General features: G+C 36.8%; 5 protein-coding genes, 2 long non-coding RNA genes and 1 other non-coding gene across 10 annotated transcripts; 6 read left to right on the forward strand and 2 right to left on the reverse strand.

The window, feature by feature from the left end:
* Nucleotides 1-34,574: 34,574 nt before the first annotated feature.
* LOC111918050 (U-box domain-containing protein 33) lies at nucleotides 34,575-38,137 on the forward strand. Of its 3 annotated transcripts, none has more exons than XM_023913712.3 (8): nucleotides 34,575-35,145; nucleotides 35,321-35,442; nucleotides 35,583-35,704; nucleotides 35,807-36,089; nucleotides 36,187-36,333; nucleotides 36,411-36,941; nucleotides 37,030-37,752; nucleotides 37,837-38,137. In XM_023913712.3, exons 1-8 carry the CDS (start codon nucleotides 34,956-34,958, stop codon nucleotides 38,017-38,019), a joined length of 2,301 nt encoding a protein of 766 aa, XP_023769480.1. In that variant the 5' UTR covers nucleotides 34,575-34,955; the 3' UTR covers nucleotides 38,020-38,137. The 3 variants fall into 3 exon arrangements, with proteins under 3 accessions (XP_023769480.1, XP_023769479.1, XP_023769481.1); XM_023913711.3 differs by having other exon boundaries at nucleotides 34,576-35,145; nucleotides 35,807-36,116; XM_023913713.2 differs by lacking the exon at nucleotides 34,575-35,145 and having other exon boundaries at nucleotides 35,800-36,116.
* A 5,768-nt stretch (nucleotides 38,138-43,905) lies between these two features.
* Nucleotides 43,906-48,538, forward strand: LOC111918049 (uncharacterized). Its single transcript, XM_023913709.3, has 10 exons — nucleotides 43,906-44,157; nucleotides 45,236-45,416; nucleotides 45,510-45,646; nucleotides 45,799-45,843; nucleotides 45,915-45,968; nucleotides 46,089-46,193; nucleotides 46,304-46,516; nucleotides 46,598-46,683; nucleotides 46,764-47,596; nucleotides 47,725-48,538. The coding sequence occupies exons 2-10, from the start codon at nucleotides 45,236-45,238 to the stop codon at nucleotides 47,970-47,972; spliced, it is 1,902 nt and encodes a 633-aa protein (XP_023769477.1). The 5' UTR covers nucleotides 43,906-44,157; the 3' UTR covers nucleotides 47,973-48,538.
* A 13,498-nt stretch (nucleotides 48,539-62,036) lies between these two features.
* LOC111918000 (uncharacterized) lies at nucleotides 62,037-63,198 on the forward strand. The gene has a single exon (XM_023913644.3). The coding sequence runs from the start codon at nucleotides 62,117-62,119 to the stop codon at nucleotides 62,948-62,950; it is 834 nt and encodes a 277-aa protein (XP_023769412.1). The 5' UTR covers nucleotides 62,037-62,116; the 3' UTR covers nucleotides 62,951-63,198.
* A 1,967-nt stretch (nucleotides 63,199-65,165) lies between these two features.
* Nucleotides 65,166-67,127, forward strand: LOC111918048 (short-chain dehydrogenase TIC 32, chloroplastic). Its single transcript, XM_023913708.3, has 7 exons — nucleotides 65,166-65,505; nucleotides 65,677-65,908; nucleotides 65,990-66,223; nucleotides 66,315-66,393; nucleotides 66,483-66,573; nucleotides 66,669-66,715; nucleotides 66,796-67,127. The coding sequence occupies exons 1-7, from the start codon at nucleotides 65,382-65,384 to the stop codon at nucleotides 66,967-66,969; spliced, it is 981 nt and encodes a 326-aa protein (XP_023769476.1). The 5' UTR covers nucleotides 65,166-65,381; the 3' UTR covers nucleotides 66,970-67,127.
* A 3,227-nt stretch (nucleotides 67,128-70,354) lies between these two features.
* On the forward strand, nucleotides 70,355-82,798 carry LOC111917999 (uncharacterized). The gene is made up of 5 exons (XR_006187469.2): nucleotides 70,355-70,647; nucleotides 70,743-70,821; nucleotides 80,640-80,748; nucleotides 80,821-80,894; nucleotides 82,308-82,798. It is a non-coding gene; the product is annotated as an uncharacterized LOC111917999 (long non-coding RNA).
* Nucleotides 82,799-87,471: 4,673 nt separating this feature from the next.
* On the reverse strand, nucleotides 87,472-89,445 carry LOC111918047 (uncharacterized protein At1g76660). The gene is made up of 2 exons (XM_023913707.3): nucleotides 89,083-89,445; nucleotides 87,472-88,500 (listed from the first exon to the last, which is right to left on the reverse strand). Exons 1-2 carry the CDS (start codon nucleotides 89,173-89,175, stop codon nucleotides 87,583-87,585), a joined length of 1,011 nt encoding a protein of 336 aa, XP_023769475.1. The 5' UTR covers nucleotides 89,176-89,445; the 3' UTR covers nucleotides 87,472-87,582.
* Nucleotides 89,446-90,147: 702 nt separating this feature from the next.
* On the forward strand, nucleotides 90,148-93,132 carry LOC122195983 (uncharacterized). Its single transcript, XR_006187152.1, has 3 exons — nucleotides 90,148-90,339; nucleotides 91,904-92,022; nucleotides 92,668-93,132. It is a non-coding gene; the product is annotated as an uncharacterized LOC122195983 (long non-coding RNA).
* Nucleotides 93,133-94,788: 1,656 nt separating this feature from the next.
* Nucleotides 94,789-94,895, reverse strand: LOC111918073 (small nucleolar RNA R71). Its single transcript, XR_002859084.1, has one exon. It is a non-coding gene; the product is annotated as a small nucleolar RNA R71 (small nucleolar RNA).
* Between the last annotated feature and the right edge of the window lie 49,284 nt (nucleotides 94,896-144,179).

The following is a 144,179-nucleotide window of genomic DNA, read 5'->3' on the forward strand; positions in this document are numbered from 1 at the left end:
CAAAAGGACCATGCACCATCGGGTCAAGTACATACCAAAATAGTTATGGACTTAGACACTAATCCAACAGTCTCCCACTTGGATAAGTCTAATAACTATTCTGCGTATGACTTCAGATCCTGATCTGCAATCGTAGCTTTCCAAAGTCGTTGTCAACTCTAATCCTATCAGATACGCGTGTCCTTTAGATAAGGGATCATATATTCCTCCATTCTAGATATCGTATAAGACATGATTTCTAATCATTCTGTCTGTACTATCTCTCGATTTCTGATTTATGACGACTGACTAATTGAACAAATCAAATTAGCCCTAGCCCGGCCGAGCATTTACGTTTGTCATCACTAAATCATCGAGGGGCCCAAAGATATCGCTTTTATCCTACTTTGGATAAAAGGAACGGATAAACTTTGATACAATGCTTGCTTGCACTCACTCACCGAATTACACACAACAATATGTTTTATGACACCAAGTTACTGGTGCGTTTACATATTATCAATATGCAACCGACTCGCAAGATACAACTCACACATCTCGGTTTCAAGAATATAAGATGTTATCGTCTCACCAATCACTCGTGATACAATCCATGGAGTGATCCAAGTGAGCGTGGGTTTAATCCAATGCTCAAATCATATTCATAAGCACTCATGAACGTTGCAACAAACATTTTCTTATGTCTAATACTCTTTAGACATTCCACACATCAATTCATGACAGTCTTCATTCATACCTACTTCCAACATATGAACGACTGTGGCCCGTTCGAATAATTTGACTGTTCTCAACCAATTAAATTATCCAGGAAGTCAAAACATGCAAAGTGAAACACAAGAATAATACTAATCCCATATGGCCTCAAACCTTTGAGCATAAATAAAACACCTTTTATTTATCACCATATCGATTACTCATTATTTGTTGTTTCGGGTAATCAACTTCTTACTCGAATTATTACTACACTTGTCCCATGCTCCTAGGATGCACACAATGTTTACCTATGGTTCTTACTTTGTGAAATAGATCAAACTGAACACATTTCCAATCATACTCATTTCACAACTCCGAATCCTTTTCACAAGTGAAAGAATATCTAATTCTTGCCACTTATGGAATATGTTAGATTCTATCATTTTATGTAACGATCCTTTTGTAATGTCATTGCACTAAAGTCACAATGACTATTGCCAATGAAATTACAAAGTCCTCTATCGGAGATTATTACAATACAATTCCTTAGATATGATGTCTCTCACTCAAAGCACATTCCTTTGAACATCCTTTTGCATAAAAGTTTCTAATCTAGACATAGATTTTCAATATTCATTTCCCAATATGGACACATTTCCATATTTTCCATATGACAACTCATTCTTAATAGAATCTTATCTATTCATAATAATGTCGATATGGTCCATCCAGTATGGAAACATTTCCATATTTTCCAATACTATACTTCCAACTACTCACAAGCGACCAATCCTCGGCGAACTTTGAATTGTCCTTTGATAGTTGTTTAATTATACTAGTCAAAACCGATTCTTGTCCTTTTCTCTCTGAATGCGCTAGACATTTGCCATAATATTTTATGTGCTAAGTTCTCAAAATTCGAACTATGAAGAGGAATGTCGTAATCATAATCGATATTTGAGAACACACTATGTATCCTTGACTAAATTTATTAACATTCCACAACCTAATCCTTTAGATTTGAATTGAAGCATAATATTCTCTCCCTTAATTATAGCAAAACAACTAATCAACCCTTACAACTTTGCAAAGTATGACTCTTGTTTTCTATAATTAATATTGTTAACTTGCAATACTTGCCTTAATAATCATACAATCATAACATTTATGCTCCCACTATCATGATGATTATTATAAAACATAACACTTTATGCTTCCACTAGCTTCGACATGTATTCAGAAACATCTTAACTTTCAGAAAATTAATACTTATTGAATTTCTTAAGTTCATGTTTCTAATACTTAATGCTTTGATAATCTTTTATCAAGGCTTCTTGAACCACCCTTTTCTTAGATAGCTCATATGTGCGTCTAAACAATTCAGACTAATTGTCAAACCTCACAATTCAAATCATGAAAGGGATACCGTAACCATAATCGAATTCGAGAATACAATTTCACAGTCACTATCCTTTTTAAAATCTTTCTTAGTGAAAGCATTTCCTCACAGTCATTTTCATGAAGGAGGGAATCTTATGACACTTAGATTTTAATAGTGTATGTGTTCCTATCCATGTGAATTTGTCAAAACCAAAGTTTACGACAAATTTAAACTCATATGGACCGAACTTTCTTAATCTTGATTTCTTGCCTTATGGTAGCACGGCTGCCCACCATGTCTTCCAAGTAGTTAAGCAGCTCACCCTTTCCTATCAATGTACCTTTCATTGATCAAGGTCCTTGCCTTTTATGCATTCAAATGATAACTCATAGAACTCACACGCATAATTAACTCAGTTGGAATGGCACAGAAGCAAAATAGTGTCAACACGATAGGTTGTAAACCTCAACTCGTGTGCTAGTGATGATCAATAAGGTCTATTTTGATTTGTTCTTGAAACCTTTCAAGACCATTAAGACTCCCACTGACTCCTCGACACATAAGATTCTCTTGTCAATAAACATTTCTTGACAAACAAATATTCAAGAGTTAGTGTAGTTTTTATCAAAACACTTCATAAATTGGTCCTAGTTGGTCTTTGTCTTATCCAAGACATCACAACTTTCCACATTTGATAAATGTTATAAACCTTCTTAATACTTATCACTCAATTTCACAATCTTAAACTCTAAGACTTGTTTCGGAACGAAGTATGATTGACTTCTTGATTAACCATTTCTTCAATTCTTGAATCCTCTTCTTAGACATACAATTGTACTAAGACTCACTTAGAAGATCAATTGAGATATGGTTCTTAATCATTAAGACCTATCATAAAGCATAAAAGGTACTCTCCTTTCTTCTTAGAATGGAGAAACTTTTATCTTTCTGCCTACTTGATTCTTCTTATTTGTTCTGCTATTGATTTAAACCCTTTAATCAATTCAGAATTACACTTAATCTTATAAGTATAATCATATTTACTAAACCTTTAGTAAATCATGACGAATATCTTCGTTATTCTTGTGGTGGACTTGATCAGCACGCAAATTTGTGTATTCGATCTCTTAGTCATTCACTTGACACTTTGTCAATGAATTAGTCTAATTTCCAAATATGAAATTTCTCATTCATCGTGCAACCAAGTTGTATGATTCCAAGAATTCGTCCACTCCTCAATATATATGGCAATCCATAGTCCAATTTCCAATTATCTTATAATTACAATTCCAGTCCCTTAAGTTTAATTAATCTCTTTTAGTCACAAAACTAATTACCAATTAATTATTGACTAATATTGATTAAACAATATGATTTCTCCTTTAATATATTATTCCCATAATATATTAATAAATCATATTTAATCCTTTCTCTCCATAATTCATCCTATCAAGTTGCTTTGGTGAAGGCAACCCAAAAGGACCATGCACCATCGGATCAAGTACATACCAAAATAGTTATGGACTTAGACACTAATCCAACATAAAATAGTAATTTGAGCAGCATATCGGCTCCAAATATGGCTTTATTTGTTGAAAACCGGAAGAATTAGCTAAAAACCGGACTCTAAAAAGGTAGAGCTTCAAAACCGAAAAGATAATTTTTTCGGGCTTCACGGCACTTCGGGGCATGTTTCGGGTGATAAAATTGACAATGGGGCTTCGGGGGATGTCAAAATAGTCAAAATATGGAAAAGGGGGCCAAAATGGCAATTTTCTAAAATTCCTCGGCAAGGCTCGCAGGCCTTGTATTTATAGGGAGGAAATGCGAGGGTTCGCTGATCAGAAGGAGGAGTCAGCGAGACAGATGGCAGCTCGCGAGAGGACCAGATGGCGCGCATGCGAGGGCTCCAGGTGGCTCGCTTCGGACGCAACAGACGTCTTCGGATGCGAGGAGTCACCGGGTGACTAAGCAGCTTCGGACGACTCATCGCGACACCCGTCGGATCCGGGCGAGGGTGAGTCACGAGGTCGGAAACGAGGCGGACACGGCATCGGACCAATCAGAAGGTGCCAGCGAGGCTGCGGTCCAATCAGAAATTGCCACGTGGATCAACACTATTCATGCGAAAATTAAAAAAAAAATGTGCCAGATCTTGTAAAATCCATAACTTTTGCATACGGGCTCCGTTTTTGACGTTCTTTATATGCACGCGTAGCTAAAGTTATGCTCTACAACTTTCGTTTAGACTTCGTCGGCTAATTTTGAATTTAATTTATATATTATTATTTTTAACAGACTGGGACAGGATAATCCGTTAAAAATTCATAACTTCTTCATCCGACATCCGTATTTGTCAGACTTTTTACCGTTGTACTACAAATGACGAGACCTTCAATTCTCGTTTAGGTTGTGTCGGCTAAAAATCATTCGATCTAAAATTCGAGTTTTTAGCTGTCTACTGCTAAGCTGAAACTTCGAAAAATCATAACTTCCTCATACGGAGTCAGATTTTGACGTTCTTTATATGAAAGTTGATTATTTTCACGAGTTCTACAACTTTCATTTACATCACTAAGGCTAAAAATTAGTTTATCGAAAACTAAATTTTTACGCGACAAAGTATTTTCCGGATTTATCACGGATCTTCGTTTGGTCATAACTTTTTCGTTATAACTCGGATTTCGACGAGGTTTTCGCCTAAATGTTTCTAACGAGATTATCTACAACTTTCAATAATAAAATTTTACTTATTTCAAATTTTATATTTTCGCTAAATTTTCATTATTTGGCTATTAATTGGAATCTCATAAGACTTCCAATATTTTATGAGTGATTCTAAACATAGTTTTACTTCATTTCTAGTAAAAACTATCCATTAGAACTCAACACTCAATTTCACATAATATTATTCTCTTTTATAATTTACAATACACGATTTCAAAACGTGTATGTTACAAATACCTCCTCCTTTTGAGGATTTCGTCCCCGAAATCATAACGATTAAAATAAATGAGGATACTTCACTTTTATCTCATTCTTATTTTCCCCAAGTATAATTTGGGCCTCGTTGGTGTTTCTACTTGAAAATCACCAACTCTACTTCTTTATTATGTAGATTAGTCGTTCATTCGTTTACAGTCTTTTCAGGGTTTTCTACATATCTTAACTTATTATCCAATATCTCTTAGGATAACGTAATCATTTCATCATATACGCTTAAGCATTTGCACAGATAACTCACATGAAACACTTCATGAATATATGTCAAATCTTCAGGCAATTCCAAGTAGTATGCTTGCTTGGCAACCGTTCTTTCTTCCAAAGTAGAATAACGCCTTTTCATGAAATACCTTCAGTATTACTAAATCATCCACCTGAAATTCTATGGGTCGTCTCCTCTTTTCTGCATAGGACATTTGTCGATCCTGGACCGCTTTCATTCTTTTTCTGCAAAATTTGTATCTTGTCAGTGATGTATTGAATCATTTCAGATTCTCCAAAGATCTTCTGTCCTAGGTCACGCCAACATATTTGAGTGTGACATTTATGCTCATATAGTACTTTATATACCTTCAGTATATTTTCTACTATTTGGATTGCTCTCTTCTTCTGATCATTTGTCTGAGGATGATAAGTTGTGTTGGGAGTAATTCGAGATCCCAATTCACTCTTCATACGCGCCCAAAAGTGAGAAGTGAAGCGAGTATCACGATCGGAAAAAAATCTTTAGTGGCACACCATGTCTCGCGATGATTTCGTCTAAGTAACTTACGCGTATTTCTCCAATGGAGTCATTTTACGTGTGGCGAGAATATATGCACTCTTCATCAGCCGGTCGATAATTATCCAAAGGTTATCATTCACAGTTTTCTTCTCCTCTTTCAAGGTATTAACTGTATAAGCCGGATAAGTAGAATATCCCTTCGACATAATTTACGAGTTTTTAAGAAAGAAACTTATTATTTTCACCGTAGACGTAAATAGAATCTTCCCTTTCGATAAGGATGCATATCGTCTCTTTGTAACACAAGAGCTCTGCGTGGTTCTTTAACAGCCAATCCATGTTGAGAATAGTATCAAAGATAGGAATTAGGTTAGCAGGAAGATTATAACTTTCAATTCCTATAACACTAACTCTATAGGCTTTATTAGCAAGTAATGATATATTTCCTATGTTGTCTATATGAAATGATTGGACAATTGCGTAACAAGCAATTTGAAAAGAATATGCGAATTTATAAGGCACGAAAGAATCTGATGCATTGAAATCAAATAAAATGTGAGTAGATCTAAAGTTTACGAGAAAATTTCTAGTCACAACATCCGAGTCCTATCTTACTTCCTCCATGGTAATCTAAAATGTACGATATTTAACTTTTAGTTTGCCAAACTATTGTCAAACTCTTCAAACTTATTAATTACTAGCGGTGCTCAAACCTGCACCCGCTCATCATTCTCTATTGGGCTTTTGATCCTAATCTTTGAGTTAAAACTTAATTCTCATTGTAGACTCCTGCTCCTTCTTGGTTTATAGACTAAACCCATAAGGTCTTTACTTTTGCTATAACAGCAACTCGAATGGTTTTATTCTAATGACATTTGTATTTATAACACACAAGACACATAACGAACCAAACTCTTGTATTAGAATCAGATCAAATAAATCAAGCTGATGGAATAAAGAAAATGAAAAGAGTTTGATCAACACGTAGATGCTTTGGAACAAAAGGAATAGCACCACATATCTCTAATTCGTGCTTTCGGACCTACACATCTTTTAGCTTTTAGCACCTCCCCCTTTTTAGTTGGAGTACTCTTTGATTGTTGATTGGAAACTTGACTCCCTGCCATTTGACTAGTAAGAGTAGGGCAGAAACATTTCTTGTGGCCAGTAACACCACATAGCAAGTCACATCTCTGGCTAATGATTGCTCAATTCTTTAATGAAGATCGTTATATTTCTATCGACTACCTCAACCATTTACTTCTTTAGTATTCCTACTGAAGTTTTGTCACTATATAAGACATGGTTCTCTGAACCAATCAACTCCTTTCGCGGATTTATACTAATCGGACTCGATTCTTTATAACATTAAGAGTTGAACAATACTTATCTTCTTATTCATTACCGAATCGAAGGTAACGACACACATGAATAAAACGAAATCATTTACTAGCTTAACCTTGTGACTTTTTCCTGATCCAAGTGTGAGTCCTGTGCTTTCAGTAGTATAGGCCTCTACTACTATTCACACCTACTCATACTCGTCCCAAGTATTGTCTCGCGGTTCCCAAGTCACCATTCAAAAGTTTTCACAAAGCAACTTATCACACATGAATGTGTTCAAACAAATACATACAACAGTTTCTCCTAGACTCAAATAGGGTTTTCACGTTTCTATCAAACATATATTGGATTACCTATACTCGCCTTCTAGGATTCTTCTCATGCATATGCTCGATTTAATATATCCTAATACTTTTCGATAGATCGATAGAAATTTTACTTCCATTTATTCATATAAATTCTTTCTCGAGTAGTGTCTACTCTACAAGTCACACTATTCCAAAATTTACTCTGGCAGCATGGAGACAAACGGTCCTCTACTACCTGCATCATCTTCTAACTCATGCAAACCATCATGCACATTTGTTCATTTCATTATTCTTCCTTGAAATCGTTATTCTTATATTTGAGTAAGTCTAAGTCTACTTCATATGAGTCTATCCTAAAAAGTCTGCATCATAGCTACATCTCAGCAAGCTCTACTAGCTTCAACTTGGTTCTCTGTCATTCCCGACTACAACATCTCTTCTCATACGATACTATGGGTGTATTTCTTCTTCAATTAAGCATTCTACCTTACTTAGACAAGTAAGTTGCTTAACCATTTACCACAAAATGACTCAATTCACCATCCCAATCTTGTATGTTAAAGTCGGCTTAATACACAATGGAACTTCTATAAGGATGGGATAGAAGTCAATCATCACTTAGTATTATTAAATACTAAGTCTGAACATCTTTTATAGGGTTACTACTCGAACTACATACTACATCACAAAGTCTTGGCCTATTGAGTCTGAAAAACTTCGTTAGTCTTTCCTTTGATCTTCATTTAATTCTTCTAATCTTGTACCACATCAATTTAGATACTATTAAAGTATTGATCACCATCTTCGGTTCTTCCGACTCTCTAAACAATCACTGCTTCAATCTGAACAGCGGTAGAACAACTTCGTGGATTTGCACCAACACATTTATCTTGCCCAAACGTGTTTCAAACGCACATCTTTCTTCCAAAGATGTTATTATATATCAAACATACTTTAAATGTATATTACCACTCTATTGGTATTAATACACTTATTACGATAACAATTCATATTTATTATTTTACGATATATATCTCGATCGTTTATTTATAAACTTGTCGATGTCAACTATCATAAGTCTCTTTATCACTTCGAAAAATTCTATTACTAATTTTTTTTAGAATTCTAAACATAAAATTTTCTAAACCAAGGTCGGCAACAGATCTTAAGCTTTCTCAAATAATAGCAATTATAGATAAGCACCCTAAGGCATGCTATATTCATTTATCATTTAGCACATATTAGAATATAAGTCATATCTCCTCTTAATATTCTAGTGCTTGATTCCATTAGGTATTCAACCTAAAATATACCAGATACATATCGTATCATCTTCACTTAACAATTCTTGTTTAAGTTTGGAAATTCTCAAAATTTCTAGTTCACTTAAACTAATTTTCTTAAAATTTTGAAGTAACTTAATATCTTAGAATACTAGGGTTTATCACAACCCAATCCCCCACTTAAGTATTTCCTATGGTTTGTATCCATATACTTATTATGAATCAACTCATATATTGAGCTTCCAACAATTTAAGTCTAAATACCAATCCATGATATTTAGTTCACTTAAACCATTGCTCTGATACCATGATTGAAAGACCCCAACTTTCGTATTTATGAAAGACCCAAACTTTCATACTATTCCAACATTATTCTTAAGTTAATTCCTCAAAACATGCTACATGCATATTTATAAAACAATATTTTATATTGACAAAGTGATTACAAAAGATTGGATACAAACCGACTAAGTTTTATTACATTTCATGTCTACCCAGGAATCTACTATTCATATACATACATGAACATTAAAATACAGAGAAATAATATTAACTATTCTAAATCTTTCAGCAGTATAAAACTATATTGGATACTTATCACCTGCAATTATTAAATATTGAGAGGAATAAGCGATAACGCTTAGTGAATTCAATAAATAGATACAATATAATCTTATGCCTTATATATACCAATATGATAGAAGCAAAAGGGAACAAGAACAACAATAGCATATGCGTATCATATGCCAGGCTTTCAATATCAACTCAAGATTTGATTCAAAGATTTACGATCAATGAGACATAATGATTTCAATACTTGATATGCATCAATAAAGCTTTGACCCAAATGACACAGAAGACATATAATTTTTGATTAACATTTTGGTAGATTTCAGGCTTATAGCCCTGTCTAACCATTTGCCAATACCCTAGAATAAAGTTCATTCTCTTACGGAGTCATGCTCTACATGGTCAGAGGCTACATACCATTCCTGTCTAACCTTCTGCCAATGCCATAGAATAGAAGTCATTCTCTTACGAGACATGTTCTACATGGCCAGAGGCTACATACCAGTACCACCGTGAATCTAAGTCCTTTCACTGATCACATGGTCAATGGTATAACTTTGCTATTAAAAATAGCGAATAAAAATAACACAGGAAAATAACTCAGAATAATAACACTGAAAAGCACATAGCACATATAACACATAACATACAATTGTTCCTATATATTGAACTCACCTTAAAATAATCGGCTCCAAATATGGCTTTATTTGTTGAAAACCGGGAGAATTAGCTAAAAACCGAACTCTAAAAAGGTAGAGCTTCAAAACCGAAAAGATAAATTTTTCGGGCTTCACGGCACTTCGGGGCGTGTTTCGGGTGTTAAAATTGACACCAGGGCTTCGGGGGATATCAAAATAGTCAAAATATGGAAAAAGGGGCCAAAAATGGCAATTTTCTAAAATTCCTCGGCAAGGCTTGCAGGCCTTGTATTTATAGGGAGGAAATGCAAGGGTTCGCTGATCAGAAGGAGGAGTCAGCGAGACAGATGGCAGCTCGCGAGAGGACCAGATGGCGCGCATGCGAGGGCTCCAGGTGGCTCGCTTCGGACGCAACAGACGTCTTCGGATGCGAGGAGTCACCGGGTGACTAAGCAGCTTCGGACGACTCATCGCGACACGCGTCGGATCCGGGCGAGGGTGAGTCACGACGTCGGAAACGAGGCGGACACGGCATCGGACCAATCAGAAGGTGCCAGCGAGGCCGCGGTCCAATCAGAAATTGCCACGTGGATCAACACTATTCATGCGAAAATTAAAAAAAAATATATATGCCAAATCTTGTAAAATCCATAACTTTTGCATACGGGCTCCGTTTTTGACGTTCTTTATATGCACGCGTAGCTAAAGTTATGCTCTACAACTTTCATTTAGACTTCGTCGGCTAATTTTGAATTTAATTTATATATTATTATTTTTAACAGACTGGGACAGGATAATCCGTTAAAAATTCATAACTTCTTCATCCGACATCCGTATTTGTCAGACTTTTTACCGTTGTACTACAAATGACGAGACCTTCAATTATCGTTTAGGTTGTGTCGGCTAAAAATCATTCGATCTAAAATTCGAGTTTTTAGCTGTCTACTGCTAAGCTGAAACTTCGAAAAATCATAACTTCCTCATACGGAGTCAGATTTTGGCGTTCTTTATATGAAAGTTGATTATTTTCACGTGTTCTACAACTTTCATTTACATCACTAAAGCTAAAAATTAGTTTATCGAAAACTAAATTTTTACGCGACAAAGTATTTTCCGGATTTATCACGGATCTTCGTTTGGTCATAACTTCTTCGTTATAACTCGGACTTCGACGAGGTTTTCGCCTAAATGTTTCTAACGAGATTATCTACAACTTTCAATAATAAAATTTTACTTATTTCAAATTTATATTTTCGCTAAATTTTTATTATTTGGCTATTAATTGGAATCTCATAAGACTTCCAATATTTTATGAGTGATTCTAAACATAGTTTTACTTCATTTCTAGTAAAAACTATCCGTTAGAACTCAACACTTAATTTCACATAATATTATTCTCTTTTATAATTTACAATACACGATTTCAAAACGTGTATGTTACATAGAACCATGGTTATGAATGATGAGTTACATCCTTGAGCAATTCTCCCCCATCTTTCAAAATGCTTAACGTAATTGATTATGTCATCTTTCAAAGACTCCCACTGATGTTTTATAAATTTAAATGTGAACCTATCCGGGCCCGGTGCTTTGTCACCCCCACATGACCAAACTGCATTTTTGATTTCTTCCATAGAAAATGGTACTTCTAATTCCAAACTGGTTGATTCTAGGAGGACACGAAATTTATTACTGATAAGTTTGGGTCGTGTATATGACCAAATAGAAAAACAACCATTTATCTATCAATATTTAGAAAAACATTTACATTTTATTTATATGAAATAAAACATTTATATTTTTAGTTATCTTTCACATTAACATGAAGATCCGGTTGTTTTGTGATTGACATTTTTTTTTTGTTTTTAGATTAACATGGAAAAAAAAATGATGTTGCCTATTTGTCTAAGATAAAACGTGATAAATATATTATTTACTTAACGATCATTTACTCATCAACAAATAAGTAACACTTTATCTATTTCCATGTCAACCAAAAAACAAATAAAATAATTGTCATGTCACAAAAAAAAACAGTAATTTAAAAAAAAAAAAAAAGGTTTTTGAGTAAATCTGAAAGAGAACTCAAAATATAATAGTTTTTCTATATATAAACCAAATATAAAAGTTTTTGTGAATGTTGGTAAATAAATAATTATGTTTTTCTTCGTTTGCCCTTGAATATAATTAAAAATAAATAACTTAAAAACGAATTATATATTCTTGGTAGCCTATAGTAAACCTTCTTATTAACATCCAAGTTATTTTACATAGAATTTGATATCTGCTTGTTAAGCTTTAAGTTTTAATATTATTAAATTTTAATAAAACATTTGGTCATTACATTTTCAACGATGGATGACCTTCCATAATTTCTCAATAATTGTTTGTGTTCTTGTCTATAAGAAAACCTTTATCACTACCGATAGGATAGGCGATAACCCCATAATAGTTCCCCACTACCCTAAATTGTACCATATTTACTTATATTCTCTTCGATTCAACCAAGTAAATATGGATGAAAATTAAAGATATCGTGTAACTTTTTAACATTCATGGAAGAAATTTTAGTAATTTGGAGTTTTTTTATTTGTGTAGGTGGAGGCAGGTAAGTTGTGGATAGAAGATGATAATGTTGAAACAGGTGAGCTGCAACTGAGAAGCTATGTTCAAAGTATGAAATACACAATTAATGACTTTCTTTGGGCATTAAGTCAAAAAAACACAAATAAAAATGTTAATCAATTTGCGTTTTTCTCCTTCAACTTATCTTCTTTTTTGTTAATGAACCCAACTCTTCAAGATTGTAGGGATATGTTATAGCTCAAGTCTAATAAATAAATATATGTTTGCCAAAATGCCCGACTCACATGTCAAATATGGTTTTCTTGCATAGGAAAACTCATTTATACAAGGTATTGTTGTTGTTAGTTTATTGAAAAGGACATAAATAGCCCTTGATTAAACAATGTGGTCTTACATGGAGCAATCTGCTAGTGCTAGGTGGGATATAAGGAGTATGAAGGCATTATCCTCTTCGCCAACTGGCAAGGAGACAATGTTAATACTTTCTCATGCAATCAATGGTGATGTGGAAGTGAAACCCATTTGGTGTTAGGAGAATTCAATGAAAAATGGGTGTAGCTCTTTAACTTCAAATCATTTGACGATTGATGATATAAAAGATCAATTGGTCCAGTCACTTTTTGATTTGTTTCAATTTTTCTACATACTTGTTTGACTTATATATATATATATATATATATATATATATATATATATATATATATATATATATATATACATGAAAGAGTAGCTCTTTTGCCATGTGTCATCATATTAGACATTTTAATTAATGTGTTGTCACTTGTCAATCTATTAGTTTTCCATTTTAAATTTATTAGACCTCTTCATTAATGTGATTCTATTTTAAATTTTAAATTTTAAATTATTGTTCTCATTAATTCACAAATAAAAAATATCTAATATATATTAAAAATTAATTTTATATATTTATTTGAATAAATGATTATAATTTCACATAACTAATAAAAATATCTCTTAAATTAATAATTTATTTAAAATAACTTATTAATAATTTTTGAGTTTTTACTATAAAAAAGTTTGATTAACTTTATAACCGTGATTCCCACGGGTTATAAACTACTATATATATATATATATATATATATATATATATATATATATATATATATATATATATATATATATATATATATATATATATATATATAGACATGGTGAATATGTGGCTGCCATATATACAAACTAACATATAAAACCTGAAAAAATTACATATTTTTATCAAAAAAAAACATTTTCGTTTGTTTAGAAATCAATTAAAATCTATTAAAAATCGTTAAAACAATCTATATTAACAATATAAACAATCAAAAAGTAATATCTAGGGCGTGTTTGGCTTAGCTTTTAAAAGCTCAAAAGTTCTTTTCCAAAAAGTTACAAAAAGTCAGGAAATCCTGACTTTTCCAAAAAGTTGTTTTTTCTTGTATTAAAACTCCAAAAGTTACTAGTTTGCCAAACATCTTTTTGTTTTTTTTTTCTTTTATAAAAAGGACTTTTGGCTGTGAAAAGCTAAGCCAAACACCCCCTAACATCACGTTGAAGACGTCGATATCAATTGATTGATTTTTAAAAATATATATGGGGATTTCAATGAAGAAAAGAAAGTAACTCATTATTACAGATAACATATACAACAATTTGATATTCAAAATATCAAAAGATTGAAATTGTCATTAGTTCCAAATGTAAGTTCCTATGGATTTAATTACAAGATGTCTTCTATTCATTTTCATGGAGATGGAGTACACATAGTTTTTAGAAACGGAATTCTAAATATTTAAGAAATTAAAAACATAAATCGAATGAAATCGAAGATGTGAAAGTTTGAATAACTTAATGGAGTTAGTTTTAAATCAAAACTATGTCATTTTTATTAGTTCCACGCCTAATGTTAGGTACATAACAGCCACATATTCACTTTTATATATATATATATATATATATATATATATATATATATATATATATATATATATATATATAATCAAACTAGTTAAGGAAAATAATTGAATTTGTATTTTTATTATTAAAAATATTATCATCTCCGCTCTCCATTCTTCATGAGTCATATCAAAAGTGTGTGACAAAATTATAAACATTTTCTGTTTTGTTCTTAAGTTTCACCCAAACCATGTACTTTAATTTTAAAAAGTCGTATCAGTTATTCATTTGTCTTTAATCGACTACAAAATTGTGTTCGTTTTTAAGTTTCTCTGCTACTACCTTCCATGAATTTGCTTTCAAATTACTACCTTCCCAACAATTACTTGCAATTTCATGTATACATACATCAAAAAAAAGTTTTATCGATATTGTCTTGCTGTCAAACTATTATAGGACTCTTTTGGGACATGTCTAGTTGAAAGTTAATGATAAAAATATAAAATTTCAACGTACAAGTTTAAGAAAACGGATTTTATCATACACGTTTATAATTCCAACATGCAACGTTAAACATAAAAATTATGATTTTAACATATATATACTTCAAAAAAAATGATTTGAGTAGTAATTCAACATATAATTCTGATTTCAACATATTAATTCATAAGTGTTTGCCATTCTTCATCGGTCATATCAAAAGTGTTTGTGACAGAATTATAAACATTTTATGTTTTGTTCTTAAGTTTCACGCAAGCCATATACTTTGATTTTAAATAGTCATATTGGTTCTTTGTTTGCCTTTGATCGATTACAAAATTGTGTTCATTTTTAAGTTTCTCCGCTACTATCATCCATGAATTTGCTTTCAACTACTACCCTCCTGACCATTACTTGCAATTTCATGTATACATGCATCAAGAAAAGTTTTATCGACACTTTCTTGCTTCCAAACTATTATAGGATTCTTTTGGGACATGTCTAGTAGAAAGTTAATGATAAAAATATAAAATTTCAACGTACAAGTAAAAGAAAACAAATTTTATCATACAAGTTTATAATTCCAACACACAAAGTTCAACATAAAAATTCTGATTTTAACATATATATACTTCAAAAAAAAAAATTAGCAATACTTCAACATATAATTTTGATTTCAACATATTAATTCAATAATTAAAGTGATTATTTCTATAACATGTAATTTCAACAATAGTTCAACATATATGCATGTAAATTTGTGATTTGATATCATACATAACAATTAACATGTAATCTCAGCAACACTTCAACATTTACGCATGTAATCTGATTTCTAGAGCATAAATTGATGGATTTTATGCATAAGAAACATTCATATGTGCTCATACAAACCCTAATGCTTGGATCTAGGTTTCACTATTGAACATGCTTTGATTCCAAGACTTACAAACCCTAATCTAGCATATAAACAACATAACTAACATATAGAATCAGATCTAGATGTTTACCTCTTCAATTGTTGGCTTAGATCTTGTATATCTTCTTCTTTTGAGCCTAAAGTCACAAATGCAACTCCTCTGATGGTTCACAAACCCCACAAGCAAGAAGGCAATATAAAAGAGGGAGAGGGAGGCTAGAATTCGGCCTAGGGTACTCTTGGAATCAAGTGGTAGCCGAATTCATGCCCTAGGGGTCATATTTATAGTTACAGATTACTAGGGTTTCACTCTAAACCCTAATGAACAGCTTAACCACAAAGCAGCCCATGGAACCTTCTGGAATAAGGCCCTTGGACGAAAATATGATGGTTACCCATCATAATTTCGTTCCCCCTTAAGCCCATTAGGTTTCCTTAACCTAAAACTCAACTATCACACATTTGACAGTTTATACCCCTTTATTCAGTTAATCTCTTTTGACCACTAAATTAATTCTTAATTAATTTATGACCAATACTAATTAAATAAATATGATTTCTCCTTTAATATATTATTCTTATAATATATTAATAAATCATAATACTCTCTCTTTCTCCTTAAATTACCTTGTCAAGTTGCTTTGGAGAAGGCAACCCAAAAGGACCACGCATAACCGGGTCAAGTACATACCAAATATAGTTACGGGCTTAGACACTATTCCAACAGTCTCCCACTTGGATAAGTCTAGTAACTATATCTCACATATGACTTCAGAATCCGATTAGCAATCGTAGCTCTTATACTTCGCTGTCAACTTTGATCAACTTGTCCTTTAGATAAGGGATCGTATAATCCTCTGTTCTGGATATTATGCTGACAATGCTTATTGTCCAGCAGTAGTTCCTTGATTTCCGATTTGTTGACATAGAATTTAGTTGAACACATCAACTTCATTCTGACCGGGCCCGACACATAAGTCAAACCAAATCATCAAGTGGCCAATATATCACTTTTATCCTCATAGAATAAAAGGAACAGATCAACTTCGACTCATATGCATCTATCATTTGCAAATGGATCACACACAATAATGTGTTTTATAACATCAAGTTACTGATGCGTTTACACATTATCAATGTATAACCAACCAGCAAACAACAACCATATCTCTAAGTTTTAAGACTATATGATGGTATCACTTTGCGATCACTTAAGATAAAACACCACTAAGTGATACAGCAAACTCGGGTTTAATCCAATGCTCAACTCATATTCACAAGCACTCATGAACTTTGCAGCAAACCTTTGCTATGTCCAAAACCTTTCAGACAATCTACAAACAATTCATGACAGTCTTAATTCATATCTACTTCCAAAATATGACCGACTGTGGACCTTTTGAATAATCATATCATTCAGGAAGTCAAAACATGCAAAATGGAACAATAGATAAATAACCAACATAAGATAGTAACTTTACTCATAAATAATACAATTTCATTTATTCATCAAATGTCAAGTACAAACTATCTATTACACATTTCCTATCTAATCCAAACTTATATCATCCTTCAGCCCAATGCTCTTAGCGTGCTGCAAGTGTTTGACCCTACTCAGTCCCTTCGTAAGGGGATCTGCTGGGTTCTCTTCTGATGATACCCTCTTCACAACGAGGAGTCCCTCTTCTACCTGATGTCTGATAAAATGGTATTTTCTGTCAATATGTCGAGATCTGCCATGATCCCTCGGTTCCTTGGTCAAGGCAACCGCACCTTCATTATCACAGAAAATTTCCATCGGCTCTTTTATGGATGGCACAACTCCAAGGTCTCCAATGAAGTTATTCAACCATATAGCCTCCTTTGACGCTTCGCTCGCCGCAATATACTCTGATTCGCACGTTGAATCAACTACGGTCTCTTGCTTGGAACTTTTCCAAGTCACTGCTCCTCCATTTAGGGTAAAGACCCAGCCCGACTGCGATCGGAAGTTATCCCGATCCGTCTGAAAACTAGCGTCACTGTACCCTCGTACCCTTAAGTCATCACTCCCACCGAGGAATAGAAACCATTCCTTGGTCCTCTGAAGGTACTTAAGAATATTCTTAACTGCAATCCAATGTGCTCTACCAGGGTTCCCTTGATATCTGCTGACCATGCTCAAGGCGAAGGCCACATCAAGGCGAGTACAAGTCATAGCGTACATGATAGAGCCTACTGCGGAAGCGTAAGGTACTCGACTCATATTAGCTATCTCTGTCTCTGTACTCGGGCTCTGAGTCTTACTCAGCTTGGTATTGCTTTGGATTGGCAACTCCCCTTTCTTGGAATTTTCCATACTAAAACGCTTTAGTACTTTTTCCAAGTATGTATCCTGACTGAGTCCTATCAGTCTCTTTTCCCTGTTTCTAACTATTCTTATTCCAAGAATATAAGCAGCCTCTCCGAGGTCCTTCATAGCGAAACATTTCCCAAGCCAGGACTTGACCTCCTGCAAGGTTGGGATATCGTTTCCTATGAGTAGTATGTCGTCGACATACAATACGAGGAAGCTTACTATACTCCCACTGGCTTTGACATACACACAAGATTCATCTTCGCTTCGCAGAAAGTCAAACTCTTTAACCTTCTCGTCAAAACAAAGATTCCACCTGCGAGATGCTTGTTTCAATCCATAAATGGATTTCTCAAGCTTGTATACTCTATTTGGATGCTTCGCATCGACAAAACCCTCTGGCTGATTCATGTAGACATCCTCAGCCAACTTTCCATTAAGGAAAGCGGTTTTTACGTCCATCTGCCATATTTCATAATCATGAAACGCAGCTATGGCAAGCATCACCCTAATAGACTTTATCTTCGCAACTGGCGAGAAGGTCTCATCATAGTCAACTCCGGGAGTTTGAGTAAAGCCCTTCGCAACCAATCGCGCTTTATAAGTATGCACTTTCCCATCCATGTCCGTCTTCTTCTTGAAGATCCACTTGCACCCGACTGTCTTACGACCCGGTATATTATCAACCAAATTCCAAACTTGGTTGTCGTACATGGACTGAATCTCGCTGTCCATAGCCTCTTTCCATTTTGCAGACTCTGGGCCTGCCATGGTTTCCTTATAGCTGCTAGGTTCATCCAAATTTACTAGTGTACTATCACTAATAAATGTATCCCCTTCAGTAGTAATATGAAAACCATAAAACCGGGGTGGAACACTAGCCCTAGTGGAACGCCGAAGAGGTAGGGACTCGTCAATAGGTTCAATAGGAGTTTCCTCCTCAAGTTGAGTGCCAGTGTCCGAGGTTCCTTCATCGCTCTGATCTTGAATCTCTTCAAGTTCAATTTGTCTCCCACTGTCTTCTTGGCTTATTAATTCCCTTTCTCGGAAAACCCCTCTTCTAGCAACGAAGACAACATTGTCACTCGGTCTATAGAAAAGGTAGCCAAAAGACTTCTGCGGATAGCCAATGAAATAACACTTCTCACTACGAGGTTCTAGTTTGTCGTGAGTCTCTCGTCTTACGAAAGCCTCGCAACCCCAAACCTTGATATGTGCCAACGAGGGAGCCTTCCCTGTCCACATCTCGTGAGGAGTCTTGGAAACCTTCTTGGTGGGAACTAAGTTAAGTATGTGGGTGGCAGTCTCGAAGGCATACCCCTAGAAAGCTATTGGTAATGAATTCCGACTCATCATAGAACGAACCATGTCCAACAAGGTCCGATTACGTCTCTCAGCCACACCATTCAATTGTGGTGTTCTCGGAGGCGTCAATTGCGAAACGATTCCGCATTCTTTTAGATAGTCGTGAAACTCAAGACTTAGGTACTCTCCTCCTCGGTCTGACCGAAGCATCTTGATTTTCCTGCCCAGCTGATTCTCCACTTCATTCTTAAACTCTTTGAACTTTTCAAAGGTTTTCGACTTTTGCTTGATCAAGTAGATATATCCATATCTGCTATAATCATCTGTAAAAGTCACGTAGAAGCGGCAAGCATCCCTTGTGGTGGATCTAAAGGGCCCACACACATCGGTGTGTATGAGATCCAATAAACCCTCACCCCTTTCACAAGTGCCAGTAAAGGGTGACTTGGTCATCTTCCCAAGTAAGCAAGACTCACACGTGTCATCGTCCCTAAGGTCGAATGACTCCAACACTCCATCCTTTTGGAGTTGGGCTATGCGTTTCTTGTTGACATGGCCAAGGCGACAATGCCACAAGCATGCTTTGTCTAGATTAGTAGACGAATCAATATTCAAAACATTATTTCCAAAATTATCAACAATCATCACAGATTCATAAATCCGATTACAAGGTAATGCATTGAAATAAAAGACACCATTCAAATAAACATTAATAGAACCATTATTATTATCAAAAGAATATCTGAAACCTTGTCTAAACAACCCGTGAAAAGAAATAATGTTTCTTGCCATATCTGGCGAATAACAGCAATTCTCTAAATCTATTCCTAACCCATTACTCAACACTAAAGAATAAACACCGACTTTGGTCACAGGCGAAGATCTTCTGTTTCCCATAATCAGGTTCATCTTCCCATGCTCCATCTCCCTACTTCTTTTTAGGCCCTACAAATAAGAACAAATGTGGTAACCACATCCTGTATCAAGAATCCATGAAGTAGCAAATGATGAGTTATTAGATTTAATAGAATACATACCTGCAAATGTGGGCTTGATCTTCCCATCTCTTATGTCCTGCAGATATTGAGGGCAGCTTCGCTTCCAGTGGCCCTTTTGGTGGCAATAGAAGCACTCTGCTTCTTTAGGATCGGAAGAGGGTTTAACGGAGCCAGCTTTGGTCCCACTTGAGGACGAACCATCACGGGGTTTCCCCTTATGGTGGCTTTTACATGGAGCCTTCCTCTTTTTGCCCTTTCCTTGACCTATTGCCATCACAGGAGCGGCCACAGCAGGGGACGGTGCAACAGATTTGTCTTTGAGGTTGCTCTCAGCAGTCCTCAAAAGTCCTTGGAGCTTGCTCAAGGAGACCTCCTCTTTGTTCATATGGTAGGTCATCCTAAACTGATTGTAGCAGGAGGGCAAGGAGTGGAGGATTATGTCGATGGCCAAATCCTCATCAAACTTAACATTAAGTTTGAGAAGACAATCAACATACCTCTGCATTTTCTGCAAATGAGAGGTTAGGGATTCTCCACTCCCCATCTTAGCGGTGATCATGTTAGTAATGATCTCATAGCGCTCTTGCCTCGCGCTCTGGTGATACCTGTCCAACAAATCCTGATGCATTTCATATGGATACATGTCCTCATAGGACTTTTGGAGTTCGAGGTTCATGGTGGCCAGCATGATGCAGTGAACTTTCGTGGCATCACGCTCGTGGGCCTCAAAGGCGGCCAGTTCCTCAGGAGTAGCAACATCTGGGATGATCTTCTCAAGCTTTTCATCGAGGACATATTCTTTGTCCTCGTAGCGTGTGATCATGCGAATGTACCTCATCCACTCGTTGAAGTTTGAACCATCAAATGTCACTTTCTGACACAAGTTCATCAACGAGAATGACCCAGAAGCGTTGTTGTTGTTGTTGTTGTTAGCAGACATCTGAAAAAGGAAGGGACAAAGTTTGATTAGAAATGAATCCCTAATTAAACACCCAAATGAGAAATTAGGGCTAGGATCCAACAACATTATTTACAACTTAGAAAGGGATGCCGTACTCTAAAAGTAAATAACTTGAAGGTAAGTGAATGACGATTCACTAATTCTCACCATGAAAAACTAAAAAGCAATTTAGGTTTTAAATGTATTGAAAACTCCTAGATCTTTGAGATTCATTGAACTTTTCAATGGCATGTTTAAATCTCGATATGCATTTCAAATATGCGACTGGGATGCCGAGGATCGCAAACAAATTTGTGAATAACCATGCGAATTAACGTGGTACACTCAATGTCATTATCACCTAATCAATGTGCCGGTAAACCACACACGCTCCATTGATCTATGACAAACATCGAGTCACCCTTCGCTACCTATGTCATCCCCAAATTGATGTGCCGGTTAACCACACGCGCTCCATCAACGTTTGACAAGGGTACGAAGTGTAATTCCATGGATTAGCATCATTTTCACATTTTACCCTAAAGTAACTAGGAATGGGAATTTGCAAAAACATGTAGTTACTTTATATTCAACATTATACTTTTAATGAGTAGAGGGTTGCCCTATCCTACCCGTTCGGCTAACGACCCTCCACCAGTCAAGCAAGCGGTAGGTGTGAGTGTACACCCATTAAGCGCCATTTTATAGGCAGCAACCTTATACCCACCTTATAGATCGGCTTCGTGAATGAGGCCTACTAACGGTAAGACTAGCATTTAAGTTATACATATATATGTATATATATATATATATATATATATATATATATAAATTAAGCTTGTAATATATAATAGTATAGGGTTGAATTTTAAACTTGTAAAATTCTAAGGGTTTGAAATTTAAATTGTTCAAAATTAAACTTTTAATTACAAAATTCAAATTTCAAAACTTGAGGGCAAGTTTTGAACTTTTCAAAACATAAGGGATCAAATAACAAATAACTCAAATTAACCAATTAATTTCATAATTATATATATTTTACCTAATCTTAATTTTAGTCATTAGATAATTACCAAATAATTTTCAAATAATCCATATTTATCACATAAATAACCAATATTTAAAAAGATTTGAAATTATCTATTCTTTTGGCAAGGATAAACACTTAATATAGATAAAATTCGGATTTTAACTTCATAAAACGATTAAGCATCAAGTCCAAGTCAAAACAGCAGCCAAAAACCCGAAAAACCCTAATTCTGACGAACTGACTCGCCGAGTCAGGCCTGGACTCGCCGAGTAGGGGCCAACTCGCCGAGTCCAGGTAGTGACTCGCCGAGTTGAGTCGGGCAGGGACCAAAAATCGTTTTCTCAGCAATTAAAGCAGTTAAGCATCACATACAACTGAAACCAATCAAAGCTCTGATACCACTGATGGATTTTATGCATAAGAAACATTCCTATGTGCTCATACAAACCCTAATGCTTGGATCTAGGTTTCACTATTGAACATGCTTTGATTCCAAGACTTACAAACCCTAATCTAGCATATAAACAACATAACTAACATATAGAATCAGATCTAGATGTTTACCTCTTCAATTGTTGGCTTAGATCTTGTATATCTTCTTCTTTTGAACCTAGAGTCACAAATGCAACTCCTCTAATGGTTCACAAACCCCACAAGCAAGAAGGCAATATGAAAGAGGGAGAGGGAGGCTAGAATTCGGCCTAGGGTACTCTTGGAATCAAGTGGTAGCCGAATTCATGCCCTAGGGGTCATATTTATAGTTACAGATTACTAGGGTTTCACTCTAAACCCTAATGGACAGCTTAACCACAAAGCAGCCCATGGAACCTTCTGGAATAAGGCCCTTGGACGAAAATATGATGGTTACCCATCATAATTTCGTTCCCCCTTAAGCCCATTAGGTTTCCTTAACCTAAAACTCAACTATCACACATTTGACAGTTTATACCCCTTTATTCAATTAATCTCTTTTGACCACTAAATTAATTCTTAATTAATTTATGACCAATACTAATTAAATAAATATGATTTCTCCTTTAATATATTATTCTTATAATATATTAATAAATCATAATACTCTCTCTTTCTCCTTAAATTACCTTGTCAAGTTGCTTTGGAGAAGGCAACCCAAAAGGACCATGCATAATCGGGTCAAGTACATACCAAATATAGTTACGAGCTTAGACACTATTCCAACATAAATAACAACCGATAAAGTTCTGATTTCATATCACATATCATAAATAACATGTAATTTTAGCAATACTTCAACGCATACGCATGTAATCTGATTCATATAGCACAAATAGCAACTGAATTTCCGATTTCAAATCATACATAGCATCTGATCTGGTTAACACATAGCATCTGATCTGTTTGCATCCGGTTTCAAGAAAAAAAAATAACATTAACGTCTTTTGATGCAGAAGGTGGAGGCTGACTGGCGATGGTGGATTCGTGCCCACAATACTCCTCGAAAGCTGCATCGTCTTCGGGTAACAACGTATACTAAACAAATAATTTAAACTTTGTTATGGAAAAATTTGATGAACATCTTCAATTGCAAAAACAAAAGCTAGAGCTTCAAATGGAATTGGGACATGTCGCAAGTACTCCTAAGTGATATGAAAATCTAGAAGATGTCGATCAATGTTGATGTACATATGAGAACCTCAAAGCGATATTAACGATAAAGAGGAAAACTCGATAAAAATATAACAACAAAATCTAATTTTTTGTTTTAAGGTTATTAATGTAATTTTTGTTTAAGTTTATTTTAATGAAAATTTTATTTAAATTTATCAATGAAAATGAATCTTCATTCTCTATCATAGTATTTATCATATTAAAATTACATATTTGACCACTAGTATTATAAGAAATATTCACTGAAACTCTAAGATCAAATTAAATAAAAAATAACAAGTGAAATGAAAAGCATTGGCCATATTGAAGAAAACAACAAAGTAAAGTTGGACATGTCATTTCTACGAAAGTAGCTTTTGAGTAATTGAAAGTTGGACAAGTCATTTCTATGAAAGTAAAATAATCACAATTGCAATATATAATGGAAAATTTTGTCATGGAATCATTAGTAAAGTGACATTACTATTTTTCTGTTGTTATTACTTTTTATTCAATAAAACAAAGTGAATGGATTTTCGTGTTGGTAGACGTTTTTGTGAGCAAATTTGGTCAAAACTTCAAACAGAATAATATCATTGATTATTTGATTTTCGTGGTAAAATTTAATACTCGGTAGATAATTTTATGAATTGCAAATGCGTTGACCAAAAGAACTCCTTTTATGGTCATTGGTCAATTTCTTCGTAAGAGTTATAGTGAGATAATGATCTAAAAGAGTAATATACCTTTTGATTTATATATACATTTAGTTACTTCGTTTTTTTCGTTTATATTTATCTCTTCAGCTTGTTAAATTGTATACATTCGGTTCTTATGATCGGTTAATCGGAAAAAATGACTTAACGGAGGAGGGAGTCATTCCTTCCCAACCCACTGAACCCACTACCACATCATTTTTTCTCTTTTATTTTTTTTCATCTTTCCGAACCCACAACACACAGAAACCCTATCTTTTTGAACCCGCTCAACCCACTCAATTAAAAAAATACAAAACAATCAAATGTAAAATCTTAATTAGCAATAGAGTTATCGGCGGTACCACTCGCGCTTCAACGAGTGGGTTGATTGATTTCACTAACCCACTTCATCATCTCTCTACACTTTCTCTTTCTTATTTTCTCTTGTACCATGTGTTTTAAAACTTATACCTTAGTTGTTTTGTATTTTTTTTAATTGAGTTGGTTGAATGAGTTCAAAAAGATAGGATTTCCGTCTGTTGTGAGTTGGGAAAGATGAAGAAAAAGAAGAGACAAAAATTAATGTGGTAGTGGGTTTGGTGGGTTGGGAGGGAACGACTCCCTCCTCCCTAGTAGGGTAATATATTTTGTAGAAGCAAAATTGTAAAAGTCGAATATTGTGTTTGTATAAGTTTCGCATCTTTATGTTATTTTACTAAGTCAATTTTGTGCGAAGTGTAATGTTTAGACTTAGTATATTTTTTGTACACTCATGTTCCCTATAAATAGGGACTGAGGATATAATTAGAATACAACTTTCAGAAACGCAAATATCCTTTCTGCTTATTCTGTAATCAGTCTTCATCAATATAAGATTTGATTAATATTTACTCTTCGTGTTCTAACTTTTCAATTACTCAAATCATATTTTGCTTTCGTAAATCTCGATAACAATTCTCTTCAATTGGTATCAGAGCAGGATTCAAACTGCATCGATCTGATTTTCGTGTTAGAATCATTTGCTTTTTGAGTTACAACTTTACTCAAAATTTTCCGCGCATTTTGGTTTTGAAAATCAACTTTGATCTTCAGATTTGAATTGATTCTGTCTTTGAATTGTTTAGTCGAGTAATCGATCAGTGATTTGTGACCAATTCAATTGATCAATTCTCAAATTCATCAATTTTTTCAAGCTTTCTGAAAATTTATGTGTTCATCAATGGCGAACTTCAACTTGAATACAATGACTTCCTTCTCTCACTTGCTTGGTTCCTCGACCAAAATTCCGATGTTAATTCCAGAATACTATGATCAGTGGGCTGATAGAATGGAAGATTACTTAAATGGAATTGATGAAGAACTTTGGAATTTTATCGATGGAACAGTGCAAGCTCCTGCTAATGTTCAACCAATTGGACCTTCTACTACATCTGCTGAAGTTGCTGATCAACAAAAACGGTTGAAGAATAATGAAAAGAGGTGCATGAGGGAACTAAGAGGTGCTCTTCCTCCTGTGGTTTATAATTACATTCGTAGTTGTAAAACAGCAAAGGAGATCTGGAACACTCTAAAAGAGAAGTATCAAGGTAGCGAAAAGACGAAGATCAGTTTTGTGAAGCAATGTCTAGTTGAACTGAAAGAATTCAGACAAAAGGATACTAAAACTCTTGAAAATTACTATGATCGTCTGAAAGAGCTTATGTTTCGCTGCAATAGGTATGGAATCACTAGGTCTCTCATGGAGTTCAATTTAACTTTCATTATGGGCCTTCACAAGGAATGGCGAAGTGTGAGCATGATGATTAAGAATCAACAGAGTTTTGATACAACTCATTTGAATGATCTTTACAATCAGCTGAAAACACATGAAAGTGAAGTTTCAGAAATATATGAAGAATCAAAACAGAGTATTGGAGGACATTTGGCTCTTGTTTCAAAATAAGTTTTTTTTGTTTTTGTACACATTCAATACTTATAAATGATTTATTTAGGTTTTTTCTCACGACATCTTATGTGGGACAATCATTGATGAGATGTTAGGATTGTTGATGTTTATGTCCATCGCGATCTCAACTATTTGGTTGTGTAAGTCTTGTGATTTGGCTTATGTCTTGTGTTCTGAACGTCGTTACTTCTTCATACGATATCAGATTTTAACGATCTTTATATCCACATGTTCGTTTTTTTAGTCTACTACACCTTTCGTTAAGATTACTCTTGTTGAAATGTAATATATTTTTATTTACAATTTTATAAAAAAATATCAATACATGCATTCATAAAAAACGTATGGATATAAAGATTGTAAGTAAAAATATATTACTTTTTAACATGAGTAAACTAAACGAAAGTTGTAGTAGACTAAAATACGAACGTATGGATATAAAGATCGTTAAAATCTGAAATCGTATGAATAAGTTATAACGTTCAGAACACATGACCTAAACAACTAAGTAGTCGAGATTACGATGGACATAAGCATCAAAAACTCAAAACACCTTATTAATGATTGTCCCATGTAACGTTTAATGAGAAAACCTTAAGAAATCATTCATAAGTACTGAATGAGTACAAAAATAAAAATGTCTTATTTTGCATATATATATATATATATATATATATATATATATATATATATATATATATATATATAAAGGATTAAATGTGTACAAAAATATTAATGATTAAATGTGTACAAAGTGAGAAATATATATTACCCTATTAAGTCATTTTTATCGGCTAACATGGAGTAGCCGATCATAAAGACTGAATGTGTACAGTTTAACAAATTGAAGGGGTAAATATGGACAAAAAAACTCAGTGACCATATGTATACAAATCGAAAAATATATTACCCTTTTAAGTCATTAGTTGTTTTTTTCACAAATACTTTTGAGGCATCAATATTTTTCTTTTGAAAAAGAATTTATTTCCTAACTATTATGATAATAATTTATGGATTCTCGTTAAATTTAATAAAAAAAACAATGATATTATGGTTGAGTGATGTAATTGAGATGTGTTTTAAGCCAATTAGTTGAACTATTTTGGGTCTAAAGTCTAAACCATAATTAAGACAATTAGTTGATCCATACAATATATTTTAAGGATGGTAGTTCTTTAAAATGTTATAAAAACCCCTATTGAGGTAAATTTATGTGAAATAAGTTTGTCATAAGTCATAACAACGGACAACACATGAAATGTTGTGTTTATGTCAAATTTAGGATGAAAATCATTAAAATCGGGTTTAATACATGTTTAATTAGGTGAGTAATACATTTAGGATATCGATTAAAATGACTACCATGAATGAACTATTTAACCTAAATGACCGTTTTTTTCGTGTTTTGAAAATTTGGCATTTTTCTCCGAAATCATTTCAAACTAACTTTAGGTCATATTTGTAACACCTGATGGTTCTAAAGTATTATTTATTTAATTGTCTGAATCATGTAAGTTGTGTTGGGTTTAGTGGATTAGGTTGTTATGAGTGGGCTTAGCTGAGGTCGTACGTCGGGTGTATATGTATCATTTGGAATGCAGAGACATGCACGTACATGCAACGTACATGGTGGTACATGCATCGTACGTGGTCAAGCCCTATATAACATCATTAAGTCCCAAGTATTAGCCTCCTTATCAACCTCTGCTGTCTAGAAACACTAATATCGAACCCTTTAGTATCTTGGTGTGTTCTTGACCTTGTGGAGTGTATTTTTTGTAGTTTGGTGCCTTAAAAGGAAGAAGAAAAAGTTGGTGAAGAAGAGTTGTTGGAGCTTGAGCTTGAAGATCCGAGTTATCATCATCTTTGGGCACTCATTTGAGGTATAAAGATCTGAATGTGTTGTGTTATAACTTAGATCTCCTTTATTTGAGTCTTTGGACCTTTTTGGTCCCATAGATGAGATATTGTGGATTATTGTCATTTCTGAAGCTTAGAGTTGTTGCTCTTGGTGTTCTTTTGGTCCTATAGTCATAAAGTTGCCATATTCGAGGCTTAGAACCATCCATGCATGAGTTTGAGTTCATTTTATGGAAGTAGAGGGCTATATTTTGGGTTTGGGTTTGGGTTCATTTGGGGCATGCAAAGCCGCCAAGTTGATGACATTATGGTTTAAGATGTTGCATATGGCTCAGATTTGTGTTTGGGACCCTTAGAGTTAAGCAATGAAGAGACTTTTGGAGAAATGGATTAACGGGTGAGTACGCTGGGCGTACAAGCTCGTACGCGCATCATACAAGCCATGCAGCATGTAAGCTTAGCGTACAGTTGAGTACGCCCCGCGTACTCAATGATTTGGGCTTTGCGTCTTTTGGACCTCGTTTGGGCTACTTCCTTGGACATTGTTGTTTTGGGCATTTTTGGGCCATCTAAAATCGATCCTTTGGACTGAGTAAGTTTATTGGGCCTAGGGGTGAGGCCAATATCGGGGGCTTGTGCCTAATTTGGAAAATTAGGCCATAAATGGCCCTTGGAGGAACAAGTGGCTTTGGGCCTTGGTTTTGGATCATATTTGGTGAGGGATAAAATGGTCATATTACCCCAAGAATGGATTATTGGATATGGAATGGAACCTAACTGTTAATTGGGTGTTATTGTGTACTGTTAGCTCGAGGAGTCGCCAGGGCAGCAGCTAGGGATTTATTTCAGCGAGACTCTACATTCGAGGAGAGTTTCCTCACTGGGTTTAGTGGGTCTAAGGCACTAAGGCCGACCCTCGATTTGTTATCTTATTATACTTGTTATCTGTATGATACTTGTATGTGCTTGTATATGTATGTTTATTGGGCAGAGCCCGTTATATGAGTGTGGGCGGGGCGTGTCGTGCGAATGTGGGCGGGCCTGTATCTCATTTGGGTGGGGCCCGTTATATGATATGTATGGTATGCGGTATTTTGGGAACTCACTAAGCTTTGTACGTACTGTTTTTAGTTTATGTTTTAGGTACTTCCGGTTCCAAGGGGAAGAGCCCGGGTTGACTGCTTCGCACACACCACATGAATTCTATTTTTTGTAATACTCTGATATTTATGATGTTTGACATACTTATTTTATTGGGTTGTATGAACAATGTTTTGGAATACTATTTTTTACTTAAATCAAAAAATAAAATTTTTGGGTCATAATTTTGGATGTTTCAGTATTAAAGTTATTTTTTTCGACAAAGAAGTCCATTTCAAAGTGATATTTCGAATTTCAAAAATTAGACAAAAAATATATTTCAAAATCTCAAAAACAACTATGAAATATGATATACAACCTAAAATTTCGAGAACTATTTTGTTTTTTCATAAAATATAACAAAATGTTAAAAAGCATAGTACAAATGAAATGTCCCAAAAATAAGACCATAAATTTTTTCATTTTTAGATTAATAAAACATCAAACCATATCATTGTCATAAAACCAAAGTTATCAAAATGTATCGATACGTCATCAATATCAGAGTAAATCACAAAATGCGGAATCGAGTGATGTGTACTTTGCAATCATATTGAGCTCTTCCATTTGGAACCAGATGTACCTAAAACATAAACTAAAAACTGTAAGCACAAAACTTAGTGAGTTCCCTAAATACCACATACCATACATACATAAATAAACATATAATGGTCCCCGCCCTTCATCGGGCCCTGTTCGGTATACAGATCTATCAGTCATCGGGTCCCGCCCATCATATATATAAACATATAAACAAATAAGCACATAACACATGCAATAATCACGAAGATACATAGCATATAAAATGGTCATCGGGCCCCGCCCAGTAAGCATACGAGTACATAACACATGCAAGAGTCATGCATACATCTAACATCCTAACATAAAAAAATCTTGGGCCAACATTGTAGCCTTCGACCTGTTAAAGATGGTGAGGAAACTCACCTCACACTACTGAAACTCATAGATAAGTCTATGGCTGTTGGCCCGCTAGAATCCACGTGCTATCAATCACAAATAACATCCAGTTAATAATTGGATCCCAACTCACACTAAGAATCTAGACTGGGGTAAGAGACCTTTTTACCCCCTTTAGCCAACATGGCCCAAAGCCTAGGCCCAATTCAATCTGTCCAAAAGCCCAAAATTCCAAAATAATCATCTCAAGCCCAACTATGGCCAATTTTCCAAATTTGGCCCAAATATCTTTCATGGGCTTTCAGCCAAAAGTCTAATAAAATACCAACAACCCAACAATAGAATTTTAATGGCCCAACAAGGCCTAAGACAACAATGGCCCAATACCGAGAAGCCTATAACATCGAAGCCCACTGTTGAGTACGCTGGGCGTACTCAGCCTATACGCTAAGCGTACTTGCTTTAGGGATTGTATGCTGCGCGTACCAGCTTGTACGCCCAACGTACCCGACTAGTTTTGCCAACGTTCTCATTTAGCTCTTAAATGGTTAAGACTTCATTCCAAAACTTATATCTGACTTCCTTAAGGTGGTCTTAGAGCTCAAAATAGCTTAATGAATGACTTAATGCATGCATGAGACCACCAATATCACCAAGCTTGCATTTTTATGGACAAGAGGACCCTAAAATGCTCAGATCTACAAGGTTATGCTCCTGAAGCGACGCTAACTCACAAGGACCAACCAAAAGGGACTAAAATGGCCATAAAAAAGTCCAAAAGAAGATCCATAAGAGAACTTGTCAAGATAAGATCTTTATACCTCGAATGACTTGCAAAAAGAGTGATGATTTTGGATCTCTAAACTTCACACCAAACAATAAACCTTCAATCTTCTTTTATCCCTTCAAAATGAATAACAAAACACAAACTTTTATTCTCAAGAGCTCAAAGACACAAAATAAAGGCTAAGGGTCGAAATTTAAGGTTTTGAGGACGATGATGGTTGATAAAGAGGCCAACCCTAGGAACTTAAGGAGCTTATATAGGGTGCAACACCCTAAAATTAGGGTTTCATTAAACCCATCGTACGCCCAATGTAACCCTCGTACGCCTAGCGTACGAAGCTCGAATCCGCGACCAACCTCCCCATTAGTACGCTAAGCGTACACATGTGGTACGCCCCGCGTACTAACTTCTTAGCCAGTACATTAAGCGTACCCTATGGTACACCCTATGTACTAACCACACTAACTAAAATGAAAAAAAACTTAATTACAAAGGGGCTAGAATGAAACATACCCAATGCAAGTGTGACAAGAAGAAATATATAAGATACAAGGGCTTAATTTGACATGATTGAAAATTGAGTAATATTAGAAATTGCAAAATGCTCATTCAGTCATAAGTCACAGGTAGAAGGAGTTTTTGAAAAGTGTTTGATGTAAATGAGAGAAGAATACATATTATATATTTTTTTGTTAATTCGGAATCCAACGTTCCTAACTTAGAGGTTATTTTAGTAAAAATGCTAAAATTAATTAATTACATTTACTCTAAACAAAAAATAGTTATTTTTATTAAGGTTGATGTCATACAATGCCCAATAATAATAACACACAATTTGTTTTTTGAGTAGTTTGATTTTTAATTATAGTTAATATGTTAGTATACTTAGTGTTACCGAGCTATCATCTTCCCTAATAAATGAAAATAATTTTGTCACTTGTCATCATTTTATTCATTATATCACATGTCATTTTGTAGTAAACTTAAATTAAATTATATCCATGTGTTATTTTGTGAGTTTTTTTTTGGTTAAATTTTATATAATACTTAAATGTAATAGTCACTGATATCATTGATATCAGTGGTTTACCTCTGGGTGAAAAATAGGGGAAACATTGACAAGTTGAACTGGACATCATGGTCTCATTGCCCTTTGCTTTTCTGAATTTTCTTTGCTATGCTTTACAATTCCTGTTTCATTTCATTGTATTTTGATCCTTTGTTCTGAACTCTTGTATGCCACTGACTGTGACTTTCTTTTTTCCTTATATATATCATTGGCCGGTTAAAAAAAAAAAAAACTTAAATGTAATAAATGTAATAATAAACGTATATCCATTTCATTAATGCAACTTTTCTTATAATTTCTAAATTAAATCCAATTATTTTAGTTGTTTACTTATTTAAATTATTAATTTTAAATTTAAAAAATAAATAAGCACTTGCATTTTATTAATTAAATATTTTACTTTCTTTTTATTATAAATTTAAATTTTCTGAATTGTTAGATCTCTATGTTTTTTTTTTTTTTTTTTTTTTTTTTTTTTTTTTTTAATAAGCTCATGTAATACATGTGTTTCACAACTAGTTACATTATTAAAATACATGTCACTCGAGTAATTTTATCTCATTAGATGCTATACTGGACATAATTTTTGTACCAAATAGAGTTAAAAGAATGATTCTATCATATTGAATGTAGGCCTGACAATTGGGTTGAGTTCGGGTTGGTGGGTCACGAGTTGGCGGGTCAGAAAACATAAACTCAACCCAACCCATATAATATATGGGTTGACGGGTTGGCGGGTCACGGGTTGGTGGGTTGGAAACCTCAACCCAACCCAACCCAACCCATATAACCCGTTTAAGTATATGGGTTCGCGGGTTCTCAAGTTAACGGGTCAAACCCAACCCATATAACCCATTTAATAAATAAACAACACATTTTAAAAATGAGGTTTTTTCAACAAAAAAATCATAAAATGATTAAAGTAATTAACATAAAAAAAGGGTTTTCAACATAAATTCATAAAGTCAATAACATCCAAATAAAAATGAATAAATGAAAACATTCATAGAAAATGGATGTGTTCTTCGTTCGTGACTCGTGAAAATAACGACATGTATTTTTTCTTAACTGCAAATGCAGATTAGTCACATACGAATACGAAATTAATACAATGATACAGAATATTACGAATCCGGATGGAAATCAAATTTCATTAATAATTAAATATATCATTTCTTATATATATATATATATATATATATATATATATATATATATATATATATATATACGGGTTGGCTGGTCGACCCGTGAACCCAAACAGATAACCCAACCCAACCCATGAAATAAATGGGTTGGTGGGTTGGCGGGTCAAAAATCTCAACCCAAACTCGTCTATTTTCGGGTTGGTTAGTATTGGGTTACGGGTTGGGTCGAGAGTTGCCACCCCTAATTGAATGTCCCAATGGATGCCATACAAGAATTAATATCAATTTAGCAGGTTGATATCCATTTTAATGGTCTACCGATAACGCATAATAAATTTATTGACTTATTAAATAATTGACAAAATACGGAAAAGCACAACATTTTCTCTATCAACATTCAGAAGTTTTTTTACATTTTATTCATATGCAATTTTTTTTTTTTTTACATTGTCAGTTACTTTTCACATTAAACCAAAGATCTCGTTGTTTTGTGATATGACATTTATCTTTTTTGTTTTTATGTTAACATGGAAAAAAAAAAAGAAAAAGTAAGGTTGTCTCTTTGTCTAATCTAAAAAGTAATAAATATATGGATAATGTGAGAGCTAACTCAAAATGTAAGAATTTTTTTTTTGTATATTAACAACATGTAAAAGTTTTTGTGAATGTTGGTAAATAAATAGTTATATTTTTCTTTGTTTGCCCTTAAATATAATTAAAAATAAATAACTTAAAAAGGAATTATATATTATTGGTCGCCTAGAGTAACCTTTTTATTAACATCCTAAATTATTTTACATAGAATTTGATATGAATAAAATTACATTAATCTAGTCGTTAAGTTTTAAGTTTTAATATTATTAAATTTGAATAAAATATTTACTTGTTACATTTTCAACGATGGATGACCTTCCATAAATAACATTCTCATATTTTTAGGTTAGAAAAACTGGCAGACAATGATGTGTATCTTGGCACAGTCCATTGACTCTAGAACACCATGGCCAAGTCCACTGAGATTGAACTCAAAAAAAGCGAAAGAATCAACAGGAATTTTAATATTTATGGAGTGAAAGTGAAGCCAATGGCGCTGTAATTTCTCAGTAATTGTTCGTGTTCTTGTCTGCACCTTTTGATCTGTTCACACGTAATTATACTCTCTATTAAGAAACCTTTATCACTACCGATAGGCGATAATCCACAGTAGTCCCCCACTACCCTAAATTGTACCATATTTACTTCTATTCTCTTCGATTCAACCAAGTAAAAATCTGTATCCATAGTCTTTGGGTTGGGGTTTCTGAAAGCGTTACTAATTTCAAAAATCGATGGGGAGTGAGGTGGAATTGATCGAGGAGACAATCGAAGAGTTTAACGACGTCGAACACACCGCAATTGTGGCGGTGGGGAGGAACGTTAAGGAGAGTAAATCGCTGATATTGTGGGCTTTACAGTGCTTTGCTGGAATGAAGATTTGTCTCCTTCATATTCATAAACCTGCTCCGTTAATCACACTCGGTAAGTCATTCACTTCACGCACTGCTGTTCCTGCTGCTTTATATATGAATTTGTCAGTTAATTTTGGTTTGAAGTTTGCGAATTATCCTACCTATTGCCAATCGATTGGAGCCCTAGCAATGTTTTTGTCACGATTACATAATCCGGATTGTTTCCAATGTTCATAATTTTACAGTGGATGGCAAGTTCTATGAAAGTAGTCTAAAACAACAGGTGGTTAAGGCTTGGCGAGAGCTTGAAAAGCAAAAGATGCACAAAATCCTAAATCAGTATCGCCTCATTCTTGATGAAGCTGGGGTAATTTTTCAATGTTTTTGCTCTTTCTCCTCCTTCATTTTCTTCATTTTTATCATATTGGATTACAATTGAAGATATATTGTAACTTTTTAACATCCATGGAAGAAATTTTAGTCATTTGGAGTTTGGTATTTATGTAGGTGGAAGCAGGTAAGGTGTGGATAGAAGCTGATAACGTTGAAACAGGTATTGTGCAGACTATAGAGCAACATGGGATTAAGTGGCTTGTTATGGGAGCTGCAGCTGAGAAGCTGTATTCAAAGTATGAGTTTCTATATGCATTAAGTCAGAAAGAAACACATATATAAATGTAATCAATTTATCTTGTTTTTTTGTTAATGAACCAAATTCTTCAAGATTGCAGGGATATGTCAGAGCTCAAGTCTAATAAATCAATATATGTTTGCCAAAATGCCCCACCCACGTGTCAAATATGGTTTTCTTGCAAAGGCCACCTCATCTATACAAGGAGTATGAAGGCATTATCCTCTTTGCCAGCTGGCGAAGAGACAATGCTGACACTTCGTCATGCAATTGATGCTGATGTGGAAGTGAAATCCATTCGGTGTTTGGAGAATTCAATGAAAAATGGGTGTAGCTCTTCAACTTCAAATCATTTGATGATTGTTGATACAAAAGATCAATTGGTTCGATCACTTTCTGATATGTTTCTGGTATAATACCTCAAATTTTGCTTATTCATTTTGGGACAAATATATATTAAAAATGTTTTTTTTTTTCCAGGAGAAACCTCAAGAGCTTTCATCTTCTGAGTTGCATGATAAACTGGAGTATGCTAAAACAGACGCTGAAAACTCAAAGCAGAAGGCATTTGAAGAGTCAATAAGAAGATGGAGGGCAGAAGAAGATGCTAAGGACATTTTGCATAAGGTGAATTTGAATTTCTTTATATTTAGAAAACATGAATTAAATAGTTTGTTAAGAGTAACTTTTTAACCTTGTTGTAGGCGGAAACATCAGGAAACACATGTATGGAGGAAATCACAGAAAGAAAAGCAATGGAGGCTAAACTGTCGAAACAAATTGAAGAAATAGAAACAATGAAGAACCAAAGAGATGAATTCATAAAGGAGCTTCAGAAAAGCAAAAACCAAAAACCAGAGCTTGAAGACCGAATTTCAAAGGCACGTGATACAGAAAAAGAGTTGGAGGAGAGAATCATTCAAGCAGTGAATCTGTTAATCACTTTCAAAGAAAGTCGAGACAAGTTGCAAGATGAAGTCGATAATGCAAGGAGACAAATTAAGAGACTTACAAAATATATAAAAGAGGACACCACAACAAATTTGTCACAAGCACAATTTTATAAACCCTCGTTCATGGAAATCATGGAAGCTACTCAGGATTTCAATCAATCATTGAAGATCGGAGAAGGAAGAAATGGAAGTGTTTATAAAGGTATTCTTCGCCATGTAAGGGTTGCGATAAAGATGTTACCTTCCCTTGGTTCTCAAAGCGATGCAGAATTTGAACATGAGGTAAATTACACTTTTGGTCCCTATAGGTTTTGATATTTTTTTTACAAGAATACTAAATTACAGTTTGGGTCCCTGTGGTTTTGTGTAGGCAGAGGTTTTAAGTAGAACGAGACATCCAAATATCGTAACCCTAATCGGAGTTTGTTCAGCAACAAGGTCGTTGATTTACGAGTACCTCGAAAATGGAAGCCTTGAGGATCGAATCATTAGTTCTAATTCTAAAGCGAAAACTCCACCTCTTCCATGGCATACACGAATACGAATCGCTTCAGAGATATCTTCTGCCCTAATTTTTCTCCACTCCAATAACCCTCAAATCATCCATGGAAACGTAACCCCAACCAACGTTCTTCTCGATTCAAACCACGTATCCAAACTAAGCGACTTAGGAATCAGTTTCGTTTTCTCTAAAATTAACGATCCCGAGGTTTCTGCTTACATCGACCCTGAATTTGTTGAATCCGGAACGCTTACTCCTTCTTCTGATGTATACTCATTCGGAGTTGTGTTGTTGAGAATGCTAACAGGGAGGCCAGCTTCGAGTGTTGTGAATGACACGAAATGTGCGATGGAATTTGGGAATTTTGGTGAGATTTTGGATTTATCGGCTGGGGATTGGCCAATTGAGCATGCGAATGAGTTAGCTGATTTGAGTTTGAGATGCTGTGAGAAGAATCCATTGAAGAGGCCGAATCTTGTGAACGATATTTGGAAGACATTTGAGCAAATGAAAGATCGATTTACAGTAGCACCTGTTGAGCCTGAGTGTCATCGCAAAATCCCCTCTTATTTTGTATGCCCGATTTTTCAGGTACCTAAACTCAAGAAATAGCAATGTACAGATGAATGAAAGTATTATATGCATTCATTAAAGGATTTTGTTGGTGATTTGCAGGAAGTGATGAAAGATCCATACATAGCAGCAGATGGTTTTACATATGAAGAAGATGCAATAAAAGGGTGGTTGAACAGTGGCCACAAGACTTCACCCATGACTAACCTTCAACTTGAACACTGCGACTTACTACCTAATCATGCTCTTTCCTATGCAATTCAAGAGTGGCAACAAATTTCCTAAAATACCCTTCTAGTTTTTGACTTTGACTTTTGACTGTGCATAATTTGTGCAGCACAATGTAAAAATATGTATAGTTACAGTAATAATTTTATATTTAATTTATTTCTTTTTCTTTTTAGTTGGTTTGCTTTGGTTTCTTTCGACTTCTTTTAGGCTTAATGGATCTCTTCGTAAAGATACTAATGATAAGAAAAGTTACTACTTCGTTCAACTATAAAAGATAATTTAAATCTTAATTTACACGCTTCTTTTTAAAAGAATAGTTAGTTAAATCTTAGTGCATCTCAAATGGTCGACATGTAGTATGGCTTAAAGTTATGGTTATATCATTTTTTTTACTAACTTTAACCGCTATTTAAATGTCATTTATAATGGTTCTTGTAATAGTTTTTTAAGAAAAAAAGAAGACGACAAATTTAGCTTAATTATATAATTATTTTAAAAAAAAAAATAACCAAAAAGTTTAGAAATGTCTCGAGGCTACTAAGTCACTTATTGAACTGCGATTAGGCCATAATGGGCTGTAATTTACACTTATGGACTGTGAATTTTTTATGGGCTGAGCCTACAAGCCTATAACTACATAAGCATCTACTATTTAACATTATACATTAAGCACTCATACAATATGAGTTGAAGAGAAGATATCAAATGCGATTGAGGAAAGGAAATCGTAGATTGAGCAAAGAAAATGCCAATGAAGATTTCATCATGCAAAATTGATAAAGTTCAAACTTATATTTTATTTTAAATTTTTTATGATATCGCAAGCCAAATGATGAATCGCAGACCATGAAGGTTTACCTGCATTTTCGATGAATATACGAGTCATTTCTATATTTTTTTTGGAAAAATACTTTAAAAGGTTAGCTTTTTTTTTTTTTTTTTAAATTTAACTAATTCAATCATAAAAAAAATTAATATTCACCTATCTAAAATGTTCAATTTAAAACTTCATTATTTAATTTGTCATTTTTTAATATATTTTTTTTTTCATAAATTAGTCTTAAAAAAACTTAGATGTTTATAAAATAAAATAAAATGCCTTAAAAGACTTTTTATGATTTTTTTTACAAAACATCATAAAATAAATAACAAACCTTTTAAAAGAGCTTTTGATTTGTAGAATAAATATTTCACCGACAAACACTTTATAAAAAACAAAATCACAGTAAATAACATTTCTATAAAAAAAATCTAATATCTTAGAAAATAGAAATAGATTTTATGAGGTATAGTATATTTGTAAAAATATCCTCTTAAATATTTCGCCAGTATATAGTAAATGTAATTATCCAGATTAATGATGTGATTAGCTTTTATGTCCAAATGCAACACTTTTCAGGAAAATGCAATACTTTACATATCAAATGCAACACTTACTATTTTGAGGATCTTTTAGTTATTCTTTGAAGTATGATTGGATGATGATTTTCTTTTCCTAATTTGATCGACCCATTACATGGTTTTGTTAGAAATAGACGTATCTCAGGTTTTGATTTGATCATAGTTAAAACAAAGAGATATTGGACGTGTTTAACAAAATTAGCTGAGAGACGAGAGCTATAACTTTTATTTGTGTATAAGTGTTTGGAAACTAGACGAAAGCTTTTAAAAGTGTAAAATTACATAAAAACGAAAAGTCAAAAGTTTGTAAAAATTAATAGTTCCCAAAGCTATTTTGAAGTAACTTTTAGACTATGAGCCTTCTAAAAAAATTAAAAATAAAAGCTTGGAGTTCGAACAAATTTTTTTCTTTAGTTTGAGTTTTTTAAATGCCAAAAGTTTTTGAAATCACTCAAAAACTTGCACACCCTTTAGGCAAATGCACCAACAATGTTTATTATTGATATTGATATTGATATAGATATAATTACATAAACAATATTTATTATTGATATTGATATTGATATAATTACATTTTTCTGTGGTGCATGAAAGTATTGAAATAATCGACATTAAAACGTTTACAAATATGTTGCTTTTTATAATTAAAGTAGCAACAGACTATAAAACGTTTTATAATTAAAGTCCATCACTATTCCATCAGTAATACGACTCCAAATAATCGACATCAATCCACCACACAATACATCTAGTGTTATTGCATCACTTAGGATCTGCTGCTAATCATTTACAAATATGTTGCTTTTTGGTTGTTTAAACTTGGTTTCAAAGTTGTTTGAGCGATAAAATATGTCAGATTAACAACAAATATTTTCATCGTGAAATGACATGTTAAGTTGCTAAAATTATTAGCCACCAATATATACTAACTATAAATTTACATTGCTAATTCATTGCTAATCTGTATTTTTAATGGATTAACGAGAGATTTAGCCTTGTCTAAAATCTATATTTTTTGGTAGTGGTATATACATCAGACAAGCATGAATATAGAAAACTTTGAGGTTAGTGGCAGTTTATCATTGCAATTTTCTCAAACTAATGATTCATGATTCATATGTGAATATCTACTTAAATAATATGGTTATATGGTTATATAGTAATATGTTAGAAGATTCACCTATGATTTTCAATACTTTATAACATAATGATCCACAATTGAATAATTATTTTGGGCTATATAATTAGATAATCATTATATGTGTTTGTAAATTTTATAAACTAATGTTACAAGTATTTAAGGACATTATAAATTTATACAAACATAGTATTTTGGGCTATATAATTACATAATCATTATATGTGTTTGTAAATTTAATAAACTTATGTTACAAATGTTTTAAATGAAAAACATATACTAACGAATTAACAATAGAAAGACATGAGATGTGAAATGACGTTAAATGACGTTGAGGTTAAGTTATCTACGATACAAATTTGTAAAACAAATCATGCTTTTCACTGGATTAATGTGTTCGGCATGAAATGCATTTAAAACCTCTTATATGGTTTAAAATGAACACAAATATATAATTAGCTTTATACATATTTGATGCATCGCACATTTAAAATTAACGTTTTTAAATATAAAAAGTATGTGCAAACGCCATCTAATTCATGTGTTAAAAAATGCTATAAAGCAAATTTCGTAATTCGTATAGAAGAGCTTATTGTTAAGAGATGGCTTGTATACTAATACTTTAGCCATTGTCTTTTTTTCAATGCTTAATTTTATAAAAAGTAGACCACATAAGATGACTTGACCTTGATTAGACTTGGTTAATATTGAATTTTGCCCATTTATTTGATAATTATTTATATATTTTGGTTACATTCAAAAACCCTTTATAACAGCAATTGACAGGGTATAATATATAGGATGTGCTAACCTTCGTAGAACCCGATTTAAATTTGTTATGTTTATGGTAAAAGGTAATAAAAAATAGAGAGATATACGACAAGTAATTCTAAAAAGCTGTAATGAAAATAATTGATTGATTCTGATTGTAAAACTATAATAAAGAAAAATATTCCAAAGACCCCATCCAACATTTATAGTTTGTTGCACTCATAATTAACTTTGTCCACGTGCTTTAAAACCTCAAAATTTCATAACAATTAAATGCAACAATATTTATTCGAACATTTTGATGTTATTTTTTCTTTAAAGGAAAACAACTAAAATGTAATTGAAAAATCCAAACTCTTAAGTTAAGACATACTTATTTTATTGACAAACTAATGTATTTTGAAAATTATATTCAGGCATTAAAATAAAATTCAATAAAAGATAAGGTTTCCGATTCATACAAATATATTCAATGTATAATCCTAATAAGTCGTTATACGAAAATAACGAGAAAAGTTCAATAAATAATCATAATTAATCAATGAATAAAGGAACCAAATAACCAATAATAAACTTCAGAATGTAAAGCGATTGATGGTAAGTGATGGCTTGTATATTTTTACGTTGGATGCGTATGCATTCTCACGATCCAAAAAATACCTAAAAACATTTATTCCCCAACTTAAAGCATAAACCTTAGTGAGTTCCATAAAAGGTCATATACATCACATAACAATGGGCCTCGCCATAAGGGTATATTTCAGCCCATGTGAATGTTATGGTCCCCCATAGTCATACAATCAGTTTCGTTGCTGCACTCCTCTTGAACTCTTTTTTGATATGGTTCCACCATCGTCTTTTATACAACTGTTATGCACCCCCTAGTCTATCATATAATTGCTATGGTTCCCCATAATCTTTCATATAAAAGTCACAAAGACAATCTAGCATACAATAACACTTAGCATACTACATAGTATAGTGAGAAGACTCACCTCGTAGAATTTGAAAATCCCAGTTACGCGTGAATAATCGCAAAGGTTGGTCTAACGAACCACCTAGGCATAAAATATAGGTCACACCTTATTCTAAAGCCCTAACCCCGAAGTTTGACCCAAGGTCAAACTTAGCCAAAAGTCAAAAAGTCAACCCACTAGTCAACAGGCGCGCCACACCTTCTATTGGGCGCACTGTGCCCACTACTAGACAAAAATAATCGGTATTTAGCTAAAAAATCAGACACGTCCAGAAAAACCCAAAACTGCGTCGCGTCCTACCTTGTCTAACTCATATATTTCGACTTAAACCATTAGGTCCAAATCTCTAACATTCAAATACGGATCTCCTTGATGTCTGAATGGATAAAGTATCCAACTTTATCCATTAAAACCTCCCAAACAAACTAGATCTAAAACCCTAATCTCTAAAATGTCTAAGATTTAATTTTTCTTATACATGAAACAAAAGATAGCATGCAAGCACTCAAAGATCCACCCAAAAGGTTAAGTGTGAAAAGTAAAATGATCCAAAGACCATAGAGTTTTCCAAACTCCATAGATCAAGCCATGAAGGGACCAATACACCATAAAAGTGGACTAAAACACCAAAACCTCTTAGAGCCAATGGTAAAATGCAATAAAGCAAGGATCTTTGCAACTTACAAAGGTCCAGAAGTACGGAGAATGCAAGGATCTTCAAGCTTCAAACTCCCAAGGATCACCTTTCTTGATTCCTTCACCAAAACTCTTTAAATTAGCACCAAAAATGGTTCAAGGAGAGAGGATAAGCTCATAACACTCAAAGAAGGCTAGAAACACATTAAAACCATCAAAACACGTTCGGCCCACACGGGCTGGAGGCGCACCACACGTTAATGGAGGCTGAGAAATGACATGTACTTGGAGTTAATGCACCTTATATAACCTTAAAACCATCAAAACACGTTCGGCCCACATGGGCCGGAGGCGCACCACACGTTTTAAGGTGCGCCCCGCGTCCCTTCCAATAAATTCCAGATTTTCAAAATTTTCAGTAAATGCGATAAATGACTTCCATCTTCGTCCCATCCTTCTACTTTCTTATGGATTATAAAACCCCAATTAATAAGTGAGATAAAATAATTAGAACTAAAATGTTACATTTTTCCATAGGGCTATTTTAGGAAGACAAATCTGGGTTATACATCTCGCACCCGTGTGACTTAACACATCCACGTCTATCCTCATCAAATATTCGACTCTGAGAAGAACTATTAGTGTATCTCTTATCGGTGCAACACGTCTTATATATGACTATATATGTTGGAGTCTTCCATATCTCATAAGAGTCATTTAAAGAAACAAACTTGACTCCACATATATTTACATTTATGTCCAAAAATCTATAGAGATTTAGAAACAAATTTGTCTAATGTACAATGTACAAATATACATTATGCATTTCATTTGATGGTCATGTTAATTTAAATGAATAATAATAATATTAAATCTATCAACAAAAAGTAAATTATAAATGAATTTTGTAAAAGAGATACATTATTTAAGGAACAAAAAATATCATTTTGATATTTCTCCCAACCTCCTCGACCACCACCATACTTTTCCCTTTCAATTATTTTTCGGTTTTTATTTTTATTTTCCGGTTTTCTTACTCAAAGGGTTTCCGGTTTGACCGTATATATATAAAGGATTTTCCCCGGCTCCTTTTTCTTTTAATTCACTCTCTCTCTTTCGTTCTCTGTTTCGCCGACTGCTTCTCTCATTCCTCGCCAGCTTCGCACACATCAATTTCACCGGTTTTCGCAATCATATCGCCGTCTTTCCGGTGATCTCCTCCACTTATCCGATCTACGGCGATCTCTTAACTCCTTCGGTCTCACACTGGTGCGTCAAGCTCTTTCACTACGTTCGTGCTAATCATAAATCACATGATTATAACCCTAACATATATATTGTAATTTGATTCGGATACTTCTCGTTTGATCTTCTATGGGAGTCTCTTGACACTTAAAATTAATCTGTTTCCTATGATCTAATCAATGTCTTAGCATTGCGGATTCTTTCTTTTTTCTTTTTATGTATGCACGGTATGCCGATTTTCTGTTATCGCCGATTGATGTCTCTTCAACTTTATACAAAATTTTGGCAATGACGAAAGTATGATGGAATGTCTTATTGAATTTTGTAGAAATATGTACTTGTTGGATTGCTGCGTGGCCTTTTACTCTCTAGCAAGCTCCATTAATTATAACTAATGTTTATCTTTTCTGTACATCATACATAATTACGTAAGAATATGGATCTTGTGTTTTTTAGGTTAGTAATTGGGAGTTCGGTTCAGCATTGTAATTAGGGTTCCTTTTTGCTGACATCATTATTGAATCTGTATTATGTAGTAGTACATTTCGTGCATAACAATATATGATTTTAGTTTAATCTGTGCCCTCAATGGTGCTTGGAAAATTGGCATATAATGCCATTCAGATTGTTATCATGATGTAGTAACTTTTTTTTTTTTTTTTTTTGGGGGGGGGGGGGGGGTGAGAATGGGCACTCTTGACTCTTGGCTTACAATGTGACAGACCTTATGATTCCATAGAATACCTGGTTGGAATTTACAATTTCTCACCCAATATGACTTATTTTGTCAATTCTGTTTCTTCTCTTTTTTCCTGTACTTTATTGGTCATGGTGGTGGATTTACCTGAAAAAGGCTTGGAATGTGTATTATTGTAGTTATCCATATAATCAGAGTACATATGACATGATATCTTTGGAACTTTAAGTATAAGCAGCATGTGAAATGTGGTTAGTATTGTGTCTATGAGTGTTGCATGTGTTCACAATACAATTACATTGAGGGGGTTAATCAAATGCCAATGGTTAATGGATGATTCTTTAACTGATGTCAACATTATTATGTCAATATGTATATGCTAATGCTAAACTCATGTGAATATAGATGCCAGTTGCAAAACTTTTGGGCACCAGTTCTGCAGATGCAATGAAAGCAGAGGAAGGAAGCGATTCATTGGATACCTTCATCAAACAAGCAGTTGGAAAAGAACCTTCATTTTCATTTTCAAGAACTGGGGATAGCCCTGTGCAGTGGATACAGTTACTTCATGCTTTGGATCAACAAGGTATTCACAAATCTTCTTATCTTCCACCATTATCTGCATGAAAGAAAAATGACAAATATGCCCCTAAATCTAACTCTTAACCTTTTTGTGTAGATCTCCCTGGTTGGCCCTTGTTGGCTCCTATGAAGATTCAGATGCAGAAATGTGAGAAATGTGCCCGTGAATTCTGTTCACCTGTCAATTATCGAAGACATATACGAGTTCATCGTCGCTCTTTAAAGTTCCATAAGGTTTTATTATATCTTTATTATAAATTTAAATTCAATTTCATGCATCTTTAAAGTTTAAACTAGTTGCTACTATCTTTTCTTATACATATATGTAGATATTGTTTGTTAATACTAAATACTTAAATACACCTGTCTCTACTTTCATTATATAGGAGTCCCAGAAGTATAGGGATTTATTGGGGGCATTTTGGGACAAGGTAAGACTCAAATTTTTTATTTATATTTGGAAAGTTTTTTTTTGTGCTCATTATTATTGTGTCTTATGTAGCTCTCATTCGATGAAGCTAAGGAAATCATGTCTTTCAAGGATGTTAACCTGGAGGTACTTTCTCTTTTCTAATTCATTCATTCTTTAAATTTTATAAATAATTAATTAATCAGTTAATTATAAACTGTGTTATCAAAGTAGTTAAATAATTAATAAAACCCATTTCCATTTTAGGAAGTTCCAGGGTCTTCAATAATAAGAAACATTATAGCAAATCTCCGCAAGCCAATCTTTCTATCTCTCCCACAAATTTATGTCAAAGCTGGCTCTATGCTTGTGGTAAGTAATCAATCACATCTTATTTTTAACATCTTTTAACTCTAAATGAATTTTTTTTTTTTTTATTTATTATTAACATTTTGTAATCACTTATACATTATAACTTATAGGACATAATCCAAGGTAGACCTTCTACTTCTAGACTTCCAGTTTCCTCCCAAGAATTATTCAGCATCCTAAATGATGCCAGTGAGACAACATTTCTAAGTGCTGGAACAGCTGAATCATTACAAAAATTCGTCTTTGATGGAGAAGCTGGTAAAATTGGGCTTGAAATCAAAAACCTAATTGCTGCCACCAGCTTTCTTTTCGAACAAAAATTGGTATTTTTTTTTTGTCTTATTTAATTTAATAAAATATATTGTAAGCCATAATAATAAATAGAAAACTTTACACACATACAGGTCAAAGCATGGCTTGCAGACAAGGATGCTGAAGCATTAAGATGCCAAAAGTTACTTGTTGAGGAAGAAGAAGCTGCTCAAAGGAGGTATGTATTATGCATTTATGCAGTATTCATTTTTTAACAGTTTTCTTAATTTGACTTTTATTATTATTATTATAATGTAGGCAAGCGGAGATTTTGGAAAGGAAAAAACAAAGAAAGCTAAGACAAAAGGAACAAAGAGCGAAAGATCAGTCAAACGAAGTCAAACCGGATTTATTTGAAACAACAACTCCATCCACAGAAACATCCAGCTCTCCAACTTGCGCGGAAGTTGATTCATTTTCTCCAGATGATGATGATGATGATGATGATGTCATTGTTCAGTTTTCAAACAATGTAGAAGAAGAAGAAGAAGAAGAAGAAGATCTGAATGTAGTGGACCCCACGGAGCACCAAAAGGTGCACGGGAACGATTTGCATCAGATGGTGGCTCGATGGCAGGTCCCGAAATCACAAAAAGGCGGTCGAAACGGGTTTTACGGATCCAAAAGGGAACAGACACATAATAAGCATAGAGAACAAAGGGCTAATGTTGTCAATACTAGTAAAATATGGACGAAAAAGCCAAAACCAGAAAATGGAGGGGTGGAAGTTGTGAAGTCTAGAGTACAAAACGACGCAACCAGTCAGAGCCAGAGCCAGAGCCAGAGCAACTGTAGTCAGCTTATGATTGGTTCCATATCTGTGACAGTTAGAAGTCCAGGTCAAGGTCAAGAAAATGGAAATACAGAAGTCAAAAAGAACAACGTCCAGGCTGGCAGGGAACGTTCCACTGTCAAAATTTGGAGGCCACGTCATGAGTCAAGAGGTGTATCCGGAGATAGTAAAGTAAAAGGTGAGAATGGTCAAAGTCAAACTCCGCCTACGTGTCAGTCAAACGATGACAGTGACGGTGGAAATGAGCCCGAAGCAAAGCTCTTCTCTCTTGATGCTGCAAAAGCTTTTCTTGCGCAAAGTACGCCCTCTCTCTCTCTCTCTCTCTCTCTCTATATATATATATATATATATATATATATATAAAAAGTAAGTTAAATTAGTGGTGATATATTTAGTAAATAATAATAATAATAATATGTAATGTAGGATGGAAGGAGGCGATATCAGGGGAGCATTCGAAGTTGATTTTATCTTTATCATCATCAAGAGAGGAGCCACCTGGCGAGAATAGTGAGAGTTCAAGCAATAATAATATGAATAATAATAATACAAGTATTAATAATACGAATAATGTGAAAGTGAAAGTGAAAGGAAAGTTTGTAATGAAGGGTGAGAAAGGAGGAGGAGGGGTGAAGACAAAGTATATTCCAAAACAGAAAGGTGGTGTTAATTAGGAGGGACAGGGGGAGAAGTGAAGTGAGGTTAGGTTGATTGATTTTGATTGATTGATGGTTATACGGAAGGAACAACAATATGTGCAGCTTTTTATTAACCACAACACAACAGAGTGAGACATTTTATTAAAAATATTATTGATTAGCCGGAGGTTCCAGTTTTACGAGTGGGTCTTCTGTCCGAAATTCAAGGTAAGAAAGAAAAACGATTCCATATCCATATCATACTAGTTTTTTTATTTTTGCTTTGTTTTGTTTTTGATCTTGTGGGGTTTTTTGGATTATGAATCTGGATAATCTTTTGGAGGTGGTGCTTGTTTTTGTTTTTGTTTTTGATGATAGGATACACTATTGAAATAATCGCAATGCAAATGCAACCACTCGCATCTGTTTTTGGTAGATTGTTTGTTGAATTCAGTTGATGTTTTTTTTTTTTTTTGTTGGAAGAAATTGAAGGTGAGAAATGAGATTTGTAGCAAAAGGAGTTGAGATGGACTCCATGTAATTATGATTCATGAAGGCAGTAATGAGTTTTATTAGTTTACATGTACAAAATTTTTAAATTATTATGCTTGTCAGGTCCCTCAACCAGTGTTTTTTCTGAATTTTTTTTACCAAAAACAGGCGGTAGTGGCGATGTGAACGAATTTATTGCATCTTGTTAAACTTTGTCCAACATAGAAAACGATTTTATTGAAAAACACAAATGCCATTTTGCAAGTAAGGCTTCATTCAAACCAAAGGGTATTTGGCCCAAACATATCAAATCACAAATTTATACGTATTCAACCATAAAGATTGCACTGTCTGCAAAAAAATAATGTGAGAAATTCCGAAATCACCAATAGCTACATTCACACCTTTGATGATTCGTTGTTGCTTAGCCTCGATGATTGAAACATTAAGACGCTACATAGTGAGAGTAAACAGAAAGGGATATAAAGATCATGTTGGCAAAGATCCTTTGAGATCTTAAGTTCTTCAAGGGATGACATGTTGACTATAACAGAAGAATGAGCACAATGTAAAGTGGTTTTAATTCGTCTTCTCTATTTGTAGGAGAATCTCATCGAGTCCATAACCAAGTCAATATACCCTCGGTTTAAAGAATCAAAAGCCTTTTTTTTTTCATCACTTTAGACAACTCAATTAGTTTATTGACCATTAAAGGCTCACAAAGAATTTGTCAAGAACGTAATTCTTAATCAGTTTGTTAAAATCTTCGTGATTACTTAGCATTAACAAACTAAAAGGGTTACAACACGAAAATTGGCCACATACAACATGTTTGTGAATTTTGGAATAAAGTAACGAAAGAAAGGTTTCGACCTTGGGATTCAAGTAGAAGTTTTGAATTCATTTCCATGCCCACCAATGCATTACTAATTAAAATCCTTTTCATAATAAAAGAAAAATAAAAGGGAAATTGAGTAATCTAACCATTTCTTGGGTGTTTTTTTAAAATATAATTTTTTCTTTTGAATAATAACCACTAGGTCCGGAATGGGTTATTCCGGACCCTAAAACCGGCCAAAACCCAATACTGTAGCCCAATGGTATATATATGGGTCCAACACACAAAAAATCCGGAATACGCGTTCTAGAATTTGCAAATCCGAAGCACGATCTATCCATATTTCGGACCTAATTTTCAGCATGGATTCGTCAAACCAAGTAAGTTTTAAGTTTCTTTGCATTTGATTTTATAAAAGGATTTACGCATTTTAGAATGGTCCGAAATACGAGGAACGAATCCGGAATACTATGATCGATCCCAAGATTATCTTTTTTTTTTAATAAATATTTTTGTCATTATATGTGTATTAATCTCATGTAAGTACCTTGTAGTGTGTTTCAGATTGCTTGTTTTAGTCCGAAAGTACGTATTGCAGGGATTACATAATGATATTGTAAGTTTGGAATACAAAGAACGTGGTCTGGAACCCGATTAACTATTCCAGATTGATGTTACAGAATATCAATCCAGAATAACTATGCTTATCATTTTTTTTTCTAAATATTGTTTAATAACCCATGTTAGTCCAAATACGAGATTGCGTTAGTGAGTTTTACGGACGACGAAGTTGTATTTCATTAAATGAGCTTTTAGAATTGCGTCCGATAAAGGTAAAATCGAAAAACAAAAATTTATAATTTTAATTTATTTCTACGGTAGTGGTTTAAAATGTTGTTGAAATTTTGTTTTTGTACATAAAAACCAAGACGTTGAGTTACAAAATAAAATAAAAAATAAACCAACAAAGACACCTGTAAAATTAAGAAATAAATCAGAAAAGTTGTTAAAACTTAAATTGAAATCAAATAGAACTTCGAAAGATGGGACAGAGCAAGTGCAGAAAAACCTGGTATGATAGACTAGTTGCAATTATGGTTATTTATTTATTTTTTTGTTTTGTTTTTTTTGTTATGGATATGTTTCATTAAGTTGATTTTATTATTAGTAAATACTTTTATGCACGTTGGTTTTAAATGAGTATATTAATATAATTTAGATATATTTTACTTTCAGTCTCCAAGATCTAATGACTCGAACGATGACGATGAGTTTCCTATAGAATATGATATACCACGTTTTGAAGAAGGGCAACGACATCTTGTTGATATGACCGCATTAGAAATGATTTGTGATTATCAACGTGTGAAACAATAAATGGTAATATTGGAAATCCCATCACTACCTTCAACGGCTGAGGAGCGGATAAAAGTAGTACCGTATAACATGAAAATGCTCCTCATTACCATGTCTGAAGATATATGACAATTTGCGAACACAATGGACATCATCGAAGAAACACGTGAGACAACTCATCATAAAAGATCGAGTCGAGTTGACTGATAATGGGTTGAAACTAACTGAAACCTACATGAAATTGTTTGAAAATCATGTAAACACGACTAGTTTGCATTGGATGCAGGTTCCTAGTTATCAGCCAGAAATGTAATCTAATTTTAAATATGGATATTGTAATGTCTTTTGAAACTAAATTTTATAAAAGGAATGGTATGATTATCTAAAATGACAATTTTTTTTATTAACATTAGAGTAAATTACTGAAATCGTCCCTATGGTTTGATTCAAATTGCACGTTTGGTCCCTAACTTTTATTTTGCACCCGGATTGTCCCTTTGGTTTGATTTTGTTGCATTTTTCGTCCCTATGGTTTGGTCAAAATTGCATATTTTGTCCCTAACTTTATGTATGCAAGGGACGAAAAACGCAACAAAATCAAACGACGATCCGAGTACAAAAGAAAAGTTAGGGACCAAACGTGCAATTTTGACCAAACCATAGGGACGATTTTAGTAATTTACTCTTAACATTATTGCAAAGAGCATTATAAATCCTAATACATATTTAGATTGGTTTCCAAAAATTAGAAAATTATAAGGGATACATATTTCGTTCGCAGTTGATAAAATATTCTCTAATTCTAACAACATTTGTTAAAAGCTCCCATTTTGCATGAAGTTTATCAATCTCCGCATTTGCATCGTCAACCAACTTCTTAGCTTGTTTCACTTCTTTCAAAACTTTAGAAACCCATTTTCTTTTTCATTTACTTGTTCTGCTAGATCGTCTGCACGTTGATTTAGTGGGTGACTTCTTTTAGAGTCCTTTTTGTTTACTTCTTCAGCAACCTACATAGCTTGGAAAATGTCATCAGGAATTTTATTTGGGAGTGGGAAATCTGGGCCTTACGGAAACGGGTTATTATCTGAACAAACATAACAATCTTCTTCTTCACAATGTCAAACACCATCGAGAGATGAACTCATTCCAATTTTTTTTTCTACGTTGAGTATGCATGATAGGTGCATTTTAAGGTTGAAAAGCAATGTCTAGAATGAGGGGCCGAAATAGCAAATCCGGAATGCAGCTCCAGAATGTGGCTCTGGAATGTGGTTCCGAAATGAAGGTCCGAAATAGTGTCAGAAATCTATGACATTTACTGTTCGAAATGACCACATATTCAGGAATCTATAACAATTACTGTTACGAATGACAACACATGGTGCAAACTATATGTCAGGAATCTATGACAATTACTGTTCCGGAAACCATGGTCCAAAATAGCAATTTCGGAATGTGGCTCCAAAATTTGTTTCCGAAATAGTAAATGCTATTATATAAAGGAATTCAAACGTACAAACTCTTTACCTTGTTAAATTTACTAGTAAAGATTAATTTCTTATAATCCAAAGAAATGACATACTACGATTGTGGCTCTCAAGGTTTTATAAGGACATCAACGACTAGAAATAACACTGGACGACTTTTTTACGCTTATCCTAAAGAGTTATGTGGGTTATCCTTTCATTATTTTTCTTTGAATTAATATTAATATACATCATGTGTTTGATATTAAATTTTCAGGGACCATAGTCTAAGTTTATCTGTTGGCTTGACAAAACAAAAGATAACGTTAATTTGTAGTTGGATTTTTTTTGGAATTGTTGTGGACAACTTCTAAGCTTTATGTTCATCAACCAAGTTTATGTAACTTAATCTATGTAACATGTAATGTTTTCTTGTTTGTTATGTAACAAATATTATGGAAATAATAATATTTTCCATTAGACAATGCCAATCAATTACAAACATAATTAATTGCAATTGCATTGGCAATAAAACATCCATCAAAGGGTCTGATATTTCTCATTCTGATAGAGGGGGAAGATGGTGCACAATTTGTGTCTGGTAGGCAATCTAAAACACATCATCTTGGTAATATATCTGAATCATATCAAGTAATTCATGGATGTTCAAATGATGTGATGTCGCAATAGCATGACCACACGCTATATCCAGACTACGTCATTTCCCACATGAACATCTATGACGGTTCAAATCTACAACACAAGTTTTTTTAAAATAAAAAACTCGACAAATGTAGGATGGGAATGGAGACGGGATCTCTGGCGGGATCTTTGTTGCTTGCCACCAAATAGACTTTTGCATCCTTTCATGAAGCACCATTTCAGCATAGGGGTTGAGCACCGTAGTCGACCTCCCTGAAAAGTAAATATCATCAAATAAAGTTCTTTTACATGTAATTTTATAATTTAATATTGCACCCGATATTTTTCCTGCCATTAAACTGCGTTCAACAAAAGTCCGTTGTGTGATAACCATCAATTTTGGTCAAAACAAAGTCAACAAAAGTCAACCAGGTCAACTTAACTTGTATTAGAATTTTAGGAGAAATGTCATATTCCCTAATGTTTCTAATGCACTATTGACAATTTATAATACAAAGTACCTCTCCGGTTGCCAATTATCGAATATAAACCCTAATTAGGGTTAGTAACGTAACAACTCGATAACTCAATTATATATTATTTAGGTATAAATAATATTCGTAACTCAATGTAGTGGAGTTCATAAACCTAATACTACATGACAAATTCATAACAAATGCTAAATATATAAATTTTTGGTGAATTCATCACCAAATGCGACAAATTCTATACCCGGCCTAAACACCCAGCTTGTAACGGAAAGAATTTAAGGATTCAACCTAACTTTCATGTAACGTATTATTATTTTTGATAATAATGATTTTTATAATAATTTTAATTTTTATAATTCAAATTAAATATTTATGCACCATTTATACCATATTCCTTTATAAAAATATCACTATTTTTATAAAAAAATGTAAAGTTTATAAAAGTTTGACTTTTTTTTCTTTCTAAAATCACTAGAAACAATGTTTCCCCCCACCTTAGCCTAACATTCTTACGTACAATTACACTAATCATAAGACAAAACAGACTTAGTCAAATCCTTGTCCCCCATACCCCTCACTCCATATTCTTCACTCTTCTTCATTCTTTTTTCTTCAACTTCTTCTCCAAGAACAACTCAAGTTCTTTTAATGATAATGCCCTAAAATTGGTTCTTAGATTTTTGGTAAGATTTTCTTCACTAATCTAGTGATTCTACACAAAAATATACTAGTTTTGTCACAGTTACAGACATTAACATGTGTTAATATCCATAGGATAATTCCATCTTCAAGTATTCTTCAAGCATCTTCAAGTGTTCTAACCTTGAAAACCTTCAACTTCACCTCTTTATCCATTAAGAAATCCACTCAATGTGAGTTCACATCCCTTCTTTTTCGATTTTTCCAAGTTTTAGGGGCGGGGCGGGGGGGGGGGGGGGGGGTGGGGAATACAAGTAAACTTGTATAATAACACAAGTTGTTATGTATGCTTCTTCTTTATGTTGTGTAAAGTGTTATTTACATGAAATAATGTTATTACCTAGTTACATGAACATTTATATGTGGTGTGTTGTTTAAAATGAAAAACTATGAAAAATGAGTATAAATATGCCATATAAAGAGGGTCATAAAAACAAAACTACTAAAACTATGTTTTTAAGAACACTATACGAGTTTTTCTAGCAAAAATGGTCATGACTAGGTTATGACACCATTTTTGTGAGTTTTGACCTAAAATATGTTGTTTTAAACAAAAAAGGTTAGCTTGACTTAACCTCCATAAAAAGGTAAATATAAACTTTACAAGGTTTACAACCTAAATTTTTACCGGTTAGTAACGTTAAAAAAAAAACAAAAACTAGAAAATTTGGCTTTATCATACTAAATGTTCTTATACTTGTGTTAGATGTAAATTATATGATATAATCTTTTAAAACATCTAAACATGTTAACTTATACACACACACACAACAAAACATTAATGATAAACTATAATGGGTGTAGTTTATGGGTCATTAACACTATCTTACCATTTTGGGGCGAACAAATAATTATTTAAAGGTATAATTATTTTACATTATGTAATTACTATGGAAATGTATTATTTCCACTTACAAAAGGGTTTTCATTACATTATACATAAACCTTTTGATACAATTTTATTAGATATAGTCTTCATCGTACCTACCAGAGTACACACTAAAGTCCTGAATTATAACTAGAATCTCGGTAAGAGAGCGTGACACTTGTGTATAGATCTATACGAGACTGACAATCCTGCACCTAAGCTATTAGCTACAGCTAGACCGACAGGTCTGGGGTGATAATTTTCTAACATTCCAACGCCTGAAGAACGTCACAACAGCCCAACTACGGTTTTAGCATGGTTGTAATAACTCACATGGGATATTAACAATACATTTGGTTTACGGGGCTAACATATGTTTAAATGGTTTTATACAAGAATAAAACTACATAATACTATTTTCACATATAGGAATACTTTTGGTCTTAGGGTTTTTAAGACTACAACTCATTTTAAGAAAATATTGGATTTTCTGTAATCATTCACTATCATTTTACAAGGAAACGTTGCAGATTTTTCACATACAAAACTCTTATGAACTCGTTAAGCAGGTAATCACAAGATTTTGAGGATAGGACGCTACGACGTCACACTATTCACTTTTGTCATAATGTAATTGGTATAAAAACAAACAATATTTGGATACAATGTAACTTTCCCAATTATAATGATGATGGTTGTGTTGCTTTGATCGCTATTATTCAATATGTTGTGATACTGTTCATGAAGTTATCCACCCTCAGACGTTTCTGCCATCCTGGTTTGGGGGTGTGATAGATTGGTATCAGAACATTGTTTATAGTGAACTAAGTATATCAAACCATGTAAGATATACAACTATAAATACAATAAGGCTAAAACACTCTAACTAAAACATTTTTCATAAGTATACTTTTAAAATATAATGATATTTTAATAAAGTATAAGTGCGTACCTACATACTAGAACAATGTCATAACAAAAACAATACAAAAGTAATAAGATAAGTTGAACACTACGAGTAGGCCTAGGTATTATGTAAATCATATGGGATAAATATATCCTGATCAACTATATTTGTCCGATGTATGACTAACATGTGCTTGAGAATAGTCGTATTGAACAACAAGTCTAATACTTACCAACACCTCATACAAAGAAACGCTAGAACTGAGCATAAAGCTTAAAAATACTATAAGAGTATTTTATGATACTATAGAATCATACATCTAAGTTCTTTATGTGTCTCTTATACCTCTATTCTTGCACAGTCGACATGGCCGGATTTCACTTATTAAAGTAATTTTATATATCCCTTTGATTTTCTTTAAATGTTTACAAGTTGCAATAAAGGCAAGTCATAACAAACATATAGCTGAGACGAATACTTGATTCATGACCATTATCGAGGAATTACCATCATTCCATCTTTAATCTATATGGTAGAAGAATGCCACCACACAGAAGTAACCGATGTGCCGACGAGACACCAGCAACCACACCAACACCGACTCCACCAATGGACCCACTATGTTCCAAGCAGCTGTCACACCACTAGAGCATAAATTAGCGGGAATGGAAACGGGAGTGGGAGCAGTGCTAATAACACTAATCTTGGTGAAAGTCAATGGCACCAACGAGTGTGCTCCTATAAAGAATTTATGAACTGCAAGCCCAGGACTTTTCATGGCGACGGCGGTGTCGTCACCTTAACGAGATGGTTTGACAAAAAATTACTATTACGATAATAAAATACTTATACTTAAGTCATTTTTTAGACAAGAAAACAAATCACAATAAGACTTTGTTGAGGCTAAAGCAGATGATGGTCTTCTAGAAGTTTTTGGCTTTAAACATGGATGACATGCATCATTCGTTATGGCCAATCTAATCTCAAACAAACACATTAGACATGTACTCGATTCTCCTTTAAATCGTTGCAAAAGGGCAAAAAATTAAATTTACAATGTATATCAGTCTTTTTTTTTTTTATGTTTCTTAGGCTTCAGAAAATTGGTTTGACTTAAGAGGTGGAGCTTGGAAAGAAGCTTTTATGCAGATACCAAAAATGGAAGTTCAATGAAGTCCACACTCTTCCTTCATTTCATCCTGGTAATACAACTTTCATCAACCACAATCATAATCTGTGTTGTTTTTTTTTTTAATTTTCCGAAGTTTTGTAATTTCTGATATAGTATATTAGTTTATGAGTTTTATTATTACATGTACACCAACATTTTGAATTCTTATTAGTTATCAATATGATTTTTGACTTCCATAGTATTAGTTTCCTTTGTTTTCAAAATTTAGGCATTTACTGATGACTATGGGAACAAAAAAATTTATGCATGGACTTTGAAGAACTGATGTGTTTGTTTACAAATATCAATATACTACCATTAGTTAATTAGAGAAAATAGTTATTAAAATTGGTTGTGGCTATGAAATCACTTAAAAAACTACACGCTTTTTGCGGGTTGTACGCTTTATCCATGTGCATCCAAATCCAAAGCCAATAAAACAAAAAACAATAAAAATTCGTCGTGTTGCATATATACAATTCACCCTAATCTCAAGGAGTAGTATATATATATATATATATATATATATATATATATATATATATATATATATATATATATATAGGGCTAGGTTCAATTGTTCATAGCATATATTGTGTGCCCTTATGCACAAATCTGAACCAACGGATGAATTATAATTAGTGGTCCTGATCTGAGAGTCTATGATATTACTATAGGGTAACATGTACTATATAATCACACAATTTTTAACATAAGGGTAGTTTGGTCCATTAAATTATATTAAAAAAGGAAAATTTCGGATTTTTGAGGAATAATTAATTCCATTCTTTTTTAAAAATATGAACTTTTTAAATTAATTCAAATTTAAAAATATGAATTTATTCTGTCAGAATGATAAAATGCCAACAATTAAGTAGTAAATATATTTTTGATTTTATTCTTGCAGAATATAGTTCCAATTCAGATATTTTTGATAAATTACCTTATAATTTTGACTTTATTCTTGCAGAATATAGTTCCATCCAATATATTTTTTTATAACTAACATGTTTAAAGAATTATACAACATATTATCAAGAATAATATTTTCTAAAGAATACAGATTTTATTCTTTAAGAATCACTAATTACATAAATTCGTAAGAAATAAGATTATAAAACGATTATTACATACATTCTGAAAAAAATGACTAATAATGGTTTAAGAATTACATTTATTCTTAAAGATTAAAACTAAGAATGGTTAAAAAAGAAAAATTATTAATCCATTCTGAAAGAATATTATATTTAAGAAACACTTTATACATTCTAGCAGAATATATTATACTAAAATACTCTCATTCTCCATGTTTTCTTCATTTTCCACATTGTAACAACGTAAATTTTCAAAACAAATTTTCATTTTTAAAACATTCATTTACTCACAAAATAACATCAAACATATTGTATCAAATGTATTTATCACAAAAGCATCTCCCCAGACTCCAAAACATAAACCCCTCAAGTGTGTACAAATCATGCCGGCGCCTTCCCGCACTCATCATTAGTACCTGAAACACATAACACAACAACTGTAAGCGTAAATGCTTAGCGAGTTCCCCAAAATACTACATACAACACATACGCCACTCGAGGCAATAATACGACCCTCCGGTCGACGTGTCTCAGCGGGACCCTCCAGTCCCGTAGCTCGTTGGACCCTCTGGTCCGGTCATAGCTCGTTGGACCCTCTGGTCCGGTCTATATCATCATACAACATACAAATATCACATAGCACATAGTCTCATACATAACACATAAGACCCTCTGGTCCACACAAATAAACCACTCTAGGTAACGTATAGTGAGAAGACTCACCTCGCGGTTTCGATAAGTATCTGTCTAGGAAGAAATGTGATCTAGCCTCCGCTTAATCACACAAAGTAATACTCTCATAAATACAACAGTACTCAACCCTAAAAGTCAACAAGGTCAATGGTCAAACTTGACCCGACTCGGCGAGTGCACAAGGGCGACTCGGCGAGTCTAAACGTGTCCACTGACTCTTCTTAGATTCTCTCTTGGCACGTCGAGTATTTCCCTTAACTCGACGAGTTTCACCTGGCATGAATCACGGTTCCACCTCGACTCAACTCGCCGAGTCTCAAGAACAACTCGGCGAGTTCTAACTTGAACTCAGACCCCTGACTCTCCCTGACTCACCGAGTCATTCCCCCAACTCGGCAAGTCCACTTACTGAGTGATTAACGGGCAACCTTCATACCACTCGCCGAGTCTGTTCTTGGGACTCGGCGAGTTCATGCCATGCACTAACTCAAAACAACTTCTGAGGTCAGATCTATTCCATATAATCATAGATCTGGCCTCCCCAAGCATGATAATCACGTAAAGTTTGGACCTTGACATACATATAACATATAAATGGTCCAAAATGGTGATTTAGCCCCCAAAATGACATTCCAAGCTCATGACTTCCAAAATGACTCAAAAAGCTCCAAAGGTTAAGGTCTCTGGACCTCTTTGGGTCCGGATCCAGAACACAAACTCGAGGAGGGACCAAAATACCACTTAATCAATCTCCAAAAGGGTTAGGAAAACCCTAACACAAAGAATCAACACCAAAACTGAAGAAGGTCCGAGAATAATACCTCAATGTAGTCTCTATGAGCTCAAAACCACCAGAAATCGCACCTCCTTCAGCTTCCTCTTGCCTTAAACACTTCCTTCTTGCAAAAACACCTACCAAAGCTCAAGATTAGCCTCTCCTTCCTCACAAACTCTCTAGATCTCTTTAGGGTCTCTCTCTGGGGTTGGTGGCCTCAAATGACGGCCATAAGGCCCTTTAAATAGGTCTCAAACCCTAGAAATTAGGGTTTCATTAAACAGCGTGGACTCGCCGAGTCCACTCATGAACTCGCCGAGTCCAGCTGTGAACTCGCGTACCAATCCACGACCATACTCGGCGAGTCTAGACGCCAACTCGCCGAGTTCCCCCACAAAACTAAACAATAAAGGAACAAAATATCATACCTGGGAATCCGGTTGTTACACACATCGACGATAGTTTCTTCAAAACCTAAATCCAAAAAGAAAACATAATCAACTTTCAGATATGAAAAAATTTAGTGTATTCTAAGAGAATACACTTCACAAAATGTTATATATTCTTATATAATATACTATATTGTCTATTTAATTTTCCTACAAATATTAGTATTCTGTTAGAATACATTGACAAATAATAAGATTGAATTACATAATATATAAAAAAAAAGTATCATGCAACCATGCAACTCTAGTATTTTGCATTTTGTAAATTATAGAATTTAATACGACAACTAATATTTTTTTATACTTCAACTTATATTTGATATTAATATCGATAGCTCACATAAACCAATAATCATCTATGGAAATCTTGAACCGAGAAATAAATTGAGATTTGGGATTGGTTAATAGATACTAAATTACATGTCTAGATTTTCAAAACAATAAATAAAGATAATGCTTATGCGATTAGGAAAAAAAATTAATTTACCTTTGTTGATGCTTTCCATGTTGCCGATTAGGGGTGCAAACGAGCCAAGCTACTCGCGAGCTACTCGGGATCGGCTCGTTAAAAGCTCGACTCGAAACCGGTTTTAAACGAGCCCGAGCCGAGCTCGAGCTTAATATTAAACTCGTTTATTAAACGAGCTCGAGCTCGAGCCTATGTCACTAAGCTCGATTAGGCTCGCGAGCCTAAACGAGCTTTTATATAATATAATTTATTATTATTTTCTTATATTAAAATAAAAACATATTTGGGAAATTATGGATTTCAGGTATTAGTAAACGAGCTTGAGCCGAGCTTAAGCTTATTTAGGCACACCAAATGAAAAACGAGCCGAGCCCGAGCCTGAGCCGAGCTTGTATAATTCTTTACGAGCTCGAGCCGAGCTCAGTAAAAGAAAGCTCGAATCGAGCCGAGCTCGAGCTCGAGCCTCGTATAACATAAACGAGCCCGAGCTGAGCTTGGCCAGGCTCGGGCTCGGCTCGGCTTGTTTGCACCCCTATTGCCGATTACCAACAACTCCACCATCCAAATGAATTCAATATTTTTTCCTCATTGTCGGTTCCATTTACTAGAAGGTACTTGAATTGGATTTTGAATTTATAACACCACATAATAGAGGAGACATGTACACGATCTTGATATAAACCCACGAAATAAACACGATGGGGGCGGAGGCAGCACCATCCAGAAGTGACATAGATGAGAGGGTAAAGACAATGATTTGATGTTGGAGGTGGAAGAGGGAGGCGTGTATCGATGATGATAAGAAGTTCCAGTAATATAAAAGGAAGATTAGGTCAAATATTTATTTTCTTTCTTTAATTATAAGATTTCATTTAAAAGCTTCCATTAATTGAGAATACAAAATCTCCAAAATACCCTTATTGAATTAAAGAATTATTTAATATTTTGCTAATTTTTGATTGGTGCATTTAGGAACACAATATTTGTTATAAACATTTGAATCCCTCTCTCTCTCTCTCTGTATATATATATATATATATATATATATATATATATATATATATATATATAGGTTAATGTCTCTGTTTATTAAGTGGTTGGTCTGTTTTGAATATAGATACATAAAATAGCAGCTTACTTATTTAAGTTAATTGTAATACCAACCTACTTTCTTTCTTTATTCCTGTTTATTAAGTGGTTGGTATGTTTTGAATCTAGATACATGAAATAACAGTTTACTTAATTTGAGTTAATTATAATAGCAACCTACTTTCTTTCTTTTTTTCCTGCAAATACATTATGTATCGGACATGCTTCAAATATTAAAAAAGATGGGTATATACATCTTTTGTATATAATATGAGTTGGGACGCTATGAAATACCCTCCAACCCTTGCCACGTGGGGGGATTCTTCCCTAGTTTTATATGAATAGAAAGAAAATGAGATTATATATATATATATATATATATATATATATATATATATATATATATATATATATATATATATATATAAGGCATATGAACAATGAAATATCACATAATTTTAGGTCGATATACTTGTACAAGATGAATTAATCAAATTACATAAATCAATCATCAAAAATCAAACAACAATATCTCACACGTCACATGCTACTTTTTTCCAACTCCTCTCTACCACATTTAATACTTAGCCATAACTCAAGGTTTGACAGCCACCTCCACCCATCCTCCTTCTTCAATCTCTCTCATCCTCACAAACCCCATTTTTCACTCTCTTTCTCATGCCAAAACTTTCATTTTTGTCTCACAAGTCACATCCACCATTTTTAATAAAATCTCTTCACAATTTCACAAAGAAAAGCCACCGGAAAAAAATGTCGGGTGGGGTTGGCCCCAACAACGATGGCGTAGTTAGAGACGAAACCAAATACGAACAAAAAACACCACGCTCCAGAAGGCAACCAAAATCCCATTTCCTCCGTCGCATATTCTCCTTCCAACAACTCAACTCCCTTGCTCTGGTGGTGGTGCTCTCCGCCTCCGGCATGGTCGCCATTGAAGACTTCGGCTTCGTAGTCCTTTCCTTCTTCTACATGTACTTCATGTCCAAGGTCGTATTTCCTACCCTCTCTCCGGCCCACAACCAATCCGTTTTTGACGATAACAATAGCCTCCTCATCCTTTACTGCTTCCTTGGAGCTGTCATTGGCCTGTTTCTTCCGGTGGGATACATATTTGAAGGAATTCTTGAAGGAGATAAAGAAGGTATAAAAGCAGCGACCCCACATGTATTCTTGTTGGCTAGCCAGTTGTTTCTGGAAGGGGTTGCGTTTTCCGATGGGTTTTCGTTGCCGATGAGGGCATTGGTGTCTGTGGTGTACAATTCGACAAGGATATATACGGTGATGTCGTGGGTGAGAAGTGAGATATCGAAGGTGGATGATGAGGATTTCCATGGGAGTAGAAGAAGGTTGTTAATTGGAAGAGTGTTGGCGATTGCTAATATGATGTACTGGAGCTTTAACCTATTTGGGTTTCTATTGCCGTTTTATCTTCCTCGAGCTTTCGAGAGATACTACTCCAAGGCCAAGAAGATCAAAGATAAAGATCGATGAGGAAAACATTAATTAAGGTTCTTTTTTTTGCAAAGATATATATGATACATTTTCATTTTTTATTAGGATGTATATATAGGGTGTACTAATTAGAAGACCTATAACTTGATGGGGCATGTGGTTTTAGGTAGACAAAGGTGATGTTGTGAATTGTGATGCTAGTCAGTGATATTTTCCGATTGATAGGTGTAACTTGTGCTTATTACTTTTGGTAATTTTAGTGAAGATGTGATCTTGTAAGATGTTAATATTGAGTGCTTAGAATCCCTCCAACCAGGGGAAAGGACACAGGTGTTCACTTGGAGGTTCGATAGTAATAGAATTGTGAACAATGAACACTCATTTGCATTATTAAAAACCGAACCAAACGAAACCATAGACTACCCAAACTAAACTGTGCCATGATGAGGTGGATAACCTCATGGTGCCCCTAAATACACAAAAATTCAAAATCATTTGAAAGCGCAAATTATAATGTTCAACAAGACTTGATTTAGAGCATCAATTCAAAACAAGTCATCTATTTAAAACTGTGAGGCTATGAGAAAATCACCAAAATGAGAGCAAGTGACAAGGTAGAATTCCTTCCTCCCAAAGGTTAACTCGAAGTCCCCGATCTCAAAAACCATTTCATCTACAATGCTTTGAGGATTTGTAACAACTTCTTTGCAGAATGTATAATGCAAAAGCAAAGGGTCTCTTTCCATCCAAATGGATATCTAACCACATATCAAAACATGTTTGTCGGAAGATAGCCTCACATGACGGTCGGTTGAGTTTATCACACTCTTTATGGCGTTCCAAAATGGATTGTTCTACACATTCCAGAGTTGTTCTTCGTATTCCAGAATATAGAATACATTTCAGAGTTCTCTATAGATTGATCTTTTTAACCTAACTAGTTATCTAATGTATTGGGGCGTTACTAAGGCTAAATAACTACCTACCCAAGGCATTACATATGGATTCATACTACATTCTAGACAATCTCTTCACAATCCGGACTTATTGTATTTCACTTAATAAAATCACTTAATGTATTGGGGAGTTACTAAGGCCAAATAACTACCTACATAAGGCTTTGCATATTAATTTATACTACATTCCAGACAAGTACTTCATATTCCAGACTATTGTATTTCACTTAATAATAAAAATTAAATAAGTACAACTAAAGGAACCTGGAACTTACTGGTAAACCTCAAACTTATCGGAACCGAATGTTATTTTTTATTTGCATAATTTGTTAAAAATATCGATGCATATTACAAAATGGCATAATTAAGTAATGGCCATTTAGTTTGGAACATAATGTGCAATAGGCTGGGTTAGTTTACTCAATCTGGAATTCGATTCGGTTGGGACGAACCATTAACTTTGTTCTAGGATTAGTCTTCGTATTCAAAAAATGAATCACATAACCAAGAAAATATATAGGAGAATGACATGATAAAGCTTTCGTTAAACTTACCATTATGTTGGGACAAACCCTGAATTTTTTGTCGGGATTAGTCTTCGTGGTTGATGTGCAAATTTGAGAAGGGTGTCCACAACCATAAGGATTTGCATCATCAAATATCTTTGGTGTCTTCGAATTATGCGAGCTTGAGTTTGAGATCATTGACTTAGTTGAAGAATAAGTAATCATAAGAGAAGAAGTCGTTTGTTCATAAAGTAGCCCTAAATCGAATTATGAAAGAGGAATATATAAATTAATGTCATGTCTATGTCATTTCACCAATAAACACAGGGAGATGGTTACTCGTGGGTAACATTTCAACAAGACATATAGTTTGTTGAGGGGTTTTTGTACAAAGATGTTATGTGGATTGTGTTTTTTAAACATACCAAATTTGGATATTGTTTTTTGGATGAATTTGAAACATAGTTACTCTTGTGAGTCAATTTTTTTTCCCTTGATTATATTTTTATCGGTAATATTTTGCCCTCGCCAAAAAAATGCTGATACCAAAAGGTAACATTTGAACAAAATGTATAGTTCGTTGGTATTTTTGTACAAATATCTTACCGGGAATGTGTTTTTTAAATATAACAAACTTTAATAGTATTTTTTAACGATGTTAAAACATAATTATCCTACTAAATCATTTTCCACATAATAAATCCATTTTGTTTGCCTTGTAGTAGAAATGTGGTATCGTTTTATCTTTTATGTAAACAAAAATTAGGGCTTTTAAATTTGTGTTGTTATGAACGTATTTCCTTTCAAAAATTGAGTTTATTTAGATTCTGCACCTGCATGTTAAGTGCCAATGGAGTTTGAAATTCTCAATTAAAGATTGGAAAAGACAATCGGAGTTTAGCAACTAACACAAAATTTCGTAACAAATTTAATAGCAAAATTATAGTAAACTTGTATTTGATAACGTGGATATAGTTGTTTGGATAGAGTATTAGCAATAAAAAGTAGATGCTTCATTTCATCCAGAGAACGATGTTTGGATTAAAAGGGCCATCTGGGTTCTCAAGATTCTCAACGGCCGAGGAAGTTACCCAAGGAATTGATGGATCGGGTCTCACCGCCATTGTTACAGGTAAATAACTCGCCTCATCTTCCACTTTAATTGAAAATGTTCTAATTTTGCCTTCCAAGTGTTCGATTAAAGTACTAACCGAACTCTGTTTCAATTTTACCTTCCAAGTGTTCGATGAAAGTACTAACTGAACTCCATTTTCGTTATGATTCTTCCATGGTGCTATTTCAGGAGCCTCAAGTGGCCTCGGGACTGAAACTGCACGGGTTCTTGCACTTCGTGGAGTCCATGTAGTTATGGCTGTTAGGAATACGTCAGCAGGAAGAGAGGTCAAAGAAGCAATCCTAAAACAAATCCCATCTGCCAAACTCGATACCATGGAGCTCGATCTCAGTTCCTTAGCATCAGTAAACAATTTCGCATCGGATTTCAAATCCTCAGGTCTTCCACTCAATCTCCTCATGTAAGAATCAATAATTCCCATCGTAATGCTGTTCAAATAGTTAATTTCTAAGATTTCTTAGTCTTTATTCCGTTTTTCCAGAAACAATGCAGGAATATTAGGAACCCCATATATGCTATCCAAAGACAACATAGAACTCCAATTTGCAACCAATCATGTCGGCCATTTTCATCTAACAAATCTTCTACTCGAAACCATGAAAAAAACTGCACTTGAAAGCAGAAAAGAAGGAAGAATTGTTAACGTTTCATCACGTAGACACCAGTTATCTTACAGCGAAGGGATTCGCTTCGACAATATCAACACCCAATCTGGGTAAATTACAAAATTCGATTCATAATTTCTCACTATTTGACTCGTTTCATCTTTTTCTACTTTTGACTGTGTTTGTTACAACTTATAAAAGGTACAATGCTTTATCTGCATATGGTCAATCAAAGTTAGCCAATGTTCTTCATTCTAACGAGCTTTCACGTCGCTTAAAGGTACTCTAGGTAACCGATTACCTGTTCTCCAAGCTCTAAAATTGGTATAATATAATAATCGATAACGAGAATTAGGGTTTCACAAGCAGGAAGATGAAGATGAAGCACCCATAACTGCAAACTCCGTTCATCCCGGAGCAATTCCCACCAATATCTTCCGCCATCACACCTTCTTTAGAGGTGACCTAATTACACCAAAAAACATTTTTTTTTTTTTTTGTAAATATATAATGAATTTATGTATAAATAGTTATTGTTTGTGGGTATTGATGCAGGACTTACTAACGTGTTTGGAAAATTGGTGCTTAAAACTGTGCAACAGGTGATTTTTTGTGAAATTTGAAAGTTAAGAGTGTTGATTTTATATGATATGATTGTTTGTTGTTATTTATATTTTTAAAGGGAGCAGCAACTACATGCTACGTGGCATTGAATCCGCAAGTGGAGGGGATGAGTGGCAAGTATTTTGGTGATTGTAATTTAGAGGAAGCAAGTAAAGAAGCTAATGATAGAGAATTAGGAAAGAAGTTGTGGGATTTCACTACACATTTGATCAACGAAAATTCTACTAATTAGTAATTAATCTCAAAGATACAAACATGGAAAACCTTGTTGATAATAATCTTGCGAAAAGCGTAATGTGTGTAAAAGTATATGCAAAAGCTCATATCAATTTATGTGACAGTTTTCAAGCTTGCAATATAGCTAAAAGTAATATCAACTTTCTTGATTAATCTTGATTATGTAAAAGGTTTGATGAGACTAAAATCATCGATGCTTAACTTAATAAAGCCTTAAACAAAATTGAACTCTACAAAGTACAAACCCAAATGGAATTGATGAACACATTGTCTCCATTTAAATCAATAAAACGGAAAATAAGAGTAAGATGAAAGTTGATTAAGGGAATAAGTCGGAATTCAGAACTAACATTTAGAAAAAAAAAAGAAGCTTAAACAAACAAATCTGATTCAAAATTGTGATGTGTTTCTAAGGCTGAAAGGCGTTTGTAATTTTTGTTTTCTTCTTTTTACACAACGTTTGTAATTTCAAACAGTCTATTTTGTGATTGTCAATTATATAGTTTCACTCATTTTTAAAGTTGCATTATTTTACTCGTTAACAAAAATATTGATAAACCATATATTGTATTGCTATTACGCTATTAGTCACATATTTTTATATATTTCGACTAGAAGATAAAAATGCATTACATGATGAACACATCACATGGCGTTGTGGTTAAACAAAACAAACGAAAAGAGGCACATGGCATGAAACCATACATATTATTATTATTTTTTTATGAAAAATAATATAAAATTATAATGTCATATTGTTTCCATCAATGTGTTTTGAACAACATAGAAAAATAAATCATATTTTCGGAACAAGAAATATAATGTTTATGTCAAGAAACATGAGTTGTGGATTATCGCGTCCTTACTTTTACGAGAAAATGATACATAAAAAAATACAACTTTGTATTTTTGATTAAAAATCGTCTAATTAAATAATTGATTGATAATCAGATGTTATTAGAAAACTAACGAGAAGCTAGAACACATAAAATTACATAGTTATTGACATCAAAGGGTTTCACAATCATGACATCCAGCTAACTTTAAGTTTACGGAGTGTAAACAATAACCAATTATACAAGATGACTACTATATTATCGAAGAGATTTTGTCATCTTCTTGGACCGAACGCTACCAAATTCTGATTCATCTAAATATACTAAAGCATGATCAACATAATCGAATACATAACATTCTATTTGGCCTTCGACATCTTTAATACATAATACCATATCGCACTTTTATCTATCAAATTCTTTATACTATGGATGACGGTGAGTGGAAAACCGTCGTCCATATCACAGCCGTTCAAACTCTTGAAACTTTTAATCTCAACCATTTAAACTCATTATTTACGGTTGCTGTGCAGTTCTAGCAATCGGTTTCCGACGACCCTCCTCCTTCCTCTCCCCATGTTGCTTCCATGCTTCTTATTCACTAACTGCTCCAAGCACGTCGTACAAATCGGCCTATATAATGATCCTTCGATGTTTAATGTTTCTATCTTTCACTTGGTAAAAAGAATTGCTTCATTTGATTGATGTTATGGATTCCAATTCGTTTGAAATTTGTTCACCTAAGGTAAAATTATTGACTCTTGCTTAATTTTTTCAATGTTTCAATGCGTTTCTTTAATTGATTCCTTTGATTTGTACTTCATTGCATATTCAATTTCGTTGTATAATTGAAGTTAATGTTCATTTATGTTTCTATTTTCGATTTCATATGTATTTAATTGTGTTCTATATAATTTTCATGTAGAAATTTGAAGATGTTGAAGGAAAAGTCAATCCACAATCAGATGTATCAAAATCGACATGTCATTCTGATTATGAGAGTGTTGAAATAATCGACATCAGTGTTCACTTCAGTCCCTAGATCCAGATACATATTGTTTTCTTTCTCTCAGTGTTTTCCTATTCATTCTCTTGACAGTGTTTTTTCCCCAAGTTCTTGTAGGCGTTTGATTTGTGGTATCAAGTTTGACCCTCAGTCTTCTTCTCTGAATCCTCATGGATTGATTTCATAAACAACGGGTAACACTCTCTTTATTTATCTTTCTCCATCTCTCTCTCTCTCTCTCTCTCTCGTTCTCTCTGTCTGTCTGTCTCTCTCTATGTCATGTTGTTGGACCACCATGGCCTTCTCTCTTTTTGAAGTTATATTTAGGAGGTTTGATTTCTTCATCTTCTTATCTAGGTGCACTTTTAGAACATGATTATGATTACCAGGTCTAAAACCTTTTTTCTGATTTTGGATATTGAGTTTCAAGTTCTTGTGTGGTGTTGAAATTATATAGTAACAAAAAACAATTTTGAACTTCTTAATGTAATTGTAATCCTACATCTTGCTTAATATAATTCTAGTCTAGATGGAGTAGTACTAGGGAAAAAAAGTGATATTTAGTTCATGAAACTACCACATTTTAAACCATTGATTTAAAATTTATTTTTTTATAAGCATCTGTTTAATAGGGAAGATCAACCTTTTTAACGTAACAGGAATATGGTGATTCTATTAATATTGATGGTTTTGACAACGACTATGGGGTTAGTCATGACTTATGATGATAAATTAATTTTCTTTAATCTGTTGATCGGTTATTATTGATAAAATTTTGTTTATGGAATTTAATTTAAAGAACCAAGTTTTAATTGTGAAGTTTGGTGATTTGGGAACATATGTGTTGAACAAACAGACTCCAAATAGATAGATTTGGATGTCTTCACTTGTCAGGTACCAACCAACTCCTATTCTTTTTTTTTTCTTTTATTAAAAGACCAAAATACTCTCGATATAAGAAATTAGATACAGATGATACACCATGATTGATTACCTTCTCCCTTGGAACATATATGTATGCTTAAAATTTCAGATGGGCTTACCTAATGCCCATCCTCAGATATATCCTGCACTTTCTTGGTTCTCTTTTCCGTAATAGCAATGTACTTTCAGACTTTTTTTAATACCATTGTATTTACATTTTTGCTTATTAAAACTTTGAGTTTTAAAGTTAAATCTTACTAACAAATTGTACTTTAATCAACTGCTGTTAATTCTACCTTATTATTTAAAAGTACACTGCTACTTTGAGTCTAACATGTCAACGATGATTCCTATTTTTTGTTGGGACTGAAAAGTTCATTACTGTTTTTGGATCTCAGGCCTTATCATTTTTAACAACAATGTCAACAAACTTGTCATTTTTAACAATAATAGCAGTAAATATTGCACATGATCGAGATAAGTATGTTGTTATTACCATTGGGATGTGAGATTGTAAGATATATTCTGAAATGTATTATATTGATTAAATTTAGCATATATATTTTATATAATGTTACTTGTATATGCATGTTTTAAACTAAAATGAATGTATTCTTTGAATGAAATATATTTTTGTTAGTTTTCAAATAATTGTTTTGGTGTAGTTTTGCGGTTAGTTAATTAACCATTTTCTCTTTCATCTGATTAATTTTGAAAAAGAAGAAGCCAACACTTTACATTATCTTCTTTTTCTTTCGAAAGTCATCTATCTTTAATATGATTATTTGTAACATTTGACATTCGGTTTTCATTTTTACTGTTTTTGTTTGATTGATCAAATTATGTGCTTCGTCTGAAAATCAAACTCATTTGCCACAACGTTGGTGCTTGCTGCAGCGGTAAAAAGGTATTTTCTCTTGTGGGTTATATATTTAGGATAAAGCTCCCATCTTTTGGACATTTGTTAATTTTGATATCTTTTTCATGTAAATATTGGAACAGGAACTAGATTGTGGCTGAATATGTTGAGAATAATATGTTGGCAATACGAGTTATTAGCAAGCATCAAGTTGTTGCTAAGGTAAGGGCATGTTTCTTAATCTTTTTCCTTATTATGTGATATGGACAAATTGTTGTATGGGTGAATCATAAATGATGAATTTCATGATAAAGTACTTAATGAACAAAATTGTTTTTGTTTTTGTTTTTGTTTTTCTTAGTGAATGAATTTTTTAGATGATAATAACAGATCACTTTACCCCTCTATCTACAAACCATTCTTACCAAACAATACTTTTTGGATGATAGCAAATGACCACTTTCCCCTCTATCTACAAATTATTCTTACCAAAAAAAATACTTTTTAGATGATATTAAATGACTACTTCACCCCTCTATCTACAAATGATTCTTACCGAACAATACATCTGCTATTAAAAACTATTACAAAAGTAAAAGTGTAACTAACAAAATTTAACAGAATTTTTTAAAATTAAATTAAAGTAAATAGTACTCACGTTATACATTATAAATAACATCACCATTTAAAAAGTATATGTAAAATTAAAAATCATCATTAAAAAAAATATTAACTTTTATGTAAAAAATATTCTAGCAATGATGTTAAAAACATTGAATATCAGTATCAAAATTGGTTTATTAAAGGTAGACATTAGTTGATGGCTTATTTATGTATACTTATCATTATTTAGATCAATTTCGTAACCTGTATCTTTTATGTATATCCAACATTTCATCAAGTTTAGACAATTTACCTTCTTTTTAGTCAAAGTATCAACATGATTGTTTCTCATTTTTAAAAAATTTACTAAAATTGATGAAATAAATAAATTATCTAAAATGTTGATTGACTAGAAAAAGGACATAATATGATAAAGTTGGAGAAAGGGATAAAAAATAATCTCTTAATGGCTGATTGTGTAAGTTTAAGATTTAGAATAGAAAATAATATAACTTACTTTGTTTAAAAATTTCAATAAAATAGTTAACATGATGTGTAACACCGTAAAAATTTGAAATAATTTTTCACTTTTGAAAACCATAAAATATCATTCACATTCATTTTAAAAACATTGTATCAACATTGTATTATTACAAAACCCCAAGATCAGAATATATATAAACTCCAATGTGTGTGTGTACGAATCATGTCGGCGCCTTCCCGCGCTCATCATTGGTATCTAAAACACATAACGCAACAGCTGTAAGCATAATTGCTTAGTGAGTTCCCCAAAATACCGCATACAACACATACGCCACTTGAGGCTATAATGCGACCCTCCGGTCGATGTGTCTCAGCGGGACCCTCCAGCCCTGTAGCTCGTTGGACCCTCTGGTCCGGTTATAGCTCGTTGGACCCTCCGGTCCGGTCTATATCATCATACAACATACATATATCACATAGCACATAATCTCATACATAACACATAAGACCCTCTGGTCATCGTATAATACCACTCTAGGTAACGTATAGTGAGAAGACTCACCTCGGTGTCTCGGTAAATATCTGACTCGGAAGAAATGTGATCTAGCCTCCGCTTAATCACATAAAGTAATACTTTCATAAATACAACTGTAGTCAACCCTAAAATTCAACAAGGTCCATGGTCAAACTATGACCCGACTCGTCGAGTGCACTAGGGCGACTCGACGAGTCTACACGTGTCCACTGACTCTCTTAGTCCCTTTCTTGGCACGTCGAGTACTTCCCCTGACTCGACGAGTTCCAACTGGCATGAATCGCGGGGCCACCCCGACTCAACTCGCCGAGTCTCAAGAACAACTCGGCGAGTTCCACCTTGAACTCCAGTCCCCCTGACTCTCCCTGACTCACCGAGTTATTCCCCAACTCGGCAAGTCCACTCACTGAGTGATTTACGGGAAGCCCTCATCCTACTCGCTGAGTCTGTTCTTCGGACTCGGCGAGTTCATGTCATGCACAAACTCCATAGGCCTCCTGAGGTCAGATCTGTTCCATACATTCATAGATCTGGCCTTCCCAAGCATGATAATCACGTACAGTTTAGACCTTGACACTCATATATCATCTAAATGGTCTAACTTGGTGATTTAGCCCCAAAAATGACATCCTAAGCTCATGGCTCCCAAAATAACTCATAAAGCTCCAAGGGTTAAGGTCTTTGGACCTCTTTGGGCCCAGATCCAGAACATAGACTCTAGAAGGGACCAAATGCTCCACTTATTCATCCTCTAAAAGGGTTAGAAAACCCTAACACTAAGAATCAACATCAAAACTGAAGAAGGTCCGAGCAAAATACCTCAATATGATCTCTAAGAACTCAGAAATCACCACAATCGCTCCTCCTTCAGCCTCTCCTTCCTCACAAACGCTCTAGATCTCTTAGGGTTTCTCTCTGGGGGTTGGTGGCCACAAATGACGGCCCTAAGGGCCTTTAAATAGGTCTCAAACCCTGGAAATTAGGGTTTCATTAAATAGCGTGGACTCGCCGAGTCCACTCATGAACTCGTCGAGTCCAGCTGTGAACTCGCATACGAATCCGCGTCCATACTCGGCGAGTTTAGACGCCAACTCACCGAGTCTCCTCACTATCCCCAAAAATAAAAGAACAAAATAGGATACCTGGGTATCCGGATGTTACAATTCTCCCCCACTAGAATCAGACTTCACCCTCGATGTCTCATTCTGCAAACAACTATGGATGTTGCTCCCGCATCTCACGCTCTGGTTCCCAAGTCAACTCTGACCCTTTCTGATGCTGTCGTTGGACCTGAACCAAAGACACCACCTTGTTCCTCAAAACCTTGACCTTCCGATCCCTAATCGCTATCGGTCTCTCAACATAATTCAGGCTCGCATCCACCTAAATATCTTCTAATGGCACCACTGCCGACTCGTCGGCTATACACTTTTGCAGCTGTGACATGTGGAAAGTGTCATGAATCTGACCCAACTCTGCTGGTAACTCCAAACGGTAGGCTACCCTGCTTACCCTCGCGATCACCCTGAAAGGACCAATATATCGGGGACCCAACTTGCCCCTCTTCCTGAAGCGAATCACTCCTTTCCAAGGAGAGACCTTCAGGAGCACGAAGTCGCCGACCTGAAACTCAAGCTCAGACCGGCGTCTGTCTGCATAACTCTTCTGACGACTCTGAGCGGTCAACAACCTCTGTCTGACCTGCTGGATCTGCTCTGTCGTCTGAAGCACAATCTCGGTACTACCCATCAGACGCTGCCCTACTTCTCTCCAACAAATGGGGGCCCAACATCTCCTCCCATACAACAGCTCAAAGGGCGGCATGCCAATGCTCGAATGGTGGTTGTTGTTATAAGAAAACTCCGCCAAGGGCAAATACATGTCCCAACGCCCGCCGAAATCCAACACACATGCTCGGAGCATGTCCTCGAGCGTCTGTATCGTCCGCTCACTCTGCCCGTCAGTCTGTGGGTGGTATGCGGTACTAAAATGCAGCTTTGTACCCAATTCCTCATGAAACTTCTTCCAGAACCTGGAAATGAAACGTACATCTCGATTTGAGACAATCGAGATCGGCACTCCATGCCGCGATACCACGTCTCTCACGTACAATTCTGCCAACCTCTCCGCGGAAGAGCTCTCACTGATGGCCAGGAAGTGAGCACTCTTTGGCAACCTGTCCACAATCACCCAAATTGCATCGACACCCCTCGCGATCCTTGGAAATTTGGTGATGAAATCCATGGTAATCTGTTCCCATTTCCACTCGGGAATCTCTAATGGCTGCAACTTACCATGTGGACGCTGGTGCTCGGCCTTAACCCTACGACAGGTCAAGCATCTCTCTACAAACCATGCAACATCTCTCTTCATATACGGCCACCATTATTCCTTTTTTTTCAGATCCAAATACATCTTAGTGGCCCCGGGATGGATCGAGAACTTCGATCGATGAGCCGCTTCCATCAAAATGGTACGCGTTCTGCCCACGGACGGTACCCATATCCGACCCTGAAATGTCATAAGCCCCTGGCTATCGGTAACGAATTCCGATACCAGCCCAACAACTCGCTCTCTCTTCTGGCTTTCTGGCCTCACAGCCTCAGCCTGGGCCCCACGGATAGCATCCAACACCGGGGTCATCACTGTCAATCTCAAACAAACATCCCGCAATGGGGTGCCCTCCGCCCTTCGGCTCAGTGCATCGGCTACAACATTAGCCTTACCCGGGTGGTACAGGATCTCACAATCATAATCCTTGACCACGTCCAACCACCTCCTCTGGCACATATTCAGGTTGGGCTGATCCAACAAATACTTCAAGCTCTTGTGGTCCGTGTATATCGTACACCGAACCCCATACAGATAATGTCGCCAGATCTTGAGGGCGAACACTACCGCTCCCAGTTCCAAATCATGAGCGGGATATCTCGACTCAAGAGGCTTAAGTTGCCTCGATGCATACGCTATCACATGCCCCCTCTGCATAAGCACCGCTCCCAATCCGGATATCGATGCATCACAATATACCACAAAATCCTCCATCCCTTCCGGAAGGGCTAATATTGGGGCCTCGTATAATTTCTGGCGAAGTGTCTCGAACAAGGTCTGCTGCTCCGGACCCCAAGAAAACGCGGCACCCTTCTGGGTCAACTTGGTGAGTGGCACAACGATCTTGGAGAAATCCTTAATAAATCTCTGATAATAGCCGGCCAACACCAGAAAGCTTCTGATCTCGGTGGGTGATCTCGACACCTCCCACCTCATGAATGCCTCAATCTTGGCCGGATTGACCAATATCCCATTCTGGTTAACGAGATGCCCCAAAAATTGAACCTCTCGCAGCCATAACTCACTTTTGGAGAACTTGGCATAAAGCCTCTCCGATCTCAGAACTCCGAGGATCTCCCTCAAATGCTCCTCATGCTGCTCTCTGGATCTCGAATACACCAATATGTCGTCGATGAACACGATCACTGAGCGATCCAACATCAGTCTGCACACTCTGTTCATGAGATCCATGAACACCGCCGGTGCGTTGGTGAGTCCGAAAGGCATCACCACAAACTCGTAATGCCCATAACGAGTCCGGAATGCTGTCTTCTGGACGTCCTCTTCTCGCACCCTCACCTGATGATACCCAGACCTCAAATCGATCTTGGAGAACCAAGATGCTCCCTGCAACTGATCGAACAAATTGTCGATCCTCGGCAACGGGTAAAGGTTCTTGACCGTTAGCTTGTTCAACTCCCAGTAATCAATGCACATCCGGTGTGAACCATCCTTCTTCTTGACAAAAAGAATAGGCGCTCCCCATGGCGAACTGCTCGGCCGAATAAACCCCTTCCCCAAAAGCTCCTGGAGCTGCGAGGATAACTCCTGCATCTCTGGAGGCGCAAGGCGATAAGGTGCCTTGGCGATAGGTGCAGCTCCCGGAACCAATTCAATACCGAACTCTACTTGCCTCTCCGGAGGCACACCCGACAACTCCTCTGGAAACACATCCGGAAACTCACGCACTATCGGAACCTCATCCACTGTCCTCGGTCTCTCTGAATCGACCCTCACATCTATCACATATGCCACAAATCCCTTACAGCCCTGCTGTAGACTCTGTCTCGCTCTGGCGGCCGAGCAAAATGCTGAACCTGTACATGTACCCTCGCCGTACACCGTAAGGACTCCCCCACTAGGGTCTCGAATTGTCACCAATTGATGCTCGCAATCAATCACAGCTCCATAACGGCTCAACAAATCCATACCCACTATAACACACACGTCCCCCATCGCGATCGGAACCAGATCTATCGGAAACTCCACACCGAAGATCTCAAGAACACATCCTCGAATCACATCTGAAGCATACACTACTCGCTCATCAGCTATAGAAACTTGCAGAGGTCGATCCAACGCCTCTCGACGGATACTAATGTGCTGACTAAAAGCTACTGAAATGAACGACCGACTCGCACCCGAGTCAAATAATACCAAAGCAGACACAAAACTCACAAGAAAAGTACCTACGCACATCATCATATAAGCATAAAAACTCAACTCAAATAAAAGATGAAAAGAGAATACATACTAGCCACAACATCGGGCGCCGCGCGGACCTCCTCTGCAGTCAACTGAAATGCTCTCCCACGAGCCTTCGGGCCCTCGGCCTTCACCGGCCGAACCTCGGTAGCCCTAGCAGCAGGCGCAGATCCCTGCGCTGACCCCTGAAGAAGCTGAGGGCACTCGGCCTTCCGATGGCCGGTCTGGTTGCAATGGAAGCAAACCGAAAACCCCTTGGGGCAATCCCTCGTGATATGCCCCTCCTTCCCACACTTGTAGCATACTCCAGCCCTGCAAGACCCCTCATGACTCTTACCGCACTTCCCACAAGTGCGACCCTTCGCACCCCCAGATCTTGAATCAGCGGGTCTAGCCCGCTTGGCTGCCAGCTGAGACTGATCCGGTCGCCGATCTGCCCTCTGTGACTCGGCTTCCTCCCTGGCCTGAGTCTCCAACTCAATCTCCCTCTTCCGAGCATTTGCCCGGAGCTCAGCAAATGTCCACTAATTCAAGTTCGCCACGAACTCCTGAATGTCTCTCCTCAGCACACTCAGATAACGGCTCATACGAGCCTGCTCAGATGACACCTGCTCAGGGCAAAACATCGCCCTCTCATGAAACTTCCTGGTGATCATTGCCACAGAATCAGTACTCTGTTTGAGGGTCAAGAACTCCTGAATCAACCGTTCCCTTTCCACCGGGGGAACATAATCCTCTTTTAACATAGCGGTGAACGTCTCCCAGGTCACCTCAGAAATCTCAGCCAAAGTGAAGTTCGCCGTCACGAACTTCCACCAATCCTTTGCTCCCAAGCGGAGCTGGTTCAGGGCGAACCGAACCCTCAAGTGCTCTGGACAAGAACACGTATAGAAACATCCCTCGATATCAGAGATCCATCTTATAGCGGCAATCGGGTCCTGCGTCCCGTCGAACTCTGGTGGCTTCATGTTTCTGAACTCCCGAAACAACAACGAGTCACCTCCCTGAGGTCTAGCAGCAGCAACAGCAACAGTAGCTGCAGCTGCAACAGCCTCAGTCAGCGCTGCATACCGCTCATCAAAAGTCTCGATCAATGTGGTCTTGATGTCCCCAAACATCTCAGGAATCTCAGCCCGGATGGCAGCAGCCACCTCCTCGTGAATCAATCGGCAGATCTCCTCGTCGCTGACACCACTGCTCTCAGGTGTGTGTCGAGTCCCAACCATGATGCCTCTGAAATACAACAATAATTATCAGAGACCCGATCGAGCATACTCATACTCGATAACGCAACCCTAATCATCCTCCGTTGTGCAAAAGATTCTTACTTGGAATGCCCACTGATCCGGTGTCTTCAGTAGTACGGGCCTAATACTATTGACCACACCGCATCAGCATTCACTCCAAGTCCTCCTCCTTGGATCCTGGATTACGAGTACTCTACTCTCATGAGCTCCTAACTGCTATCTACTCGCTCTCAAAGCGTCTCAGTAGCAGAAATCTCCTAGGCTAAGGCATCACAAATCAGGCCACTATAGTCCTAATATGTATACCTAGCCTACTCTAGCATGCATAATGTAACATAACATATCTCATAACACATAATGTAAGGGTACTTTTGGGGATTCACTGTTTGGGCGCTGGCTGATCGTACACACGGCTCTGCTCTGTTTGTCTCAAAACTCTTTGTACTCTTTTCTAAAATTTTACTTCATTATCAAACTTTTCCTCAAATCCTCAGTTTGAGTTCAGATATGCCTGAAGGTGCATCCGAATCCCTCAAACCAAGGCTCTGATACCAAGTTGTAACACCGTAAAAATTTGAAACAATTTTTCACTTTTGAAAACCATAAAATATCATTCACATTAATTTTAAAAACATTGTATCAACATTGTATTAGTACAAAACCCCAAGATCAGAATATATATAAACTCCAATGTGTGTGTGTGTGTACGAATCATGCTGGTGCCTTCCCGTGCTCATTACTGGTACCTGAAACACATAACGCAACAACTGTAAGCATAATTGCTTTGTGAGTTCCCCAAAATACCGCATACAACACATACGCCACTCGAGGCTATAATAAGACCCTTCGGTCGATGTGTCTCAGCGGGACCCTCCAGCCCCGTAGCTCGTTGGACCCTCTGGTCCGGTCATAGCTCGTTGGACCCTCCGGTCCGGTCTATATCATCATACAACATACATATATCACATAACATATAATCTCATACATAACACATAAGACCCTCTGGTCATCGCATAATACCACTCTAGGTAACGTATAGTGAGAAGACTCACCTCGGTGTCTCGGTAAATATCTGACTCGGAAGAAATGTGATCTAGCCTCCGCTTAATCACATAAAGTAATACTTTCATAAATACAACTGTAGTCAACCCTAAAATTCAACAAGGTCCATGGTCAAACTATGACCCGACTCGTCGAGTGCACTAGGGCGACTCGACGAGTCTACACGTGTCCACTGACTCTCTTAGTCCCTTTCTTGGCACGTCGAGTACTTCCCCTGACTCGACGAGTTCCAACTGGCATGAATCGCGGGGCCACCCCGACTCAACTCGCCGAGTCTCAAGAACAACTCGGCGAGTTCCACCTTGAACTCCAGTCCCCCTGACTCTCCCTGACTCACCGAGTTATTCCCCAACTCGGCAAGTCCACTCACTGAGTGATTTACGGGAAGCCCTCATCCTACTCGCTGAGTCTGTTCTTCGGACTCGGCGAGTTCATGTCATGCACAAACTCCATAGGCCTCCTGAGGTCAGATCTGTTCCATACATTCATAGATCTGGCCTTCCCAAGCATGATAATCACGTACAGTTTAGACCTTGACACTCATATATCATCTAAATGGTCTAACTTGGTGATTTAGCCCCAAAAATGACATCCTAAGCTCATGGCTCCCAAAATAACTCATAAAGCTCCAAGGGTTAAGGTCTTTGGACCTCTTTGGGCCCAGATCCAGAACATAGACTCTAGAAGGGACCAAATGCTCCACTTATTCATCCTCTAAAAGGGTTAGAAAACCCTAACACTAAGAATCAACATCAAAACTGAAGAAGGTCCGAGCAAAATACCTCAATATGATCTCTAAGAACTCAGAAATCACCACAATCGCTCCTCCTTCAGCCTCTCCTTCCTCACAAACGCTCTAGATCTCTTAGGGTTTCTCTCTGGGGGTTGGTGGCCGCAAATGACGGCCCTAAGGGCCTTTAAATAGGTCTCAAACCCTGGAAATTAGGGTTTCATTAAACAGCATGAACTCGCTGAGTCCACTCATGAACTTGCCAAGTCCAGCTATGAACTCGCATACGAATCCGCGACCATACTCGACGAGTTTAGACGCCAACTCGCCGAGTCTCCTCACAATCCCCAAAAATAAAAGAACAAAATAGGATACCTGAGTATCCGGATGTTACATGATGGTTAGTTAATAATAACGATTAAAATTTGTAACTGAATAAGGAGTCGATGACATATGAAACCTCTTTATGACATTACACAATGATAACTTAAAAATGATTTGTTTTTAGTTCAATATGATACCTTTAAGTCTAATTGAATCATGACATTTTTAAATTAGTATTATTTAAATACAAAGACTAAAGTGTAAACTTAAACATGCCATTATAAAATATAATAAAATTATGTTATTTCGTTTAACCATCTATGACAAAAAAATAAACCGAATGATTGAAAATTGTACCAGCTCAGTTAGGAAAATTGAAGCAAATTAGAAAAATGGCAACACACTTTGAGTTATTTTCTTATTATAACATCCTATATGATTATAGTTACGTCAATACCACAAGAAAAGATCATATTTTTCTATTTTGGTTAGACTAAAAAATAGCAATGAACTTTGCTAGGTGTCAGAATAACAGAAGCTAATTTCTGAAATTATGCGATATGAAGAAAGTACAAAGTGTATGTTTCATAATGCAAAAGTTTGAGCTTGAGTTCTCCATTGTTTTGGAGGTTAGTTTTGCCTTTTCACTAACCCATTAATCTCTCATCTTTCTATTATAATATTCTCTTTTCTTTTATAAGAGAGGTGTTATGCTCGAACATAACAAATATCCTAGCTGGAACATGAGTTAAACGCTACAAATCAAAATCTCCAGGTACATTATCATTATCTTTATAGTAACTTACAATTTTAATTCTTATTTTAAAAACAATTATGTTATTTTCTTATTTAAGCATTGTACTTTCAAATATAGCATCATACTTTCAATATTTTAAACAAATTTATAAATAGGTCTGGGGGCAAAATGGTAATTTGTCTTTGAAAATAATAGCATTGTACTTATTTTTAATAAAAAATATGTAATTTTTCTTATTTAAGCATTGTACTTTCAAATATAGCATCATACTTTAATTTTTTTAATTCTTATTTTCAAAAAAAATATATGTTATTTTCTTATTTAAGTATTGTACTTTAAAATATAACATCATACTTTCTTTTTTCACTCATATTTTTTTAAAAAAATGTTTTTTTCTTATTAAACCATTGTACTTTCAAAGTACAATGGTTAAAAAAGAAAATAAAACAAAAAATTAAAAAATGATTTAGAAATGAATGTTAAATATATAATTAGACAAACAAAAAAAATTAAGTACATTTCACAAATCACAAGGGGGGGGGGGGGGGGGGGATAATGGGCATTTGACAATTATCATATTTTAAACAAATGTATAAATGTGTGTGTGTGTATTGGGGGGGGGGGGGGGGAATAACGGTCATTCAACAATTGTCATATTTTAAAAAATGTATAAATGTGGCTGGGGAAAAGTGGTAATTCTTCTTTGAAAATAATAGCATTGTACTTATTTTTAATAAAAATTATGTAATTTTTTCTTATTTAAGCATTGTACTTTCAAATATAGCATCATACTTTAATTTTTAATTCTTATTTACAAAATAATTATGTTATTTTCTTATTTAAGCATTATACTTTCAAATATAGCATTATACTTTCATTTTTAATTTATATTAAAAAATATGTTTTTTTTTTCTTATTAACCATTATACTTTCAAGTACAATGGTCAAGTAAGAAAATAAAACAAAAAAAAGTGAATAAAAAAAAATGAAGATTTAGAAATGATTGTTAAATATATAATTAGACAAACAAAAAAAACACGTTTCACAAATCACCATTGTTTTGAAAAAATAACATCAAAATATGTACTGGAACTTTTTTGTTCACAAAATACCTTTCTGGTTGTATTTTTAAAAACAATGATGGTTTATATAAAAACAAATATTTTTGTATCCATTTATGACATTAATCCTATATTCATATAGGTAGATTAGTAGATATTAAAAAGATAAAAACTGGAAATTGAGAGATTGAAGTTATTGATAGAAACCTACCAATAAAAACGAACCCAGTTCTCATCAATGGTTAAGCTTGAAGTGTCAAGCTCACTCCATTTGTGTTAGAGCATGTATGCTAAATCAATTTCACCGTATTCAAGTAATCTTCCTTCACCTTTCCATCTTTATTGCTCATACGCCAAATGATTTGACTAGGTTTGTCCAAAGGATCTTACTAGCTTTGTCCTTGTGGGTGGTTTTATCTAAACCAATATGTTGAAAATGTTGACTTTCAGATCTACAATGAGTAATATTTTAGTTTTTTAGTCTTAAATTGACTGTGTCCTTCATTTTATCTTATGTATGCAATACAATTATAGATGTTATTTCAAGAGATAGAAAGATAATTGGGTAGGTTTGTCATGTACACAACTAATATAGAAAGTAATGAAAGTAATATGCTATAAAGTTAAGATAAATCAATATATTGTTTATACATTTGTCAACCTCTCCACCGGACGGGTATGACACTAGTTAAAGTTAGTTGGGGGGTCATATTTCCATCAATTCCTAATACTATTATGTTACAAATCCTTTTGGAGTTTCGGTCATGGAAGATAATTTTTAAAATGTTTAGCTATGCCATTTTTATTGAATAGTTCAACTATAAAAAATACTTAAGAAGTTAAATCATATGATCAAATTTACACCCCCCTCCCATATATATATATATATATATATATATATATATATATATATATATATATATATATATATATATATATATATATATATAGTTTCAAAAGAATTATTTATTATTGAAATTATTGGAATTTGTTTTTTTACAAACAAAATAACAACATAAATCTTTAAATACTATAAAATCCACTATATTTAATATTTTTTTTACGGTTTAACAATTCAAGTAAAATTTTCTTCTCAATTTAATCATTGAAAGTTTTATTTTCTTAAATAAGCTTTAACCCAAAAAATCTTACATTTGTTTTTTGCAATTCCATAATGAAGAAAATATAGTGTGGAATCTAAAAAAAAATTTATAGTTAAACCCAATTATTAATCAATTATTTTAATTAAATTGTTAATTAAGAGATATTTTTTAGTTATATAAAATTATAATCGTTGATTTAAATAAATACGTGACCTTATAATTTGTATTAATATTATTTTAATGTTTATTCTAATGTTATTAATTTAATGTAATTAGAATGAAAATTTTGAAATTTGAAATTTGAAATGGAGAATCAATAGGTTGACAAATGGCATGTCATTAATTAAGGGACCTTATAAGATGACACATGACAAAAAGAGAATAAACTTATTCTTTTATTAGAATAGGATAAGGGATATATATATATATATATATGTGTGTGTGTGTGTGTGTGTGTGTTTGTGTGTGTGTGTGTGTTTAAATGAAAAATGATTTTAATTTTGTGGAGGTAAGAAATAATTTTAGCTACTCAGCCCTTGTGGCCATGAAGGTTCGTCTGTAGTGACTCCAGGGTATGAGGCAAAGCCTCATGTTTGCAGCGGAGGATTAGTCGGTACGCGAAAGCTGACCCGGAAACCATCGTTAGGGAAGTTCCGTTTTCAAAAAATGAAATGGATTGTAATGATTAGATGCATTTTTAATTCACTAAGAATTGAAAAAAAACGTAACTAGAAGTTCTAGATGAATCAAATAACATCAAATACTAAACCTAAAGTACAATACTAAATTATGGGGTAAGAAGAGTACGCAATGTGTTTAAGTTTTAATTAGACGTCACATGATAATGGAATGAGCTTTGACCCTAATCCACTTTAAACTCGTGTAAAATTAATGAGTTTGGATCATATCTTATGATTCGTTTATCCATTAACGACATATACCCGTTAACAATTTTATTAAGAGGGTCGAGTATGAATCACTATCGATCCGATCCGGTTATGACCCACCCTGTCTAATTTTGAAATATAAATTTATTATTTATAAATTATAAGTTATAAACTTATAATACATTTATTAATCATCAATCTTCACATACAAGAGTCGAGGAGTTAGACACTTAGACTGTTAGACGTTCCACTTCAACTTCCCAGTTCAGTTCCTAATCCAAAGCCGATTGCAGTCGACTCCGAAGTTTCAATATAATCGGTTTTATAATCTGTAACGGGTTTGGATCAAGACTGATCCAGTCCAAACTCAGCTCCATTGTCAGGTCTACTTATTAAGTTACTTAATTGTCTTTAAATTTTATATGATTTTTTACTAGCTCAACCAATATTTTTATAAACCAGGATTGACTTGAATCATAGACAAAAATATATTTTTAATTGACCCGATTTTTTACTGGGTCACAGCCTAATCCATTCAACAAACACCATAAGTTTTTTTATGGAATTACCTTAAATCATTGATAATTTATGATATTATAATTTTATACTAAAAAGACAACTTTTTCTTAAGTTTGACCAAAAGAATGAAAGGGTTTATTTTCTGGATAAATTCTTGTCTCCTAACAACTGATAACTTTGATTCATTAGAAAGATAGTTTAAGATATATAACAAATAAATAAACGTTTGTGTGTGACAAGTTAAATGTAACATTTTGAAAAATAGAAAACGTCATGGTAAAATAATAAAGATAATTTAGTTGTAGTATATTGTTATTTATTTAACACCTGAATGGATTTTATAAAAGATTAGGCAAAAGAAGTTTTGTATTGATCTGATTAATTCTCTATATTTGATACTAAACACAGTGTGTTAGTAATATAAATTTTATGTTACTATGGTAGAAAATATAGAAGAATAAGAGATGCAATAATTTCAACATAGGATCCATTGTGATTTGATGCATCCCCCATAGTCTCATGTCATAATCAATCCTGCAAAGCTTGCCAACCAGAAATGGCCACCAATTGCTACCATTAATGCCTTCCTACATTCCATTTTAATTCCGATATCCGTTTACACTTCAAATATTTGTTTAAATGGGTACCCATTTCCCCCAAAAACTATACAAAAATAAACATATTAAATGTATGTCAAAAGCAAGTATAACATTTATATACAAAGTCCATTTACTCTTCCTATCTGAATCAAATCGGTACCAATTTTGGATCTAATACAATTCAATCCGTCCTAATATTGAGATTGATGTTAACCGCAACTTTTTTTCTGAATCGACCACTACATGTATTTATACAATGATTGTTTGAAAAAAAAACACATCGAACATTGTACTATCACGAATGTTATATCTTACATTAACACTTCTCATGAACGAGTATATTCATGATACTTTCTTTCGATAATAATATTTGAACGGTGACAACATCAATCTATATATTTATTAAAAAAACAATCTTATTTATGTTTTATATTTAAAAGACAAATAAACTCCATCAACAAATTTTATTTTTTTTAAACGGCAAACCAATATACTCTTAATTATTATGATTAATGTTTTGTTTGATGTACTAACATAGTTGATAAAAAATAATTTTTGGTAAAAATTAATTTGATAAGTTAATTGAAAGATATAAAAAAACATTTAAAGCAATAGGTTTTCCATAATTAATTAATGATATATTAGAAGTATTTTTAAGAAACTCTTAAATGAGATTTTATCGATCATCCAACAAAGTTGGCTTGATTTATCCGATCATATTCTTTTAGAAAAAACTGCAAAAATGGTCCCTGTGACATGTATTTTTTCTGAGGTTTACTCAAAACTTCGACTTTTTTTGGCTTCATGATCATTTTGAGCTAGTTTCGTTGCAGATTTGGTCTCTCAATAAACTGAAATGACTCTAATACCATTGGGGTATTTATTTTCTATTTTTCTTTCATTTTTTTAAAATCTAATACTCATTCCTAATTGTCGATCTTTGAAGACTCAAATCTCTCTCTCTACAGGTTTTTCCAATCTGGGTCTCTTGGATTTCCATAATTTATTCGGAAATTCCCTTTTTGATTCTTTTATATGTGAAGCTACTTTAAAAAAGTACATAGATCTTTGTGAGGTCTAATTGTTTATTATCGACTTATCTGCTATTCGTTTGATGATTCAAACCTTTTAAAGCCTTGATGATTCAAACCTTTTAAGATTTATAGAAGGGGGAGAAGCTAGCGTTTATGATTCACAACAATAGGTGGAATTGGAGAGAAAGAAGATGCATAGAGTTAAGGATAAAGAAGACGAACAAATATGCAACTTGGGTTCTTTGGTGGTTATGCTCTTTCATCAACTGCTCAAAGAACAATCAAAATTGGTGGGTTCTTTTTTGCAGGTTTGAGATGGAATAGATGAAACTAAAAATGTCAGATGCCTTGGGCTGCTCGACATTCTCTTTTGGGAGGATTGACATTCTTGATACTCACATCTAGGTTAAGGGATTGGAATTCCTTATCGCTAATCTTTATCAATCGCCATGGACATGCTCTTTTCTATTTAAGCAGATGTATATAAATCAAGAACCGATGGCATAACATCAAAAACTTCCAAAACCCTTAGAGAACCTACAACTAAAACAAAGGTTTGACATCTAAAAAGAAACCCATATTTGAACATGTTCATCTTGTGTGTGTATGTGCTTTGAATCGATTATTGAACTAGAAGGTTTGAACTTATGAAATCGAGTTTTGAACAGATTTCTATTCGTCATGGCTCTATGGAATGAGATGAAATTTGGAGTTGAGGTACAAAGCAAAATCGAACGTCCAAGAACACATAGATCCAAAATCGGAAGTCCAAAAAAGGGTTTTTTAGAAGAAATCAAGAAATCTGTTTGTATGTGTGTTCTTGAGAGAGAGAGAGAGAGAGAGAGAGAGAGAGAGAGAGAGAGAGAGAGAGAGAGAGCCTATTATTGTTTAATTGTTTAACTAAATAAATAAATATTGGAGTTAAAAAAATAAAAGAAAAATAGTAAATAAATACCCAAAGGTATTCTGGTCATTTCTGTTTACTTACGGATCAAATCTCCAACGAAACTAGTTTAAAAGGACCATGAAGCCAAACAGAAAAAATGCACACTACAATGACTATTTTTATAGTTTTGTCATTCTTTGAACACAAACAAACTCTACAACTGGTAAAAAAAATAAATTATTATTGTAATAATATAGAAACTGAAAAAAATAGCCTTCAACGCTAGATGTTGTCAACATACCAGACACACAATAAGTCGTATAATAAGATAAACTCCAACTGGATCTTATAATGCAAGAAAAGCGTGAAAAAGAGTCATTTTTCGTCCATAAACTCCTCACATCTTATATCATCCAATTACCAATTGCCACGTGTCTTTTTATTTTATCTTTCTATTACGATAATTTAAATATCTTTCTATATGCAATCATAATACATGTAAAAAGTTAACTAACTCATAACAAATTCTATATATAAATTGCATACAACAAAAGCCCAAATGACAAATCAGATATCTGTACCTCTTAAGGGCATAATAGTAAATTACCCATTTACCCTCAGCTCGGCTTAACCGGCGTCTGTAACATAGGGAAAAATGTCCAATTCTTTTCAGACCCCAATTCCACACCAACACTCGGATTCATGTTGTCAAAATTAAAATCCCTATGTCCTGATGAAGTTCTAGAAGATTCTAGATTGTTCACGAGATCCAAATGAGTCAACTCAAACGAAACCCTATGGTCAACCAACGTTTCTCCCTTCGGTGAATTCGTTGCTGAGTTGGCAAGCGACGCCACCTCAGAGATCTGACTCATTTCGCCTCCATTTGGGGTCAATGAACCCGACCCTAATCTCGAACCCAATCCATTTGGGGTCAATGAACCCGACCCTAATCTCGAACCCCATCCATTCGGAGTCAAGGATCCGGAACTCAATCGTGAACCCAATTTCTTCGTGTTGTTATAAGGCTGGAACTCGTATTGTGAAAATGGGAATTTCTGATTTTGTTTTCTCGCACGTGCGAGTGATGACGTCAGCAACTGTGCGAATGGGACTTCGGGGGATGAAGGTGTGGTGATTTGAACGGATTCAGGAGGGGGTGTGAAGGAAGCGGTGGAGGGTTCGGTTGTGTAAGTTGAAAAGACAGGGGGTGAAACTAGCTGAGTCTCGTAAGCGTAGGGACCGATTGTGAAAATTGATGACGCGACTCCTTGGGATTTGAACGAGAGTAGACCGACTGGTGAGTAGGAGGCTGAGGGGGGATCTGATTGGAGGAACGACGCCGGAGAAGACGGCGGAGCAATGAAAGGGAATACGACGGTGTTTGTGGTGTTTGTGTTTTGGATTGTTGATGGTGCTGTTGGATTGGGTGCTGTTGATGATTCAGGAGCTAAAAGGGCGTGACTGATTTGTTTGCTTTGTTTGTATGATCCGAAACACCAGTATAGACTCCAGCAGCTGCTCCATCTTCTTTTCTGATCATAAAGATATCATAAGGAATGTGAATAATTTATAATTGGAAGTGGAGAGAACAAAACAGTCATATGATGATTGAATTTCTTAAATTGGATCTACAGGTATACTTGAGTAGGAATCAATCTTAAATCTCGCCATAATTATAAACATGGAATTGAAAAGAAGATGAATGATCCAGGATTCCAGGCAATTTATTGCATCCAATCACTAAAAGTCGTACCTATTTGGAGTAACAATAGCGAGAAAAATGAATATTATTCAGATGGAGCTTCAGAAGTGGTCCATCTATAATTAAATTCATAGCTTTTCCAATAATTTGAGAAAACTTGTGATTTTTCAATTCAACAGCTACACCTTCTTCAATTTCAAGCGATTATATCACTAAATTATACACAACTGATTTAACAAAACGAAATTTTCACTACCGATTGCACTTGAGAAAACGGAAAATGAATCGATCAGAATCGTCATGTAGCAAACGGAAACGTTCACAATATCAAGGATTCATTTGCTGTATCGATTCGTCAAGTTTTTCAACACATATACAGAGAAATCAAATCGGTTTGAAATTGGAAACAAACCTGAACGGAGGTCGGCTGAACGCGGCTCTCGGCGGAAACTATAGCGGTGGCTGCAGCGTTTACTGTCTCGACGCTGTTATTAACCAAACTCATATTGATACAATCTGTTCCACCGTCAACGCCGACTACGATTCACGGATTTGCCGATGATACATGGACGGAAAACTATAGGTTGATCAGAAATGCCACAAAAAATCATACAATAATCGAAAAACATCACATCAACTACATAAAGTAAGGAACAGAATTAAAAATGGTGATGATTTAATTAAAAAGTCTATGAGAAAAGGGAGGATGCACACGACGCCCCTGTCTCTCTCTCTCCTCTTCCTCTATCTAGCTGTGATTTTGTAATTATGTCGCACGTAACGCTAAGATTTTAAATATTATTTAAATAAGTGTATATGGTTGGTGGTAATGATGAAGTAATTAACTTAAACATTGGGGTTTGATTGGTAAGATCATGGCAAATTGCCAAATTGGAAATGTTCTTCAACTTTATAATCAAATAAAGATATATATTAAATGTAAAATAAACATATTTTAATTTGAAAGATATTCTTTAATGTATGGTATATATCTTCAATGATCAAATAAGAATCTATTTAATATTAAATAGATTTTTATTTTAGATAATAAGTTTTTTTATTTTATTTTATTTTATTTTTTTTATTCTTTATAATTTGATACTAATTTATGAGATATATTTTAAAACCAACTCCAATTTTACCATCAGAAAATACTTTATCTTTATAAAAATTAGAATAAAATATCTTTAAACTCCATTTACATACTATAAATTTACACTAAAATATATTTTAATATATAAATTCTAATATACGAATTATAATAGTTAAAAAAATCAACAAACCAATTAACTACTAATATTTTAGGAATGTTGTAACTCACATGAAGAAGAATGGATGCTCATATTTATAACCTTCATAAGTAGAATTTATATACATAGCTTCTCCAACCATTAACTTACCCAAACTCTACCCTATAAATAGAGGGTGTTATGTATTTGTCTTGAATATGATCAATAGAGGGTGTTATGTATTTGTCTTGAATATCTCATGTATCTCTAAAAACACTTATAAACACTTTATATGGTTAAATGGGAATGTTGTCATGATCCTTTGAGTTGAACTATTTTGCCTTACAATAAGTTATCAACACTTTGTTTAAAGTCATAAGCATTATACTCGACGTTTATTACTCGAGGTGTAACAAAATCGAATAGTTCAAGATCATTCGGTAAGTTTTTCTTGATATTCTATGATTCCATTTTTCGGCTTCTACAAGTTTAATACCATAAAATTATTGTCATTTGATATCACATACACGTTTTTAGCAAACTCTTAAATTACTGTTTAAGAGAAGTTTCATATATGCTAATGTTGTGTGATTTTTTCCGTGAATAGAAATTGCCATAATTAGGGATGGTAAAAAAACCCGAACCCGATGGGGAAACACGAAACCCGATTATATCGGGTCGGGTAACGGGTTGTTATCGGGTTCGGGGCAACGAGTGAGTTATCCTCGCCCCGACCCGACCCGCCCGATTATATATATATATATATATATATATATATGTTAATGGCACGCATCAAAGATAAAATACTTACTGTGGAAAATCTTTTTAGTTGTTAACAATCCGGTGTGAATGATCAATTTTTATGTTTTGACGTATTACACTAAAATTAAATAAAATAATTTTTAATATAACGTCGATTTAATTTTATTAAAGTGATTCATCATATTTTTAATTTAAAAGGGAGACTAGAACACATATTTTTTATAAGATATCGGGGTACCCTAAAACGGAATAAAGATTTCGTTATGAATTGTTGTAAACCCGATAAGAAACCTGAAACCCGACTAGAAAACCCGAACCCTAGCCATAATATGGAAACCTCTATATAAAATTTTTCATTTAATTTCTAAAGTCATTTATATGTTGAAGAGTTTCTTTTTATACACGATCATCTTTTTTTGGCCAATGTGCAATGTTTTAAAACCGGTTTTTTAATTGAACCGATATGTTGACCGGTTCCCGGTTCAACCGGTTCGACCGCCGGATCAACCGGTTTCTATAGTTTTCATATTTTTTCCTATTTCCCTACACATACATACATATATAAATCATGAATTTGATGTTTACAAATTCAAAGATTAAAAATACACATAAAAAATTGTAGATAAATCCAAAAACATTAAAATAACACATAACCATAAATTATAGTGTTTTACATCAATTCATATACGTCAAAAAGAAATAAAGTATAATACCGTAACAAAATATAGTTTTAAATGAATACAAACATATCAAAAAAAATTATCACATTTATCATATGTTTTTATTTAGAAAAAAACTAAATAGATATGAAAAAATTCACCAAAGTTTATTATGTAAATTGTTTTTTTTTTTCCATGTGTTTTTATTCGATTTAACCGGTTCAACCGGTTTATTTTGACCGGTTCAACCGGTTTTTTCAAAAAACCGTCCGGTTCAATCCGGTTCAGAAATCAATATAAAATCGGTGATAGTTGAACCGTTCACTGCACCGGTTCCCGGTCCAACCGGTTCGACCGGCCGGTTTAAACCAGTTTTAAAACATTGCCAATGTGTGTCTGAGTTTGGCAATTCCCTTTGTTTTAGATGTAATATGATTGTTTTCTTAGTAGAACCTAACAGTTCAAATAACAAATGGTCCCTGCATTTTTTGTTTAACTTGCCATTTCTTTTGTCAGAAAAAAACCATAAGTTACATAATATCCTCTATGGCTCATTTCTATCACATTTCAATATGATTGGTAGGTTGTAAGTAACGACTGGATTAACGGAACTCGTGGAAAGTTATAAGGTCATCTGTTATACCCACAACTAACCACTATAGTGGTGGGTGCCACATCATCACCACTAGCTACCACTAAAAGGTTGGGATACTCACCACTATATCCCTCTTATTTTTTGATTATTAAAATAAAAAAAAAATATTTTTTAATTAATTAAATTGTAGAGAGATGGAAAAAGGTAGAGAGAGATAGAGAGGAATAGAGAGAGAATGAAGCTGATTGAGTGTGGTGATCCGTGCTCCTCATCACATATGACCACGAAAATGTTCCACCACTAGCCACCACTAACACTATGTGATGGTGTTCACATTTGTGGTTAGTGACCACATAGACCACGGAAGCTCTCGTGATGACTATACCAAAAGGCCTAAATATACATTTTTATGAGTATATAATTACTTATTTATGTATTATAAATGGTTTTTTGTCCCTTTAGTATGCCTAAAGTTCTTTAAGAACTCTTACCATTTGCATGATAGATTTCAACAGTTTTTTCTGAAAACAAGGTTTTTTTTTTTTTTTTTTTTTTTTTTTTTTTTTTTTTTTTTTTAAATATGTATTAGTCATCTACCAAACGATATACACACATTTAAGTTGGAAAAATTATGAATAAGTGATGTGTGTATAATTAACTACATATTTAAGGCATATTTCTAATATTTTTAGCTACAATTATGCTTAATATGGAACAAAAGATACTTATTATGTTTAAAATATGTTTTGTAGCGGCGAAGACTTGCTCGGGACAAAAGGAGAGCATACGAGGAGATGGAAGCAGGAAACGAGAGCTAAAACTAAAGAAGAAAATAAGATGACTGAAGACCACGTCGTGGTGATATAACCACGACATGGTGATTGGAATATTAGCACCCATATGCTGACTTGGCAGACACATAATTTACTTGAAGACCATGTTGTGGTGGCGATCAACCGCGACGTTGTGGCCAGATTTCCACAATTATAAAATGCCAGGCATTAGGTCGAAATCAAGGGATGCATTCGGTTTTCAGAGGTTAATTGTGATTAATAACCCTTAGAAACCTAGAAGAAAGTCGAAATTCAAGTGAAGCTCAAGATTGAAGAAGATTTAGAAGGAATTCAACATTGATCTAGTTGGTTTGCTTATTAAACTTATGTGTAGCTTATTTTACTTATATTTAATATGTTTTTCTGCTACAATGAGAGGTTAAACACCTTTTACTTCTATTTGGTGAAGATGAACTTGATCCACATGAGTTGATTTCAAATTATTGGATGATTATATTTGATTTTACTTGTGTTTGATATATATAAACCCTAACATGTTTTAGTTCTAGTTTTTATTGCATATAAATCAGATTTTGTGTGTTAATTAACCATATTAATTGCATGAATCCATCTCCTAATTGTTTATGACCATTATATAATTAGAGCTAGGATTACTCACATCTTAGTTTAAGTAATTAAAGCTAGTAACTTTAGCTGTGTTAAAGAGCATAATTAGTATTAATCTGTGCTTGGTTGCTTGAATTGATCATATGAGAGTAACTCATGTCATTTATAGTCCAATTGTGCTATTATCAATTTGGTGTTTAACTTGTGCATGATCCTTACTTTTCCATTCATATATTGGTAGACCTAGATATTTGATCATAATAGCTAAATAATTGGTAATCAGTATAATCTATCCATAAGAAATCAATCATAGGAGAAAGTGAAATCGGATCTAGGCAACATGATTCTTGTAATACTTGAAGTTACTTTGTTTTCGTTGCTTGATTACTTGTTAGGTGATAGTTAAGTTATCCAGATCTTAAAATCAATAAAAAAACCCCAAGATCATAGTTTGTTTGTTGGTTTAATTAGAAGTGGTTAATTTAATTAATTGAATTCCGTTCCATGTTATCGACACCTGAATTACCTGAGCTAAACTATAATCTGACTAGGTACACTACCTATAAGTGCATAGTTAGTAAGAATTTGTTAGGTTATAAATTTAAAACTAATAGGTACTTTTGTGCATGCACATCAAAGTTTTTGGCGCCATTGTCGGGGAACGACTTATTTGGTTATTAGTTTAATTGCTTTTAGTTATTCGATTTTTTTGTGGGGTAAAAACCACAAAAAATTACTTTGGTTGCTTTTGTTTATTTTGTTTTTCTTTTTGAGACGCAACCACGTCGTGGTCTCGCTTCAGTGAATTTATTAGTTTATTGATTTTTATTCCTTTTATGCGTGGTTGTTTTGTTTCAGTGATTTATGACCCCGAGTATTTAAAACTCCAATTGTTCCTCCACTATAAGATCCATAATCCACTTTCCACAAGAAGAAGGACAAGAAGGGCGAATTGAGCAATACTTTCAAATCCGACAAATTTGAACTTTTTGAGAAGACTCCAAATAAGAAGGAAGTAGGATACGAGCCAGAATCCTCTACTGAAGGAAGTTTAGACGCTTCAGAGTTAAAGATCGAAGAAGAAGAAGAGATGGCAGGCATTACGAGAATGACGATGGGCGACTACAAGAAGAGGACACGTGAAGAACATGGACTAGGTCTAGTTCCACCCGAGATTCCAGCTAAGAGAAGTTTTGAGCTCAAAGGGAAAATTTTATCTAGGCTCAAGGACATACCTTTCGCAGGGAAAGAGATGAAGATGATTTCAAGCACATTGATGAGGTTAAAGATATTGCAAACTACTTTCACATTCCAAATGTGCCAAGAGAATCCATGTTACCAAGGATGCTTCTGGTGACAATTACCGGTGCAGCCAAGGTTTGGTTGAAGTCTCTTGCACCCGAATCTATTACCACATGGAAGAATCTTCATGATGCTTTTATTGAGCAATTTAGCCCACCTTCGAAGATTTCAAAGCTTAAGAAGAAGATAACCAACTTTCAACAAGAGGTTGAGGAGTCATTGTATGAAGCTTGGGAAAGATACAAGGGCTTGCTTATAAGTTTCCCTCAACATGATCTAAATCTTCAACAAGAATTTTCCATTTTCTATGATGGAGTGAATGTAACTACTAAACAACTTCTTGACTCACAAGGGCCAATGACGAAGAAGGAGCCACCAACTATAAAAGAGTTAATTGGAGAATTTGCAAAGTACTCGCGTGAGTACCATAATCCACGAGACGATGTTACAAGAGGAAAAGGAGATGGAAGGACTGAGAACTTAGCTGCAATCATAGCTAAACTAGATTCTATAAATAGGCGACAAAATTAGATCAGTCCATTCATGCCATTAGATTTGGGTGTGATAATTGTAGTGGTCCACATTTTTGACCAAGGATTGTGACTTAGATGAAAATGGGAACAAGAAAGCACAAGTGTTCTACTCAAGTTGTTACAAGTATGATGAAGATTGGAGGAAGCCCAATAAAGAGTGGTTACCATATAAAGAGTACAAGAAACAAAAGGATGAGAAGTATAGATAAACCGATAGAGGTTTCTATCAAAAATAGCAACCACTACCCGAAAAGAAGATGGATTTCAAGTCGGTACTTCATAGATTTATGGAAGCGTCTGAAAAGAGACATGATACTACTGATGCCAATATGAGAAATCATCAAGCTTCCATAAAAAATATAGAGACTCTGTTGGAATAGTGTCTAAAGCTGCAACTATATTAGGCAAGTATTTGATCCGGTTGAGCATGGTCCTTTTGGGTTGCCTTCACCATAACAACTTGACAGGATGATTTATTATGAGAGAAGAAGTATTATTAATATATTATGAGAATAATAATATTGTTATTTAATTAATATATGTCATAAATTAATTAGGAATTAATTTGGTGACTTAAAGAGATTAATTGAATAAAGGGGCATAAACTGTCAATTGTATGATAGTTGTACTTTGGGCTATAATCCCTTATAGATAAGGGGTGGACGGTTTCTAGGGCTTAGGATAGGCTTAGAATTCGTCCAAGGCTTATCATTAGGGTATTGGATTGCTTAGGGCCTAAGTTATCCAATTAGGGTTTAAGGGTGAAACCCTAGGAGCCTTACTAGTATAAATAGACCCTAAGGATTAAGGAAATCGGCACCTATGCTCTAGAAGAAACCCTGGCCGATTCTTGATCCCCTCTCCTCTCTCTCAAATCATCCTCTTGCTAGTTGGTGTTTGTAAGCCATTAGAGGAGTGACATTTGTGACTCTAAAGCTCCAAGGACAAGAAGATCAAGCAAGTGATTCAAGGTAATCTTCTAATTCTGATTTCTTATTGTTATTATGCTAGATTTACCATTAGAAGTCTTAGATTCAATGCATGTTCAATTAGAGAAACCTAGATCCAAGCATTAGGGTTTGTATGTGCACATAGGAATGTTCATATGGCTAAAACCTATTAGTGGTATCAGAGCCTAGATTGGTTTCTATTGAATTGATGCATTGGTTGCTTGTTTGATGCTTGCAAAATTCGAATTTTGTGTTTCTGCAAGATGAACTCGGCGAGTCCCATAGTGGACTCGGCGAGTAGGCTCGACTTGGCGAGTCCATTGTGGTACTCGGCGAGTTCGAGCGTCAGAAAGAGCTAATTTAGGGATTTCTTGCTGTTTATCTTTTGGATACTTACCTTAATCATGTTAGGTCAATATAAATCTGATTTTATGATATATTTGATTATATTCTTGACCTAATTGAAGATATTTATCAATTAATTGAATATTAGTTTCCTTATATGATAATTGATTAATTATTTAATTAAATTGGTAAATTGTTTTGTAAGAAATAATTAAATAAATCAAATATGGATAAGTATGTGATTAAATGTTAATTTAGATTGTTTGTTATTTGATCCCCTATGTTTTAAAAAGTTTAAAACTTGCCCTCATCTCCTCATTAAAAGTATAATATGAAATACAAAGTAACTACATGTTTTTCAAAATTCCCAATCCTAGTTACTTTAGGAAAAGTGAATTGATGCAATCCCATGAAATTACACTTTGCACCCTTGCTAAGAAGTTAGTGGAGCGTGTGTGGTTTACCGGCACACTAATTGGTTCTAAGAAAAGGTGGCAAAGGGTGATTCATTGTTTATCATAGTTCGATGGAGCGTGTGTGGTTTACCGGCACATCGAATAGGTGATTGTTACAATGAAGGCACCATGTGAATTTGCATGGTAATTCACACCCACTTTGTGATCCTCGGTATCCCAGTCACAAACGAGAGGGGCATATCGAGATTTAAACATGCCATTGAAAGGTTTCAATGAATCTCATCCAAACCTAGGAATTCTCAATACATTTAGAACTTAAAGTTATGTTTTCATGGTGGAGAATTAGTGAATCGTCATTCACTTACCTTCAAATTGTTTGCATGTTAGATTACGACATCCCTTTTATAATATGTAAATATTGTTATTGGATCCTAGCCCTAATATTTTCTTATTGGGTGATAATTAGGGATTAAAATTCTAATCTATCTTTGTCCTTTCTATTTGTAGATGTCGAACGCGAACAACGCTGATGCTAGCTCGTTCACATTGATGAGCCTTTGCCAAAAGGTGACTTTCGATGGGACGAACTTTAGCGAATGGATAAGATACATTCGCACAATTGCTCGCTACGAGGACAAGGAGTATGTCCTCAATGAGAAGCTCGAGAAGATCAACCCAGAAATCGCTACTCCGGCTGAAATGACTGCTTTTGAGACTCATGAACGTGATGCAACGAAGGTTCATTGCATCATGATAGCCACAATGAACGCCGAATTCCAAAAGTCCTATGAGGACATGTATCCGTACGAAATGCACCAAGACTTGTTGGAGAGATACCACGAAAACGCGAGGCAAGAGCGTTATGAGATTTTCACTGACATGATCTCCGCTAAAATGGGTCATGGAGAATCTCTAACCGTGCACCTGTAAAAGATGCAAAGGTATGTCGACCGTCTTTGCAAGTTGAATGTTGACTTTGGGGAAGACTTGGCGATCGACATGGTGCTTCACTCTTTTCCTCCGTGTTACAATCAATTTAGGATGACCTACCATAAGTCTATTGCACCCACTCCCAATCCACCCGCTGCTCCTGTTTTGGCCATTGGGCAAGGAAGAGGCAAGAAGAGGAAGGCTCCGTCTAAGAGCCACCGCAAGGGAAAGTCCCGAGATGGTTCCTCTTCTAGTGGGAACAAAGTTGATCCCGCTAAGCCTAACCCTAACGCTAAGGAGGCAGAGTGCCACCACTGCCACAAAATAGGGCATTGGAAGAGAAGCTGCCCAGACTACCTGCAAGCCATCAGGGAAGGAAAGATCAAGCCGTCTTTCGCAGGTATATACACAATTAAATCTAATGATTCATCTCATGCTATTTCTTGGGTCCTTGATACCGGGTGTGGTTACCACATTTGTTCTGAATTGCAGGGACTAAGAAGAAATAGGGATGTGGAGCGTGGAAGAATAAATCTAATCATGGGGAACAGAAGATCGTCGCATGTGACCAATATTGGAGTGTATTCTCTAGTTCTTAGGAATGGTTTATGTTTAGATTTGAACAATTGTTGCTATTCGCCAGAAATGGCAAGAAACATCATTTCATTTCATGGTTGGTTTAGACAAGGATTTAGATTTTCTTTTAATAATGAGAATGGTTCTATTTGTGCTTATCTAAATGGTGTCTTATATTTTGAAGCTATACCATGTAATGGAATTTATGAAACTGTTATGATTGTAGATAACCTAGGAAATGATGTTTTATGCATGGATTCTTCCAATAGTATGGATAGAGCATCCTTGTGGCATTGTCGTCTTGGACATGTCAACAAGAAGCACATAGCCCAACTCCAAAAGGATGGAGTGTTGGAGTCATTCGACCTTAGGGAAGATGCACATGCGAGTCTTGTTAACTTGGAAAGATGACCAAGTCACCCTTCACTAGTACATGTGAAAGGGGTGAGGGTTTATTGGACCTTATACATAGCGATGTATGTGGACCGTTTAGATCAACCACAAAGGATGGGAACCGCTTCTATGTGTCTTTTACCGATGATTATAGTAGATATGGGTATATCTACTTAATCAAGAAAAAGTCAGAAACGTTTGAAAAGTTCAAAGAGTTCAAGAATGAAGTGGAGAATCAATTGGGCAGGAAAATCAAGATGCTTCGATCCGATCGAGGAGGAGAGTACCTAAGTATTGAATTCCACGACTATCTCAAGGAGTGTGGAATAGTTTCAGAATTGACGCCACCTAGGACACCGCAGTTGAATGGTGTGGCAGAAAGGCGTAATCGAACCTTGTTAGACATGGTCCGCTCTATGATGAGTCGTGCTTCACTACCTATCTCATTCTGGGGGTATGCCTTAGAGACTACTGCCCATATCCTTAACCGAGTCCTACTAAGAAGGTTGCCAAAACACCTCACGAGATGTGGATAGGGAAAGCTCCCTCGTTAGTACATATCAAGGTTTGGGGTTGCGAGGCTTTCGTAAGACGAGATACTCACGAAAAGCTCGAACCTCATAGTGAGCGATGTATTTTCATCGGCTACCCGCAGAAATCCTTTGGATATCTCTTCTATAGACCGAAGGACAATGTTGTCTTTATTGCAAGGAGAGGAGTTTTCCGAGAGCGAGAACTCAAAAGCCAAGGAGACAGTGGGTGGCAAATCGAGCTTGAAGAGATTCAAGAGTCGATAGATGAAGGCACCTCTACCGTTGGCACTCAACTCGAGGAGGAAACTCTGGTTGAACCGATTGACGAGTCCTTACCTCTTAGACGTTCCGAAAGAGCTAGAGTTCAACCCCAGTTTTATGGTTTTCATATTGCTACCGAAGGGGACACGTATATTAGTGATGGTACACTAATAAATCTAGATGAACCTAATAGCTATAAGGAAACCATGGCAGGCCCGGAGTCTGGAAAATGGAAAGAGGCAATGGACAGCGAGATCCAATCCATGTATGACAACCAATTTTGGAATTTGGTTGATAATGTGCCCGTACGTAAGACCGTTGTGTGCAAGTGGATCTTCAAGAAGAAGACCGAAGTGGATGGAAATGTGCACACATATAAGGCGCGATTGGTTGCGAAGGGCTTTACTCAAACTCCCGGAGTTGACTATGATGAGACCTTCTCACTAGTTGCGAAGATAAATTCTATTAGAGTGATGCTAGCTATTGCCACATATCATGATTATGAGATTTGGAAAATGGATGTCAAGACCGCTTTCCTTAATGGGAAGTTGGCTGAGGATGTTTACATGGCTCAGCCAGAGGGTTTTGTTGATCGGAAGCATCCAAATAGAGTGTGTAAGCTTGAGAAGTCCATTTATGGACTTAAGCAAGCATCTCGCAGATGGAATCTTTGCTTCGATGAGAAAGTCAAAGAGTTTGGATTTGTACGAAGCAAAGATGAATCATGTGTATATGTCAAAGCCAGTGGGAGTATAGTAAGCTTCCTCGTTTTGTATGTCGACGACATACTACTCATAGGAAACGACGTCCCGACACTGCAGGAGGTTAAGTCCTGGCTCGGGAAGTGCTTCGCTATGAAGGACCTCGGAGAGGCTTCCTATATTATGGGAGTAAGGATAGTGAGAGAGCGAAGTAAGAGACTAATAGGACTTAGTCAGAACACTTACTTAGATAAAGTACTAAAACGTTTTAGTATGGAAAACTCGAAGAAGGGAGAATTACCGTTACAAAGTAATACCAAGTTGAGTAAGACTCAAAGTCCGAGTACCGAAGCTGAAATAGCAGAAATGAGCCGAGTACCATACGCTTCCGCAGTTGGCTCAATCATGTACGCTATGACTTGTACTCGCCCTGATGTAGCCTTCGCTTTGAGCATGGTTAGCAGATATCAAGGGAATCCTGGCAGAGCACATTGGATTGCGGTGAAGAATATCCTTAAGTACCTTCGGAGGACGAAGGAATGGTTTTTAGTCCTCGGAGGGAGTGATGAATTGAAGGTGCGAGGGTATAGTGACGCCAGATTTCAGACCGATAGGGACAACTACCGTTCGCAGTCGGGCTGGGTCTTTACCCTGAATAGAGGAGCAGTGACATGGAAGAGTTCCAAGCAAGAAAGCGTAGCTGATTCAACGTGTGAATTAGAGTACATTGCAGCGAGCGAAGCGTCGAAGGAGGCAATATGGCTGAAGAACTTCATCGGTGATCTTGGAGTTTTACCTGCCATAAAGGAGCCCATGGAGATTTTCTGTGATAACGAAGGAGCGGTTGCCTTGACCAAGGAACCGAGGGATCATGGTAGATCAAGACATATCGACAGAAAATATCACTTCATTAGACATCGTGTAGAAGAAGGACAACTCGTAGTGAAGAGGATATGATCAGAAGATAACCCAGCAGATCCGCTTACGAAGGGACTGAGTAGGGTTAAACACTTGTAGCATGCTAGGAGTATTGGGCTGAAGGATGATATTAGTATAGATTAGATAGTATTAGAAACGTGTAATAGATAAATGTAATTAACATTTGATGATTAAATAAAAGAGTATTATTTATGAGTAATATTATTGTCTTATGTTAATTGTTTAACTATTGTTTCACTTTGCATGTTTTGACTTCCAGAATAATTGAGTTTATTAAGAATAATCGAATTATTCAAATTGTCCACAATCGTTCATATGTTGGAAGTAGGTATGAATGAAGATTGTCATGAATTGGTGTGTAGATTGTCTAAATGGTATTAGACATAGCAAAAGTTTGCTGCAACATTCATGAGTGCTTATGAACTAGTTTTGAGCATTGGAACAAACCCGCGCTTGCTGGAATCACCTTATGGAATGTGATAAAAAGGGTGATCGCAAGATGATAATATCATATGGTCTTAAAACCAAGATATATGGTTTGTTATTTGTTAATTGGTTATACATTGATAATGCGAAACCGCATCAGTAACTTGATGTTATAAAACGCATTGTTGTGTATAGTTGATTAATGAATAAGTAAATGCATATAAGTCGAAGTTTATCTGTAACATCCCGAAATATCAAGAGTAGAGTAGAAGGGCTAAAAGAGTAAATTGGGAAAGAGTGACTCGGCGAGTCCATGGGTGGACTCGGCGAGTAGAGTCGCGACTGGGTCGTGTGTTAAGTAGCCGACTCGGTGAGTCAGTGAGATGGACTCGACGAGTAGGCGCTGAGTGGAGAAAACCATAATTCTCGGGGTTGAGCCCTATATAAAGAACATAGCAGCCCTCTCTCAGCCTCTTTATTCATCCTCAAGTCCAGAAACCCTTAGCCTTCGTGTGTGAGTGATCATATCTCATTGGGAGCTTGAAGGAGGTGTTTGTTGAAGGAATTTTGGGAGTTTGAAGGCTTGGAGCAAGGGGCTTTGCTTGGATTCGAGTTTCATTGCAGTTGGGGTGTTCTTTGGAGGTAATATCTCGTTCTTGGGCTGTTGTCCTGTTGTTTCTTCATTTTGGGGTTTGTGGGGAGCTTGTCTTTGGATGTAATTGGAGTCTAGAGGTTAGATCTGAGGTTGCTACCTCAGATCTGGAATGGAGAAGGATCAGAGAGCATGAAAGTCCATGTGTTGGAGTGTTAGTGGAGCCATCATGTCCCAAACCTTAGCCCTAATGTGCAAATGGCCTAGATCTCTTTGGATTCACGTAAAGTTTGCCACTTTACGTGATGGATGGGTTGTAGGGGGGATAGATCTATGTTTTGGATCAATTGCATGGCCTGGAATGCTTCTGAATGGATTCAGACCGGTGGTACTCGGCGAGTCACATGGGTGTACTCGACGAGTTGCTTGAAGATGAGCAGGAACTCGACGAGTTGGAAGAACAACTCGGCGAGTTGGATGAAGATGGCCTGGAACTCGGCGAGTTGTATGAACAACTCGGCGAGTAGGTTGAAGATAGCCTTAGACTCGGCGAGTCTGTTCTTGGGCTCGGCGAGTCTTGTCAAAGAGTCCCAATATGTTTTCTGGTCGAGTCGAGAATCGGTGAGTCAAGGGATGACTCGGTGAGTTGTGTGCGAGTGGACTCAGAGTCGTTGAACTCGACGAGTCTCGGGGTGACTCGGCGAGTTAGGTCGCAAATTGAGGGAAATTCTGAGTATGGGGACTCGGCGAGTCATCGGGTTGACTCGGCGAGTAGAGTCAGTCAGGGGTTGACTTTGACCTTGTCTTTGACCAAGGGTTGACCGGTGGTTTCCAGGGGCATTTTGGTGATTGTTGATTATTGTTTTGAGTTCAGTGCATTGGTGATTGTCCAGTGGTGGAGATCGTATCAGTGATCGGAGCAGCTTGGGTTATCTGTTCAGTCGGCAGTTTCGAGGTGAGTTATCCTCACTATATCAACAGGGTCTAAGGCACCAAGGCCGACCCTTATCGGATTGAGATTCGGGTAGTTGTTGTTATGTTGTTGCTATATTATGTTTGCATCCCGAGAGCTAGGATGGTATATAGAGACCTGTTTGAGATCGGTACCCTGAGAGATAGGGAGATGCTATGCTAGTGACCTGTTAGGTCGGTATCCTGGTTAGGATGATGATATGCTATGTGATCTGTTTGATCTTCTTGTTGACTGTGAATTGCTATATGATTGTATGTATATGTGCACATGGTTGTTTGGACTGGAGTTGGGTTGAGGCGGGTCCTGCTGCGTGCTGTAGGCCAAGATACCCAGGGCGGACCGGTTGTCCCGAAGGCCCCGCGAGCGGTCCGGATAGGCTGTAGGCCCCGAAAGGGCGGACCAGACGTGCCGAAGGCTCGGAGAGTGGACCAGATAGACTAAAGGCCCGGTGCAGGCGGACTAGTCATACTGTAGACCCAGAGAGTGGACCAGGTGGATTGAAGGCCCGGGAGCGGGCAGACCAATCACTCTGTTGACTCACTGTATGTGGATAGACTTAGAGGGTGGACCAGGTGGACTGTAGGCCGGTGCGGCGGACCAGTCACACAGTAGACCCGAAGTGCATGGCTGTTCTGTGATCGGATATGTTATGGCATGTTATGCGTGTATGGTATTTGTGGTTGGTATTTTGGGGATATCTCACTAAGCTTTCGGGATTATAGTTGTGGTTTCATGTTTTTCAGGTTCTTCAGGAGACTATGGCAAGGCGAAGGCGTGGTCGTACCGCTCCTCATGATTTTGTAGCATTGTGATTCTGGGAACACGTTAAATGTTTTGTATTGAAAACCTTTTTGTAAAGATTTAATGGAATCAAGATGTTTTTGAAAAAGTAAAAATTGGTTGTATTTTTCGGTCGTTACAAGTTGGTATCAGAGCCTTGGTTTGAGTGAATTGGAGGAACATTCGTGTGACTCCAGTCTCAAATCGAGGAGAGTTTTCAAAAGAATATTTAAAATGGTTTTCAAAATGAGTAAGGGAGGACGTGGAAGTACGATCAGCCGGAGCCAGTAAGTAACCCCAAAATACCATGCATGTTATTTGTTTTTGAGCTTTGATAGAACAACATGCTAGTGATAGGCTAGGGATCTTCAGGATTTCATGATATGTTGCCTGATTTGTGATGCCTATAGCCTAGGGTTCCTTATGGGAGATTTTCAGTGTTCCTCTAGTGGTGAGGGTTGAGCGTTGTTATGCATGTTTCTCTAGGGTGTTGTGGTAGTACTTCATACAAATATGGGTAGGTGTGGAAGGTAGTATGGGCCCGTACTACTGAAAGCACAGGACCCATACGCGTATCAGGGAAACCATGATCTCTAGGGTTGGGTGGAGAGAGTTGGATCCCAGGATGGTGGGAAGAGTCTGAGATTTTGTGTGGTGTTTCTTTTCAGTATGGAGATTCCGAGGCATGACAAGAGTGGATCCGGGTCAGGATCGGGAGCTGGAGAGAGAGTTCCGGGCGGATCGGTGCCGCCCGAGGTTATCGGTCAGATGAGCACAAGCGAGTTGGATGCGAGGATTCGTGAGATCCTGCGTGATGAGATTGCTGAGTTATTCCGGGCTGAGTTGCCAGAGCTATTTGGGACGATTAAGACCGCCATGGTTGAGTATTTTGATGAGCGCTATGCAGCTCTCACTGAGACGGCTGCTGCGGCAGCTACATCGGCTGTAGCAGCGGCAGGGGGAGGAGCTAGTCGGGGTTTTCAGTATCGGGACTTCGATAATATGAAGCCTCCCACATTCGATGGAGTTCAGGACCCGATTTTTGCTATGAGGTGGTTATCAGACGTGGAGGGGTGTTTCTTCACGTGTTCATGCCCTGCTGATCAGAGGGTGAGGTGTGCTCTGAACCTGTTGAGGCTCGGGGCGAAGGGTTGGTGGAGATTGACCACGGGGTCATATTCAGATGCGCAGAGGGCTGCAGTATCATGGGATTAGTTCCGAGAGATGTTCGTCACTCGTTATGTTCCACAGGTTGAGAGGGAGAGATTGGCTCAGGAGTTCCTTGAGCTGAAGTAGGATTCGGAGTCGGTGACTGAGATCACCAGGGGTCATTCACTTACCTTCATATTATTTGCATGTTAGATTACGACATCCCTTTTCTAATATGTAAATATTGTTGTTGGATCCTAGCCCTAATTTTTCTTATTGGGTGATAATTAGGGATTCATATTCTAATCTATCTTTGTCCTTTTTCTAATTGTAGACGTCGAACGCAAACAACATTGCTGCTAGCTCGTTCACGTTGATGAGCCTTTGCCAAAAGGTCACCTTCGATGGAACGAACTTTAGCGAATGGATAAGATACATTCGCACCATTGCTCGCTATGAGGATAAGGAGTATGTCCTCGATGAAAAGCTCGAGAAAATCAACCCTGAAATCGCTACTCCGGCTGAAATTACCGCTTTTGAATCTCATGAGCGAGATGCAACGAAGGTACATTGCATCATGATAGCTACCATGAACTCCGAATTCCAAAAGTCCTATGAGGACATGTACCCGTACGAGATGCATCAAGACTTATTGGAGAGATACCACCAAAACGCGAGACAAGAGCGTTATGAGATTTTCACTAACATGATTTCTGCTAAGATGGGTCATGGAGAGTCTCTTACCGTGCACCTGCAAAAGATGCAGAGGTATGTTGACCGCCTTCGCAAGTTAAATGTTGACTTTGGGGAAGACTTGGCGATCGGCATGGTGCTTCACTCTTTGCCTCCGATGTACAATCAATTTAGGATGACCTACCACATGAACAAAGAGGAGGTCACCATAAGAAAACTCCAAGGTCTCTTGAGGGTCGCTGAGAGCAACTTCGAAGACAAGTCTGTTGCACCAACTCCCAATCCACCCGCTGCTCCTGTCTTGGCTATTGGTCAAGGAAAGGGAAAGAAGAGGAAGGCTTCGTCTAAGAACTATCGCAAGGTTAAAGCCCGAGATGGTGCCTCTTCTAGTGGGACCAAAGTTGATCCTGCTAAGCCCTGCCCTAACCCTAAGGAGGCAGAGTGCCGCCACTGCCACAAGATAGGACATTGGAAGAGAAGCTGCCCAGAGTACCTGCAAGCCATCAAGGAAGGAAAGATCAAGCCATCTTTCGCAGGTATATATACAATTAAATATAACGATTCTAATCATGCTATTTCTTGGGTTCTTGATACCGGTTGTGGTTACCACATTTGTTCTAATGTGCAGGGACTAAGAAGAAGTAGGGATGTGGAGCAAGGAAGAATCAATATAATCATGGGGAACAGAAGATCGTCGCCTGTGACCAAGATTGGAGTGTATTCTTTAGTGCTTAGGAATAATTTATGTTTAGATTTGAACAATTGTTGCTATTCGCCAGAAATGGCTAGAAACATCATTTCATTTCATGGTTTATATAGACAAGGGTTTAGATTTTCTTTTAATAATGAAAATGGTTCTATTTTGGCTTATCTAAATGGTGTTTTTTACTTCGAAGCTATACCATGTAATGGAGTTTATGAAACTGTTATGATTGTTGATAACTTAGGAAATGATGTTTTGAACATAGATTCTTCCACTAGTATGGATAAAGCATCCTTGTGGCATTGTCGTCTTGGACATGTCAACAAGAAACGCATAGCCCAACTCCAAAAGGATGGAGTGTTGGAGTCATTCGACCTTAGGGAAGATGACACGTGTGAGTCTTGTTTACTTGGAAAGATGACTAAATCACCCTTCACGAGTACGTGTGAAAGGGGTGAAGGTCTATTGGACCTAATACATACCGATGTATGTGGACCTTTTAGATCAACCACGAAGGATGGGAACCGCTTCTACGTGACTTTTACCGATGATTATAGTAGATATGGGTATATCTATTTAATGAAGCAAAAGTCAGAAACGTTTGAAAAGTTCAAAGAGTTAAAGAATGAAGTGGAGAATCAATTGGGCAGGAAAATCAAGATGCTTCGATCCGATCGAGGAGGAGAGTACCTAAGTCTTGAATTCCACGATTATCTCAAGGAGTGTGGAATAGTTTCACAATTGACGCCTCCTAGGACACCGCAGTTGAATGGTGTGGCAGAAAGGCGTAATCGAACCTTGTTAGACATGGTCCGCTCTATGATGAGTCGTGCTTCACTACCTATCTCTTTTTGGGGGTATGCCTTAGAGACTGCCGCCCATATCCTTAACTGAGTCCCTACCAAGAAGGTTGCCAAAACACCTCACGAGATGTGGACAGGGAAAGCTCCCTCGTTGGCACATATCAAGGTTTGGGGCTGCGAGGCTTTCGTAAGACGAGATACTCACGACAAGCTCGAACCTCGAAGTGAGCGATGTATTTTCATCGGCTACCCGCAGAAATCCTTTGGATATCTCTTCTATAGACCGAAGGACAATGTTGTCTTCGTTGGAAGGAGAGGAGTTTTCAGAGAGCGAGAACTCATAAGCCAAGGAGACAGTGGGAGGCAAATCGAACTTGAAGAGATTCAAGAGTCGATAGATGAAGGAACCTCTACCGCTGGCACTCAACCCGAGGAGGAAACTCCGGTTGAACCGATTGACGAATCCTTACCTCTTAGACGTTCCGATAGAGTTAGAGTTCTACCCCAGTTTTATGGTTTTCATATTACTACCGAAGGGGACACATATATTAGTGACGGTACACTAATAAACCTTGATGAACCTAATAGCTATAGGGAAACCATGGCAGGCCCGGAGTCTGCGAAATGGAAAGAGGCAATGGATAGCGAGATCCAATCCATGCATGATAACCAAGTTTGGAATTTGGTTGATAATGTGTCCGGACGTAGGACCGTTGGGTGCAAATGGATCTTCAAGAAGAAGACCGACGTGGATGGAAACATACACACATATAAAGCGCGATTGGTTGCGAAGGGCTTTACTCAAACTCCCGGAGTTGACTATGATGAGACCTTCTCACCAGTTGCGAAGATAAAATCTATTATAGTGATGCTAGCTATTGCCGCATTTCATGATTATGAGATTTGGCAAATGGATGTCAAGACCGCTTTCCTTAACAGAAAGTTGGCTGAGGATGTTTACATGGCTCGACCAGAGGGGTTTGTGGATCCGAAGCATCCGAATAGAGTGTGTAAGCTTGAGAAGTCCATTTATGGACTTAAGCAAGCGTCTCGCAGATGGAATCTTTGCTTCGATGAGAAAGTCAAAGAGTTTGGATTTGTACGAAGCGAAGATGAATCATGTGTATATGTCAAAGCCAGTGGGAGTATAGTAAGCTTCCTCGTTTTGTATGTCGACGACATACTACTCATAGGAAACGACGTCCCGACACTGCAGGAGGTTAAGTCCTGGCTCGGGAAGTGCTTCGCTATGAAGGACCTCGGAGAGGCTTCCTATATTATGGGAGTAAGGATAGTGAGAGAGCGAAGTAAGAGACTAATTGGACTTAGTCAGAACACTTGCTTGGAGAAGGTACTAAAACGTTTTAGTATGGAAAACTCGAAGAAGGGAGAATTACCAATACAAAGTAATGCCAAGTTGAGTAAGACTCAAAGTCCGAGTACCGAAGCTGAAATAGCAGAAATGAGCCGAGTACCATACGCTTCCGCAGTTGGCTCAATCATGTACGCTATGACTTGTACTCGCCCTGATGTAGCCTTCGCTTTGAGGATGGTTAGCAGATATCAAGGGAATCCTGGCAGAGCACATTGGATTGCGGTGAAGAATATCCTTAAGTACCTTCGGAGGACGAAGGAATGGTTTTTAGTCCTCAGAGGGAGTGATGACTTGAAGGTGCGAGGGTATAGTGACGCCAGCTTTCAGACCGACAGGGACAACTACCGTTCGCAGTCGGGCTGGGTCTTTACCCTGAATGGAGGAGCAGTGACATGGAAGAGTTCCAAGAAGGAAACCGTAGCTGATTCAACGTGTGATCTTGGAGTTGTACCTGCCATAAAGGAGCCCATGGAGATTTTCTGTGATAACGAAGGAGCGGTTGCCTTGACCAAGGAACCGAGGGATCATGGTAGATCAAGACATATCGACAGAAAATATCACTTCATTAGACATCGTGTAGAAGAAGGACAACTCGTAGTGAAGAGGATATCATCGGAAGATAACCTAGCATATCCGCTTACGAAGGGACTGAGTAGGGTTAAACACTTGCAACATGCTAGGAGTATTGGGCTGAAGGATGATATTAACATAGATTAGATAGTATTAGAAACGTGTAATAGATAAATGTAATTAACATTTGATGATTAAATAAAGGAGTTTTATTTATGAGTAATGTTACTATCTTATGTTAATTGTTTAACTATTGTTTCACATTGCATGTTTTGACTTCCAGAATAATTGAGTTTATTAGGAATAATCGAATTGTTCAAATTGTCCCCAATCGTTCATATGTTGGAAGTAGATATGAATGAAGATTGTCGTGAATTGGTGTGTAGATTGTCTAAATGGTGTTAGACATAGCAAAGGGTTGCTGCAACATTCATGAGTGCTTATGAACTAGTTTTGAGCATTGGAACAAACCCGCGCTTGCTGGAATCACCTTATGGAATATGATATAAAAGGGCGATTGCAAGACGATAATATCATATAGTCTTAAAACCTAGATATATGGTTTGTTATTTGTTAATTGATTGTACATTGATAATGCGAAAACGCATCAGTAACTTGGTGTTATAAAACACATTGTTGTGTATAGCTGGTTAATGAATAAGTAAATGCATATAAGTCGAAGTTTATCTGTAACTTTTATCTAAGAAGGTAAAAGCGATATCTCGGCCGCTCGATGATTTGATTTGACTTATGTGCCAGGCCCGGTCAGAACTGAATTGATGTGTTCGATTAAGTTCCATGTTGAATAAATCAGAGATCGAGAAACCTAAATGCTTGACTAACCATTCCATAGGATTGTTAGCATGGTATCTAACAGAGGACTGTACGATCCCTTATCTAAAGGACAATATTGATTAGATCAGAGTTTGACAGTGTCTTTGAGAGCTACGATTGCAAACCGAATTATACTTGTGCATATAGTTACTAGACTTATCCAAGTGGGAGACTGTTGGAATAGTGTCTAAGGCTGCAACTATATTAAGCAAGTATTTGACCCGGTTGTGCATGGTCCTTTTGGGTTGCCTTCACCATAGCAACTTGATAGGATGATTTATTAAGAGAGAGTAAATATTATTAGTATATTATGAGAATAATATAAAGAATAATATATTGTTATTTGATTAATATAAGTCATAAAATTAATTGGAATTAATTTGGTGACTTAAAGAGATTCATTAAATAAGAGGGTATAAACTGTCAATTGTTTGATAGTTAAACTTTAGACTGTAAATCCATATAGATATGTATTGGACGGATTCTAGAAGCTTGGGATAGGTTCAAATCGTCCAAGGGGTTATCTAAGGAATGGATTTGGATTGCTTTAAGAGAAGATTATCCAATTAGGGTTTAGGTTGCAACCCTTAAGGAGTCTACAAGTATAAATAGACCCTATGGCATAAGGAAATCGGTACTTCACCAAAAGTAGAGAAGCCCTGGCCGAATTCCTCCCCTCTCCTCTCTCCCAAATCATCCTCCTTGCTATTTGGTGTTTGTAAGCCATTAGAGGAGTGACAATTGTGACTCTAGAAGCTCCAAGACAACAAGATCAACAAGGAATTCAAAGGTATGATTCTAGATCTGTTTCAATATCGTTATTACACCTAAATAGTCATTAGAAGTCTTGGATTCAAAGCATGTTTAATTAGAAAGCCTAGATCCAAGCATTAGGGTTTTGCATGCGCACATAGGAAAGTTCTTATGGCTAAAACCCATCAGTTAAAAATATTGTTATGTTGAGATCGAGGTTGCTAGTGTTGTGTGGGATGATTCAATGCAAGTTTCAATGTTTATTTGAGCCAATAGATGTTATAGTGTATTTGTGGCTTCCATATCCTAGTGAAATCATGGAACAAAAACACGAACTTGCTTAGTTTGAGGGCCACAATATGTTTAACATCGTGTACCAGAAATATATCTAGGAGAGCTTATGTAGTCATTGCACCTTAGAATAATACCTCTAACCAATAAAGGTTGAAGTTAAGTTCCGTTGCTTAAGCATATGTTTTTTTAGATTTTTTTTAGTTTCGAGTGAAAAAAATGAGAAAAGAAGAAAAAAAAGTTGCAAAAGTTGAAAAATAGGAGTCTATAAATCTATGAAGATCAAGAAATATCATGAAGAAAAGCTTCAAATTATCAAAGACTCAAGAATAAGGCGAAATTTACCAAGTTATTTATTGTATTTTTATTTTCTATGTTATTTTTCCATATGTATGCTTGAGGTTTTAACCAAAAATACCTTGAGGTTAAGAAATTTTTATGGGGATGGATTCGGTGGGATGCATAAAATGAGCGTTATTCAAAAAGAAGTGAGCAAGTGTTTATGAAGATTGTGAGTATTTAGGATTGGGGAGGTTCATAGGAAAATATAAACAGAAATACATGCATTGCGGTCTTGGAGTAATGTAGGGGCTCAAAATGGATTGTCTTAGATGATGTTGGTAGCTAAAGTCTTGATATGATGATAATAAAATTAGTTTTTCTTAGGGGAAAACAAAAGCCAAGTGTGAGGTATCTTGATGTGTGCATAATTAACTACATATTTAAGGCATCTTTCTAATATTTTTAGCTACAGTTATGCGTAATATGGAACAAAAGATACTTATTATGTTTAAAATATATTTTGTAGTGGCGAAGACTTGCTCGGAACAAAAGGGAGCATAGGAGAAGCTAGAAGCAGGAAACGAGAGCTAAAACAAAAGAAGAAAACTAGATGACTGAAGACCACGTCGTGGTGATATAACCGCGACGTGGTGATTGGATTATTCGCGACCCATATGATGACTTGGTAGATACGAGATTTACTCGAAGACCACGTGTCGTGGTGGCGGTCACCCGCGACGTGGTGGCTAGATTTCCACAATTATAAAATCCCAGACATTAGGTCGAAATTCAGGGATGCATTCGGTTTTTAATGGTTAATTGCGATTAATAACCCATAGAAACCCAAAAGAAAGTTGAAATTCAAGTGAAGCTCAAGATTGAAGAAGATTTTGATGGAATTCAACATTCATCTAGTTGGTTTTCTTATTAAACTAATGTCTAACTTATTTTACTTAGATTTAATGTGTTTATCTGCTACAATGAGAGGTTAAACACCTTTTTCTTCTGTTTGGTGAAGATGAACTTGATCCACATGAGTTGATTTCAATTATTGGATGATTATATTTGATTTTACTTGTGTTTGATATATATAAACCATAGCAAGTTCTAGTTCTAGTTTTTATTGCTTATAAGTCAGATTTTGTGTGCTAATTGATCATATTAATTGCATGAATCTATCTCCTAATTGTTTATGATCATTAATCCCATCTTAGTTTAAGTAATTAAAGTTGGTAAATTTAACTATGTTAGAGAACATAATTAGTATTAATTTGTGCTTGGTTGCTTGTATTGATCGTAGGAGAGTAACTCATATCATTCATAGTCTAAATGTGCTATTATCAATTTGGTGTTTAACTTGTGCATGATCATTGCTTTTTTTATTCATAAATTGGTAGGCCTAGATATTTGATCATAATAGCTAGATTATTGGTAATCAACATAATCTATCCATAAGAAATCAACCATTGGAGAAAGTCAAATCGGAACTAGGCAAAAGTATTCTTTTAATACTTGAAGTTACTTTGTTTTTGTTTCTTAATTACTTGTTAGGTGATAATTAAGTTATTCTGATCTTGAAAAATCAGTAAAAACCCCCAAATCATAGTTTTTTAGTTAGTTTAATTAGAAGTAGTTAATTTAATTAATTAATTTTCGTTCCTTAAGATTGACACTCGACTTACCTGAGCGAAACTATAATCTGCCTAGGTACAATGCCTATAGGTGCATAGTTAGTAAAAAAATTTTAGGTTTTGAATTTAAAACTAATAGGTACTTTTGTGCACATTAATAACTGTTTCCCTTGATGATTTTATATATTAAATCGGTATATGATGATTGACCCTTCATTCGATCAATGAGAACCCTTTTACACTTGTGTTTATCAACTCGTCGTTTCGAAAAACAAAGTCCATTCTCGCAAATCGTGTGCTTCTCAAACTTGTCGTTTTGGAAGCAATGTTAGCAAATTTTGTATTTCTCAAGTCTGTCGTTTTGAAATATAGTTTGTGTTGATACAAATCATAAACATACAAACCTAACATTTTATATGATAATTAATCCAATATTTTTCCTCCCGTTGTAGGAAAAATATTGGTCAAACTTGAATTCCTGTTCTTGGATGTTGCTGGAAAGAACTATTTGGACTGGACTCAAGATATCTAGAACCATTTAGATGCCCAATGCTTGTTGGATGTCATTTATGACCAGGATAATCGTGAGGTCTAAGTTACCTAGGAAATGAATGCTAAAGCGATGATATTATTTCGTTGTCACCTGTTAGACACGATGAAGTCTGGATTCATAGCAATCACCTCACCAAATACATTGTGGGAATCTTTGAAAGAACGTTTATACCATCAAAAAACCATATGGCTTCCTAAAACCTGCCAAGATTAGCTCAATCTACGATTCCAAGACTTCACTTTTGTTATTGAGTATAACGCCGAAGTTTGTAAAATCCATCCTCTTCTACACTACCGTGGTCAACAAATGACTGATGTTGACTTATTAGAGAATACTTACACCACATTTCCTAGTTCTGATAATTTGCTTCGAAATCAATACCATAAGTCCAAGTTCACAACGTTCCCTGAGCTCATTACCCAATTGCTATTGGATACAAAAATAACATCGTTTTAATGAGAAATAACAATTATCTTCCAATTATGACAAATGCAATTCCCATGCCTAATGCTAATAATGTTTGTGGGTCTCAATCACGAAATGGGAACCGAGACAAGGTTTAGTAATCCTAAAATCCATGTGTGGTTTGGATTCTAATTTGAACCGATGCCATGTGGCTCCCAGGAAATCTCGTACTAGGAACAACAACAATAAGGCTAGTCATCCCAAAGTAACATATTATGCCAAAGTAACATATTACAAATGTGGTGTTTATGGTCATATACAACAGACTTGTAAGGTTACTCCCAATGAAGTTCAAAACTATCATATGGGAAAAAGTTGAAGTAAATACTATCAAAATAAACACATTCCTTAAGACCCCCTATTTTATGGCTCAAATGAAATAATAGATCTATGTTTAGCTCCTTGATTATGTTTTATTTCTCCTTGTTGTATTATGCTTTCCCATTTGGATGTTATCTATCTTTTAGATTATGGTTTATTTTACTTCGATCATGTTTTCTAGAAATAATTTAAAGTTTGCTCCTTATGGAATTACTTTTTGCATGTGACCGAATTTAAATTATTTTTACTTATAGGCATGCGTACGAGGTCAGTTGATTGTCTGGTTGATAGTGGTAACACACACTATCCTAAAATGCAAGGATTACTTTATCAACATTACGCCTAAAGTAACTTCAATGACAACAATTTCGAGACCGTTAACCCTTGTTTAGGGCTGTGGTAAAGCCCAATTTATGTTGTCAAATGGTACTCCTTTAACCATATATGAAACCTTATATTGTCGAAGTTCGATTCGAAACTTGTTGAGTTATAAGGATATTCAAGAAAACAAGTTTCATATCGAAACTGCTCGAGAAAAAGGTATTAAATACCTTTAGATTACCTCCACTCAACACGACTAAAAGCGTATACTGGAGACGTTGATATGTTTCTCAATGGTTTGTATGTTACCACAATCTAAAACATTGAAAGCAATATAATCGTTCGTCGAGCACCCATTGACAAGGGCACTTATATGTTATGGCATGACCGACTGGGACACACGGGTCAAAATACGATGCTTCAAACAATAAACACGTCTCATGGTCATCCTATTGGAGGAAAGAGTTTCATGATCACAACAAAAATCATATGTCAATCATACACGATTGGAAAGACACATCGCAAACCACTTCACGTAAAACCTACAAAAGTGATTTCCTATTTTCTTGAGAGAATTCATGGGTATATTTTTGGACCTATCTAACCAACATATAGACCATTTAAATATTTCATGGTACTGGTTGATGCATTGACAAGATGATCCGGCATAGCTTTGTTGTCCACAAGAAATGCATCATTTCCTAAACTCCTAGTGTAACGACCCGATTTTTCTCTCTTTTTATTCAAAGGGTTGTCAAAGTTTTCTCTAAAAATTTATGGAATTCTATAACTTAAAAACAGTTTACATACTAGGGTACATTCGGGTTTACAATAAAACATAAATCTAATATAACGAAACAAGGAAGTATCAAAAGTAAAACTACTTCTAGTCCAGTCCTTGTGCTCCTATCTTCTCTTGCATAACAACTACTATCTGAACCTACAAAAGATGAAAAATATCTACAACATCAGACCACAAGTCTCGTGAGTTATATCACCTTCTTTTTTCATGTTAACATAATCTTCTTCTAATCTTTCTTTCTTCACATACTCTAACTTTTTATTCTCTTCTTCTCATACTCTGCTCTATTTTCATTCTTTCTTATTTCAATTATCTCTTCTACTCTTTTCTCATGCCTTATCCTCTTTTATCATACTCATCCAATACTCTATCTTTGTCTCTTCTCTAGCTCATATCTCTTTCAATCTTTTTCTCTTCTCAGAATCATCTCTCTTTCTATCTTTACCTCATCTCATCTCTCATCTCTTACTCTTAGCATGCCCTTCTCATATTCTTACTCTTTTCTTCTCTCATCTCTTACTCCTAGAATGCACTTCTCATAATCTACTTATACTTTACTTCTTTATTCTAAACTTCTCATGCCTTTGAATTCTATTCTCATTTACACCCCAAATGGTCCAATCACACATGTTAGATCCATCTATCATCTAGGGGGACAACATACCTCTACCTTACCGGGAACAATCATCGGGACTTACCCCCTTATCTTGATCCATCACGGATCCTTTGTCATTCTTCTTCTTCTCTTAAATCCCTCATGGATTCCTTACTCTTAATCCCTCACAACTTATATCTAGGTTCTTACAAGAACTTTATTGCTTTGTCCCACTCATGGAACCCTTTCTCTATCTTCTTTAACGACACATAATATTATTCCCGCATGAATCAACTATCTACATTTCCGAAGGGATCATAATCTTATTCCCATAGGAATCATACTATTATTCCCATAGGAATCATATCTCATTCCCGAAGGAATCATATCTTATTCCTGTAGGAATCTCTATCTCATTCCCGAAGGAATAATCTTTCTACTCTTCTCATAATCCTTCTCAACACCTGTCATATGGACATTCTATCTCTTTATCTCATCAAGACATCTTTTCTACTCATATAGTACTCAACTCATTAAGTACTTAATCTCTATCTTCATATAATAACATGTAGGTATTCTACAAAATACCATTAATGTCTAAACATACATACATTCTTATTCTCATGATTATAACAGTTATAATCATATTCTATCTCCATCTTATATCTCTTAGGTATTTATCATAATACCCTTATCATCTAACCATACTTACATATTCTTTCATATTATAATTCATATTCCTACTCTTTCCTCATCTATATCCATTAGGTGTTTAACCTTATATCATTAGCATCTACTCATACATCCATATTCATATATAAGGTTATAACTCATATAACCATACATTATCTTCATCTAATCAGTTGTGGGCATTTAACATACTACTAATATTTCTAAAATACATACATACATACATACATACATGTATAAATACATACATTCATAGACTATAAAACATATAATCATTATCTAGAGTGAGAGTTAGAGCTATAACTCATATTGTTAGTTAGTTAAGACTAACTACCCTTTTCTCTTCAATTTTTCCATTGATGCATCTTGATCCATCTTCTGTTCTCAAGGTCTATTTATACAACACAATCAAGTTCTCTAGAACTTGTCTTGGCCTAATAAGAGCTTAATTCCCCTCTATGTCAAATTGACATCTTTATGGATCATAATTATATCTTATCATTTTCTACCTCTAAATCTAATCCAACCAATGAATCAAGCATCCCATAATCCCTAATTCATTATACTCTAATCTCTATAAAATTAATTATAGTCCTCACTAGTTAGGGTTTGAAACCTAACTCTCAGTGGATTGATTTCACCATGGAAATCACTTCCAAATCTTGATCAAATCTTCTAGACACTGAGAGAACAAAATAGATCTGATGCGCAGGGACAAGGTTTGAAAACTCAAACCTTGAGTGAATGCTTAAGATCAATGTATGCTTACTAGTAAATGTTCTAGTCAAGCCTGGATAGACCAGTCAAGTCTAAGTTAATATATATTCAACAAATGATCCAGTAATAAATGAGGAATGAGAATAAATGATCAAGGTAAAGCTAATAAATGAAGAAAAAGAAGAATGTTTGAAAGAGAGTTGAAATAACTTAGTAAATGCCAAACGTGGGTGAATGATCCATCTCTTAACATTGCATTGAAATCTCCTTTAAATAGGAGTGAGTGAAACATCGTACAAACCAATAAGCATACATAGGACCGGATAAAAGGAATAATTCTTACATTCTGATTGTCCAAGTTGACAAACATACTAAGCCCTATGAAATGTCTAATCATGCAAAGAGACAAAAGTAATTGATACATAAAGAGACAAAACAACTTTTCCGGATCAACACACATTCCGGACATAATTTCCATTTCGGAATGTCTTCACTTCTGAACTTCTCATCTTCTTCTCTCCAAGTACGGATAGCTTCCGGGCTACTCTTCACTTCAGAACACATGCTGACTTCGGAATTATCACTTGGACTTAGGATTGCTAGAGGTTCACTTTCAGGTTCCAACAATCTCCCCCTAAGTGAACTTAGCAATCCATTCAGTTTATATAACTTCTTCTTTGATGAAGGAGTAGGCCCTAAACAACCATTCTCTGAATTCAATGTACCAGGCTAGTTGACTTACAAACTTTGCTTTGAGCTGTTCCGGAGCTTTAGACTTGGATGCACGAGAAATGAACTTCCGAAGTGATCTGGTCGGAACTAGGTGTTTGTCAAGGACACAAAAAAAGCCCTTCTTGTTTGTCTTCCTGGTTGTGTAGACAAACCCTAGAACTGGATCATCGATTGGACCATCTTCTAGCAATTCAGCTTCCGGAAGAACAAAGTTGATTTTCGCCATGAAGTCTTCAGTTCCGTATAGGTGGGCCAACTCAAAGTCGCATCTGCAAAACTCCATGACATAGTCCTTGAGGAAGCTTAGAGCAACATGGTAAGCACCGATGCTGATATCATTGTTTTGCATTCCTCGGAAGTGAGCAGCCAAAGTAAGAATGTCATTCGGATTCATCGAAGGGAAATATGCATCAGTGATGGTCCGGTAAGTTGGTTTGTTCTAGAAGACATGAAATTGAAATAATGGGAAATTGAGTTCAAACTTCACTAGGATTTTCATTGCAAATCCATGGACTTTGGTAATTCTTTTCCTCGTCCATACTTACTTCAAAGGTTGTGCATTCTTCGAGTAGAATGTTTCAAGCCTTTCACATTCAGTCTGGAGGATTACTTCCGGATCGTCATTGGGGTGAAGAAGAGCAAACTTGATGTAGTATTTGCTGTATGGAGAGAGAGGAAGATCGAGCTGTTCAGAGTCATTGGTGGGAACATCGTAATACATGAAGGGAAAAATTTCATGATCACGGAGAATGCCTTCAAGACATAGAGGAGATATCCCACGCATTGGATCAGGATTATCCTTGAGAGCTTGGATCCGGATTCTGTCCTCTAGTGCCTGGTTGATTTCCTCTTGAGACCATCCTTGTTTTTGCTTTAGAGGATGTCCGTAGTGGAAGGCTTGTCGTTCAGCTGTCATTGGCGTTTTGCCTTTGTCTCTTTTTAATGCAGCCAAGATAAATTGCATATTCTCATCCACAACATATTTCGGAGTAGGGTTCGGAAGAGGATCTTCCGAAATGTCATAAGGGATCCGGAGTGGAGAACCCTTGTCTATAGCCGCAATCTTTGGAGCCGGAATAAGTGAAAGCATTGAAGGAGTGGCTCGGAAGGCTTGAGTTGTGAGGAGTGATTTTGCTTTGGCCATTTGAACAGCCCTTTGTAGAACTTCAGGTGAAGAGGATGGCCAAGAGACTGCGGACTATATCCTCTTTTCTTCCTCTGTCATTACTTTGGAAAACGCTTTTTCAGAGCCTTGAGACCAAGAACTCCTTTTGTAACATACTTCTCTTCATCACTGTCTTCTTCATCATCATAGTTGTTTCCTAGAAGTCCGGAAACAATGTGGACTTCATCATCGGAATCCAGATCTTCATATCAGAGTTGAAAAACCGAGGCATGCTTCCATGGTTGGCTGGGACCTTCTCCCCCTCTTGCATCGGAGGTTTTCGGAATCGGTGCAAGTAATAAAGAGTCCTTCAAATCTTCAAACTTGGATAATACCTTCTGAAGGCCCGTATTGAGTTGACGAGTGAGTGCATCGTGTGCTTCAGAAGTGGGAGTCTGAGCAGCGAGATGATCGAACAGATGGCCAACAACGGCTAACATCTCATCAAACTTTCGAATCGGAACGTCCACGATGTTCCAAGTGGATCGAAGTAGTTTGATAAGGACTTGTTGAATTATGAGATTCATCTGGTCCTTCTTCTTGATTTCCTTCTCCAACCTTTGAATCTGCTTCTCATGACGAATATGGGTCTGTTTAATAAGATTGTTGGTAGCAGACACCAAGTCATCATGGACCTTTAGCGTGGTGGTGATTGTTTCCAGGTAGTGCTCAAAGGAGGCATCATACTTGGCCTCAACTTCTTCGATGGAGTGCTTGAGCCGGAGAGAAATGAGTTGATCTAACTAAGCTTCTCTTTCTGCAATTGAAGGTCCAGACTGATTGGATAAGGAATGAATTATAGCATCGAGCTTGAAATCCAGTCCGGAAACCTTTTGATCCAATTTAGTGTTGAGCTCTATTATGGAAGATTTGATTGAGGAGACTTTCTTCATGGTATCAGACACATTTGTTTGAATCTCAAGGAGAGAAAATGGATCGATATAATCACCGGGTGAGGATCCGGTGTCGGAATTTAAATGCAGAGGCTTTTCCTTGTGAGGCTTAGGATTCGTTGAAGGATCGGGATGAGTGGAAGCATCATCATGAAGCTTATGAGTTGATTCGGATTCATGTTGAGAATAGGAGGAGGATCCGAAATCAAATGCTAGCTTTGAAGAGGATGGCTGCAAGTAGAGTTGAACTGAAAAAACCATAGGGGCATCAACAACATTAGTAGCATCGGTGGTCAGCAGTACTTCTTCTGAAATTTCATCGTCCGAAGCTGGAGGATAGGAAGCTTGAGGAGGAGGCTTGGGAGTTTCTCTAGATGTGAACTCGAGATCAACCAACTCATCAGTAGGAGAGACGTAAGGCAGGTTGCTTTGCATGACTCTCTTCTTCATGGAAATGATAGTTGATTCCACTTGTGATCTGGTGAGCTCCGGATGCCTGGAGTGTGCCCTGTTCACATAATCTTCCCACAAAGGATCGTTAACTCCTAGTTGTCCTATACCCTTTCTGGGTATCAGACCAGTTGAGACACCTGAAGTTGGAGGGACAACTCTAGCTTCGGAATGCTTAGGGTCCGGAACAGGGGTTTCGGAGTGTGTGTAACACCAAGAATTTTAAAACAAATTTTCACATTTTATAAAGACAAAATTCATTTAATATTCATAAAACATCATTGTTTGTAATTCACTTCTTAACATATAAAAAAAACCCCAAGATCATGTAATATAAAAATCCCGCGTGTGTGCACTGATCAGGCCGGCGCCTTCCCGCGATCATCACTAGTACCTGAAACAAATAACACCAACACTGTAAGAATAAAGCTTAGTGAGTTCCCCAAAATACCACACATGTAACACATATAAGCCACTCGAGGCTATAGCTCTATGGGTCCGTACACCCAACTCTGTGAACCCTCAGGTTCTAACTCTAGGAACCCTTCGGTTCCAACTCTACAACAGGCACAACATAAATCACATAGAAATAATGCAGTACAACACATATCATACATAGCATACAAATACTCTGTCACATAACTCTGATATCATACATAGCATACAAATACTCTGGCTACATACTCAAGTAAGGTATAGTGAGAAGACTCACCTCGCGTGTCTCGATATCTCACAACCTGGAAATCCCTCGTGCTCGATTCTCCGAGCTGTAATCCTCCTATAACATCATAATGTCCCTATTTAACACTTTATATCTCTAATGTTGACTATCCCTAAGAAGTCAACACAGGTCCACTCTGGTCAACGGTCAACAGTCAACTTTGACCGGACTCGGCGAGTGCTAGGGCGACTCGGCGAGTCTACACGTTCTCACCAATTCTCTAAGATTCCCTTTCTACACGTCGAGTATCCCCCCTGACTCGACGAGTTCCTCCTGGAAGAATCGCGGGGCCACCCCGACTCAACTCGCCGAGTCTGAAGAACAACTCGGCGAGTCCCAGTTAATCTTCAAGCTACTCGCCGAGTCTGTTCATCGGACTCGGCGAGTCCATGCCATGCAACCGCTCAAACTGCTTCCTAAGGTCAAATCTGCTCCGACCATTCATAGTTCTGGCCTTCCTAGACTGATTCATCACGTAAAGCCCTCATTTCGGTGCTCATAATACACCCCAAGACTCATAATTTACATTTTGACCTAAGGCATAAGGATTCCAATCCAAAACCTCCATTGATTCCCGAAATGCTTAGGCATGGGACATTCTGGACTTCTAAGGGTCCCAATACAGGGTTCCAATCGCTTGGGGGACTAAGGTAACACTCAATCTAGCCACAAAAGGGTTCAATAAACCCTAAATCCATATACACATCAACATAGAAGAGTGCAACTCGAAATCTTACTTGAATAACGTGCTCTGTGTCCCCAAATCCTCAGAGTGTGGCTTCTCTTGTTGTTCCCTTAACCAATCCTCCTTCTCCTTGCAAAATAACACTTAGAAGATCAATAATGGTCTTCTACCTTGCTCCAGATGCTCACAATCGAATTAGGGTTTCTCTCCAGGGACTAGGATGAACAATGACGGCCATAAGGCCCCTTATATGTGTCCTAAACCTGAACGGTTAGGGTTTCGCTAAACAGCGCGGACTCGCCGAGTCCATATCCGGACTCGCCGACTCCAGTTGCGAACCCGCGACCAGATCCGCGATCCTACTCGGCGAGTCTGAGCTCCAACTCGCCGAGTCCCCTCTTAAAACACCCAAAAGTCATAACTATAATGATACCTGAAATTCCGGGCTGTTACAACTCTCCCTCACTAGGACTAGACTTCGCCCTCGAAGTCTCACTCTGAAAATAGCTCCGGATGCTGCTCCCGCATCTCACGCTCCGGCTCCCAGGTCATTTCCGATCCCTTCCGGTGCTGCCACTGAACTAAAACCAGAGGTATCTCCTTATTCCTCAGAACCTTGATCTTCCGATCTCTGATGGCCACTGGTCTCTCGGCATAATTCAGGCTCGCATCCACCTGAATGTCCTCTAATGGAACCACTGCCGACTCATCGGCTATACACTTTCTCAATTCCGACACATGAAAAGTGTCGTGGATCTGACTCAATACCGCTGGCAACTCCAAACGGTAGGCCACCCGGCCTACCCTCGTAATCACACGAAATGGCCCAATATATCGGGGCCCCAACTTGCCCCTCTTCCTGAATCGAATCACTCCTTTCCAAGGAGAGACCTTCAGGAGTACGAAGTCGCCGACCTGGAACTCAAGCTCGGATCGGCGTCTGTCTGCATAACTTTTCTGTCGGCTCTGGGCGGTCAATAACCTCTGTCTAACCTGTTGAATCTGCTCTGTCGTCTGAAGCACGATCTCTGTACTGCCCATCACTCTCTGTCCCACCTCTCCCCAACAAATGGGGGTCCGACATCTCCTACCATACAACAACTCAAATGGCGGCATACCGATGCTCGAATGATGGCTGTTGTTGTAGGAAAACTCCGCCAAGGGCAAGTACGCATCCCAGCTACCCCCAAAATCCAACACACACGCCCGAAGCATGTCCTCGAGCGTCTGAATCGTCCTCTCACTCTGACCGTCTGTCTGGGGATGATATGCGGTACTGAAATGCAACCTAGTATCCAACTCCTCATGAAATTTCTTCCAGAACCTAGAAGTGAAACGCACATCACGATCCGAAACAATCGAGATCGGCACTCCATGCCGAGATACTACTTCTCTCACATACACCTTCGCCAATTTCTCTGCTGAGGAACTCTCACTAATGGCAAGGAAGTGAGCGCTCTTCATCAATCTGTCTACAATCACCCAAATTGCATCAACTCCTCTGGCAGTCCTCGGCAATTTGGTGATAAAATCCATAGTGATCTGTTCCCACTTCCACTCGGGAACCTCCAATGGCTGCAACTTGCCATGCGGTCTCTGGTGCTCGGCCTTAACCCTACGGCAGGTCAAGCATCTCTCGACAAACCACGCGACGTCCCTCTTCATGCAGGGCCACCAATATTCTCTCCTCAAATCCAAATACATCTTTGTAGCCCCGGGATGGATCGAGAATTTCGTTCGATGTGCCTCCTCCATCAAAGTAGTACGCGTATCACCCACAAACGGTACCCAAATCCGACCCTGAAAAGTCATCAACCCTCGAACATCAGTAACGAACTCTGAAACTAACCCAACGACCCGTTCTCTCTTCTGCATCTCCGGTTGCATAGCCTCAGACTGTGCCCCACGAATGGCATCCAGTACTGGAGCTATCACGGTCATCCTCAAACATACATTTCGTAGTGGAGTGCTCTCCCCCTTACGGCTCAACGCATCTGCTACCATATTAGCTTTGCCCGGGTGGTACAGGATCTCGCAATCATAATCCTTGACCACATCCAACCACCTCCTCTGACGCATGTTTAGGTTGGGCTGGTCCATCAAGTACTTCAAACTCTTATGGTCCGTGTATATCGTGCAACGAATCCCATACAAGTAATGACGCCAAATCTTGAGGGCGAACACTACTGCCCCCAGCTCTAGATCATGCGTGGGATATCTCGTCTCATGAGGCTTCAGCTGCCTCGATGCATATGCTATTACATGCCCTCTTTGCATTAGAACTGCACCCAACCCCGAAATAGATGCATCACAATAAACTACAAAATCCTCCATCCCTTCTGGGAGAGCTAACACCGGGGCTTCGCACAATCTCTGGCGAAGTGTCTCAAAAGAGGTCTGCTGCTCGGGTCCCCATGAAAATACAACCCCCTTTCGGGTCAATCTAGTGAGTGGCACTGCAATTCTGGAGAAGTCCTTAATAAATCTCCGATAATACCCTGCCAATCCAAGGAAACTCCTGATCTCAGAGGGTGATTTCGGCACCTCCCAACTCATCACCGCCTCAACCTTGGCCGGATCGACCAATATCCCTTCTTTATTAACAACATGTCCTAAGAATTGGACCTCCCGCAACCAGAAGTCACACTTGGAGAACTTTGCATAAAGCTTCTCCGATCTCAAAACCCCAAGGACCTCCCTCAAATGTTCCTCATGCTGCTCTCTAGATCTCGAATACACCAAAATATCATCGATAAATACAATCACTGACCGATCCAACATCGGCCTACATACCCTGTTCATGAGATCCATGAATACAGCCGGGGCGTTGGTGAGCCCAAAAGGCATCACCACAAACTCATAATGCCCATATCGCGTCCTGAATGCTGTCTTCTGTACATCCTCATCTCGCACTTTCACTTGATGATATCCCGACCTCAAGTCGATCTTGGAAAACCAAGATGCTCCCTGCAACTGATCAAATAAATCATTGATCCTCGGTAATGGGTAACGGTTCTTGACCGTCAACTTGTTCAACTCCCGGTAATCGATGCACATCCGGTGTGAACCATCTTTCTTCTTAACAAACAGGATAGGCGCTCCCCACGGCGAGCTGCTCGGCCGGATGAATCCCTTCCCCAGCAACTCCTGAAGCTGCGAGGATAACTCTTGCATCTCTAGAGGTGCAAGACGATAAGGAACCTTAGCGATAGGCGCGGCTCCCGGAATCAAATCAATACCAAACTCCACCTGCCTCACAGGAGGTACTCCCGGCAGCTCCTCGGGAAAGACATCTGGAAACTCACGCACCACCGGCACCTCCTCAACTGAACTCGGTCTCTCGGAAGTCGCTCGCGTATCCATCACATATGCCACAAAACCCTTACAGCCCTGCTGTAGACACTGCCTCGCCCTGGCGGCCGAACAAAAGGCTGATCCCGAACGCGTACCCTCGCCGTACACCGAAAGAACTCCCCCACTAGGGTTTCGTATAGTCACCAGCTGACGCTCGCAGTCGATGACTGCACCGAATCGGCTCAACCAGTCCATGCCCACAATGACACAGACATCACCCATCGCGATAGGAATCAGGTCAATCGGAAACTCAACCCCAAAAATCTCTAACACGTATCCCCGGAAGACCCCCGTGGCACAAATCACTCTATCATCAGCTATGGAAACTCTCAAAGGCCAACTCAATGCCTCACGACTAGCGCTGATATGCTGACTAAAGGCCAAAGATACAAAAGACCGACTCGCACCCGAGTCAAATAACACTAAAGCAGGCACAGAATTCACAAGGAAGGTACCTACGCATAATCTAATATAAGCATAATATTTCAACATCAATATAAATACATGAAAAGAAACGTACCAGCCACTACATCGGGCGCAGCGCGGACTTCCTCCGCAGTCAGCTGGAAGGCTCTCCCTCGAGCTCTCGGTGCCTCGGTCTTCATAGGCCGACTCTCTGTAGCTCTGATGGCGGCAGGAGCAGATCCCTGAGGTGCTCTGCGCAACTGCGGACACTCAGCCTTCCGGTGTCCAGTCTGGTTGCAGTGAAAGCACACTGCAAACCCCTTGGGGCAGTCCTTGGCCATGTGCCCCTCCTTGCCACATTTGTAGCAAGACCCCGCTTGGCAAACTCCGTCATGCCCCTTGCCGCACTTTCCGCAAGTGCGGCCCTTCTGGCTCCCTGGTCTGGGATCAGCAGGCTTGACCCGCTTGGCGGCCGGCTGCGACTGTGCCGGTCGCCGATCCCTCCCCTGAGACTCCGCCTCCTCCCTGGCCTGAGTCTCAAGCTCGATCTCCCTCTTCCGGGCATTTGTCTGAAGCTCAGCAAATGTCCGGTACGAGGAGTTTGCAGCGAACTACCGAATATCCCGCCTCAAGACGCTCAAGTAGCGGCTCATACGTGCCTGCTCAGTGGGCACGTGTTCAGGGCAGAACATCGCCCTCTCGTGGAACATCCTCGTGATTGATGTAACAGACTCAGTGCCCTGCTTGAGGGTCAGAAACTCCTGTGCTAAACGCTCCCTCTCCACCTGGGGAACGTACTCATCTTGAAACATGGTGGTGAACCTCTCCCAGGTCACCGCAGAAAGCTCGGCAGGCGTATAGTGCGCCGTTGCAAACTTCCACCAGTCCTTCGCTCCCAAGCGAAGCTGGTTCAGCGCGAATCGGACCTTCAAATGCTCAGGAGACGAGCAAGTGAAGAAGCACCCCTCAATATCAGATATCCACCTCATCGCTGCCACCGGACCCGGGGTCCCATCGAACTCTGGTGGTTTTGTGTTGCTGAATTCCCGGAATAGTAATGCGTCCCCACCCTACGACCTTGCAGCAGTCACTGCTGCGGTAGCCGCTGCAGCAGCAGCCTCAGTAAGAGCGACATAACGCTCGTCGAACGTCTCAATCAGTGTGGTCTTTATGGACCCAAACATCTCCGGAATCTCGGCCCTGATGGCTGCAGCTACCTCCTCCTGGATGATCCGGCGGATATCCTCCTCACTGGTACCACTGCTCTCGGACGTGAAACGTGTCCTCACCATGATCTACCGCTGAAATACGACATACAATAAATTTAGAATCCCCACGAACACACTCCCACTCGTTAACTCTTTCCTCCTTGATTCTTGGCATTCCAAAGATTCTTACTTGGGCTGCACCCCGCTCCGGTGCTTCCAGTAGTACGGGCCCAATACTACTGTCCGCACCGCACCAGAATACACTCCAAGTCCTCCTCTTCGGATTCCAGGTCTCAAGTACTCTATCATGCGTAGACCACTCTCTAATATATCTATCATAAGTCCCTCGCTGCTACCTACTCACTCTCAAGCATCTCATAGCAGATCACCTCTCCCTAGACTAAGGCATCACAAATCAGGCCAATCTATTCCTAGTAGCAATGCCTAGCCTACTCTAGCATGCAGATACATCATATCAATATTAACATCACATAATGTAAGGGTATTTTGGGAAATCACCGTTCGGGCGCGGACTGATCGTGCACACATCTCTTGCTCTGCGTCTTTTCAAAAATCTTTTAATCTTTTGAAAATTGTATCTCAAATCCTCAGTTTGAGTTCAAATACGCCCGAAGGTGTACTCGAATCCCTCAAACCAAGGCTCTGATACCAAATTGTAACACCAAGAATTTTAAAACAAATTTTCACATTTTATAAAGACAAAATTCATTTAATATTCATAAAACATCATTGTTTGTAATTCACTTCTTAACATATAAAAAAAACCCCAAGATCACGTAATATAAAAATCCCGCGTGTGTGCACTGATCAGGCCGGCGCCTTCCCGCGATCATCACTAGTACCTGAAACAAATAACACCAACACTATAAGCATAAAGCTTAGTGAGTTCCCCAAAATACCACACATGTAACACATATAAGCCACTCAAGGCTATAGCTCTATGGGTCCGTACACCCAACTCTGTGAACCCTCAGGTTCTAACTCTAGGAACCCTTCGGTTCCAACTCTACAACAGGCACATCATAAATCACATAGAAATAATGCAGTACAACACATATCATACATAGCATACAAATACTCTGTCACATAACTCTGATATCATACATAGCATACAAATACTCTGGCTACATACTCAAGTAAGGTATAGTGAGAAGACTCACCTCGCGTGTCTCGATATCTCACAACCTGGAAATCCCTCGTGCTCGATTCTCCGAGCTGTAATCCTCCTATAACATCATAATGTCCCTATTTAACACTTTATATCTCTAATGTTGACTATCACTAAGAAGTCAACACATGTCCACTCTGGTCAACGGTCAACGGTCAACTTTGACCGGACTCGGCGAGTCTACACGTTCTCACCAATTCTCTAAGATTCCCTTTCTACACGTCGAGTATCCCCCCTGACTCGACGAGTTCCTCCTGGAAGAATCGCGGGGCCACCCCGACTCAACTCGCCGAGTCCGAAGAACAACTCGGCGAGTCCCAGTTAATCTTCAAGCTACTCGCCGAGTCTGTTCATCGGACTCGGCGAGTCCATGCCATGCAACCGCTCAAACTGCTTCCTAAGGTCAAATCTGCTCCGACCATTCATAGTTCTGGCCTTCCTAGACTGATTCATCACGTAAAGCCCTCATTTCGGTGCTCATAATACACCCCAAGACTCATAATTTACATTTTGACCTAAGGCATAAGGATTCCAATCCAAAACCTCCATTGATTCCCGAAATGCTCAGGCATGGGACATTCTGGACTTCTAAGGGTCCCAATACAGGGTTCCAATCGCTTGGGGGACTTAGGTAACACTCAATCTAGCCACAAAAGGGTTCAATAAACCCTAAATCCATATACACATCAACATAGAAGAGTGCAACTCGAAATCTTACCTGAATAACGTGCTCTGTGTCCCCAAATCCTCAGAGTGTGGCTTCTCTTGTTGTTCCCTTAACCAATCCTACTTCTCCTTGCAAAATAACACTTAGAAGATCAATAATGGTCTTCTACCTTGCTCCAGATGCTCACAATCGAATTAGGGTTTCTCTCCAGGGACTAGGATGAACAATGAAGACCATAAGGCCCCTTATATGTGTCCCAAACCTGAACGGTTAGGGTTTCGCTAAACAGCGCGGACTCGCCGAGTCCATATCCGGACTCGCCGAGTCCAGTCGTGAACCCGCGACCAGATCCACGATCCTACTCGGCGAGTCTGAGCTCCAACTCGCCGAGTCCCCTCTTAAAACACCCAAAAGTCATAACTATAACGATACCTGAGATTCCGGGCTGTTACAGTGTGTGCGTGTTGAAACAAGTGGGATATTAAAACTGACACGTCGGTGTGTTCCAGGGGGTGCAAGGAACTATGGTCAAAACCAGCATCACCTTTTTGAGAAGGTGAGGGTGGATTATGTGGAGACTCCATGTGTGTGTGTGCTTGTGATATTGAAACATTGAGGGGTACATCAGATGAGTGGGCAGGAGATGTGTTTGGACGGCCAGAGTCAGCCTAAATGTCATGTGTATCTTCCTGTGGAGAGGAAGAGCCGACTTTGGTTCTCTTTTATGGATTTGACTTAGAAGGGGATGTTTTCTGCTTGGCAGACTTCTTCGACTTCCTTGGTCCGGAAGATGTTGGCTTGACCACTTTCGAAATGGGCTCAATGGGGATTTTGGTAGACTGTGTTGGGTTGAACACAATCGAAGTCTCCAAATGTTTTTTTTAAGTGAAGATAATTAGAAGGAATAATGTCCAACATGTGTTGATGTAACCTACAAATAGTACTAAAAGAAGATTGGTCCGGAATTCTATAGGATTTAACAGTCTTTGAGTAAATGCATACCTTCAGAGGAATCGCAACACAAGGGGAGGTTTAGAAAGCACTTTGAAGAGTTGCTGAAGAGTCAGAGCCCAGAACCTCGGGCTTGCGATCTCATTCTCCTTTCTTTTGATGGCAAATTTGCAGAAGTCTTGCCATAGCACTTCCGGAAGATCAACTGCATTATCACGTCCAGAATAGATGCTGTAAACTACATACAACCAGTCCTTGCTAAGAGTATCCGTACCTCCGTGGTTTCCGGATAGTCGTCGAATGATCAGATGCATCAACATGGTCTAGAGTCCGGAAACGGATGATTTCTTGAAGTCTTTTGCTTTGTAGTCTTGGTTGTACCCAATGTGATTAAAGAAAAAATGGAATTCTTCTGCAGTTGGTTCTTGAAGTGTGAAGCCCATGAGGTTTTCTTTAACACCGATCGCCTTTAAGAAAGTGGATTTGTAGATTGGAACAATTCTATCGCCAATAATTTTGGTTTCTAGTACACCGTCTTCGTCTTTGATTCTTGTGAAAGCCCTGTGGAGATGATGAAGTGAAAGAGGTGGTTCCGGGAATTTAGTCAGAGGGATGGAGATGGGATGGTTGGCTATGAACTCGATCATATTTCTAATGGATTCATCGTAATCCATGGGGTTTAGTGAAAATAACTGTGTTGTATCCATGAGAAAGGGTTCAGGCGATGTAGAAGACGATGATCCGTTTGAGGGTTTCTTCTTTGCAATCGAATTCTTGGGAGTGGAGGCAGTTGGTGCATTTTTCTTTGGAGAAGACTGGGAAGCCATTGTTGCAAAAGGATGAGTACTTGAAGAACAAGATGAACACATAGAGAAATAGAGGTTTTGGAAGGTTTGGGCGCGTAAAGAGGTAAAAAGGGGTTTCGATGGGTATATATAGGTAAGGGAAATGCGCCGGGTTAAGAATGGTAATGATGATGGTCCGAATTCGAAACAAGTTGCATTAAATGAAAAACAACCTTTTTGGGGGTTGATTTGACTTGGGAAGGAAAAGTTAGGGTTGTTGTAAGCTAGAAATAGGAAACCCAAACTACGATTGGATGGTTACTTTTGGCTACGTGCAGTTGTGACACGAAAATCAAGGAGGATTGGATAAGGATCCTTACAAAGTAACCGTTGCAGCATAAAACGTTTCTCCTTATAAACCTTTGGAATTCAGGATGAGCAGTTCCGAAGAGTGTAAGATCCGGAGGATAAAGAGCTGTGCTCCGGAACATGATTGTTTTGAAAAATGGTCCGAAATGGGAAATAATCCGGAGAGTTTCAGTTAAAGAAAATACGATTCCGAAGTCAAAAATGTATTGCGATTCCGGAAAAAGTTTATGATTCCAGAGCAAAAATTCTGAAATAATGATTTTCAAGAATCTTCGGAAGGGATTTGAAGAAGTTTCTAGAACATGATTTTTAAAGCATTCCGGAGTAAAATTTGAGAAAACTTCCGCAGCGAATTTTGAAATTCCGAAGAGCAGAATGCAATGCCTTTCTAGAGTGGAATTCCGGGATGCCATTATGAAGTATATTCCGAGATGAAAAATTTGAGCACTATGACTATGTGGACTTTAAACAACAAATAATCAGGATGAACTTTATAGCTTAAAACTCAAGTGATGGTTAGAAATAAAGACACGTATAATGATCCTATGTATTCCGAGAGAAAGTAGTTCCGAGATGATTTTTTTTAAGATCGGAACTAATTTTCTTTCGAATACTTCTATCAAAGAGAAGAAGTCTGTTGAAAGAACTGAGGATCTGACATCATCATACCCATCTTGTTTAGAAAACCATTGAATTTGGTTTCGTCTAATGCCTTAGTAAAGACATCAGCAATCTCATCGTCAGATGGAACAAAAATGAGTTCAATGTTACCATTTAGAACATGATCTTTTATAAAATGGTACCTTATATCAACGTGCTTAGTCATTGAGTGCTGAATTGGATTGTGTGAAATCGCAATGACACTTTGTGAATCACAAAAGATGGCAATGCATTGAAAGCGGTAACCATAATCCAAGAATTGTTTCGTCCACAGAACCTGAGATGTACTGCTAGCAGCTGCAATGTATTCGGCTTCGGCTGTAGAGAGTTAAAAGCAGTTATGTTTCTTGGATGACCAACTGACCAAACGACCACCTAAGAACTGATAGCCACCTGAAGTGCTTTTTCTATCAAGTTGAAAACAACCATAGTTTGAATTTGAATAGGCTTGAAGTAGGAAGCTCTCATTTGCTAGGTACCAGATTCCGAGACTCTATGTACCTTTGATGTATCGAAAAATTTGTTTCTCAGCCAGGAGATGAGACATATTTGGGTTGACTTGAAATCTGACGCACAAACATGTGGAAAACATGATATCTGGAGGACTTGCTGTGAGATAGAGCAAAGATCCAATCATTCCTCGATACTTCTTTTCATCAACTGAAACACCTGAAGGGTTGGCAAAGATCTTGTGTCCAAATCCCATTGGTACCTTGGCTGAAGCACATGTTTTCATTGAGTATTTCTTGAGGAGTTCCGAAATGTACTTCTCTTGGTGAATGAAGATTCCTTTGTTAGTCTGTTTGACTTGGAGGCAGAGAAAGAAGCTTAACTCCCGATTTGTAACGCCTGTGTTTCCGGGAGGATATATAATCTAATGGGCCAGCCTTGGTGCCTTCGACCTGTAAGTACAGTAAGGAAAAATCACCTCACAAATTGGAAAAAAGCTGATGAGGTCTCGACTATGAATCTTAGATCTCAAACCAACACTTATGCCAACCGAATGACCTGACCTTCCACCAATCCTTCACTCCAGTCCTCAGAAGGTTCAGAGCGCACCTGACCTTCTCTTCAGCTAGACAAGAACAAGTGAAGAAACACCCCTCCACATCAGATAGCCACCTCATAGTGATGATCGGGTCCTACACCCCATCAAAAGTTGGGGGCTTCATATTTTCGAAGTCCCGATACTGAAAAACTCGACCCGATCCAACCCCTACAGCCACAACGACTGTAGTGGCTGCAGCTGCAACAGTCTTAGACAAAGCAGCATAGTGCTCATCAAAGTACTCAATCATGGAAGTCTTCATAGACCCAAAAACCTCTGGCAATTAAGCTCAGGAAACGAGCAACAACCTCCTCCTATAGGATCTCCCTGATCCTGTCATCCAACGCAACCAAGTCACCTTGACGGCCAACTCTTGATCTCGAACCGAACCCTGCCTCAACTCAATGCATAGTCACCATACTGAAAATAAACAAGGTGGATATCAGATAACATGTATATCATAAAAGGGAACCAACTCCCAACAAAGCCCTAGGGGTTGTGACTTCCTTGTTACGCATATGGGTCCTGTGCTTTCAGTAGTACGGGCCCATACTACCTTCCACACCTACCTATATTTTTCTTAGAGTATCATCACAACACCATAACAATACTCGATGGCATAATCATACACTCAATCCTCACCCCTCGAGGAAAGGCTATACATCTCGATACTGGTCGGCTGACCCCGCACAAATAATCCATGAAACTTCCACCAACCCTGTAGCACTTGTGTATGCTAGCAATACATAACACTGGACCCTATAGACAGTCAAATATATGATCCTACTCTAAGCCCTTCATCAAACAAGAACAGGAAATAAGGCCAAACCAAACATTCTCAGGCTATAAAATCTTAGTTATGCATGACCATGATACATACACTAAGAAACTGTAGTAATGATGTCAATTTCATTAGAGAAGAACCCTAGGCTATCATGCATCATATAATTAGGAAATTCTATCATGTAAAATCATGAAGATCCCTAGCCTATCACTAGCATGCTGTTCTAACATATCATAATATCAAATAACAGTATGATAATTTGGGGTCTACTTACTGGCTTCGGCTGATCGTACACATCACATCCTCCTTGATTATTTTGAAAACCATTTTTTAAAAAAATCATTTAAAAAATATTTTTCCTTAGTTTGAAACTGGATTCACACGAGTGTTCCTCTAATTCACTCAAACCAAGGCTCTGATACCAACTTGTAACATCCATAAAATTCATGCAAAATTTAAAATTTTAAAACAACCCAAAAACCATCATTGTTTATAAATAGTTTTCAAAAAGGGTTTAATATCAGAGTAATCCTAAAATCATGAAACAAAATATAAGGAGGTGCATGATCATGCCTTTTCCTTCCTGCGATCATCCGAGGTACCTGAAACATAATCCAAAATTGTAAGCCCAAAGCTTAGTGAGTTCCCCCAAAATATTGATACACAAACAAATAGCACAAATATAATAACAACATGCAATGGGTCCACAACTAATAGACTGGATTACCCCTAAACCTACAACATAAGTCTGGCTTGCCCCTAGGCCCACAACTTACGTCTGACTTGCTCCCCGACCTAATCAGTTCTCAGACAGAATACTACTAAGCCCGTAGTACTAGTATGGCATGCCCTTCCCGGCCTTTAACTTATATTTGGAGTGCTCATGAACCCTCAGTTTGAGTTTGGCATGCCCTCCCCAGCCCTCAGCTCATATCTAGTTTGCTCTAGGGTTTGTTGGCTACAATACGGAGCAATACAACCTCATCCCAACCCACACAATAAGTTAACATATAACAGATAATATCATATATAGATAAACAGATAGTATCACAAGCAGTCCTACAAATCTACCAGACTAGCATATCAAGACTAGCATGCATATCTATACCATACTTAGCATATCAACAATATTAGGTTATCAAACTAATGGGTCGACCTTGGTGCCTTTGACCCGAAAGTATAGTGAGGAAAACTCACCTCACAGCTAAACAAAACTGATAAGGCCCGATTCCGAATCTTAACTCTCTACTCGATGCCTACATCCACCAAGTGACAAATTCAATGAAAATCCCAAAAATACCCAAAATACCCTCAATAGTCAAACATGGTTAAACATGGTCAAACATGGTCAAACTCCATAAATCCACTAAGTCAAAACAGTCGATTCAACCCAACCGAGTTAAGTCAAAATTGGTTGTTCCATGTAAGTACGCGGGGCGTACTCCGGAGGTATGTTCAGTGTACACAAGCCTCACATTGACTAACTACGGAGGAGCTGACCGAGTACGCAGGGCGTACTCCCTTCTGCGTAGGGCATAACCTCGCAACCCCATTTTTTATTAAGTGCTTAATGGCTTCAAAACTTAATCTCCCACTTTATATCCAAGGTCTAGAGGCATTAGAGTCATAAAGTTTTCAACTTTATGACTCTACACGTCCATAAATTCCTTAACACAAGGTCTTAATCCATTAAGACCTTCTACAAGATACATGGAGCCAAACTAGCTAAAGGGACCTCATTTCTATGGCTTAGAACCCTTCCTAGGGTCTGAAAGGACAACCCAAAATTTCCAAAACCAATCCTTCATAAGAATGGGACTTTTGAGACAAAAAGAAACACAAAAAGCTACCAAAATGAGATCTAAGCAAACAAAGAATCAAGGTGAAGACTTTTTTTGGAGCTTTCTAAGAAGGCGATGATCCAAAATCCACAAGCTTGCTTCAACTTCTAAGCTCCTTGATGCAACTCCTTCTTCTTTAAGCATATAAAGTACACACTTTTAGCTCAAAATACACTCTTATGGGGTTAGGGTTTGCCAAAAACAACTCAATGGATTGGAGGCTAGAAAGGTGGGGGCTAAATGAGCTATAAAGGTGCTTAAATATCACACAAACCCTAAAAATTAGGGTTTCACTTGGACATGAGTACACCCAGTGTACTAGGGTATGCCCTAGTACGCTTACCGTACTCCTCCTACACCCAAATTACAAATTTCCCACTAGGGCTTCCCATGGCTACTTCCTTCCAATTCCAGGGACTAAAAATGACATAATTAAAACCAAGGGATGAATTTGAATATCCCTAAAAGCTAGGGTGTTACATACATCCATAATTCAGATCCATGGCTAAAGTCCTCTTAGGATTCATAAAGTCTCCAAATTTATGACTTAGCATGTCTAATAAGTGCTTAACTGAAGGTCTTATTCTATTAAGACCTTCTAAATGATGCATGAAACAAAACTAACCATTTGGAACCCATTTTTATGACTTAAGACTCCTCCTAGGGCCTGAAAGGACAACTTAATGGTGAAGAGCATGACATGTTCGAGATCTAATATTTTTAGGACCATAAACTCCATAGAGACATCCAAATCAAGATCTATATGCTAGAGGGATAAAGTTTAAAGATTTATACCTTAGAAAGGTTGCAAATGATGTATAAACTCTAGATCCAAAATGATTCACTCTTCCAAGATGCGCCTGGCTTCCTTCCTTCCTCTTTTAAGCACAAAACACACACTCTTAGGCTTGAAATGGTTCTCAAGGTGAATAAGGGCTGCAAAACGTCTCAAGAGGTATGGAGGCCAATGAGGTGAGGGTAAATGAAGCCTTAACGATGTTTAAATATGAGTTAAACCCTAAAAATTAGGGTTTCCAAGTCTGGCAAGTACGCCCAGCATTCACATGTACAAATCACATACTCCCCCAAGGCCAAATTATGAAAATTAGACTAGGACTCCTTTTTGCACACTTTCTTGAACTTAGGGACCAATACGCAACATAATTAAATTATAGGTTTGAAATTAGAAGTACCTTATCATTAGGATGTTACAATTCTCCCCCGCTAGATCAAGACTTCGTCCTTGAAGTCTGCCGCGACGAATAACTCAGGATAATGCTCCTGCATCTCAGCCTCCGACTCCCAGGTCGACTCGGAGCCTTTTCGATGTTGCCAATGTACCTTTACTAAAGGTATCTCCTTGTTGTGCATGACCTTTATCTTCCTTTCTAGAATAGCCACCGGTCTCTCAACATAGTTCAGGTGCTCATCGACCTGAATATTACCCAAGGAAACCACTGCCTCATCATTCAATACACACTTTCGCAACTCGAAACATGGAAGGTGTTGTGATCTGACAGAGCTCCTCAAGTAGATTCAACCTGTAAGCCACATTTCCAACCCTGGAAATCACCCAAATAGGTCCAATGAATTGGGGGATCCAATTCCCCCCTCTTCCTAAAGCATATCACACCCTTCCAGGGTGAGACCTTTAATATCACCATATCTCTGACCTAAAACTCCAACTCTGATCAGTGTCGGTTTGCATAGCTCTTCTACCGATTCTGAGCAGTCTGAAGACTCTGCCTGATTGGCTGGATAAGTTCCATGGTCGGAAGGACAACTTCGGTCCTTCCCATAACCCTATATACAACCTCTCCCCAACAAACCGGGGTACAACATCTCCTCCCATACAAGAGATTAAAAGGTGAAACACCAATGCTGGAATGATAACTATTGTTGTAGGGGAACTCCATAAGAGGTAGGTAGGAATCCCAACTCCCACTAAAATCAATAACACACACCCGCAACTTATCCTCTAGGGTCTGTATTGTCTGCTAACTCTATCCGTTAGTCTGTCGATGATATGTAGTGCTGAAATGAAACCTCGTGCCCAGTTCCTCGTGGAACTTCTGCCAGAAACAGGAGGTGAACCAAACATCATGGTCTGAAACGATGGAGACTGAAACCCCATGATCAGCAATGATCTCCGGAACATACATGTCGACCAACTATTCGGCCGAAGAGCACTCCCGAATAGCCAGAAAGTGGGAACTCTTGGTCAATTGATCCACGATGATGCAGATAGCATCAAAACCCTTAGTCGTGTTTAGCAACATGGTGATAAAGTCCATGGTGATCTGCTCCCATTTCCATATGGGAAACTCCAGAGGCTACAGCTTACCATGCGACCTCTGATGCTCAACCTTGATCATCCTGCCGGTCAAGGACCTCTCGAAATACCAAACTATCTCCCTCTTCATACACGATCACTAATAGCTCAATCTCAAATCCCGATACATCTTGGTGGCTCCCGTGTAACACCCATAGATTCGGGCTAGTCAATTTAGAGACAATAAGCGTCAAAATTGAATTTTTAATAGAAGAATATTTAGAATAAATAATCTTAAGCAAGTAATAGTATATTTCACAAGGGTTCCGTACATACAAAGAACATTGTAATCCGAGTTATAACGAATAAGTTATGACCCGTCGAAGTTTTACGGCTAAACTGGCACGACACCGCGTAACGTTAAAAGTGAATTTTTGATAAATTACTTTTTAGGCTTAGGGTTCTAAACAAATTCATAGTATATGTTAAATCGAGAACGTACAAAAAAAGAACGTCCAAATCTGACTTCGTTTGAGGAAGTTATGATTTTTCTAACATTTAGCATAATAGTGTACAGCCCGAAAATCAAAATTTAGATCGATCAATTTTTAGCCGACACAACCTAAATGAGAATTAAAGATCTCATTAATACAAGCTTAACGATATAAAGACAGTAAAAAACGGACGTCGGATGAAAAAGTTATGAATTTTTAACTGATTTTAATTGTCTAAGTATGTTAAAATATAAATTTAAAAACAAATTCAAAATTAGCCAATGGAGTCTAAATAAAGGTTATAGATCCAGTCGTTACCTACGCATGGATATAAAGAACGTTAAAAAAAATCTCGTATGCAAAAGTCACGGATTTTAGAAGATAATTAGTTTTCGGAATAACAACCGAGCGACACGTGGCATGATCTGAGCCACTACTTCCTAACCACGGCTTGGAACTAGATGATGACACCTGGCCACGAACGCCCAACTTTCCGCAAGGGAACACCCCGCATTCGAACTAGACTCATCCTATAAATAGAGGCGCAAATCACCACAAAAACTTACACCTTTCCCATTCTTTCTCTCTCAAACACCCCTTTTAGCCCCTCCCATTCCCTAGCGCTTCCTGAGTGCTAGAGGCGAGTCTCGGAGTGCTAGAAGGCTCCAAGAAGAATAACTTTTGGCTTGGAAGTTCTGCCCCCGCAGAGCTCGGTTCCTAGCCAAACTTCCTAGTAAGTGAGTTATGCTTACCCTACTTTAAGTATAACTTATGTTTAAGTTCAATATCGTTATTATGAACTTATAAACAATATATATTATAGCATATAATATCAGAGTGTTATTATAATAGTTTTTTAACTACTCGCGTTACGGGGAATCTGGTTTGAAAGGCCACATAGGGTTGTTGGATTTCAGAAGTGCTATAATGCCAAAATGGTCCCGCCCTCCGGTGTTTCATGTATGGCCCCTGTCTGTACATAGTGGTTGAAAAGTATCGTTTAACACTCATAAGACAATATCACTCGTAAATAGTCTCGATAAATATTAGAATAAAATCTAGCGGTAATGATACTAGGTTTCACCAAAGCAAAATAGAATTGTTAGAAGAGAAGCACTGCCCGAGTTTGGAATCATCACTTTAACAAATGAGTGCATGGTTACTTTCATCTTACACATAGATATGAATTATTTAATATAAATTACGTGCTATGTGTGCATATTATTTGTCTCATTGATATCTATGTTGGATGAATAAATTATACATGTTTTATTCGATTTAAACTGTATACATATTTCATACCTATAATTATGATGGGTAGGTTAAAGATGAGAGATAAAAGATGATATAGATGATGAGAGGTGAAAGATGTTGAGAAGCGATGAGCCAAGCGATGGCCCAGTCATCTAGCAGAGTATAGATGACAACCACAAACTATTCTAGACAGTCTCGTGGAACACTAGCAGTCTCACAACCTATAGGTGTTGTGAATGACATGTTCACCAGATGTACTCTAAAAACCCATAGACATGTATTGTGGGCGAATCCCTAAAATAATACTGTCAGTAAAAGAGATAAATGTGACAACCCGAAATTTCCATTTTGTACGAACATTAACTATTCAATGAAGCTAGTCCAGTTTCAATGAATATCAGACTTTTCCGAATAAGTTTGTGTACATTAGGGTTTACGTTTAAGGAGATATCAGGAGAGTGCATGCTCTTGGGTTTGTGAAACTTGAGCATTTCAAAACTTCATAATGTTAGAGTCCAATTCCGGAATAAAAATATTTTCTACCAAAATATTTCAGGACTATAAATAAATTTCTGAACTAAATTCATTCATTATTAACATTTCCAACTAGAGAAAAGCCATATTCTCTCTCACGGATCTTCGGGTTTTCATCCCAAATCGTGAGTACACTTCTCTAGTTGTGTTATAATGTTTGTTTTATGCTTATTAACATAGATTGTATGTCATATATATGTGATCCGGGAGTTTACCGCCCAAGAACGTTCTTGGGGAGTAAACTCCAAAATGAAGCTTTAAGGCTATCTAGTCCCAATTCCTTGTTAGGCAACTAGTTTAGGATAATATGTAGGATCATTTGAGACTAGAAATCAATAAACAACAAATAGTTTTAGGAGTTTACGGCCCAAGAGTTTCTTGGACCGTAAACACCATTTTCAAGGGCTTAATGTGCCCTAATCACCCCCTAAGGCTTTCGACTTTAACCCTCAATCACTTGTAGCTAAAATGGGGACTTTAACACATCAAAATCACCCCTAAAAGGGAGTTTACGGCCAAGAAATGCTCTTGGGCCGTAAACTCCAAGTAAGGGCACCAAAGTGTGCCTAGGGTTCCCCTTAGCCTAAATCAAAAGCCTAGAAATTATCCTACTTGTGAAAGAGACTTAAAAGAATTCAAACATCCATCCCATGAGAGTTTATGGCCGTAAACTCTAAGGGATATGGTCTTTTGGCCGTAAACTCCTCAAAGGAGTATAATCTATGCCCTAAACTACCCAAAGGATTAAACCACCAAGCTAGGCTTATTCTAGAAATCATTTAGCACCTTAAAACACCCAAAACCACCAAGATTGGAGTTCACGGCCGTAGACTCAAGGGTTTACGACCGTAAACTCGTTGTGTGGGGTTTATTGGGTAGTAAACTCTTATACAAGGTCCTTTGGTGCATTAAACCCCTTTAGCCTTGTCCCATAGCAACTTAGAGGCAACCTTTAGGACCTATAACACTTATACAAAGTGTTTACATGTTCCTAAGTGTCCCAACTTATTTCATTAAGTTATTATTTGGCTAATTAGTTATATATATGCTCATTATATGATAACTAGGCTCGTGCGTGTGAACAAGTCTCCGTTTGCCACCTAGCACGGTATCCGACACTACAATCCAAACCACTCACCACAAGTGAGTTCATACCCCTTTAATTAACCTTTGAAATGCTTTTAAATGTTTTAAATACTTTATGGGGGGGATACAAGTTAAATGCTTATAGTTATTGTATCAATCACATGTGATTACATTAATCATATGTGATTAATAACTAGAAAACCAATGATTTTATCACTGTTCAAACTGTTTATCAAACTGTTTTACTTCAAACCATTTTACAAACTCTTTTACTTATCAAATACTTTTATTTAAACCTTGTTATACTTCTTATAACTGCATGCCCATATATGTATAGATATATAAGCAATGTTTAAAGGGCTTAGGAAGGCCATCCACCCTATTTCCTTTTTCTCGATTTGGATGTGGTTTGGTGGGATTTCGGGTAACCATCCGAAGGTCATTTCAATATTAATTATATATCAAATGTACATATATAGACATAAAAGTACTCCCTTATTTCATACTTATCAGTACATCATCAGTAAGTTACCATCGGGGTAACACAGGATCATACTTCTACAATTTCTAGATTAATGAGTCAGTTCATTCATGAGTCAATACTTATTACTATGAGAACATATACAACTATAATAGAAAGAGAACATATACAACTATACTAGAAAGAGAACATATACAACTATACTAGAAAGGGAACATATACAACTGTACTAGAGGAAGAACATATACAACTATACTAGAGGAAGAACATATACAACTATACTAGAACAGTTCATTTCAGTACATATACTAGAATACGTTCATTATTGTGATATGAATCGGAGCATGACTTAAATGCCATGGCCCGAGTTGTAGCCAGAATCTCTTGAAGGGAAAGCGTGAGTTTGCGTATAGATCTATACTGGATTGACTATCCTACACCTTGCTGCTAGCTACAGCCAGACCTGCAGGTCTGCGGGTGCCAAACGCCATTCCGTTATTACGACCATTTGTATGTCATTGTTACCAGTCGATAGTATGGTGCAATTAGTCACATGATACCTTAATATAAATCCGGTTTAAGGTAGTTAGTACAGCAGTAGTTCCTATAATACAAAACTACAGTACTACAATGATTTACCCATTACATATTTTTAGTGATTATTTCACTTAAACATTAATGTACAAACTATATTTGTTAAATGATAGTTACACTTGGGAAAATTACACACTTTTACAACAAACGAGCATACAAAACAGTTAAGCCTTGGTAGAAGGCTACTTTAATAGAAAATATAGGTTTTTCTGAGAGATTCAAACTTTTACAAACACTTACATACATTTTACAAACTTATACTTGAGACACATTCAAACGTTTTGATAACAAACATCGACACTAAAATACTTATGAACTCACCAGCTTAATGCTGATAAACTCTTTCAAAATAACTTGTATTCTCAGGTCATCAGTAGACAGGTACCGATGTCAGCTTTTGAGAAGGAGGAGCGCATTCAAGACTCATCATATTATTTTGATTTACATTGTATTTTTGGTGTCTAAAACTGTACGGAACACGCTTGTATTAAAATTATATATTTAATGCAATGGATGATGTTGTTTGCTTATTTACATTTATTGTGTTGTGATACTGTACATGACGTCCTCCGCCCCAGAACGTTTCCGCCGTTCTTGGTTTTGGGGTGTGACAATAAACGCTAGCAGCTATGGATTTAGTGCCTTACAAACGAAAATTGGCGGCTATGGACTTAGTGCCTTACAAATAAATGTTGGCAGCTATGGATTTAGTGCCCTATAGATGAACATCGGCAACTATGGACTTAGTGCCTGTTAACTAAACCCTGTCCGTGATGGACTTCGTGTCTATTCCTTAGGAATGAATGAGTGAATGATAAATGATTCTTAGGGTAGATCCTTATGAAATAAAGAAGATAATGAGGATGGGTAATTGGGTTAATTGTTTAATGATGAAACAAAATGACTTTATTATTTTGGATTGAAAACCCTATGTACTCACCAGGTTTCCCAACCGGGCCCACTTAATTTATTTGTATCACATGTGTCGTAATGAAGCTCAATCCCACTGAGAGATTAAAGGAGATGTAACTCACTAGTGTAAATGCATGTAAGGTCTATTTATACTTATGATTCTATATGGATGATGACATCCTAAAGTTTTAACATAAACAAAATACATTTCTTCGGAAATGCTTTAATAATATATTTATCATGTTTTTATGGGAACAAATTCTACGATATTATTCTTTAAAATGAATACTATGATTTTCAAATAAGCATAAATAAAATTTTTAAAATGACCGTGAATTTGGGGATGTCACATCCCGAGTGTATAGAAAAGTGAGAATATGAGTCTCCTCTAACACAATTTGCCTGACCCCACCAATGATTGGAACCCGGACCTGACCACACCGGGTCAATAACCCCCGACTATATTTGAAAAATCTGACTATCTCACCCCTTATCCGTTCCCATTTCTAGTTCTCCTTCCAAACTTCCTCTACCTAAGCCTCTCTGATAAATCCTAGAAGCGGAGAATCAATGGATATCCTCATACACATCTCCGTAACTGAGGAACCAGCCGACTAGCGACTTAAAGCATCCTCTAGCACATTTGCTTTACATGGATGGTAAAGGATATTGTAGCCATAATCCTTGACTACGTCCAACCACATGCGATGTCTTATGTTCAGGTTCGGCTGATCCATAAGATATCTCAAACTCTTGTGATCCATGTAGATTGTACAACGGACCCCATAAAGGAAATGCCTCCAAATCTTGAGGGAAAACACTGCTTCCCCCAACTCCAAATCATGCGTGACATATCGCATCTCATGCGGCTTTAGCTGCCGCGAAGCATAAGCGATCACTCGTCCTCCCTGCATAAGAACCGTTCCTAAACCGGTGATAAATGTGTCACATAATACCACAAAATCCTCGACCCCCTCTGAGAGGGTCAATACCGAGGCATCACATAACCTCTGCCGAAGAGTCTCCAATGCCGACTGCTGCTCAGGGCCCCATTGTAAATCCACCCTATTTCTCGTCAGACGAGTGAGGGGTACTACAATCTTGGAGAAGTCCTAAATAAATTTCCGATAGT

The sequence above is a fragment of the Lactuca sativa genome, chromosome 9 (genome assembly GCF_002870075.4).
Source record: "Lactuca sativa cultivar Salinas chromosome 9, Lsat_Salinas_v11, whole genome shotgun sequence".
NCBI classification, from domain to species: Eukaryota; Viridiplantae; Streptophyta; class Magnoliopsida; order Asterales; family Asteraceae; genus Lactuca; species Lactuca sativa.

Bases quoted from the DNA above. Each gene is read 5' to 3' on its own strand.
- LOC111918047 (XM_023913707.3), bottom strand. From the start codon at position 89,175: ATGAGTTTGGTTAATAACAGCGTCGAGACAGTAAACGCTGCAGCCACC. The intron at 88,501-89,082 runs GTTTGTTTCCAA...CTTTATGATCAG, and splicing joins TTCAGCCGACCTCCGTTCAG to AAAAGAAGATGGAGCAGCTG.
- LOC111918000 (XM_023913644.3), top strand. From the start codon at position 62,117: ATGCCAAAACTTTCATTTTTGTCTCACAAGTCACATCCACCATTTTTA.
- LOC111918050 (XM_023913711.3), top strand. From the start codon at position 34,956: ATGGGGAGTGAGGTGGAATTGATCGAGGAGACAATCGAAGAGTTTAAC. The intron at 36,334-36,410 runs GTGAATTTGAAT...ACCTTGTTGTAG, and splicing joins CTAAGGACATTTTGCATAAG to GCGGAAACATCAGGAAACAC. The intron at 36,942-37,029 runs GTAAATTACACT...GGTTTTGTGTAG, and splicing joins ATGCAGAATTTGAACATGAG to GCAGAGGTTTTAAGTAGAAC.
- LOC111918049 (XM_023913709.3), top strand. From the start codon at position 45,236: ATGCCAGTTGCAAAACTTTTGGGCACCAGTTCTGCAGATGCAATGAAA. The intron at 46,517-46,597 runs GTATTTTTTTTT...ACACACATACAG, and splicing joins TTCTTTTCGAACAAAAATTG to GTCAAAGCATGGCTTGCAGA. The intron at 47,597-47,724 runs GTACGCCCTCTC...TATGTAATGTAG, and splicing joins AAAAGCTTTTCTTGCGCAAA to GATGGAAGGAGGCGATATCA.
- LOC111918048 (XM_023913708.3), top strand. From the start codon at position 65,382: ATGCTTCATTTCATCCAGAGAACGATGTTTGGATTAAAAGGGCCATCT. The intron at 65,506-65,676 runs GTAAATAACTCG...GTGCTATTTCAG, and splicing joins TCTCACCGCCATTGTTACAG to GAGCCTCAAGTGGCCTCGGG. The intron at 66,394-66,482 runs GTACTCTAGGTA...TTTCACAAGCAG, and splicing joins AGCTTTCACGTCGCTTAAAG to GAAGATGAAGATGAAGCACC.